At 38.1% G+C, this 144,179-nt stretch overlaps 1 protein-coding gene and 1 pseudogene across 1 annotated transcript; both read left to right on the top strand.

The window, feature by feature from the left end:
* Window positions 1–31,262: 31,262 nt before the first annotated feature.
* Window positions 31,263–88,097, top strand: QRFPR (pyroglutamylated RFamide peptide receptor). The gene is made up of 6 exons (XM_010362567.2): window positions 31,263–31,968; window positions 76,147–76,305; window positions 79,897–79,958; window positions 83,692–83,927; window positions 86,211–86,308; window positions 87,018–88,097. The coding sequence occupies exons 1-6, from the start codon at window positions 31,629–31,631 to the stop codon at window positions 87,374–87,376; spliced, it is 1,254 nt and encodes a 417-aa protein (XP_010360869.2). The 5' UTR covers window positions 31,263–31,628; the 3' UTR covers window positions 87,377–88,097.
* LOC104661794 lies at window positions 42,510–43,421 on the top strand (annotated as a pseudogene).
* Window positions 88,098–144,179: the final 56,082 nt, after the last annotated feature.

Below are 144,179 nucleotides of genomic sequence, written 5' to 3'. Positions count from 1 at the left end.
AACACAATAATGGTGGGGAACTTCAATACTACACTGACAGCACTAGAGAGGCCACCAAGACAGAAAACAAAGAAACAATAGATTCTAATTATACCTTGTAAGAAATGGACTTACCAGATATATGCAGAACATTTCATCCAACAACCACAGAATACATATTCTATTCAACAGTGCATGGAACATTCTCTAAGATAGGTCATAAAATGAGCCTCAATAAATTTAAGAAAATTAAAATTATATCAAGTACTCTGTAAAACCACAGTGGAATAAAACTGGAAATCAACTCCAAAAGAAACCTTCAAATTCATGCAAATACATGGAAATTAAATAACCTGCTCCTGAATAAGCACTGGGTCAAAAACAAAATCAAGATAGAAATTAAAAAATTCTTTGAAATGCATGACAATAATGAAACAACCTATTAAAAACCTCTGAGATACAGCAAAGGCTGTACAAAGAGGAAAGTTTATAGCCCTAAATGCCTACATCAAACAGACTGAAAGAGCACTAACTGACATTCTAAGGTCACACTTCAAGAACTAAAGAAACAAAAACAAACAAAACCCAAACCCAGTAGAATAAAGGAAATAACTAAGATCAGAGCAGAACTAAATGAAACTGAAACAACAACAACAAAAAATATAAAAGATGAATGAAACCAAAAGCTGGTTCTTTGAAAAGATAAATAAAATTGATAGACCACTAGCAAGATTAACCAGGACAAAAAAGAGAAAATCCAAATAATCTCATTAAGAAACTAAATGGGAGATATTACAATGGACACCACTGAAATACAAACGACATTCAAGGCTACTATGAACACCTCTGTGCCCATAAACTAGAAAGCCTAGAAGAGATAGGTAAATTCCTGGAAAATTACAACCCTTCTAGCTTAAATCAGGAAGAATTAGACACCCCGAACAGATCAATAACAAGCCTCGAGAATGAAATGTAATAAAAAAATTACCCACAAACAAAAGTCCAGGACCAGATGAATTTATAGCAGAATTCTAACAGACGTTCAAAGAAGAATTGGTACCAATCCTTTCAACACTATTCCACAAGAAAAAGAAAGAGGAAATTGTCCCTCATTCATTCTATGAAGTCAGCATCACCCTAATACCAAAACCGAGAAAGGACATAACCAAAAAAGAAAACTACAGACCAATATCCCTGATAAACATAGATGCAAACATCCATAACAAAATACTAGTTAACTGAATCCAACAACATATCAAAAAGATAACACACCATGATCAGGTGAGTTGCATACCAGGGATGCAGGGAGAGTTTAACATATGAAAGTCAACAAACATGATACACCATATAAACAGAATTAAAAACAAAAATCACATGATCATCTCAATAGATGCAGAAAAAGCATTTGACAAAAATCCAGCATCCTTTATGATTAAAACTCTCAGCAAATTCAGCATACAAGGGACACACCTGAATGTAATAAAAGCCATCTATGAGAAACCCACAGCCAACATAACACTAAATGGGGAAAAGTTGAAAGCATTCTCTCTGACAACTGGGACAAGACAAGGATGCCCACTCTCACCACTCCTCTTCAACATAGTACTGGAAGTCCTACCCAGAGTAATTAGACACGAGAAAGAAAGAAAGGTCATCCAAATTTGTAAAGAGGAAGTCAAACTTGCTGTTTGCTGAGGATGTGATTGTTTACCTCAAAGACTCCTACAGAAACCTCCTAGAACTGATGAAATTTAGCAAAGTTTCTGGATACAAGATTAATGTACACAAATCAGTACCTCTTCAATCCACCAACAGTAACCAAGCAGAGAATCAAATAAAAAACTACTTTTACAAGAGCTGCAAAAAATAAAAATAAAATTCTTAGGAACATATCTAACCAAGGAGGCAAAAGACCTCTACAAGGAAAACTACAAAACACTGCAGAAAGAAATCATAGATGACACAAACAAATGGAAACGCATCCCATGCTCATGGATAGGTAGAATCAATATTGTGAAAATGACCATACTGCCAAAAGCAAGCTACAAATTCAATATAATAACCATCAAAATACTACCATCGTTCTCTGCAAATATGAGAAAAAACAATCCTAAAAGGTATATGGAACCAAAAAAGGGCCTGCATAGCCAAAGCAATACGAGGCAAAAAGAATAAATCTGGAGGCATCACACTACCTGATTTGAAACTATACTATAAGACCATAGTCACCAAAACAGCATGGTAACTGGTATAAAAATAGGCACATAAAGGCCAGGTGTGGTGGCTTACGCCTGTAATCCCAGCACTTTGGGAGTCCGAGGCAGGTGGATCACCTGAGGTCAGGAGTTCAAGACCAGCCTGACCAATATGGTGAAACCCCATCTCTACTAAAATTACAAAAAATAGCTGGGTGTGGTGGTGTGCAGCTGTAGTCCCAGCTACTCAGGAGGCGGAGGCAGGAGAATCGCTTGAAGCCAGGAGGTGGAGTTGGCAGTAAGCGGAATCTCGCTACTGCACTCGAGCCTGGGCAACAAGTGAGACTCCATCTCAAAAAAAAAAAAAAAAAAAAAAAAAAAGGAAAGACATATAGACCCCTGGAACAGAATAGAGAACCCAGAAATAAACACAAGTACTTACAGTCAACTGAACTTCGACAAAGCAGACAAAAACATAAATTGGGGGAAGGACACCCTTTTCAATAAATGGTGCTGGGATAACTGGCTAGTCACATGTAGGAGAATGAAACTGGATCCTCATCTCTCACCTGATACAAAAATCAACTCAAGACCCATCAATAACTTAAATCCGAGACCTGAAACTATAAAAATTCTAGAAGATAATACTGGAAAGCCCCTTCTAGACATTGGCTTAGGCAAGGATTTCATGACCAAGAACCCAAAGCAAATGCAATAAAAACAAAGATAAATAGCTAGGACTTAATTAAACTACAGAGCTTTTGCAAGGCAATAGGAATAGTCAGCAGAGTAAACAGACCCACAGAGTGAGAGAAAATCTTCACAATCTATACATTTGACAAAAAACTAATATCCAGAATCTACAACAAAGTCAAACAAATCAGTAAGAAAAAAAATTCCATGAAAAAGTGGGCTAAGGACATGAATAGACAATTCTCAAAAGAAGATATACAAATGACCAACAAACATATGAAAAAATGCTCCACATCACTACTGATCAGGGATAGGCAAATGAAAACTACAATGCAACACCATCTTACTTCTGCAAGAACGGCCATAATAAAAAAACAGTAGATGTTGGCGTGGATGCGGTGATCAGGGAACTCTTCTACACTGCTGGTGGGAAAATATAAACTAGTATAGCCACTATGGAAAACAATGTGGAGATTCCTTAAAGAACTAAAAGTAGAACTACCATTTGATCCAGCAATCCCACTACTGGGTATCTACCCAGAGGAAAATAATCATTATATGAAAAGGATACTTGCACACACATGTTTGTAGCAGCACAATTCGCAATTGCAAAATTGTGGAACCAACCCAAATGCGCATCAATCAACGAGTGGATAAAGAAACTGAATACATACATACATACATACGTACATACATACATACATACATATATATCCATCCACACACACATAATGGAATACTACTCAGCCATTTAAAAAATGAATTAATGGCATTTGCAGTGACCTGGATGAAATTGGAGACTATTATTCTAAGTGAAGTAACTCAGGAATGAAAAAAACCAAACATTGTATATTCTTACTGGTATGTGGGAGTTAAGCTATGAGGACACAAAGGCATAGGAATGATACAATGGACTTTGGGGACTTTGGTGCACTGTATACTGCTCGGGTGATGGATGCACCAAAATCTCACAAATCACCACTAAAGAACTTACTCATGTAACCACATACCACCTGTACCCCAATAACCTATGGAAAAACAAAATTTTTTAAAGACAAAAAAAGAAAAATAATAAAATAAAGAAAGTGAGACATATAGCATACGGGGAAAGAAGATTCTGTTTATATTATACATAATTTGAGTTCCTAAAAAGAGAAAAAATAAAATTAGAAAGAATACTGTATTTAAAAGTATACTTGAAATCTTTTCTAACACACACACATACACTCACAGACACACACCATTACATTTACATGTTGAAAGTACCCTTGTGTCCACTAAATACCTGATAATGATCCAGAAGTTCATTGCTGATTCATATCGTAGTAAAACAATGGGGTCTCAAAGACAAAAATAATTCTCTGGCTTCCAAGCAAATAGATAAAGTCTCTTAGAAAAGAAAGAAAAGTAGGTTGCTGTAAGAATGCTTTTCAACAGCAACATACTAAAGGAGGCAAAAGGTTTGTATTAAAGCTGTTATTTGTCCCCTCCAAATCTCATGTTGAAATTTGATCCCTGATGTTGAAGGTGGGACCTTAAGGCAGGTGTTTGGGTCATGGGAATGAATTTCTCATAAATAGATTAATGCCCCTCCTCAGGAATAATTTTCCACTCTATTAGCTTCTGAGAGAGCTGAATATTAAAAAGAGGGTGATACCTCCCTCATCCTTGTCTTGCTTCCTCTCACCATGTGATCTCTGCATGTGCTTGCACCTTCCCCCATGACTGGAAGCATCCTGAGGCCCTCCCTAGAAGCAAATGTACAATCTTGCACTTTTTCAGACGTCAGAATTGTGAGCCCTATGAACCTTTTTATCTTTATAAATTACCTAGTCTCCAGTATTCCTTTATAGCAACACTGAGCAGACTAAGACAAAGGCCATAGAAAAGCATGCAAGAACTCAAGGATATATTTCATCTACATCCTTGTAGATGTGGGAATTTCTACATCTTTCTGAGGAATCAACTAGAAGATGAACTTCATCATAGCTGATCAGGGGACCTTCTACAGAAAACTACTAATGAGAATTTAGATTAAAACAAATGTGGAATAAAAGCTTATCAATGTATGCTTTAAAAACTAAAAAATGAAAGGAGAAGGGAAAGAAAAGGAGAAGACAAAATTAGCTCATGGATTGGTGCACAAATAATAGTAGTTAAAAGATATTTTTTAATGCTAATAAATGTAATAATAAAAGCCTAAGTAAAGAAAAAGGAAGGCTAGGGAATTATTTAAAAGTATTAGGCTAAAATTCATTAGTACAAAAATATGCACATTTGAACCAAAATGTTCGAAATAGAATAAACAAAACAGACTGTTCAATGAAAGACACATGGGAAATACAACATAAGATAATTGAAAAAATAGAGATTAAAAATATTGGTCATATTTATAAAAGCAAATGGATTCAATTTACTTATTAAAATAAATAAAGTCAGCTTAAAAGCAAAACAACTCTATGCCACATACAGACAATACACTGAAAATGAAGTTATTCAGAAACTCTAAAAGTAAATGGGTAGAAAGTGTACCGGTCAAATGCAAATGAGAGTAGAGTTTAAGTTTATAGTCTTGAAATCTAGGCAGAAGTCAGCCAAATCATTAATAAAGAAAAAGGAGGATCTTTACAATGTTAAAAACGCCATTTACAATGGGAGATATAAAGTTATAAATATCTATGAACTATTTAATGCAGACACAATCTACATAAAGCAGAAACTTTGAAAAGGCATAGACAGAAAAAATCTAAAAGGTAGAGATTGTACCGTACTACTCTTGGTCCAAAGACAGGTCAAATGGACAATACTAGGTAAGGATATAGAAGATCTAACAAATAATGAACAAAGGAGGTCCTATGAGTGTATATATACAAAATTTTGAATAATAAGAGAATAAAGCCTTCTTTTTCTAGTGCACATGGGCTACTTAAAAACTTTACCGGCTGGGCGCGGTGGCTCAAGCCTGTAATCCCAGCACTTTGGGAGGCCAAGATGGGCGGATCACGAGGTCAGGTCAGGAGATCGCGACCATCCTGGCTAACACGGTGAAACCCCGTCTCTACTAAAAAAACATAAAAAACTAGCCGGGCGTGGTGCCGGGCGCCTGTAGTCCCAGCTACACGGGAGGCTGAGGCAGGAGAATGGGGGGAACCCGGGAGGCGGAGCTAGCAGTGAGCTGAGATCCCACCACTGCACTCCAGCCTGGGGACAGAGTGAGACTCCGTCTCAAGAAAAAAAAAAAAAAAAAAAAAAAAAGAAAGAAAGAGAGAGAGAGAGAGAGAGAGAGAGAGAGAGAGAGAGAGAGAGAGAGAGAGAGAGAGAGAGAAGAAAGAAAGAAAGAAAGAAAGAAAGAAAGAAAGAAAGAAAGAAAGAAAGAAAGAAAGAAAGAAAGAAAGAAAGAAAGAAAGAAAAGAAAGAAAACTTTACCATGTGTTAGGTCCAAAAGAAAACCTTGATAAGTTCCTGTGGTAGGCAGAATGACTCCCAAAAGCTGTCTATGCCATGATTTCCCAGATCCTATGAATATATTACGTGACAAAAGGCACTTTGCAGATATAAGTAAGGTTACAAACCTTAAAATAGGGAGATTATTTGGAATTATCTGGGTGTGCCCAATCTAATCACATGAACTCTTAAAAACAGAGAACTTTCTACAGGTAAAGTTAAGGAGATGAGGCAGAAGTTGAATTCAGAGAGATTCAAATCCTAAGAGAGGCTTGCCTTGTTATTGCTGGAAGGAGTCACATGGAAAGAAAATATGAGGAGGAATGGCTTTTAGTCTCTAGCCACCAATGACACGGGGACCTCAGTCGTATAACCACATGGAACTGAATTCTGTCTCCAACCTAAATGAGCTTGGAACCAGATTCTCCCCCAGAACATCCATATAAAAGCCCAGGCCAGCTGATGTCTTCATTTCAGGCTGGTGAGACCTAAAGCAGAGAACTCGCCAAGCTCATCTTAACTTATGACCTACAGAACTGTAATAAAATTAATTTGTCTTATTTTAAGATGTTAACTTTGTGTTAATTTGTTATGGCAGTAACAGGAAAACAATAAAATTCCAAAAAGCAGAAGTTATAAACAACAGTGTATGATCACAAAGTACAATAAGATTAGGTTGATGCAAAAATAATTGTGGTTTTTGTCATTGAAAGTAATGGCAAATCCTCAATTACTTTTGCACCGACCTAGTATTAATAAAACAAAAAAATTTGGGGGTCAAAAGGCAAACACATCCCAAACTACAGAATTTCTAAAAGTTAAAATAAGAATTTGACATATCTGAATCCTTAAAGGACTAAAAAGAAAATCTAAAGCCGCCAATAGTTATTCCAGTAAAACTAAGAATAAAACATTTAACTCATAAAAGTAAAAAAGAATATCAGAATAAACCAAACACATAAAACAATATATAATAAATCTTGTTCTCTGAAAAAATTACAATGGAAATTAATCTTTAGTTTTCTTAATCAAGTAAAAATGAAAAAAACATAAATACACAAAGAAATTAAAGGGGGAAATAACCATTGAAAAAAATCACTAATTTCCTAACAAACAATTTGCACAGCTCTTAGTGAATACATTTGACAACCTAAGAAAGCAGGAAATTTCCTAGAAAAATATAATGTAATCAAAATTGGCCCCTCTAGAGATAGAAAGTCTAAAAGGCCAATTTTCATAGAAAATTATAAAGTGATAAAATTATGAAAGAGCTACTGTATTAGTCTGTTCTCACAGTGCTAATAAAGACATACCCAAAATATGCACATTTAAACCAAAATATTTAACATAGAAAAAACAAAACAGAGTATTCAATGAAAGACACACAGGAAATACAACATAAGATAATTGAAAAAAGAGATTAAAAATACTGGTCATATTTATAAATGCAAATGGATTCAATTTACCTATTAAAATAAATAAGATTAACTTAAAAGCAAAACAATTCTATGCCACATACAGATAATACACTGAAAATGAAATTACCCAAGACTGGGTAATTTATAAAGGAAAGAGGTTTAATGGACGTGGCTGGGAAGGCCTCACAATCATGGCAGAAGGCAAATGAGAAGCAAAGGCACATCTTACATGGCAACAGGCAAGAGAGCATGTGCAGGTGAACTCCCATTTATAAAACTATCAGATCTTGTGAGACTTATTCACTACCACTAGAACAGTATGGGGAAAACTGGCACCATGATTCAATTATCTCCACCTGGCCCTGCCCTTGACATGTGGAGATTATTACCATTCAAGGTGAAATTTGGGTGGGGACACAGCCAAACCATATCAGCTATTCTCCACCCCTACCAAAAGCAACAGGCCCGTATGGTTTTATCAAAGAATTATGTTATATCTTTAAGGACCACATAGCTCAAATGCAAATCACACTTTTCAAATAAAATAAAAGCAAATGTCCAAATTATTTTTATAAGAAAAGTTTAACTTTGACACTTAACCCTGATAAAGCCTTTTCCTCAAATATTAGTGAAAACTCCTAAAATAGAAGGTCGGCAAACAGAATCCACTAGAACATTAAACAATCATGAACCAAGTAGGTTGTCTTTCATTCTGCAATAATTTTTCAATATTATGAAATGTATTAATAAAATCAATTATATAATTACATCAAAGGAAAAAGTTTTAAGATATGAAAATGATATTAAACCAAATTTAATATTTATTCCTGATACATTAGTGAACTAAGAGTCAATGGATAATGCCAGATTCTCACTTAATATGGGAAAATCAGAAGCATTCCTACTAAAGCTGGGAACAAGACATCGTCTCCCTACTTTAATTTTTTTTTTTTTTTTTTTTTATGATTGGATGTGAACATGCTTAGAATGTACTTGTTTAAATTTTCTGGTTAAAAGTGTTTTGTGGGCAGGAATCCTAGCCTCCAGCCTGAGGAAAAAGTCATAAACACATTTTAGAATATCTGTTTATTTGTACATAAAATATACATTGTTCCCAAGATATACTACATGTTATATTACCTATTAGGAATAAAATGGTAAATTAGATACAACCCAATCCTAGATGGCAGAGCCCTTCTGCCTTCATATAAATATTAGAGGCCTACATTTTCCTAAGTCAGAAGTTCTCAGGCTTGGAGACACATTAGAATCACCTGGGGAGCTCTTACCAACACTGCTCAGGCCCCACCTGCAGACATTCTGAGTTAATTAAAAAGTGATTCAGATGGCGCTAATATGTAGCCACAGCCTGAATGCTTGTGTTGAGAAAAAGGAATGGCTGAGCTGGGATGGAAGCTGGTCAATGATCTTAAAAGCGGATGGCTTGCCCTAGCAGGTACCAAGTCATAAAGCCTCTATAATTAAAAAGGTGGATATAGACACATGAAAAGATAAACAGACATCAGAGTAAAGGGCAAGGCCAAGAAGTAGACCCAAGTACATATGAAATAGACCCAGGTACAAAGCAATGTAAACACTGCAAAGCATTGCATAAGAAACTGTAGTAGACATACATAGAAGCATACAATGTCAATGAATGCTGAAGATGGAGACAATGTTTGGTGATTGGGTACTTGATAAAGGTGAGCTTTTTAATTAGTGAGTTTGGGACAAGTGGTAGCTTTTGAGAAAAAGAAAAAGTTACACTATTGATTAAATCTCAAATTAATCAGAGATCTAAACATTAAAAATGAAATCATACAAGTATCAGAATAACACATGGGTAAATCTATTTCTTGGAAATGAAGAGTCTTTCTAATATGACTCAAAATTGTAAACATATAAAGAAAAGGTAATAAATTATTTTAATTGAGCTCCATATACATGGCTTCAAAGCAGTTTACCAACTTGCCTTAAAATACAGTCATTTTCAATGTGAGCCATGGTTTTTCCTTTTCTCCTACTCTTTTTTTTTTTCTACAAATTGCAAATACTTGGGCTTTGTTAAAATACCTCTATATTTAGAAATAAGTTAAAAATCAACCGATTAGGACATTTGTAGGTAAGCAATAACAGTCATTCTATATTGAAATGTTTTCTTTTTGCAAAGAATCATTGTGTTTTATAGTTACCACGATGCTTCAATTCAAATGAATACAATCCTTAAGGAAAGCCTGATTACAAAAAGGCTTTTATTCTTTTACTTCAATCTTCAACTTAACATTTAACATATATTTTAGAATTAAAGTTTAACACAAATGTCACACCTCTCATTGAGAAGCGATACCTTTAATGAGTAGGCATGAAAATGCAGAAAATGCCTTACTCCGTCTTTACGGGGTAGATATGAAGACGAAAATAATAGTGTATATGAAAGCAACTGAAACATTATATAAAGTATTGGATAAGATACTGTGGTAGACATACACAGAATCTAGAAATGTTAATAAATGCTGATGACTGTGTTCCAAAATACCTTCAAAGAATCCAGACATGTTTTATAACTTAAACTGATAGATATATATTTTAATAAAAATATATTTATGTCTATAAAGCCAAGAAGCTAATAGTGTCATTTTCTCAGTGTAATTATAAATACTTACATTTTATAATATTAGCTACTTTGTAAAACTAAGCAAAATATTAAGCTAATAATGCCATATTTTCAGGGCAATTATAAATACATTTGATAATATTAGCTACTTGTAAAATTAAGCAAAATATAAAATTACGATAAAAACATGCTATTGTGCAAATATTTTCCACTGTATTATTTCAGTCCACACAAATTAGCATTCTCTAAGGAAGAATGGGAACTTGCTAACTTAAAATGATGATGGTTTGTTTAGGATTTAGAAGCAGGGCAATGAGCATTATACAAAAAGTGGTATGTTGCATGTTCCCGTTGTCCTTCCAGTGGTGTAGGAGCTCAATAATTAACTACAGACAGTGGATAATGATCTAAAAGGGAAATTTGGTATCTAGAATATAAAGCTTATTAGGGTGGGCTAGGCATTATAAACAGCACAATCTCCAATAGGCCTGATTTCATAAGCTTTGGATCCCATTGTGGATAAACAGTAGACTGGAACTGGCATCTTCAAAGTCACCAAAGCATTCATTCACAGCTCAAACAGGAGAATTTACTCCCTGATTTTTTTAATGAAACAAGATAAATTTTGAGCTGCTTTCTTAATATAAGCTCCATTTTCTAGGTTATTGTTTTATTTAACACAAACCTACCCTGTTAAGTATAGCCGGAAAGAGAAGAGCGAAGGGAGAGAAAGCAGATCTACTGTGGAATGGCGGGGCTCCAGGTCACATGCTCTTTTGGAAAGGTCCCCAGAAATTCCGGCATCTGCATTGACTCAGACTCTTGTTAACACTTGTATTGTACACATTAAAAAGGAAGAAACCTTTAAAACACGAATAGGAGGGTTCAGTTGCTTATGTCACCCAGAATACATGGTGCTGTCATGCCTGCCCTTCCTCCTTCTCCGGGCAGATATAGCTGGAGGAGCTGCTTAGAGTCATCCTCCTGCTGTGAAGATCTGTCATTTTCTCAGATGTGCTATCAACAGTGTCTTGCCAGTAAATCTGCTGTGATAGTCACTGGTCCATGAGAGACAAAGCTTGTCACCAGTTAACTAGAGCACTTTGGTTGCAAGATGTCACCAAGTGGTTCCATGAACACTTAGGTCCTAACCCCCAGATCCAGGAAAATTTGGACTTCTTCTGAGTGATGCAGAAATACAGGCCCACTAAGATTGTAGGGCTTTAGCCAGTATTTCTTTCCCTTGGTGGACACTGGCCAATATTCATCATCAAAAGAGCCATCTCTGCCCTGAGCTTGCCAACCACAGAAAACTCTAAGAAGAATAGGCTTCTGCAATTTCATGGCTAATCTGTAGGTCTCTTCCCAGACTGTAAAAGACCTAAACATTAAACACAAATTCAAAAAAGCAAACTAACAAACCAATCATGTAGCCAAACAAATGCAAACACTGGATATAGTTTTCAGGATGAATGGATGAATCCCATGTGCTATTTGGTATTCAAGGAACCTAAAGAAATGTATTTATAGTCTATTTCCTGATACAGTAGAGTGATAGCAAATGACACCCACAGATTCTTAAATTGCATCACTGTCATCCTGGATGTCCCCTGAGTTGAGTAGCTGTTATAACACAACTCTCACTCAGAAATAATTCTGGCAATATGTTTTCCTGCAAGAAGCAAGACTTATTTCTTCTACTTTTGAATGCCAGATTTGGGACTTTAATTATCAAATGGGTGTCCCTGGTTCAAATGTCTACACATAATAAAGTCAGAAGGGAGTTTTTAATCTGAGACTTTGTGAAAATTTATTTAGGAAGCACTTCTATAGCTTCCTAAATAAATTTAAGGAATTTAAATACATAAGGGATTCTTCTGGATTATATTCACAAGTATGAGTTTATTTAATCCTCATAACACCTTTTTGAGAGACAGTTTTTTTTTTAATTTAATGTTTTATTAGTACGTGGTAGCATTTTTTGATGTGCATACATATTCATAGTTCTAAAGCTATCCCTTATGGCTTTTTTTATTATTATACTTTAAGTTCTAGGGTACATGTGCACAATGTGCAGGTTTGTTACATATGTATACACGTGCCATGTTGGTTTGCTGCTCCCATTAACTTATCATTTACATTAGGCATATCTCCTAATACTATCCCTCCCCGAGTCCTCCACCTCATGACAGGCCCCGGTGTGTGATGTTCCCCGCCCTGTGTCCAAGTGTTCTCATTGTTCAATTCCCTCCCACGAGTGAGAACATGTGGTGTTTGGTTTTCAGTCCTTGCGATAGTTGGCTTAGAATGATGGTTTCCAGCTTCATCCATGTCCCTGCAAAGGACATGAACACATCATTTTTTATGGCTGCATAGTATTCCATGGTGTACATGTGCTACATTTTCTTAATCCAGTCTATCATTGATGGACATTTGGGTTGGTTCCAAGTCTTTGCTATTGTAAATATTGTGGCACTATTCATGAGAGAAAGTATTTTTATGGTCTCACTTCACAGAGGAAGAAACTGCATCCAAGTTTCCCCAGTGAGAGGATGGCAGAGACAAGATGCAAACCCTGGGCATCTGAGTCAGTTGTAGAAAGACACCTCTGGCGTGAATTTATTGCATCTCACTCTAAATATAATCTTTGATGAGAATTACATACATTTAATCATGCACATGATTTTCTAAGATGTGCTATCAACAGTGTCTTGCCACTAAACCTGCTAAGACAGTCACTGGACCATGAGAGACAAAGCTTGTCACCAGTTAACCAGAGCACTTTGGTTGCAAGATGTCACCGGATGTTTCCATGAACCCTTAGGTCCTAACCTCAAGATCCAAGTGAATTTGGGCTTCTTCTGAGTGATGTAGAAATACAGGCCCATACAGAAGATAATTCAGTGGGTGTAAATCACATCTACCTCCTTCATATTAAAGAATGGGTCGGCCGGGCGCGGTGGCTCAAGCCTGTAATCCCAGCACTTTGGGAGGCCTAGGCGGGTGGATCACGAGGTCAGGAGATCAAGACCATCCTGGCTAACATGGTGAAACCCCGTCTCTACTAAAAATACAAAAAACTAGCCAGGCATGGTGGCGGGCGCCTGTAGTCCCAGCTACTTGGAGGCTGAGGCTGGAGAATGGCGTGAACCCTGGAGGCGGAGCTTGCAGTGAGCCGATATCGCGCCACTGCACTCCAGCCTGGGCGACACAGCGAGACTCCATCTCAAAAAAAAAAAAAAAAAAAAAAAAAAAAAAAAAAAGAATGGGTGATAGCCTTTAGCCAGCGTGGCTAAAATCTCTTCTCTGTACAATGCATTGGTTGCTTCTCACCTTAGAGTTTCTAATACAGATTATAGAAAATGTCTCTGCCTTTCCTTATTGTTTCAGATTTGGTCTTCAAGCATCATGCAATAAACTTCTTCAGAAAAGATTGCTTTCTTCCAAAACACTGCACGAAATTCTGGCTGCCTGCCTTACTCACTAATGTCAGGAACTCTGTACACTTGACCCTCAAATCTGAACACCTTGTGTCTGCCTGCTATTTCATGGCTGTGGTCTTTCTGCAATCATCAGATTGTTCTGTGCTAATAGGCAAAACACTCCCTTTGGTGGAAGAACTATTTGCTTTTCAGACTGAATTGGAAACTGATTTTCCATTCTATGGCACTGGCATTTTCTGGAAAATGGAGCATTAGTAACTGCGTTTGTAGCAGTACCTCAGAAGTGGCCCTGAGGGAGAATGTCTGTTTAAACTAGTGGTGTGTAGGCTACACTATCATGGAAATATAAGTAATTATGTGTTACCGTCATCCTAAACCAACTCAGGGGAGCAATACAGGCTTAATATGTTTAAAATCTGCACGAGTACATGCACCATTCTAAGGAGAATGTGCTTCCCCCTGTGGCTGTCTTGACAAAACATCTGCTCAATCTCTTGCTCCATTTATTCTGCAATTATTTATTGGTTTGCACCATTTTTATGGTTCTTCTCATAGTATGAGAATCCATAGAACAAGCATTATGGATTTAACACTATCACCTCCCAAATTCAGGTCACAAAGCTGATTCTCTGCATTGGTTATACATCTGTAGTCTGATTAGCTGCCATTAGCAGATAGATTAGACTGACTGATTATTTTGTTATAAAAATTATCTGTTTAATTCAACAAAACTATTACTTCAAGCAAACGAGTCGTTATTTATTATACATTAGGGGCTCTCCAACTTAATTACCCATTAGAGTCATCTGGGGAGCTTTCACCGTCTCTGATGCCCATGCTACATTCAAATTAGTTACATTGCTATCTCACAGGTTGAGATTCTGATATTACACTTGTTATAGTTCCCTCCGACAATTCCAACATGGAGCTGAATTTGGGAACTACTGATTTACAGGGAGATTTTTTAAATGATCCCATTATTATAAGAGGACATAATAGGGAGTATTTGTTTTATTGTTCTACTATTACTATGCCTTCTTTTATCTGCAATATCTGCATTTTATCGGCATTTTATGAATATAACCTCATTTAATCCTCACTATGACCCTATTGTTTTGTCTATGTTATAGTTGATGAAAATAAGGGGCAAAAATTAACTTGTCTAAAATTGCCCATATTGTGACAGAGTCATGATTTTTGCTGACAGTATGGCTCTTAACCCCTATGCTATTCTGACTTCTATTAAATTTTCATATTGTTAAATAGAGTAGCTGTAGTAGCAGCAGCAGCAGGCATTCACAGAGCACTTACTACACTTCCTATGAATGAGCCACACTTCTAAGTGCTTTACAGGGAGGACAATGTGAAACTTCCTGAATAAATACCAACTCTTATTAAAAACTGCTTAATTTGCTTCTACATTCTATTGTGCTCTCAGAATAAAGCTCTTTTCCTCTCTCCTGTGGCTGCACTGCCATGGAATTGGAGATTGGTCCCCCATGTTTCTTCCCTGTGTTGCTCCATTCCTTCCTCATGCTCACTGCCTTCCCAACATTCCTCATTTACCCCCCTCAGCTTTCTTGACACCCAATTTCCACAAAGATATAAACTGCTCATGGGCCCACAAGACCCCGGGAAGAGAGCTTGCCTTCTTCTGGTGTGCGGTAGGAGGAAGAGAGGGTTCTCCTAGCCACATGCCCTGAGAAGGGCGACCTCTGATTGCTCCCTACTTGGAATCTATTGCCACTCTGCCTTGTCATGACCAGCTGGGTTCCCTCACAGGAAACTCTCCTGAGGTTCTGCAGCTGGACCCACTTAACTGCTGCTGGTACCAGTGAAGCCCCGTGTGGGACGAGGGACCACTGCTGAACTACAAGAGACACCAAAGAGTCACTCAGTATAAAGTGGGTGTATACACACTCATTGATCACAGTAGGACCTTTAGCCCACTCTCAAATAGATTGTTGATTTGTTTCTGTGGCCACACTCCATATCTTAGTTTTAATAATTGTGTCTCTGTTTTTTTCTTCACTCTCACCTTCACGTACATGCCTCTGAACAGGCCCTGACCTAATGACCTTGTCCTAGTCCCTTAAGCCCCACTAGGGTCTGTTGTCCAAGCTCCTAATTCCAGCCCCTAGCCTGGATGGCCACCTGCCACAGATCTCCTTGACACCCAGTGCGTAGTCTAGTCCTATGCCTGTGACCAGGTGCTCTGATTCCATTTGCCAGTCTCTCGGGGTGTTTTTCACATCATTACTTACTGTTGAGACTTGTCCTGTGACCTTCTCTATTCTGGGGTTCTGGTATATTTCTGGTTATGGGTCTTTTCTAACATGACCCATCCCAAATGCCATTTGAGCCTCAGGTTTGGCAGCCTTCCCTCCACTGGTGCTGGTGTTTGTGATAAATTATTTGTATCCACATGGAAGTTTGTTTATTGCTGAGCTATGTCATAGGCTTCTAGCAGTTTTCCCCACCAGTCTCAGGATGGCTGGCACAGACTGCTCCTTCATTAAAGGGGCCAGGTTGCTTTTAGTGAAAACATTTAAAAATTATATTCAAACACGACAAATCTGTAAGCAGGAATACAATATTCCTTAGATCATCAATGGGCATCACCCCTTCCTACACACCCCACTTCCCTCATCCATCTCCATGATCGGTGACAGCCTCCAGCCCAGGCCCATCCTTCCCTGTAATCCTGTGCACCCCTCCTCATAGCGCTCACCTGTCAAGTTCAATACCCATTCAGCAAACATTCTGCATGCTGTGGCTGCATATTAGTGCCACCTGGAACCTTTTTAATTAAATTAGAATATCTGCAGATGAGGCCTCAGCATTGGTGGTGTTAAGAGCTCCCCGGGTGATTCTAATGTGTCTCCAAGCCTGAGAACTTCTGACTTAGGAAAATTAGGCCTCAGTCTTTTATACGAAGTGGAAAAGGCTCTGCCACCCAGGATTAAGTTGCATCTAATTTATCATTTTATTCTTAATATACAACATAGCATGTGGCATTTCTTGGGAACAATGTGTATTTGATGAATAAGTAAATAGATATCCTAAAATATGTTTATGACTTTTCCCTGAGGCTGGAAGCTAGGATTTCTGTCCACTAAACCTAATTGGCTGAAAGTTAAAAACAAATACATTCCAAGCATGTTCATATCCAATTATAAAAATTTTAAATTTTGACATTCTTGACGCCTCTACTTTTGAAAACTTGCAAAATTTTCTCCATTTATATATGTCTTTATTACAGGAAAAATAGAAAACACATAACCAAAACAAAGAAACTAAAAAATATTTGTACTTATACCATCTAGAAATAAACTGATGTTAATCCTTTACTGTCGCTTCGTTTACTATGCATATGTATTCTTGAGTAAATTACATTGAATCATCATCTTATTCACTCAGCAATATATCATATGAAATCTTATTAACCTTATTAATACATAACTTGTAGACAAGTCAGCTAACCATTAGGGAGGTGAAAATATAAATTCAAAATCCCATAAAAGGACTCTGATATGGTTTGACTGTATCCCCACCCAAATCTCATCTTGAATTCCCATGTTGTGAGAGGAGCCCAGTGGGAGGAAATTGAATTGTGGGAGCAGGCCTTTCCTGTGCTGTTCTCATGATAGTGAATAAGTCTCACGAGACCTGATGGTTATAAAAAGGGGAGTTTCCCTGCACAAGCTCTCTTCTCTTGTCTGCTGCCATGTGAGATGTGCCTTTCACCTTCTGCCATGATTGTGAGGCCTCCCCAGCCATGTGGAACTGTAAGTCTAATTAACCTCTTTCTTTTGTAAATTGCCCAGTCTCGGGTATGTCTTTATCAGCAGCATGAAAAGGGACTAATACAGATTCTAAGAAGACCTTTCTAAAATTCAGCTACAGTATCTCTTTTGTGCTTCATTAGTGATTGAATCCTTAAATAATATTTGTGTTTGAAAGAACAAACCTTAAGGCCTGTGAAATAAAGTTATTCCCCAGTAGAGAATAGGGAGGGTGCAAAAGCAAGAATTTTAATGAAAATTAAAGCATTGCTTAGGAGTTTTGAGTGTTAAAATCATAACATTCTTTTAAACTTATGATTGCCTTTTGCTTCTGGCAAAAGAAATCATAATAGCTAATTTTCATCAACAACAGGTATCCCATTGTTCTGTTAGTCCAGCTATATTTAAAAATATGTAGCTACTTTGGCAAAATTCCTTACTAAAAACTTGTCTTGATAATCTCCCTCCCTTTACTAAGTCATTTTAGAAGTCTACTAGAGCCGGCCTCAAATTCACTGTTTAAAATCCCCACTTTCCTTCTTGAGGAAATTGAGAGTTTATCCATGTCTAGTATTCACTGTTTTTCTTGGACATCTGATTTCCAAAAGAATTTTGGTTATGTACCCAGTAGTCATTCAGGAGCAGGTTGTTCAGTTTCCATGTAGTTGAGCGGTTTTGATTGAGTTTCTTAGTCCTGAGTTCTAGTTTGATTGCACTGTGGTCTGAGAGACAGTTTGTTATAATTTCTGTTCTTTTACATTTGCTGAGGAGTGCTTTACTTCCAATTATGTGGTCAATTTTGGAATAAGTGCGATGTGGTGCTGAGAAGAATGTATATTCTGTTGATTTGGGGTGGAGAGTTCTATAGATGTCTATTAGGTCCGCTTGGTGCAGAGATGAGTTCAATTCCTGGATATCCTTGTTAACTTTCTGTCTCGTTGATCTGTCTAATGTTGACAGCGGAGTGTTGAAGTCCCCCATTATTATTGTATGGGAGTCTAAGTCTCTTTGTAAGTCTCTAAGGACTTGCTTTATGAATCTGGGTGCTCCTGTATTGGGTGCATATATATTTAGGAGAGTTAGCTCTTCCTGTTGAATTGATCCCTTTACCATTATGTAATGGCCTTCTTTGTCTCTTTTGATCTTTGATGGTTTAAAGTCTGTTTTATCAGAGACTAGGATTGCAACCCCTGCTTTTTTTTGTTCTCCATTTGCTTGGTAGATCTTCCTCCATCCCTTTATTTTGAGCCTATGTATGTCTCTGCATGTGAGATGGGTCTCCTGAATACAGCAGACTGATGGGTCTTGACTCTTTATCCAGTTTGCCAGTCTGTGTCTTTTAATTGGAGCATTTAGTCCATTAACATTTAAGGTTAATATTGTTATGTGTGAACTTGATCCTGCCATTATGATATTAACTGGTTATTTTGCTCGTTAGTTGATGCAGTTTCTTCCTAGCCTCGATGGTCTTTACATTTTGCCAAGTTTTTGCGATGAAGAAGTCAAATTGTCCCTGTTTGCAGATGACATGATTGTATATTTAGAAAACCCCATCGTCTCAGCCCAAAATCTCCTTAAGCTGATAAGCAACTTCAGCAAAGTCTCAGGATACAAAATTAATGTGCAAAAATCACAAGCATTCTTATACACCAGCAACAGACAAGCAGAGAGCCAAATCAGGAATGAACTTCCATTCACAATTGCTTCAAAGAGAATAAAATACCTAGGAATCCAGCTTACAAGGGATGTAAAGGACCTCTTCAAGGAGAACTACAAACCACTGCTCAGTGAAATCAAAGAGGACACAAACAAATGGAAGAACATACCATGCTCATGGATAGGAAGAATCAATATCGTGAAAATGGCCATACTCCCCAAGGTTATTTATAGATTCAATGCCATCCCCATCAAGCTACCAATGAGTTTCTTCACAGAATTGGAAAAAACTGCTTTAAAGTTCATATGGAACCAAAAAAGAGCCCGCATTGCCAAGACAATCCTAAGTCAAAAGGACAAAGCTGGAGGCGTCACGCTACCTGACTTCAAACTATACTACAAGGCTACAGTAACCAAAACAGCATGGTACTGGTACCAAAACAGAGCTATAGACCAATGGAACAGAACAGAGTCCTCAGAAATAATGCCGCACATCTACAGCCATCTGATCTTTGACAAACCTGAGAGAAACAAGAAATGGGGAAAGGATTCCCTATTTAATAAATGGTGCTGGGAAAATTGGCTAGCCATAAGTAGAAAGCTGAAACTGGATCCTTTCCTTACCCCTTATACGAAGATTAATTCAAGATGGATTAGAGACTTAAATGTTAGACCTAATACCATAAAAACCCTAGAAGAAAATCTAGGTAGTACCATTCAGGACATAGGCATGGGCAAGGACTTCATGTCTAAAACACCAAAAGCAACGGCAGCAAAAGCCATAATTGACAAATGGGATCTAATTAAACTAAAGAGCTTTTGCACAGCAAAAGAAACTACCATCAGAGTGAACAGGCAACCTACAGAATGGGAGAAAATTTTTGCAACCTACTCATCTGACAAAGGGCTAATATCCAGAATCTACAAAGAACTCAAACAAATATACGAGAAAAAAACAAACAACCCCATCAAAAAGTGGGGAAAGGATATGAACAGACATTTCTCAAAAGAAGATATTCATACAGCCAACAGACACATGAAAAAATGCTCATCATCACTGGCCATCAGAGAAATGCAAATCAAAACCACAATGAGATACCATCTCACACCAGTTAGAATGGCAATCATTAAGAAGTCAGGAAACAACAGGTGTTGGAGAGGATGTGGAGAAATAGGAACACTTTTACACTGTTGGTGGGATTGTAAACTAGTTCAACCATTATGGAAAAGAGTATGGCAATTCCTCAAGGATCTAGAACTAGATGTACCATATGACCCAGCCATCCCACTACTGGGTATATACCCAAAGGATTATAAATTAGTCTACTACAAAGACACATGTACACGTATGTTTATTGCGGCACTATTCACAATAGCAAAGACTTGGAATCAACCCAAATGTCCATCTGTGACAGACTGGATTAAGAAAATGTGGCACATATACACCATGGAATACTATGCAGCCATAAAAAAGGATGAGTTTGCGTCCTTTGTAGGGACATGGATGCAGCTGGAAACCATCATTCTTAGCAAACTATCACAAGAAGAGAAAACCAAACACCGCATGTTCTCACTCATAGGTGGGAACTGAACAATGAGATCACTTGGACTCGGGAAGGGGAACATCACACACTGGGGTCTATCATGGGGAGGGGGGAGGGGGGAGGAGGGAGGGATTGCATTGGGGAGTTATACATGATATAAATGATGAATTGATGGGTGCTGACGAGTTGATGGGTGCAGCACACCAACATGGCATAAGTATACATATGTAACAAACCTGCACGTTATGCACATGTACCCTAGAACTTAAAGTATAATAAAAAATAAAAAATAAAAAAAAAAAAAAAAAAAAAGAATTTTGGTGATGATTATTCAGACACGTTGGTTAAATTCTCTTCATGCTTTACTTACACAGTCTGTTGCTGATCTCCATACAGAGTTGAAGGGATTCATTTGAACATTGAAACAACACAACTGAGCCCCTTAGCTTTCATAATGAATTCACTCACTGGCAGACACATCATGTCCAGAGCACATGGATCTCTTTTTAATCAACAATAGCGATGATCCCATTTATCTCAACTTAGAGCCATTTGCCATATGGCTCCTGTCCAAAGCCTGACAGAGATAATTGATATTCAGAGCTGGTAGTTTATGAAATATGAAGGGTTATCATTTGCTAAGTTTCCTCCAATCAGGTCAGATCACTAGAAAGCAAGATACTATACCTGCATTATCTTATTCTGGCTCTCTGTAGAAATCACTTTATAAACTATGACTTGAATTATGCCTTCAGCTTGCATCAAGTTTGCTATTAGGAATGGCTATTAGCAACTATACTTTGCTTGTCATGAAGTTTACAGAAAGCCCATGGTTATTAAAGACACCATCCATTATGTATTTCAGTATTTCTTATATGAAGACTAATGTGGTAAATTTTTCTCAGAGGTCAAAATCCGAAGAAAGTTGTTCTCTTTTGACAGTATGCTTCCTTTCTTTTTTAGGTTATGAGGATTTCAATTCTCCCTTATATTTTTCTTTTGGCCCTGACTCCATAGGTGTCAGAAGCTGATAGCTAAGTCTTCTAATCCATTAGTTTAGTGTCCCATAATCTAGGTTTGCTGATATAATTATCTGCCTAGATTTTGTCATTACCAACCTCCTGTCTCCTTCTCCTCCCTGTCCTTCTTTTTGTTCCATCCTCATGGTTTATATTTTCCTCATTGGTAGTAAAGACAGTATGGGGTTGAGAGTATGATTGCCTGGAATTTTGAGAAACAAACTACCAGTTTTTAGCTGTGTGACCTTGAGCAAGTTTCATTATATTATCTGTGCCTCACTTTTTCATTTTTCAAAGAGGCTAATAAAAGCACCTACCTCATATGATCGTTATGAAAATTAAATGAAACAATGCAGATAAAGTATTGTTTAAAAGATATTATTTTTGCATTTTTTCTTTTTAAAAATTGTGGTAAAATGCGCATAACATAAACAGGGTATACTGTACATTTACCATCTTAACCATTTAAGTACTGTACATTGTTGTGTAGCCAATCTCCAAAACCCTTTTCATCTTGCAAAATGAAAACTTTATATCCCTTAAACAACCATTCTCCATTCTACTCTCTTCCCAGGCTTTGAGAACCACCATTCCCTATGCTTTTGACTACACTAGATACCTCATATAAGTGAAACTTAGAGTATTTGTCCTTTTGTGACTGGCTTATTTCACTTAGCATAATGCCCTCAAGGTTCATCCATATTATAGCATATGTTAAACTCTCCTTCCTTTGAAAGGCTGAATATTATTTCATGGTGTGTGTATACCACATTTTGTTTATCCATTAATCTGTCGATGGACACTTGGGTTGCTTTCACCTTTTGCCTGTTGTGAATAATGTAGCCATAAACATGGATGTAAAAATGTCTCTTCTAGACCTGTCTCTTCTAGACCATGTTCCCAATTACTCTGGGTACACAGAAGTAGAATTGCTGAATCATATAATAATTCTATTTCCATTTTTTTGAGGAACCACCATGCTATTTTCTATAATGGTGCTATCAGTTTACATTCCAACCAACAGTGTACAGTGGTTCTCTTTTCTTCACATCCTTGCCAACACTTGCTATCTTTTGTCTTTTTGATAATACCCATCTTAACAGGTATGAGGTGACATCTCATTCTGGTTTTGATTTGCATTTCCTTAATAATGAAAAATGGCCTCTTTTTGCATGCTTGTTGCCCACTTATTTGGAGAAATATCTGTTCAAGTCATTTGCCTATCTTTTAAGGGGATTGTTGTTGCCCTTGTTAAATGGTAAGAGTTATTTTTATATTCTGGATATTAATGCCTTATTAGATATGTGATTTGCAAAATTTTTTCCATTCCATAGATTTCCTTTTCACTCTGTTGTTTGTGTTCTTTGAGGCATAGAAGTTTTAAATTTTGATGTGATCCAGATTATCTATTTTCACTTTTGTTGCCTGTACTTTTAGTGTAATATCCAAGAAAGTATTGTCATATCCAATGTCATGAAGGTTTTCCACTATGTTTTCTTCCAAGAGTCTTATAGTTTTAGCTCTTATGTTTAGGTCTTTGATTAATTTTGAAGTAATTTTTGTATGGGTAAGGTAAAGGTTCAAATTCATTATTTTACATACTAATATCCAGTTTTCCCAGCACCATTTGTTGAAAGACTGTCCTTTCCCCATCAAGTGGTCTTGGTACCCTTGCCAGAAACCATTTGGCCATGTATGTGAGAGTTTATTTCTGGGCTCTCCATTTGATTCCATTGGTCTACATGTCTATCTTTATGCCAGCACCATGCTGTTTGATTACTATAGAAATGTTATAAGTTTTAAAACTAGGAAATGTGAGATCTCCAATGTTATTCTTCTTCAAGATTGTTTTGGATATCTTTTCACCCAAGCAAATAAAAAAAAACTGTTTTGGTCATTCAGGGTCCCTTGAGATTCTCTATAAATTTAGCATAGGTTATTCTATTTCTGCAAAATATATAGTTGGGATTTCGATAGGTATTATATTAAATGTGTAGATTACTTTGGGTGGTATTGACATCTTAGCAACATTATGTTTTCCAATCTATGAATACTGAATGTCTTCCCATTTATTTGTGTATTTTTAAATTTCTTTCAGCAACATTTTGTAGTTTCCAGTGTACAAGTTTTTCTCCTCTTTGGTAAAGTATATTCCTAAGTATTTTATTGTTTCTGATACTATTGCAAATGAAATTGTTTTCTTAATTTCCTTTTCAGGTTTCTCTTGTCAGTGTATAGAAATGCAACTTATTTTTGTGTGTTGATTTTGTATCCTGTAACTTTGCTGGATTTGCTTACGAGTTCTAGCAGTTTTCTGTGCAATCTTTAGGTGAAATTATTTTTTAAACATAAGTTACCTAAGTTACCTCCAGTCTTTTCCTAAGGTAATTAACATGGATAAAAATACCCAATATATACAATTACATAATCTCTCTCATTCTCTCTCTTTTGCTGAAAGCACTTTTCATAAAAAAATCAATTTATTCTGGGCTTCCTGAAGTTACTCTTTTTAGATATTTTTGTATCTGTTCATATACATAAATAAACATATATATATACACACACACATCCATCATATAATTTAAAAAATTCCTGCTTTGTAGCAGAGTTCAGAATATTGATTCTATGCAAACTTGTAGCATACCATGGCTACTACTCCTGCTTTTTAAAATTTCTCATTGAGATACTCTGCTACTATGGTGTCAGAAATTTTAAAGCTCTTCAGTCCTCTTTATTCAGCTTCCATTTTAGAAACTATAACCAAGAGATCTTATAATCTTATATCTATATCTTATATCTACATCTATATCTATATCTTATATCTATATCTATATAATCTATATCTATGATCTTATAATCAAACACCACATGTTCTCACTCATAGGTGGGAACTGAGCAACTAGTAATTTTAAAAGACTGTCTGTACTTTATCTTGTCAGTGAGATGTTGTGATAATCAAACTTTCCTTAGAAAAGATTACCAAATTGTCAGAGATGGGGAGTTCGCTAGATGTTTGCTAAAGGTACAAGTAGTCTAAAAGCAGAGCATGTGGTATCTTCCTCACCTTCCAGAGAATTTTGTCTTTCAGAAGGAAACTTATTCAAGGAAACTTATTCAACTCATTCAAGAAATTTTGCCATAAAGGAGAACAGGAATTGGGAGAGGAGTGGCTGGAGGGAGAAGTGGGACCAAGAGAAGTTTTTGTTGGTGGTGGTGGTTGCTTTTTTTTTCTTTTTTTGAGATGGGTGAAATTACAGCGTATCTCTATGCCAATGGAAGTGATTCAGAAGAGGGAAAAATGGTGATACAGAAGAAAGGAAGGATAATTAATTCCTATTGCTTAAATAGGATTTGGGAACTGGTCTAGAACTTTGCCACTGGGTGAAATGGTTTCTGTGGAGAAATTTTTGATTTTGACGTAGACAAATTACAAATGCCTAATAATGCAATTCATCTATTGTTTTATAGTTGTAGATTATCTTTATTGATGTGCACTGTAGTCTTTTATATATTTTAAAGCTTATGTCTAATATTACTAAGTTTAAATCAGTTATTTTTTGTGACTAGGCCATAGCAAATAAACATTTTATAGTATGTGATTATTGTCTTTAGTTGGAATAGTTAATGCTATTTGATTAAATGGATTTTTGAAAGCTTTACTGAAATACAATTGACATGTAATAAACTGTATAATTGGATGAAAAAAAAATTACTAGTTGCCTCTCCTTTTGTATTTATCCAGATACTTTCTTCCATGTTCCTGTCTTTGAGGGTAGAGAGTTCTTTGGCGATTCTTCTTCACCCTGTGATTTTATTTATTTTGGAAAATAGACCCTCTATCACTATTGTTTTCTAGTCATGAGAATTGCCAGTAAGCATCAGAAGCCAATCCTGCCTTTCTGGCTTGCTTTATCCCTATCTCTAACATAATCGTTTCTACTTCCATGCCTTTGGAGAGGCTACTCACTCTGTGAGATAAGTGACCTTTCTCTTTTTCAATTTATCTTTCCTTTTAGGCTTGATTCACACTCCACATTCCCCACACAGCATGTATGGATTTGCCTTTGCTTGAATTTCCAGAACATGTTCTCTCTGTGTCTGGATGTGGCACTTGTCACCTTATTTTGAGCTATGAATATTTCTGCCATCCAGCCCCTCCAACAAGATGGGGTTGGCAAACTGCTGCTGCAAAGGGTCACAGAGTAAATATTTTCTGCTTTGAAAACCATACAATCTCTCTCACAAATATGCAACTCTGCCATAATAGTGTGAAAGCAGCCAAGGATGATATGTAAATGAATGAGCATGTTGTGTTCCAGTAAAATATTTTTATTTTTATAGGCACTGAAAGTTGAATTTCATACAATTTTATGTGCCATGAAATATATTCTCTTTATGATTTTTAAAAATGATTTGAAAATGTGAAAACTATTCCTTGCCCATGAGCTATACAAAAACAGATAGTGAACCATGTTTGGCCCAGGCTGTAGTTTGTTGACCCTAAACTAGATAACGAGCTCCCCAAAGGCTGAGCTGAGCTGTATTGTGTGCCCTTGTAGGAGTTACCCCTTAAGGCTGGGTCTGTTTCTTCACCATACTACTCTTAATGATGAACATAGTGCCTGGCATACAGCAGATATCCAAAAATGTTATTGAACAGAGGCATAAATACTCATTTACTTATCTCGTTTTTAAACAATAAGCAGGTATTTCAGGAAATGGTCATGAGGAGTTTCTAGGGGGAGCAGGAAAGGTCAGGAGTACTGGCAGTGTCTTGTGAGATTAGCCTTGGGCTACCTTAGTAGGGGTATTTTCACTGGATAGAGAATTGGGTGAATGAGATGTGGGTGGTTGAGATAAAGTGGGTTGGGAGGTTGAAGAGATGAGGGTTGAAGAGATGTAGAGAAGTCTTGAAAATGAAGTCTAGTGCTATATTATTAGAGGGAGGAAGACCCAAAAGAGTTTAAAACTTTAAAGGCAAATGTCATTTTTTTGTACATTTAGCGCCAATAAAACTAGCTTCAATCATGCATTATTTCAAAAAACAATTCTCAAAATCTGGATTCAAAAGCTTTTCAAATATCCTAGGGAGCCACTATGAGAGTTTGTCTTTGCTTTTCACACTTCCCTGCTTCCCCTATACTCCTTTACTTGTTTTGAAGAGTGCTGAGTAGAACTGGGAAAGATGAACACTTGCTGTCTGCAGTAATGTATGTCTACATAAAGCACAAGGAATTAAATATGGTCATATCAGACCTGCTCTGGCCCTAAGAAAGCCCTGAGATATCTTCTCTGGGTCACCTGGGGCTGGAATCAGCCTGAAGCTATGCTGCTGACCTTTGATCCCAACACTATGGACCAGGGAGAGGCAGGACATGTCTTCTATCTATGTGGTTCCTATGTCATTTGAGAGCCGTTCTCTATGACCCAAACTTTCAGTCCCTAGTCCAGAGAATTGGAGTCATAGATGTGAACCATTGCTCCTACAATGGGTTATGATTGGACATCTTCCCTTAGGTTTCCTTTAACAGTTACAATATGAACACATCCTTTTCAAATGCCCTTGGAGCATATACTGAAATAGATAATACCCTTGGCCATAAAACAAACCTCAACAAATGTAAAAGAATGCAATTATACAGAAAATACTCTCTGACCAAAAGGGAGTCAAACTAGAAAACAGAAAAATAGCAGAAAAATGTTCAAACACTTGGAAACTAAATAAGACATTTCTAAATAATCCATTGGTCAAAAAAGACATTTAAAAGGAAATTAAAGAGTACATTGAGCTGAATGAAAATGTAAATATAACACATAAAACATGTGGGACACAGTTAAACCAGTGCTGAGAGGGAAATTTATGGCACTGAATGCTTACGTTAGGAAAGAGAAAAGATTCCAAGTAAATAATTAAAGTTTCTACCTCAAGAAACTAGAAAACGAGTAGCAAAATAAAATGAAAGCAAGTAGAAGGAAGAAAATAATAAGGATAAGAGCATGAAAATCAAGAGATGAAATTCAGAGAAAATAATAGAGAAAATCTGTGAAGCTAAGAATTGTTTCTTTGTAAATAGCAATAAAATAGCCAAACCTCTAACTAGATTGACAAAGGAGAGAGAGAAGGCAGAAATTATAAAATCAGGAATGAGACAGGGGATATCCTTCAGCCATACAAAGGATATTAAGAGAATACTATTAACAACTCTACACACATAAATTCAGAAGAAATTTATCAATTCTTAAAAAAACTCACCCGATATGGAATAGATAATTTGAATATCACTAAACTATTAACAAAATTAAATCCATCATTTAGGAACACCTTTAAAGGAATTCTTAGAATACTACCAAACTTTTAAAGAAGAATTAATACCATTTCTATACAGTCTTTTCCAGAAAATAGAAAAGGAGAGAATGCTCCCAATTCATTCTATGATGCTATTATTACCTGAATGCCAAAACCAGGATAAAAAATACAAAAAGAAAAAAAATTACAGACCAATAGCCCTCATGAAGATAGACATAAAATTCTTTAAAATCCTAACTAATAGAATTTAACAATATATATAAAGAATTACACACCATGACTAAAATGGGGTTTATTTAAAATATTCAAGGCTGATTCAATATTCAAAATCCAATCAATGTAATCCACCATTTTAACAGGCTGAAGAAAAAAATCACATGATAGTATTAATTGATGCAGAAAATCATTTGACAAAATTTAACACCATTAATAGAATCTCTCCACAAGTTGAGAGTAGAGAGTAACCTTCTCAAGTTGATAAAGAACATCTGCAACTAACATCATACTTAATGGTGAAAGAAGGCTGAATACATCCTTATAAGATTGAGCACAAGACAAGGATCTCTATTCTCCATCGCCATTTAACATAGTAAACTGTATTCTCCAACCATTGAGCTAAGGCAAAAAAATAAATAAATAAAAAAAAGCCTAAACAAACAACTAAAACAGGAAATAAAGAGCATACAGATCAGAAAGGAAGAAATAAAACTGTCTTTCTTCTCAGATAATGTGATTGTCTATGTAGAAAAGTCCAAGAAATCTACCAAAAAAACCCTCTGTATTAGTCCATTTTCACATTGTTGATAAAGACATACCCAAGACTGGGCAATTTACAAAAGAAAGAGGTTTATTGCACTTACAGTCCCACATAGCTGGAGACACCTCACAATCATGGTGGAAGGCAAGGAGGAGCAAGTCACATCTTACATGGATGGCAGTAGGCAAAGAGAGAGCTTGTGCAGAGAAACTGCTGTTTTTAAAACCATCGGATCTCACAAGACCCATTCACTATCATAAGAACAGCACAGGAAAGACCCACCCCATGATTCAGTTATCTCCCACTGGCTCCCTCCAACAACACATGGGAATTATGGGAGCTACAAGATGAGATTTGGGTGGGGACACAGAGCCAAACCATATCAACCTCCTAATAAAATTAAGTGAATTCATCAACATTGGAGGAATCAAGATCAACATACAAAATCAATTGGATTTCTGCATACTAGTAATGAACACATGGAACCAAAAATGAAAAATTCAATACAGTAAGTACCATGTACAAACGTCCCCCCAAAATGAAATACTTACGTGCAAATCTAAAAATATGCACAGGACTTACATGCTGAAACTGTAAAATGCCTTTGAAATAAATCACAAATCTAAATATATGGAAAGACATTCTAGTCATGGATTGAAAAACTCAACCTAGTAAATATGTCAATTCCTATCAAAATCCCAGCAAGGTTTCTTGTAGACATAGACAAGCTGATTGTAAAATGTATATGAATAAGCACAGGTCTGAGAATAGTTACAATAATTTTGAAAAATAAGAATGAAGTAAGAGAAATCGCTCTACTTGATTTCAAAACTTATTATACAGCTACAGTAGTCAAGAATGTGGAGGATAGATAGACACATAGATCAACTCAACAGAATAGAGAGCCCAAAACATAAAATATAAAACTATAACAGTTTTAGAAAAATACCTAAGAGAAAGTTTTTGAGAAATAGGCTTTGGTGAAGTTGTTAGACTGAACACTAAAAGCTATCTATAAAAGAAAACATTGATAAATATGACTTCACTAAAACTAAAAGCTGTTCTGTAAGAAGATGAATAACAAGCTACAGACTGGAAGAAAATATTTGCAAACCATTTACTGACAAAGGAATTGTACGTACAATATAAAAAGAACTTTCAACAGCAAATAAACTAAACAATACAATTAGAAATTGACAAAACACATGGAAAGACGTTTCACCAAAGAAGATACAAGGATGGCAAATAAGCACATGAGAGGTTCAATATTACTTGCCATTAGAGAAATGTAAATTAAGGTCCTAAAGAGTTATCACTACACATCTATTAGAACAGCTTAAAAAAATAGTGACAAAACCAAATGCTGGCAAGGATATGGAGAAACGTAACTTGTCATGCATTGATGGTAGAAATGGAGAATTGTAGAGGCACTCTGAAAAGTAGTCAATCTCTTTAAAAATTCAATATACACATTACAGATTCAATAATCAAAACCTTTTGGCATTTCCTATAGAAAGGAAAACTGTGTTCACACAAAAACCAGTACATGATTCTTTATAGCAGCTTTATTTGTAACAGCTCAAAATGGTAATCAAACAAAATGTCCTACAAGAGGTGGATGGTTAAATAAACGGTGATATGTAGCCTCAGCAATAAAAAGAAACAGCCATTAATACATACAACAACTTGGATGGATTTAAAGGGTATTAGGCTAAGCGAAGGAAATTCAATATTAAAAGGAAGCATATTGTATGGTTTCCCTTATATAATGTTCTGACAAAAGTTGAGAGAGAACAGATTAGTAGTTGTGAGGGGTTAGAGATGGTGGAGGGAGGGGCTTGGTGTGAGTATAAAAAGCATCAAGGAGATTTTTGTGGTGATAGAAGAGTTTGTATCCTGATGGCAACAGGAATCTACACTTGAGATAAAAATATGCAAACACTGTACCTGTGTCAAATTCCTGGTTTTGTATTGTTCCGTAGTTAACTAAGATGTAACGAATGGAGGAAACTGGGTGAAGGGTGGGTACACAGGATCTTTCTGTATTATCTTTGCAATTTCCCACGTTCTATATTTTAACTATCTTAATTATTTTTCAATGCAGAAAATAATTTAAAATAAACCTTATTTGCCTTGGGTAGTTGTGGCTCCCATTATTTTTCAAGAGGAGAAACTTGAAACTGTGGAATCCCGCAATACTCAGTTTCACATATAAGCATGACCTGACTGGGGCCATGCCCTGAGAAAGGCGCTGGGCGGCACCAAGGTGGGGAGCCAGGGAAGTCTTCCCTCGCCCTAAGGATGCGGGGAAGCGGCGTTGGCGCCACTGAAGCTGGGTGGGAGGGGGGCGTCACCGAGTTCAGCCCCACCCTCCGCCGCTCCCCAACCGGGTCCGGCGTCCGCATCGCATGGCCAGAAGGCGGGGAGCGAGAGGCGCTGGGACCCTCACGTGGCGCTCCAGCACCCCGTACCGTCGCTGCGCCTCACCTTAGGGAAGAGCAAGGGAAGAACTTTATTTGAACCGCGAATATTTTTTGGCCACTGAGATTGAGTTTCCCAGTGCTTTGGCTTCCTGCCTCTTTATCGTGGATTTGATCCCTGAGCTGCTCGCCTTTCCCTAACCTCCCGCGGTGCAGCCGAGAGCCCTCCCGCGCGCCTGAGTCCAGAGCAGAGGAAGGGAGGCGGCCTCCTCCTGGTTCCCCCGAAGCCCTCCCTGCGCCGCGGGTGGCCAGGAAGTAGCGGGCGGTGGCCCCGCGTCCCGGGAGCGCACAGCAATGCAGGCGCTCAACATCACCCCGGAGCAGTTCTCCCGGCTGCTGCGGGACCACAACCTGACGCGGGAGCAGTTCATCGCTCTGTATCGGCTGCGACCGCTCGTCTACACCCCAGAGCTGCCTGGGCGCGCCAAGCTGGCCCTCGTGCTCACCGGCGTGCTCATCTTCGCCCTGGCGCTCTTTGGCAATGCTCTGGTGTTCTACGTGGTGACCCGCAGCAAGGCCATGCGCACCGTCACCAATATCTTTATCTGCTCCTTGGCGCTCAGTGACCTGCTCATCACCTTCTTCTGCATTCCCGTCACCATGCTCCAGAACATTTCCGACAACTGGCTGGGGGGTAAGAGTCGCGCCTCGCTCCTTCTCCGTTAACCCTCTGCCTTTCAGGCAGATTTTTAACTTTGGTTTGTTTAATTATTTGAATTTTTTTTAATCTTTTAGTAAGAAAACCAGGGGAGACAAATCTGGTAATTACAGAAAAGGGAGCTGAAATAAGTGGCGAGGGGTGCGACTCCCCACCTCACTGCTGGGGACCTTTCCCAAGCCTTTCCCCAATGTATGTCTCTATGCCACAAGGAGGAAGCCCTGGACGGGAATCAGAGGCGGCAAAAAAAAAAAAAAAAAAAAAAAACTTACATCCAAGTGAACACAGGTGGCGGAGTTCTAAGAAAGAGCAAACCAAAGTTAAAAATCTCATTTCCTCATTCCCCCAGCCTCCACCCTCACTTCCCAGTGGCTTGCAGACAGCTTCTTGTACCTATGAACATAAAACAAATATAATTCATGTGCAGTAAAAATATACTGAACTAGTCCTTTAAAAAACTGTATTAAGTGTCATGCAGGAAGAAGGAACACAGAAAACTGATGCCGTCCTGTCTATTAAAAAACGAGAGATGACATTCTCCTCTTTCCGTATAATGGGAACAAAAATGACAGAAGAGAGATGGAGTCACTGAGTTGGGAACAGTGTGTGGAGGTTGGCAAAAAAGATATACTGTTTCTGCAGATGATCCAACCGTTCCAAGAACACAGCTGGAGAATGCCCTGGTGTAAATCCATCAGCAGTAGTGTTGTGTTCTCACCAGTGCTTATGGTGCACCGTGGGCCTCCGCATTTTCACAGTTGGGTGTATTCTTGTGGCCACATCAAAATGGTTAGAAATGTAAGAGAAATAGATCATTATGCCTTCAATCTCTGCTATTTCTATACCATTACTAATTCTCTTAAAGTCATGGTGTTTCATCTTACCATTACCGATTTGAGATTGTGAGCATTGCTTTTTTCCCCATTAGCTTAAACTGAGTTTGCTGTTAGTGAGTCAGAATGTTAAAGTCTTTGATTCTTATCAATCTACAATGTAAATATTTTCAAAAAAGCATTAAACATTGAGTACAGAGCATTGACTTGAAAGTAATACACAATGTGGAAAGTAAGACATTGATTTATGAATTAGAGACTTTCTTATGCACACTGATGCAGTAATTATATTTGGGCATTTTAAAGTTGCTCAGCGCAACTAACTCCATAAAATTAATGGGGTATTTTTTGATCATCATACAGAACTTGTTTTTTGGGGGAAAAGCATGTGAGTTTTCATTTCTAAATGTTTGTGAAAGCAGATTTATGAAGCTTATTTGTACTGGGGATGATTATAGCTCCATTTGTAAAGGTGAAAATAATTATGCAAAGTGGGATTTTATGGTGGGGATCAAAAGACCTGGATTACTATTTTGGCTGTAATACATATTAAGTTTGCATGTCTGAGTCTCAATTTTTCAGTAAAATATTAGGGATTAGAGATGTTTGAAAGTGCAGTGAGTCCAGTCAGGCGCGGTCGCTCATGCCTGTAATCCCAACGCTTTGGGAGGCCAAGGCGGGTGTATCACAAGGTCAGGATATCAAGACCATCCTGGCTAACACGGTGAAACTCCATCTCTACCAAAAATACAAGCAACAAAAAAAAAATTAGCTGGGCATGGTGGCACGCACCTATAGTCCCAGCTACTTGGGAGGTTGAGGCAGGAGAATTTTTGAACCCAGGAGGCAGAGGTTGCAGTGAGCCGAGATCGTGCCACTGCACTCCAGACTGGGTGACAGAGCAAGACTCCATCTCAAAAAAAAAAAAAAAAAAAAAAAAAAAAAAAAAAGAAGGAAAGAAAGTGCAGTGAGTCAGATCTTGAGCTCCTGTTCATATTGGGGAATGATGGCCGAGAAAGGCTGTATAGTGCATCTTCCATCCTCAGGGCTTATTTGGGAACTGCCAAGGTTTTTCTCAAGTTTTCTTTTCTCCCTGCTTCTTACTTCATGGAGAAATTTCACTTTAGCTTCTAAATACTGAAGGAGAGTAATACATTGCTCATTTATTTTACGTGGTTAGTGTGAGAATAAAGTGTGTTAGTAAAAGTGCTTTGAAAAATATTGGTCATGCCATGAAAGTATAAGGTATTAATTCTATTAAGGAGTGTTTAATTGGGGGTGGCCTATGTTTATCTGGGACAAGATTTATAGAGTAAATAATAATCTTATAAATCGAGTAAATAATACCAAAATTGAAGTGCGAGGGAGAGGTGAGAGCCTGTAGAGGGGTTAGAGATAAATATGAAAACAGAATTAGCTTGTGCATTATAGGACAGGATAATCATTGCAAAATTTCCTTGATAAATTAACAAAAGAAAAGTTCAAGAAAATGTAATCTAAGAGCCAAAAATTAATTCACAATTTATTATTTTACAAAGCTATTGAGGATCTCCTATCCGGCAAAGTATTCTACCTTGAGAGTACAAAAGTGAGTCAAGTCTATCTGTGCCCTTCAGGACCTCAGAGAATAGGAGATGGCCCCAAAATTAGCAATAAGAGGATTTGATAGAAAGAGGATCCACTCTGCTCTAGGAGCACAGAATAATCAGGAAGGCTTCCTCAAGGATGTGATGTTCAAGCTAGATCTTGAAGAATAATTCCGAGAATAATTTAGACTGTTTCCAGCAGAGGATGGAGTGTGTTCTAGGAACAGGGGTCAGTGCCAAGTTGGAGGGAAGAAAGAAGATGGTGTATTCCAAGAATACCATGCAAGGCATTGCAAGAATGCACAGTTTATATGTGGGGAATGGCAGGAAATGAGACAGAAAAGTAGTGCAACTGGGGAGGAAAGTATGTGTGTGTGTGTGTGTGTGTGTGTGTATATATATGTAATTATGTAAAAACCTAAAATATGAATACCCCTCAGATTCCTTCAGGAGTGAGGTAGGAAACAGAAACAAAGCAATGAAGATCACCAGGAAGCAACGGCGACAAAAGAAAGACTCTGTCTCCTCTAAAGGGGGCAGAATTGCAGCATGCTGGAGTGCTACCCCGGATTGTCACATCTTCTTTTGTTGTTGTTCTTGCTTCCCGACCTCTCCTTCCGAAAAGCTGGCAATACAGATTTTTATGATGCTGACTTCTAAGTCAAATCCAAAAGTAAAATGCAATCGAGTAAAAGAAAGCATCTTTATGGCTTGGTCACAGATAATTCATGGACTTCCAGTTTGTGACATCTCTACATTGCCTCTCTCTCAAATATTTCCAATAATGGTAAGGCTGTGAATGACTGTTTTATTTTTCTTTTAGTCCATTCCTCTTTCTTTCTGGGGACCAGCAGCACTTATTGAGTCAAAACCTGCATTTTAACAAGGTTCTCAGTTGTTTCACACGCACATTAAAGTTTGATAAGCACTAGAGAAGTCAGCTCAGGTCTTTACAAGGGAAAAAAAAGTTTGTTAAGCACTACTTGAAGTAAGTAATGGTTCTTAGACCTGGCTACACAGAGAATCTCCTGACGGGCTTTTGAAAATGGACTGCACCAGCCCCAGCCCAAACCAGTTGTACTTGTCTCCAGCCACACTGCCTTACAGAGCCCAGTGTGCACAACTCTACTCAGGTCCCCTTTCAGGGACATCATGTTGTTACCTTAAAATTGGTTGTGGCAGGAGTATTCACATCATGGAAATCAGCACTTACTAGTTAGGCCTGTTTTTTAAAAAGTGAAAAAAAAATCACAAATAAACAGAAATCAAACAGTTGTTTTCTAGCACACCACTGAGCAAAGACATTGAGTTTTATTTTGTACACTGCTGGGGACCATGAATAATAGGTGAGGCAAAGTATAGCCACAAACATGTTTTTACATGAATTACGATGAAGTTGGAAAGAGATACAGGTGATCCACAGCATCTAAGTGTGCCCAGCATGGAGGCAAGCTGACATTCAATACCTTTCATCCACCTTGCGTTACCATCATCCCCTTATCGTCTTACCTTCCATCTACCAGTTGACTCACTCTCTACTCTCCAGGACTCCTTCCAACATGGAGCTAGCAGGAGTGGGGATTCTCTGCCCCCAAGTATTATAAACTGCATATGCTTATGATTTCTTTATTACCCATGTGAGGGTGGAGTTGTGCTGCCATGGCCCTTTCCTTTAGGACAGTTTTGTCTCTGTTCTCTTCTCTGATTTACTCGGCTAGACTGCAGCAGTGGATTTGCCCATTGCCTCCTTAGGGCCACCAAATTTACCTATCCTTATCTGCAGCTTGTTCTTCTTCATTTTGTTTTGTTTTGTTTTTTCCTCTTTTTTATTTTTTTCTTCACAATGTCCAAATGCTCCTCCAAATTCACTCACTGAACATGTTCTGTTTCTTCCAGCTAAATGTAGAACAATTGATTTTGCTTGTGACCGGTGCTACAGAACACCACTGTCTTCTCTAAGTTTCCATGAACTAGTCTTTTTTTGTCTTTCTTGGTTTCGTTTATGTCTCTATCTCTGTATTTTCTGCCTTTTGAGAGTTCTCAATCTTTCTCTTATTTTACAAGTAAGTGCCCACTGAAGCTTAGCATGCAATCTCTTTTCTTTCATCATCAATTTCTGCATAGAGGTTATAGTCATGACTCTCACTTCTTTGCTGATGATTCTGAAATTGGTATCTAATCAATATCATAAGCCATGGTCTTTCACCTGATCTGAAGACTTGGCACTTACACATGAATATCTTACCAACATCCATCATTCTCTCATGGTATCTTGTTCCTCTGCCCAAAGTCTAAAGTATTATTAATGACACTATGAGTCATTCTTGTATTCAGCATTTCCTGGGTATTTCCTGTGTGCACTAGGATATTGCAGGTATTGAGAAAGCTGTGTTTCTGTGGAAAAGCCAAGTTTCTATTAGACTAAGGAGGGGAGGAAGCATTCAAAGAAGTGATGGAGAATGCAGGGGGTTTTGTAGATGTCAGGGTTCCAGAGCACGCAGTGCAAGTATTGAGGAGTAGGGAGCTTGAATCAGATTAGGGGATGTTCACAGTCTGATGGGTTTGAGTCCAAAGTTGAGGGATGGGCTGGGAGAGAATGGGACTCGTGGTAGCTGAGGTAAATGAAAACTTAAGGCATAGGAATACTAATTCTGAACACTTCCCAGAAGAAGATAGAAAATCAGTTCTAATGCTAGCCTGCTTTATGACTCTAAGCATTAATAAGATGAGATGGGGAGTGTTTGGGGTGTACCTGGAGTAGTGGCCTTGCTAGGATCCTGCTGGACTCTGTATCCACTTTCGTCCTGCTGTGGATGCAGGCACAGCCAGGGGGAGGATGGTCTCCCCAGGTGCACACACAGTTCTGCAGCTTTCTCCCAAATCCTTCTGTGGGCAGTGAAAAGAATTTTCTAGCAGTGGCTGGCAAATTGACTAAAAGCAATTCCAAAAAATAGGAGTTTGAAATATATTCTAAGTAATGGCAGCATCGCTGGGGGAAGTACACTTTCATGCACCTTTACTACTTTTGAAGAGTATTAGGGTAAGAAAATACAGAAAAGTAATTTTCTCAGCAGTTGATATGAGAATTTCTCTTAGAGTGGTAATGCTCAATCTTGGCAACATGTAGGAATCATCTGGGAGTTTTTTAAAACACAGATGCCTGGTTCCTACCCCTGGAGATTCCGATTTAATTGGTCTGATTATAATAATTGGTATGGAGTTTTCAAAAGTTCCTCAAGTTAGAAAAGTTATAATTTGCAGCCAAAGTTGAAAGCCACTGATGTAGTGTAAATGCTGATAGCACCAGGAGTTCCCCAAGTTAAAAAAGTTATAATTTGCAGCCAAGATTTATAGCCATTGATGTAGTATAAATGCTGACAGCTCCAGGACTCAGGCTGATATGAAGATTAAAAGAAATAATAGATGTATTTTTTTTTAAAAAGTGCGGTGCCTACCCCATGTACCAGCTCAATATAGCTATTATGTATTTAAAAAATAGCAATGGCAGTCAGAATGCTTAGAAAATGCAAAAGCAGATTATATTAACTGGAGTCCAACAAGGAGCTCAGAGGCAATTCTTCCATTTTCTGCAGCCTATTGCATCTTTACTAAAGCCGTTGACGTTTTTAGAGTCTTTCAAGATGAATTTGGAAAGAAGTCAAAAATGGTGAAAAGTTTGGAATATAAGCCATACAAAGAAATACAAGAAGAATTATTCTCTTGCCTGGAGAATAGAACTTTAGTTATAAATTAGCACACCTCACCACAAAGGTTTTTCAGTCTATTTTGCCCAGGGCCACAGTAGCTGATGTGGGCGGGTAATAGAATGGTAGGAGGCGAAGCTCCAAGCTTCATTATAACAGGTCCTGTCTCTCTTTTTAAGAGTTAGAGTTTTGCATATGATTTTATATGAAAAATGAAAGGATGTAACTGGAAGGAAAGGAGGGAGAGAAAGAAAGCACTCGCTGTACACAACATGAAATGTTAGGGTGTGTTTTTAGAGATTGAGAGCTGATACATTGTGAAATGAATTAAACGAGGTTGTTGAACTTCATTTAGTGAAAAGATCTTAACTTTGAGGGCCAATTTAGAACAGAGAGCTTAACCTGGAACTTCTTCAGTCCCATTTTATTATTCAATCAGTGACTAGAAAACATCAGTTACATTTGTTATATAATACTTTTTCTATGATATTTCAGAAATTTTAGAGTGCCTGGGGAAATTTACATATGGTAAGACTGGTGTAAAATCAACAGTACTGTGGGGCTTAAAAAGTCAACAGAGGATCATACGCCATGTGGCACCGTGGCGCGCGGCGGGTGCTGTGTGCGCTGAGGCTGCTGAGCGGCGGACATGCACACCACAGAGCGTGGCGATGGAATAGTAACCGGGCTTGTGAGAGGGCTCTACAGTATCAACTAGGAGACAAGATCCACGGATTCACTGTAAACCAGTGACATCTGTTCCCGAGCTGTTCCTGACGGCAGTGAAGCTCAGCCACGATGACACAGGAGCCAGGTATTTACACCTGGCCATAGAAGACATGAATAATTTGTTCAGAAAAATCCCAGGCTTCTTAGAGAACCAGTGACCTTTTGCACCTAAATCGGTGAAATCATCATGTTTTCTTCTGCCGTATCCATAGTTCAAACAAAGATGAGGCAAAGCCAGACTAATTCCTGAAGGAACCCAAGAAAGTCCTCCTTTCTCTCTCTGGAATGAAATGAATTCTCTAGACCATCAGTTCTAACCTTCAAAAACCAAACCTGTTTGTGAGATCTCCTTCAAATACTACTGTAGACCCCAGTGTTTATTCATCAAATTTTTTGAATATTTGTTTTATTTGGAATCAATTTATTTGTAAGTTTAGTATTTGTATTAATATAAGGGAGAAATGTTAAAAATAAAAAAAGTCAACAGAAATGATAAAAGCTGTTGATGAAGAACTTCCTTATTTAAAATTAGGAAGTATTAAAAAAAGATGTAAATTAAACAGAGGCCCAACAGCAACAGTAGTTTGGAAGTAAAGTCAGGAATTATGCTATGGATCAGCGTCTGGTTGATCTTTTCTAGAATCAATTATGGGCACACTTTGAGAAGAAAAGATACTGTAGGTCACTAAATTTTCTTGGTAGGTGGGAGAGTGGCAGTAACAGCAATGGGATTTATGTAAAAGATTCTCTCCACTTAGGACAAGAACAGTTTACATTTAAAGTAGTGACAGGAAAGGATTTAGCAGTAAGAAAGTTTTAAACATTTCACTGTGCACTTAGGAGGCATAAAATGAATGCCATTTTAGTTTGCTTTTCTAAAACATAACTATTCTTTGGCAAGTGGTTGATTTATTAGGATTCTTGTTTATAGGGAGAGAAGCCCAACTTAAACTACCTTAAGAAAAAAAGGGGAATATTCTACTTCTGCAACTGAAAAGCTCAAAGTTAGGGCTGGTTTTAGGCATAAATGGATTAAAATCTTCAACAATGACTGTCTTCCCCCTCTGTGGCCAGATTCACTTCCCTCTGTGTTGTGGTTTCATTCTTGAGCTGTCTTTTGCCCAAGTGTGTAAGTTGACCCCAGGGGCTATACGCTTACATTTTCTTTAAAACTCCCTGTCTCAACCCAAGGGTCCATTGATGGACAAATGGATATACAAAATATGCTGTGTATACGCATAGTGGAATATTAATCAGCCATGAAAGGGAAGGAAGTTCTGATACTATAACATGGATGAATTTTGAAAGCATTATGCTCAGTGAAATAAGCCAGACACAAAAGGACAAATATTGTGTGATTCTATTTATGTGAACTATTTAGAATAGGCAAAGTCATAGAAACAGAAAAGATACTAGTGTTACCAGGGGGTATGGGGAGGGCAGAGTGGGAAGTTATTGCTTAATCCTTAAATTTCTGTTTGGGGTTATGAAAAAGTTTTTGAAACAGATAGTGGTGATCATTGCATGAGACTGTGAATGTGATTAATGCCACTGAATCTTATACTTAAAAATGGCTAAAATCATAAATTTTATGTTATATATATTTTACCACAATAAAAAATTCTGGAATAAAAAATAAAACTTTTTATCTCAGGAAATAAGAGAGAGAACTTCCTGGTAGCTGCAGAAAATTCTGGAAGGATTCTAGCCAGTTTGGCCTTGCTGTCTTACCTGTAGAACTAATCATGCACCTCAGGAGTGCCATCGTCACTCCTATTCAAAGACCTGGAGATACTTCCTACAGCCGGGAGAAAAGCCTATTGAGGAGCCACTGTGAGGCAGTTTCTTATCCCTGTCTTGTGGGAGACTGACTTTCTCTCATCTGTCTCCCGTTTGGTTTCAGTTGAGTGTAAGACTTCCCACCTTGCTCCCACTTAAGGTTCAGCTGCAGTCTTTTGTATAAATCTGTACAATTGCTTGGCTGTGGTTTAAGGGCTGCTCCTCCCCAGCAGAGCAACCCATTGCCCATGCTGTCAGTCATCTTGCCCTTCAAGGCTCAGTGTCTTCCTGTGTTGATCTGGCCTTTGACGTCTGTGCAAGTAATAAACTTCCTGAATCCATTGATGCTCATTGTCTCCTTACTAACTGAATCCGTGGAAGTGTGACAAGCTAACAACTGCAGTAGTGACACTTGGGACCCTGTTAGCCACCAAGCTCCTTGGAAAGGCTTGTCTGCTTAGCACGAAGTTCTTCCATAGGAAGGTACTCAGGGTAGATAGATATGTTTAGCAGAGTCAGCCATTTATGTCTATTGGAGTGAGTCAACCTACAGGGACTAAAGCTCCCTGATCATATGTGTCCCCATAAGGCTAAACCCTGCACTAGGTTTCTCAGGATCAAGCTGAACCAGAGTTCTGAATAGCTCTTCCTTGTCTGCCTTTCCTGCCTTGGGATGAAGTGCTGGGATCTCCCTCTGCTGTTCCCATCTCATTTATTAATATATACTCCCCAGTGGACCAACTTCCAGGCTGCCAATTCCTTCTAGTAGTGGACATATGCCTTCTCCCTCTGCTAAGGAATTATTGAAAGGTCAGTGAATGGCGTTCTAGAAGTTGGTATTGGCAGTTCCCTCTCAGTCTGTGCCTTTAAGAAAAATTCAGCAGAAGCTATACTATTTGTTTCCTTTTATGTCTTAAAACTAAAGATTCTTAACGATGAATTCTGAAGTAATCAAGTAAGTGCTTATTGTTTTTATCTGTCTTTGAAAAACTAAATTAGTCCTACCTGTAGCTTGGTTTTGGAGAAATACATTTACTGTCATATTAGAGAGATTGTAGGCTATTCAGGGTAATAGAAATCTTCAAAGACAGCATGTTCTTACATCCCAGGAGAAATAGAAGGATAGAGAAACAGTTTGATGGTGTGAAAACAAACATGGATTGTGGAATCAAACAATATTGGGTTCTAATCCTGTTCCATCCTTTATCAGTGTTTGTATTAACTAGATTATAAATTCCATGGCCTGTCATTAAAGCTTCCCCTATTAGAAGACCAAGGAGAGAAGTTACAAAATAATGTTTGATGCTGCCCCCCAGTGGTTGATGTGGCCGCAGAAAATATGACAAAGATAAAGGTTTTAGATCAAGCTTTATTTTAACAAAAATATTAATGCATATCTAGTTCTTCTTATTTCCCATTTGATTTCTCTATGAAGCATATAGCATTTACATATTTTCATTTATGCAATCTCATTTTAAAGCTCCCTTTAATACATGTATGAAAATATGTTAACGTTTTTAAACAATTTCCTGTGGAATTGAGATGCATTTAAAATCTGCAAACGTCAGGCAGTGTTGCCTAGTGAGTCCTGGAGACCTTCGAAGTCGCCGTCGCTCTCACCATGGCTGGGTCCAGACTGCGCCAAGCCTCTGGAGGACGTGGGTCCTCGGAACCTTTTTGGTGCTGGACTCTGGGCAGTCCCGCGGCAGCAGGATAACAGAACCTCTGGATGGACTCTTCCTGGGAAGCTTTGCTAATTTGCAGCAGCTGGACCATGTTCCTCATTAACATCTGTCTGTCAGCTTAGTCATCACATCATTTCACCACAGTAGCAGGGATTTAGCATGGAATTCTATATAGAAAAACACCTGGATCCCAGACTTTCAATGGCTTCAAGACAACCAGAAGTGCCTGCTCTTGAGGCTAGTGGGCCTCTAGGCAAGATGTCCCTGCCCTTCGGGATATACCCCTGGGCACTCAGCTTTGATAATACTCTCAAGGACCCTGCACCCATTACTCCTCCTCCATCAGACATGGGCAGCGTCCCTTGGAAACCAATAATTCCAGAGCGCAAGTATCAGCTCCTCGCCAAGGTGGAGGAAGGAGAGGCCAGTCTACCCTCCCCTGCCATGACCCTGTCATCGGCCATTGACAGTGTGGACAAGGTCCCAGTGGTGAAAGCTAAAGCTACTCATGTCATCATGAGTTCTCTGATCACAAAACAGACTCAGGAAAGCATTCAGCATTTTGGGCAACAGGCAGGACTGAGAGATGCTGGCTACCCACTCCATGAGGGCCTCACCACTGAAGAGACCAGGTACCTTAGAGTGGCATAAGCACTCCACAAACTAAAGCTACAGAGTGGAGAGATAACAAAGGAAGAGAGGCAGCCTGCATCAGCCCAGTCCACCCCAAGCACCACTCCTCACTCTTCACCTAAGCAGAGACCCAGGGGCTGGTTCACTTCTGGTTCTTCCACAGCCTTACCTGGCCCAAATCCTAGCAACATGGACTCTGGAAGTGGGGATAAGGACAGCAACTTGTCAGATTTGGACCGAGATCATTTTAGAAGTATGATTCTGGAAGTTTTTTCACCCAGGCCTACTGAGGAGCCCAGAAACCCTCTCCAATGGAACTGATCCGTGCCCAGGCCAACCGAATGGCTGAAGATCCAGCAGCCTTGAAGCTGCCCAAGATGGGCAGTGAAGATCCCAGTGATGAAAGGGAAGAAACAGCCACCACGGGCCCATAATCTCAAACCCTGTGACTTGAATGTGCTCACACTCACTGGCTTCTAGAGCCCTTTCCAGGGATTCTGGTAAAGAAGGTTTCTTGCACCCCACTCTCCTTTTACCTTGGCTTTCATATAGGAAAGGTATATTTAAAAACTTAATCAGATGGTCACGGTGGCTCATGCCTGTAATCCCAGCACTTTGGGAGGCTAAGTTAGGTGGATCACCTGAGGTCAGGAGTTCGAGACCAGCCTGGCCAACATGGTGAAACCCCCCTATCTCTACTAAAAATACAAAAATTAGCCAGGCATGATGGTAGGTGCCTGTAGTCCCAGCTACTTGGGAGGCTGAGGCAGGAGAATTGCCTGAACTGAAGAGGCAGAGGTTGCAGTGAGCCGAGAGCATGCCATTACACTCCAGCCTGGGCAACAGAGCAAGACTCCGTCTCTAAATAAATAAATAAATAAATAAAGTAAAAAACCTGTTAAATTGAGGCTAGAGCTGGAGACATAATTGGTTTTTGAGAAACATTAGTACAAAGCTTGCCCTTGTTGTGTGGAGGAAGCCATTTTGTACTGCTTTAAAGTTAGACTAAATATTCTCAGCAGTGGTGTATGGGGACCTCATTAACTATTTTTTCATCATTTACTCTAGGTAAGAACTTCGATCACTGCTTACTAGGTAAAGAATGTTTGTGCTGTTCCAAAACCCAGGCTTCTTGATTCCTTTACCACTATCCATGTGAGCACTGACAAATCATGGCATAGAGGTGCTCACTGACTCACTGAGATGACTCTGGCCCTGTTGATGGCTGATGCTGTGCTCCAGTCTTATCAGTTAGGGGCCCCAAGATTTGTTTGGGGCCTGGGTACAGGTTAAAGCCAGACTTGGCAGGGACCCCTGCTTCTAGGCTGAACCTTGAGTCTCCCTGCTTTTTGGTAGACCTAATGGATCACTGTCCTGCAGCCAGTTCTTCATGTGGGGCCTCTTAGGCCAGTGCCAGGGGAGACATCTCCTTGTTCTATGCCACAGAACAAACACTAGCCTAGCAGAGCCTTTCTTGCACTTTCAAGTGAGATTAATTTACCTCCAATTTGGTTAAAAGCTTCCTAAGCGAGAAAATTCGGTCTACTGGTTTGGTATAGGTAAATGGACTTAAACTTTTTTAAAGTAAAGGAGATGGTACGTACAGTTAGATTATAGTCTTGAGGTTTATGTGAAGCCAGTAGTGTTACCTTATTTTGATTTCCTTGTTCAGGTCAGGGCCTGGAACGTCTGTGGTGGGAGGTGAATGAATTCAAAATTTTCTGTATGAAAGCATTTTTCACCAAAGTGAGCCTCATGGCTTTATGCAACACATAACCTTACTGAGGGAGGGAAGTAGGGAAACCACATTTTTATTTCTCCTCACTGTGTACAAGTTCAGTTATTGTCTTGAACATGGTCTCAAATACCCATTTTTTGTTTTGGATAGTACCTTGTCTGTATAAGAAGCTGGCCTTTCCACAGAGGGGCCCTGGAGTCTGAAATTATGAGAATTAATTGATTTGTGTCTTCTATTATGATCTCTTGTTTTGACAATAAAAATCCTTACTACTTTCTCCAAAAAAATAAATAAATAAATAAAAGAATCTGCAAACATTGTAGTTTGGCAAACATAGTGTTTGACTGTGGTATAATTATTTAATTTCTCTTTGCTTTGGTGTCCTAATATGTAAACTTAGGAAACCTTATTCCCACTTTACAGTGTTGCTATGACAATGCATGACCTGAGGTGTCAAAAGGACCAGGCACCTAGAGGGTATGCAAAGAAAGGAAGCTATAATTGTTGTTCACATATTCAAAATTCTGCTACTTAAAGTGTTAGCTACATTTGTGTGTAGAATAGTTTTATATACAATAAGGATGTTAGAGAATTTTTTTTAGAACTTGTTGCACTGTTAGTAATATATCAAATATATTTGGTATGCACTTTTACAAAGCACCTGTAAAAACCAGGTCCCTTATAGCTTATTTATGATAAAATACAATAAAGTAGTTATTTCACATAAGTATAATTTACATGAAAAGAATTACTTTTATGCTCAAACTATGAGGATTCAAACTAATCATTTGTACTCAGAAAACAGAAAAGAGTGCTGCTTTCATTTGTTTCAGAAGCGATAATACATTTCTAGAGGAAGAAAAAGTGGTGGTAAAAAAATATTGTTGGGACTGAAGCTGATTTTGTAGTTCCTTTCAAGGCTCATGTGTCTTTCCAGGCCACCCAGACCATAGGCACAACTTTGCAACACCAATGTTCCTAGGAAGCGGTCCCACTGACCTATGCCTCTGTCTTGTAATTTAAGACAACTTTTCTCAACCCCTGTGTGCCTAACTCCCTATCCCACCCCAACGGAACCTCCCTTGATTATGGACATGTGCAACCAGTTATATTGCTGACATTCTTGCTGTTCAGTTCATAGCCCGAAAATGTACATGACGGCACCTCAATTTGGACACCAGGGTGAGAGTGACTGTGAAACAATGATGTCAGGCGTATGAATATTGTCTTTTAACTTTCCTGTGATACTGGCGCAGGCTTGCTGAGATGTGAGCAATCCTGGGCACTACCACCTTGCTGTGCACTGCAAAGAAGTGGAAATAATAATACGAAAATGGATACCAAAGTCTTAACATAGAGCTTACTATGTGCCAAATATAATATTATAATATTATCCTCATTTTACAGATGAGAAAATGGAGGCTCAGCAAGGTGTTCATGTATTAATTAGCTATTCTGCATAACAAACCACAAAAAATTTAGGTAATTAAACGATCATTCGTGATTCTATAGGTCAATTTCAGGTTGGCTCATCTGGATAGTTCTTCTGCTAGTCTCATCTTGTTCACTCTCAGTGCTACATCTATCTGGTGACTTCATGGGGGCTCATTGTTTTACCTCAGCAAGGGACAGGCCATCTCTGTCCCACATGGTTTCCTCTTTCAGTAGGATACCCAGAATTCTTTATGTGGAGGCACCATATTTCAAAAGAGAGAGAGAGTAGAAGCATCAGAATCTCTCAAGACCTAGGATTGAAAGTCACACAAACATTACTTCTGTGTTAAAGCAAGTCACATCACTGACCCAGATTCAAAGAATAGGGAAATAGATTCCTCCACTTGATGTGACAAGTGGCAAAATCATGTTTTAGAGAGCTTGCAGAAAGTCATGGAATTTGTAGCCTTTAAAAAAAAATCATACTTTTTCATAGTAAGTAAAATTCCCAAGCTCATATAGACTGGACATACTAGTGCCAGGTTTTGACCCCACTAGTCTGCTTCAGTGTTGGGTTTTTAACCACAGTGGTTATATTGACAGGGGAAGAATTTCACTTTCTGCAGTGAATTATGCTTCACCACCTGCTTCGGCCCTGTTTGTGCAGTGGTGCCTTTAGCAGTTCTACCCCTCGAACTCAGGTACTAGTTTGAGACCTGGAAGACAAATTTCTGTAGTGAAAATTTGCTATGATCTTTTCCTCATAGACCTTTGTGAAAATGAACTCTTGTACACTGACTATAAGTCACCCTGCCCACAAGTCTACTAATGCAGAGGCCCCAATACACATACATATTCATAGAAGTCTGTATTGGCTCCAGTGTAAAGGTAACCATGAAGCTATTCTACAGATGAAACTACACGCTTGGTTAAAAAAAAAAATTTACTGTAATGTCTACAAACAATAAAGGATTTATTCTTGTGAGGAGGAATTTTACTGGATCAGAATCTAAGTGTCAATATGAACCTGATCCAAACAGTGATTTATGGGAAAGAGACACTGGTTACGTGTGTGTGTGTGTGTGTGTGTGTGTATATATATATATATATATATATATATTTTTTTTTTTTTTGAGGCGGAGTCTCGCTCTGTCACCCAGACTGGAGTACAGTGGTGTGATCTCGGCTCACTGCAACTTCTGCCTCCTAGGTTCAAGTGATACTCCTGCCTCAGCCTCCCGAGTAGCTGTGATTACAGGTGTGCACCACCACGCCCAGCTAATTTTTTGTATCTTTAGTAGAGACAGGGTTTCACCATGTTGGCCAGGCTGGTCTTGAACTCCTGACCTCGTAATCTGCCCACCTTGGCTTCCCAAAGTGCTGGGATTACAGGCATGAGCCACTGCACCCGGCCTAGTTTTGGCTCCTTCTTTAAGAAATCTCTGAAGGATGCAAAATGTGCTAGGCTTGCATGGACTCCAGAGAGGTTAAATTGTTTCTTTTACGTTTATCCATGAAAGCCTGAAGTTTTTGAAAGAACAGCTCTCCATGATATATTTACAAGTTTATTTCAATTACAATAATGACTATTTCATGTCAGATAAGTATGGTTAGTTATCTAAATTGGATTTGCTTTTATCCTAGGCAGACTTCTTTTTAAATGGTCTTTCTTGTAGTGTCTAGATTCTTTTATTTTTCATGTGGAAGTCCAGTTGTTTCAGTGCCATTTGTTGAAAAGGCAATCTTTTCTCCATTTTATTGTCTTTGCTCCTTTGTCAAAGGTTAATTTACTGTATTTATGTGATTGTTGAGCTCTCTATTCTATTCTATTGATCTATTCATCTGTTCTTTCCTCAATACCACACTATCTTGATTAACGTAGCTTTAAAATAAGTGTGAAGTTGGGTAGTGTCAGCCTTCCAACTTTATTTTTCTTTTTCAATTTTGTGTTAGTTATTCTTGGTCTTTTCCCTCTCCCTATAAACTTTAGAATCAGTTTGTTGATGTCCACAAAATAACTTGCTGGGATTTTGCCTTTCTTACGTAAACATGCCAAAGAAAGACTTCATAGTGAAAGCAGCTGCATACATGTGTCTCCTCTCCCCGCTTTTCCCCCTCTTCCTGGATAAGGGTACATAGAAAAAAACGCTTTTTACAAAGAAAGAGAACTAAAAGAAAACCACCCATATTGTTCAATTATGGTCAGAAAAATTGTGATTTACAGATGTTACTGACAGATAGGGAGCTGACTCTGTGAGAATGGGATTTCCTTATCTTTCATTTAAAAACCTGAAGAAAATCTCTAACAAAAATCATTAGGTGAGAGGCTTATGAGCCAGTATTATATACTGAGCTATTTGGGCTCTGTGTGGCTTTCACACATCTTTCAACATGTTTTAGCTCTGGGTAGCAGCAATATAGAATATTGCAGAAAATTACAGTTACTGTTTTTTAAAAAGTTCCTTATATGGAGGTAAATAAAAAGTGGTTGTTTCACTGGCAACTGGAAGATATCTTATTTTAAAATAAATGGTACTGGTTCTTTGTAATTTGAAAAGGGAACAGGAGCAGTATTGGGAGTGGGCAAAGGAAGGAAGAGGCCGCACCTTTTATTAAATGGTTTTGCTTCCAGCACTATATGTCATTAGGTCAAGTTGTCATACTACAAACTTGTGGATCACAGACCTACTGAATCAAAATCTGCATTTTAACAAAATTCTCCAAGTGGTCCATGTGTTCAATGGAGTTTGAGACCCAGTGGCCTAAAATATATCATTACTGTGTTCCACTTTTGCTTCTGAGGAACACGGGATAGATTATTTTGGCCAGTGGTGGTAGGTCACCACTGAGCACTTTTTATTAGCAAATAGGCTGTGGCTGTATATCTCTCTCTGATTACCTATAATATGATAGGAGTAGTTGCTACAGTAATCAGGACCCTATGCTATTAAAGTTTAACTTCCACATCATCATTATACAAGGAGGGTGCAGAATGTAATATGCTATCACTTTTACTTGTCTGCTTTATTTAATGAAGACTGGATCCATCTGATTCAAACAGAATGAGTGAAAATTTCCTCAAAGTAAATATGGTCTTTGTGAAACTATTTACCCTTGTTTTCAGAAATTACAAATTTCTCTAATTATAATTAAGGAAATTGAGTGCTTTTTCTCCTTTCTGTAGCATGTGGCTGGATTTTCAGAGTTAAATCTGTGAGACATTATTGTAACAGTACATTCTTCTGAATAGATTTTCATAGCATGTTTTTGGTTTGTTCATTTCATCATTCACTTACTCATTTAACTAACATGTATTAAATGCCTAATACATGCTAGGCACTATGTTGACCTAGGGATGCAAGGGTGAACAGCACACAGTGTATGTTGTGGAAGGTTCTTGGGGAGAGACAACAAGCTTTTTGGAAAATGTGAATAGTTTTGTATGCCTGGAGTTTGGCATTCAGAGGGGATGTGGTGAGAAATGAAGTTGGAAAGAAAGGGAAAATGCGGATTCTGAAGAGCTTTCTAGTGCTGTGTTAAGGAGTTTGATCTTCATTTTGGAGCAAAGGCAACACTACTGAGGCAATGAATTTCAAAGTAGGAGTTGCAACCTGTGAATGAGTCATGAAGTCATTTGGTGAGTCAGTATTAGCGGTTTTACAAAATGGAAATACAGTAGAATAGAAAATATCAAAGAGCATTTCTGTAGTAAAAATTTTGGGTAAGTCTGTGTGATGATCATGGTCAAAACCACTACTATCAGGGGAGTCAGGCTATCCAGGGGAACCAGGCAAGCACAGTTGACCTAAGAAACATTAAACCCATCAGAACTCAGCAGTACCATAATCCTGGTCCTTCAAAATGATAATACTTTGTTCTAGCCAACTCTCAGAATTGTGATACTAAACTGGAAGAATCGATGTTTGCAATTTATAAGGAACACAACTAATTGAAAAAATGATTTACCTGTGGTTAGCTTCTAAGAAAGTACTAAGTTTTTTATCCATCTTGTAATGTCAGTATGTGGGTGAGCCTATGATAAAGGCAAACTGTTTTACATCAGTTTATACTAAAAGGTGTAAGTGATGACTGAGCAGAAAATCACTATCATCTTATATATGATTTCTGCCTAGGGCTAATAGCTCTCTGACTGTTTTTGTTACTGCACTAAACACAGTTGCCAAAAGCAAATTTGTCATGTACTCATTGTGTAAAATGAATTTTAACTTTGGACTGTGTTATGTGCAGAGATTACTAACTCATAATAGAGGAACTCCGTTGCTCAAAAAATGTTTGAAAAATGTTATCCCAGTAAGATTTGAAAAAAAAATGGTGTTTAGAAAAATGAGTGGGAAAGGAGCAGGGTCACATGCAAGTTACAGAGATGAGATATGGAAAAGAAGGAAAATTGTGATAATAAACTGTATTAGTCAGGGTTCCCTAGAGGGACAGAACAGGATATATATACACACACACACACATACACACACACACATATATATATACACACACACACTCCTATATATATACTCCCATATATATACACACACATACACACACGCACTCCTATATATACGTATATACTCCCATATATATATGAGTTTACTAAGTATTAACTTACACGATCACAAGGTCTCACAGTAGGCTGTCTGCAAGCTTGAGGAGTAAGGAGAGCCAGTCTGAGTCTGAAAACTGAAGGACTTGGAGTCCAATGTTTGAGGGCAGGAAGCATCCAGCACGGGAGAAAGATGCAGGCTGGGAGACTGGGCCAGTCTTGCCTTTTCTCATTTTTCTGCCTGCTTTATATTCACTGGCAGCTGATTAGATGGTGCCCACCAGATTAAGGGTGTGTCTGCCTTTCCCAGCCCACTGACTTAAATGTTAATCCCCTTTGCAACACCCTCACAAACACACCCAGGATCAATACTTTGCATCCTTTGATCCAATCAAGTTGACAGTGTTAACCATCACATCAGCTGTTTTCCAAACCTAAATGTATGTACAGGTAGAGAATAGAGTTCTATTAATCTGGCTGGCAATGAAGTAATTTAAAAGAGATCACACTGATGCTTCCAAACCATTGTAACACTCTGAATACTTACTTCTTTTGTAAGGCCTGTTCTCTGCACTAATTATAGACAACCTGGGATTTGGGGGATGCATTTCCATAGGGGTTGCAAACACAGACTCTGGAGCCAGACTATTTGTCTTCCTCCCTTACTGGATATACAAATGACCCTGGACAGGTTACTTTATTCCCCATTTATTCCTCGTACAAGTGGAAATAATAATGCCACCTATCTTTTAGTGTTGCCAAGAGAGTCTATGAGTTGATGGTGTTAATGCTTATGAGATCAGTACCTAGCACATGGTAACTGCTCAGGAAATGTTCCTAGAGTGAAATTAGTTTTATAACTTAGAACATTGTGATCAGTACGGCTCAGCCATGACCAAGGACATTTCTGGCAAGCTTATGTCATAAACAAGGACAAGAGAAGAGATAGAGCAGGAAAGAGTAAAGAGGCAATTTCATGCTGTGGCAAAACACCACAAGTTTATGAGAGCAGTGCAGGGAAAGAGATGAAAGATGAGTCATTTATAAAACACAAACTTCCCTTCCCAACTATTCTGTCAAGAATAAAGAAAATGATTCAGTATCCTGAGACTTTGCTGAAGTTGCTTATCAGCTTAAGGAGATTTTGGGCTGAGACAATGGGGTTTTCAAACTATACAATCATGTCATCTGCAAACAGGGACAATTTGACTTCTTCTTTTCCTAACTGAATACACTTGATTTCTTTCTCTTGCCTGATTGCCCTAGCCAGAAATTCCAACATTATGTTGAATAGGAGTGGTGAGAGAGGGCATCCCTATCTTGTGCCAGTTTTCAAAGGTAATGCTTCCAGTTTTTGCCCATTCAGTATGATATTGGCTGTGGGTTTGTCATAAATAGCTCTTATTATTTTGAGATACATTCCATCAATACAGAATTTATTGAGAGTTTTTAGCATGAAGGGCTGTTGAATTTTGTCAAAGGCCTTTTCTGCATCTATTGAGATAATCATGTGTTTTTTGTCTTTGGTTCTGTTTATATGCTGGATTATGTTTATTGATTTGCATATGTTGAACCAGCCTTGCATCCCAGGGATGAAGCCCACTTGATCATGGTGGATAAGCTTTTTGATGTGCTGCTGAATCCGGTTTGCCAGTATTTTATTGAGGATTTTTGCATCGATGTTCATCAAGAATATTGGTCTAAAATTCTCTGTTTTTGTTGTATCTCTGTCAGGCTTTGGTATCAGGATGATGTTGGCCTCATAAAATGAGTTAGGGAGGATTCCAAAATCACAATCATTCCTATACACCAGTAATAGACAAACAGAGAGCCAAATCATGAAGGAACTCCCATTCACAATAGCTTCAAAGAGAATAAAATATCTAGGAATCGAACTTACAAGGGATGTAAAGGACCTCTTCAAGGAGAGCTACAAACCACTGCTCAGTGAAATAGAAGCGGACACAAACAAATGGAAGAACATACCATGCTCATGGATAGGAAGAATCAATATTGTGAAAATGGCCATACTGCCCAAGGTAATTTACAGATTCAATGCCATCCCCATTAAGCTACCAATGACTTTCTTCACAGAACTGGAAAAAACTGCTTTAAAGTTCATATGGAACCAAAAAAGAGCCTGCATTGCCAAGACAATCCTAAGCCAAAAGAACAAAGCTGGAGGCATCACGCTACCTGACTTCAAACTATACTACAAGGCTACAGTAACCAAAACAGCATGGTACTGGTACCAAAACAGAGATATAGACCAATGGAACAGAACAGAGCCCTCAGAAATAAGACCACACATCTACAGCCATCTGATCTTTGACAAACCTGAGAAAAACAAGAAATGGGGAGAGGATTCCCTATTTAATAAATGGTGCTGGGAAAATTGGCTAGCCATAAGTAGAAAGCTGAAACTGGATCCTTTCCTTACTCCTTATATGAAAATTTATTCAAGACAGATTAGAGACTTAAATGTTAGACCTAATACCATAAAAACCCTAGAAGAAAACCTAGGGAATACCATTCAGGACATAGGCATGAAAGCAATGTTAACAAAAGCCAAAATTGACAAATGGGATCTAAGTAAACTAAAGAGCTTCTGCACAGCAAAAGAAACTACCATCAGAGTGAACAGGCAACCTACAGAATGGGAGAAAATTTTTGTAATCTACTCATCTGACAAAGGGCTAATATCCAGAACCTATAAAGAACTCAATCAAATTTACAAGAAAAAAACAAACAACCCTATCAAAAAGTGGGCAAATGATATGAACAGACACTTCTCAAAAGAAGACGTTCATACAGCCAACAGACATATGAAAAAATGCTCATCATCACTCGCCGTCAGAGAAATGCAAATCAAAACCACAATGAGATACCATCTCACACCAGTTAGAATGGCAATCATTAAAAAGTCAGGAAACAACAGGTGCTGGAGAGGATGTGGAGAAATAGGAACACTTTTACACTGTTGGTGGGACTGTAAACTAGTTCAACCATTGTGGAAAACAGTGTGGTGATTCCTCAAGGATCTAGAACTAGAAATACCATTTAACCCAGCCATCCCATTACTGGGGATATACCCAAAGGATTATAAGTCATGCTGCTCTAAAGACACATGCACATGTACGTTTATTGCGGCACTATTCACAATAGCAAAGACTTGGAATCAACCCAAATGTCTATCAGTGACAGACTGGATTAAGAAAATGTGGCACATTAGGGAGGGAGCATAGCTGAGGGTTAGAGCATTGGACTGCAGACCAAGAAAATGTGGCACATATACATCATGGAATACTATGTGGCCATAAAAAAGGATGAGTTCGTGTCCTTTGTAGGGACATGGATGCAGCTGGAAACCATCATTCTCAGCAAACTATCGCAAGAATAGAAAACCAAATGCCACATGTTCTCACTCATAGGTGGGAATTGAACAATGAGATCACTTGGACACAGGAAGGGGAACATCACATACCAGGTCCTATTGTGTGGAGGAGGGAGGGAGGGATAGCATTAGGAGATAATACCTAATGTAAATGATGAGTTAAGGGGTGCAGCACACCAACATTGCATATGTATACATATGTAACAAACATGCACTTGTGCACATGTACCCTAGAACTTAAAGTTAAAAAAAAAAAAAAGAAAATGATTCAGAAACAAAGAAATAATAGAGGAGAAAACCAAAAATAAATAAACAAAATAAGTATACAAGTTGGAATTCTTTTCAGTTATCGTTTATTTGAACTTCAGATAGCCAATGGCATGCTTGTGCTAGTTTGTACCAGCCCATGAGAGCTGATTGTGTACATCTCTTCTGAACTCCACATTCACTGATATTGTGTTGGTAGTTTTGAAATTGGCTCTGGCAGGAGTATTTACATCAGAAAATTAGCAAACATTACAAAGTAAGGTCTTCCTTTTTAACTTGGAGAGCTGCTTATTAACATTTACCAGTTTACCAGTGTAGGTATCTCTTATAATGCAGACAATAAGCAATAAACAACATTCTAGGTATTACCTACTATTATTACTTTAAGGCATGGTTTTCTTTTGTCATCTCACAATCAACTTTAACCCAGCTTTTTGCTTTTTAAAAAAGTATTTTGATTGTATTCAAAGAGAATTGCTTTAAATACTACTTTGTAATTTTATGGTTATCTGTGAGATATTGTTTCATGTCTAGTCTCCTTCTAGGAAGAGGAGGTAGGAGAGTATATATGTTGCACAGCCTGTATTTAAAGAGCCTGGAGTAGTGTATGACCCATAGGTAAGTGAATGAACAAATATGTGAATGAAAGAGAAGATAGAATATATAATAAATCCGAGTGAAAGACAAAGAATATCCTCTCCCCCTGAAGCCCTTTAACCTCTTCAGTTGGAAGCAGTGTTAGAAATGTAGACCTTGAAGTGAGGGCTGTCTCTCAAATCCATTCTCTGGCCCAGTGGTTCTTGAGCTTTGCTGTCTATTTAAATCACCTGGGAACTTTAAAAAGACTAAGTCCCCAAGCATACCCTAAAATTCACAATCTTGCAGAGTGGATCTAAATATCAACTTCTTTTAAAGCTCCCTGGTTATTCCGACATATAGCTAAGTCAAGAACCAGTGCTTTCTAGGGCTGGAATCTGGCACTAGGTCTTAGAATTCCCCGTGTAGGGGAAGAGAGTTGAATTGGGAGGGAATCTGAATATCTGCCTTTGAGTAACTGCTGGAAATGTAACTGGTAGTTACTGTTTGGATCAGCAGATAGGGACTGGTCTGAATTCCTGGTTATGGTTTTAATTTTTTTTTTTTTTTTTTTTTACCTTATCTCTCTTGCAGAAATATTTGACTGCCTTCTTTCTCTCTCTCCTTTCCACTCCCCACTTACTTGACTATTCTTGCTTTTATGCTCTCTCTTAGAATCTCAGGTCCATGGCATTTAATTAATAACATGCTGCTGTTATCATATGGGCAATGATCCTCTCTTGTCTGCCAAGGAAGGCAGACAACCTCTAGAAACTAGAAAAGACAAGGAAATGAATTCTCCCCTAGAGCCTCTAGAAAGAACACAGCCCTATTGACCCATTTCAAACCTCTGACCTCCACAATTGTAACATATAGATTCGTGTTGTTTTAAGTCACTAAGATTGTGGTACTTTGTTACAGCACCAGTAGGAAACTAATACAAACACCCTGTGCATTAGCATAGAGTAACTCTTTATTTAGGCCTTGTTTGATATTATGCCTTGCTAACGGAAACCTGGTATGATCAAGGTATTGGGTGGGCATATTCTTCAAGAAAGAATAGGACCACCTCTCAGCCCTAGTGGAGCCAAGCAGGAGGATTCAGAGACCCTGGACAAGACCCAATACTATGCTGGCTTCAGGTGTGACCCAGCATAGTGCCAGCTATGCAGGCCATGGGAGTGCTTGCATCACTTCTCCCCTAGTTCCAGGCAGCCCATAATGGAGACTATCCTTTTGATTAGGAGAAAGAGAGAAAGGAGAGGTAGAGATTTTGTCTGGTAGGTCGGGGATTCTTCATTATCTTACCCAATTCCATCAAAGCAGTGTATCTAGGAGTCCGCAGTACTCTTGGGTTGCCACCTAGTGCTGATTAAGTTTTTTTAAGTGCTGATTATTATGTTTTTTTTTTTTTTAATTTCTTAAAACAAATGAAAACAGAAACAGAACATACCAAAGCGTATGGAATATATCAAAAGTGTTATATTAGAGAGTGTTAAGAGAGAAATTTAAAGTAATGAAATCCTATATCAGAAAAGTAGAAAATATTCAAATAAACAATCTAATAATGTATCTCAAAGACCTGGAAGAGCAAAAGTAAACCAAACCCCAAATTAGTAGAAGGTAGGAATAACAAAGATCAGAGCAGAAATGAATGAAATTGAGACTTTAGAAAACACAAAAGATCAATGAAAAATTGTTTTCTTGAACAGATAAACAAAATCAACTAGACTTTATTCTGACTGAGAAAAGGAGAGTGACTCAAATAAAACAAGAGACAAAAAGGGAGACATTACAACTGATACAACAGAAATTCAGATGATCATTAGAGACTGTTATGAGCAACTGTATGACAATAAATTAGAAATCCTAGAAGAAATGGATAAATTTCTAGACACCTATAACCTATGAAGATAGAACCATGAAGAAATCCAGAAGCCAAATAGACCAGCAACAAATAATGAGATAAAAAGCAGTAATAAAAAGTCTTTCATCAAAGTCCAGGACCTGATGGCTTTACTGCTGAATTCTACCAAACACTTAAAGAAGAACTAATATTAATTCTACTCAAATTGTTCCAAAAAAAATCAAAGAGGAAGGAATACTTCCAGACTCATACCACAAGGTCAGTATAACCCCAAAACCAAAACCAGACAAAGACACAACGAAAAAAGAAAAACTACAGGCCAATATCCCTGATTAGCATAAATGCAAAAAACTCTAACAAAATACTAGAAAACCAAATTCAACAACACATTTAAAAGATGATTCATTATGATCAAGTGGGATCATTATTTCTGGGATGCAAGGATGGTTCAACATATGTGAATCAATCAATGGTGTATATCATATCAACACTATGGAGGACAAAAACCTTATGATCATTTCAATAGATACCGAAAAAGCATTTGATAAAATGCAACATTCTTTCATGATAAAATCTCTCAAAAAATTGGACATAGAAGGAACATATTCAACATGACAGAAACCATGTATGACACACTCACAACAAGTATCATACTGAATGGGGAAACTGAAAGCCTTTTCTCTAAGATCTGAAACATGACAAGGATGCTCACTTTCACCTCTTTTTTTCAACATAGAAATAGAAGTACTAGACAGAGCAATTAGACAAGAGAAAGAAATAGATGATATCCAAATTGAAAAGGAAAAAGTCAAGTTATCCTTGTTTGCAGATGATATGATCTGAAATTTTAAAGATATCTAAATACTCCACCAAAAAACTATCAGAAGTGATTAACAAATTCAGTAAAACTGCAGGATACAAAATCAACATACAAAAATCAGTAGCATTTCTTTATGCCACCAGCAAACAATCTGAAAAAGAAATCAAGAAAGTAATCCCATTAACAGTAGCTACAAATAAAATAAAATACCTAGGAATAAACATAACCAAAGAAGTGAAAGATTTCTACAATGAAAACTATAAAACATTGGTGAAAGAAACTGAAGCAAATGCACACAAAAAATGGAAAATATGCCATTTTTTGGAAGAATCAATATTATTAAAAGTATTCATACTGCCTAAAGCAATCTACAAATTAAATGCAATCCTTCTCACAGTATCAATGGCATTCTTCACAGAAATAGAAAAAACAATCCTAAATTTATGTGGAACCACAAAAGATCCAGAATAGCCAAAGCCATCCTGAGCAAAAAGAACAAAGGTGGAGAAACCACATTTTCTGACTTCAAATTATACTGCAAAACTATAGGAATCAAAATAGCAAGGTGTTAGCATGAAAAACAGACACATAGAACAATTGAACTGAATGAAGAACCGAGCAATAAATTCATGTATTTGCAGTCAACTTATTTTTGACAAAGGTACCAAGAACATATACTAGGGAGAGGACAGTCTCTTCGATAAGTGATGCTGGAAAACTAGTTATCAATATGCAGAAGAATGAAACTAGATCCCTATCTCTCGCCATCATACATCAATCAAAAATGGATTAAAAACATAAATCTAAGACCTAAAAGTGTAAAATAGCTAGAAGAAAACATTGGGTAAACACTCCAGAACATTGATCTGGGCAAAGATTTCTTGAGTAAAACCTCAAAAGCACAGGCAACCAAAGCAAGAATGGACAAATGGGATCACATCAAGCTAAAAACCTTGTGCACAGCAAAGAAAACAATCAACAAAGTGAAGACATAACCTACAGAATGGGAAGAAATATTTGCAAAATATACCCATCTGACAAAGTATTAAAAGCTAGAATATAGAAGGAGCTCAAACAATTTAACAGGAAAAATCTGATTTAAAATGGGCAAAAGATCCGAATAGATATTTCTCAAAAGAAGACAGACAAGTGGCCAACAGTTATAAGAAAAAAATGCTCAACATCACTAACATTGGAGAACTACAAATGAAAACCACAATGTGGTAGCATCTTACCCCAGTTAAGATGGCTTTCATCCAAAAGATAGGCAATAATGAATGCTGGGATGGGGAGAGAGCAGAAACCTCATACACTTGGCAGAAATGTAAATTAACATAGCTACTATGTAAAACAGTGTGGAGGTTCTTCACAAAACTAACAATAAAATTACCATACAATCCAGCAGTCCCACTGCTGGGTATACATCCAAAAGAAAGGAAATCAATATATTGAAGAGGTAGCTGCATTCCCATGTTTATTGCAGCACTCTTCACAATAGCCAAGATATGGAATCAACCTAAATATCCATCGATGGATGAATTGATAAAGAATATGTGGTACATGCACACAATGGAATATTATTCAGCCATAAAAGGAAATGAAGTTCTGTTATTCACAATGGCATAGATGGAACTGGAGGACATTGTGTTGAGTGAAATATGGCAGGCACAGAAAGACAAATATCACATGTTGTCACTCATATGTGGGAACTGAAAAAAAAAAAATGAACTTTTGGAGATAGAGTAGAATGATAGTTACCAGAGGAAGGGTAATGTGAAAGGGTAATAAAGAGGGAATGGTTAATGGATATAAAAACACAAATAGAATGAATAGAATGTCATATTTGTTAGCACAATAGGGTGACTATGTTTAACAATAATTTATTGTGTATTTAAAAATAACTACAGGAGTGGAATTGGAATGTTCCTAACACAAAGAAGTGATAAATGCTTGAGGTGATGTATACCCCAGTGATCATGATTTGATCATTACATATTGTATGCCTGTATCAAAACATCACATGTACCTGATAAATATGTGTAACCATTATGTGTTCACAATAACTAAAAATAACTTTAAAAAAGTAGGCCAGTGTGTTAATTTCAATTCCCCTTGTCAATGATGATTTTTTAAATGGGCATGTAATCCATTCTGGCCATAAAGTCTGAGGTTTTCCTTACTTTTGTGAAGGGTTTGAGAAAGTATATTCTTTGTTTTCCACTTTTGGTCTTTGAATCTTGTTTGAGATGCAGTGCTTGGAGATACTACAGTCATCTTATTTACCAAAGTGACAATCATAAGGACAAAGCAAACCACACTGAGGAGGACAAAGAAATCCAGTGGAGAGAACTTGGAACTGTAGTGAAGTCATTCAGCTGTGGCATTTATGACCCTGTTATTGCCCTACCTCTGAAATTATTTTTATGTTAGATAATACATTTCCCTTGTTTAAACCAGTTGAATTGAATTTTTAACTCATAATCCAAAACGTTCTAATGAATGTATAGAACAAATACGTGTAAAGAAAACAAAAAATATTTATTCCAACAGCCAGAGAGAATTATGATGATCACATCAGTGCATTACATTTAGTTATTTAAATTTTTCCCACATACATTTTTAGCAAAATAGAAACTTTTTAGTGTTTGTATATGTCTGTATATGAATATATTGTTTACTGTTTAATTTCATTTTTTGGTTGCATTGTTAAATATCTTTTGAAAGATTATTAATGATTGAATGATTTGCATTATATTGGCATAACCCAATTTATTTAACCATTCTGCTTTTTTTTTTTTTTTTTACATTCGTTTATACTAACTTGGAGTTATATCTTTGGTGAACAACTGAGTACATAAATTACATAAGTACTCCTAGTATTTTATTAAGCATTTCTGAGGAAGTTCACTTTATAGTGTGCTTTGTTGCCTGATTACCTTCACATTCAAGAAATTCTTTCTAATGCCTAAAGTTTTTCCATTTCTTTCCTAGTATACAAAAATATTCCTTCCATTATTACTTCACAATGGGTTATTTTAACATGAACATAATGAAACCCCATTATTTCTGATTTCTGCTTTACTGTCCTTATGTTTAACCCAGGCTCATTTTATTCTATTATTTGAAAATCTAATTTTTGTCATTAGTGGAAAGTTTAAGCAACTCAGTTACCTTTCTGAGGTCGTATTTGTAGCTATTAAAATAATGAAAATTAGAAGAAAAATACCAGTATAGACATAATTGTATACTGGGGAACTTGTTTTTAATGCAAATATACACACAAACAATTCTTGTAAAGTAATTGAAGGAAGCACTCTGAAGGGAACTACAGAATTCATATGAGCTGTGACTCCACAAAGTAAAACCTAAAAGTTTGAAATTTGTGAGATGTACAGTATCAAGACCCACTCATCCTAAGTCAAAGCTTTCCAGGGGACAGCTTCTACCTGTACACAGAGCAGCTGGTGGTCTTTCATGTTGTCCCATTCTCAAACATGTAAGAACAACCAAGGATTGTCAGACAGTTGAGGAAAGCTTTCTTTCCTTCTTTTTTTTTATTGTACCTGTGCAGGATGTGCAGGTTTGTTACATAGGTAAACGTATGTCATGGTGGTTTGCTGCACAGATCAACCTATCACCTAGAAATTAAGCCCAAGAATAAAGGAGAACAAAACAAATGAATAAATGAAACCTGGAAGAAATGGTTAATCATAGAAGAGAATTTGGAAATAAACTCTAATTAGTATTTTTATACATACAGACGTATCAAGAAGAATGTCTCCCCATTTGACATTTTCCCAGTGGAATTAGTATTGGCTTATAAGTCTCAGACTTCTGCAATGAATATATCACTCAACAGCAGCCTTTTAGCTGATATTTATATAAGAAAAATTTATGTTCCTAAACTCAATAATTTAATATTCTAAGCAAAATGATATATAGGAAAAATATCAAGCTACTTTCCAAAAATAAAATACCTTCCAAATACATCAAAATCACAAGTAGGTGTTTTGAAAAGCATGCCTAGTGTTCACAGAGGGATGCATGTGCCGAATGTTGACACTAAGAGAGGCATCATATCATTTTATTCAGTGTAAACCATGCTTTGCCATTGTTACTCTTGCAAAGAAGATTTGTTTTGAGAGGAGATTGAAAAAGATATTGATGAATTCTTTAAATGTAATGCTGTGTAATCAAGTACTAAACTTGTTCAGAATGTCAATCTGGAATAGTTGATCATAGTGATAACAGGGAGAGCCTTCAATCAAACCACCAGACACTGCTCGCTGAAAATAATATGGGGACTAAATAAACACAGTGATAAATATTATCCTGGAACTTGGTGGACTGTGAGTGCCTGACTCTTATAACACTGTGCAAAAAAATCTGTGAACATAAACTTGAAGAGAGTTAAGTAAAGCTTGATTTTGTAGTTTTTCATCCTAAAATGACACTTGCATCCCCTGAAGATCCATTCATCATTTGTAAGTCCTTACCCCAGAATGAAAATGACAAAGAATCTCTGCCTGTTTCTTGCATGAAATTGCCCTTTTGTCATCCAGCTCACCTATGATGTCACTTTCTATAGGCCTTGACAATGACTACATTTTAACCATCCTATCCTTTCCACTTGCTTGAAGTTTCCAGTTTGCTTTTTTCTTCAGGAGTAACGGGTCATCCCAGGTAATTGCCCTATTTTCATTGTAAATTTTACCTGCATTTTTCTAATGCATTTATAAATTGCTGTGTGCTGATTGCTATGCCTTATTGGAAAAAAATATTTATGATGTACCATGAAAAGTGGGCATGTTATTGATACAGAGTAGCATGCATACAAACAACCTGATAACCATTCTAATTGTTTTGCAATCAGGGACCAGTATTTTAAGATATTATATTTTAAATGCTGGCTTTCCTATGTTTTAGTTATACTTAATGAAATCTGTTAGAAGTTTAATTTGGCCTTTTAAACAAAAGGAAATAGGTGACCAGGGCACATTTCCACATAAACTGTCTCATTTTCAGGAATGGGTTTCTGATATTAAATTGGGGGTATGTGTCTGGATTTAAGATGAGACTGACTTCATAAATCAAGAACAAGCTTCTTTGAAAAGAAATATTTTAAGAGCAAGAAAAGCTTTTGAAAGTAAAAATATTGCTGAAATTATACATAAATTAGAAGGGTTAGAAGACAAAAACAAGAACGTCTCCATAATGTGGAGCAAATAGGCAAATCTATATCTATATATAAAAGATATAAACATAGGAGAATCAATTCAGGAATTCCAATAGCTGATCAATAGGAGTTATTTCTTAAAGACACAAAGAAAAGCACAGAGATAAAGGACTGAGAGTTGCCAAATGTAAAAGGTACACACAGGGCTATGGAAAAAGAGTAAAAAAAAATGACACATGTTTCAACACATCCCCATAACAGTTCAGACTTCTAGTTACAAAGAGATCAATAAAATCTTCCAAATAGTAACCAGGATATATATAAGGGAGCAAAAATCAAGCTGACAATATAGACAGGTTAGCACCAACAGTGGATGCTAAAAGTCAATAAAGTAAGGTCTTCAACTTTCTAAAGGCAGATGATGTTGAATTTAAGTCAAACTACAGCCATTTTAAGATATATAAGAATGTAAAGAACTTACTTTCCTTATTATTTTGAAGGAGTTACTTGAAAAATATTATGCAAAATATGGGTAAAATACAAGAAATGAAAAACCATGAAATTAAAAAAACCAGAGAAGAAATTGATTGAAAATGAATTTAATGATGACAGCTGTAGAGCAGTCATTAAAAACAAAACAAAGCAAAACACAGACTGCAATCATCAAAATTGGAAGTCAGTGGTCTTCTAGAAAGAAGTATTAAAATAACAAACAGTGGAATTGATTCCAAGCAGTATATGTGTGATGTTAAAAGTTGAGATGTAATAGTAAAAATGATAATGCTGATGATAATAATAAGAATAGCTAATGCATTTTCACATAGTACTAGACACTGGCCTAAACACAGTAGGCTTGTTTTCTCATTTAATCCTTCAAGAGTCCTATGAGGGAAGTACTATTATTATTTTTACATTTTATAGATAAGAAAACCCAAGACACAGTGAAGTAAGATAATTTGCCTTAGGTCACAGCAAGTGATGGACCCATGATTCAAGCTCAGACAGCCCAATTCTAGAGCCTATACTCTAAACTACTATACTATGGTGAAGAAGATATATGCTTCCTCTTCCAACTAGAAAAAAGAAACAGAACCCAAAACTCTAGGAAAAATTAAATAAACAAAAATACTCTATAAAAAAGTTGCATCCATATAAAAAGCCGATTAAAATACGATATGCTTTAGAGCAATAAATATATTCTCAAGGATCTTGACTATAAAGTCACTAAAAGGGAGATATGTTTAAAACATACACATTGACTTTGTAGTTAATATTAGTCTTAGTAATTAAAATGCTGTTTATGGTTTTAATCTTTTATAATTACAAAGTAGGCCAAGGGAAGAATACTTAATATGGCTCTAGAACAGAAGGAAAAGCTATCAGTCTTGACAGAGTAAATGTAAAGGTATAGATAAAAGACATTTGGAGAAAGAAGAATGCAAAAATAGGAGGAGAGAAGTGCAGAGATGAGGTATCATCTCACAAGTGGGGGACAAGATAAACTGTTGGAAGCTAATAGACTAATGAAGAGGGTGTTAATATATTACTTTAAAAGTCAAAGTAGAAGAAACTACATGCTAGAATTTAAGAAATACATCCCCTAAAACCTTTCCAAATAAGTTATTGAAGACAGTGTTATAACTGTAAGAAAATTAGAAGCTGTGGGAGAAGCAACAGTGGGAAATGACAAAAGTGAACCAGTAGCCCATCTACCCAAGAAGGCAATCTATATATCATCTGAAATCAATAAATCAAAAGAAAAGCTGTATAAGGCAATTTATTTAGAGATTGTAGTGCCCCCAACAGTAGAATTAAAAACAAGTGGTTGTTGGGAAATAGGCAGACACTTATTCTTTTTTATTGTAGCCCTTCTGATTTTAAACCAAATGCTCATAATTCTTTGATAAAAATTTTTTAATATAAGAGATAAAAAAATTGAATTTGTAATTAAAAAGCTCTCAAGAAAGAAGTTTCCAAGCTCAAGTGCTTTCACTGGAAATTTTGCCATTTAAAAAAGAGTTAACACCAATTTTACACAAACTCTTCCAGAAAACAGAATTGGAAGAAATAGTTCCCAACTTACTTTATGAGGCTTTCATTGCCCTGACACTTAAACCAGAGAAAGACAGTTCAATAGAAAGAAAGCTGCAAACCAATAGTTCTTATGAACTCTGGCACACAAAATATCAATATAATGCCAGACAGAATCCAACAATGTATAAAAAAGATTATACATCATGGTGAAGTAGGATTTATTCCAGGTATGCAAGGCTGGTTCAAATTCCAAACTCAGTGTAATCTACCATATCCATCAAGCTAAAGAAGAAAAATCATATGATTACACCAATTAACAAAGAAAAACACTTGACAAATTTCAACACTCATCCATGATAAAAATTCTCAGCAAGTTAGTAATAGAGAGGAGATTTCTCAATTTGATAACAGCATTACAAGAAACCTACAGCTAACATCATATTTTACGGTGAAAGACTGAATATTTTTCTTCTAAGATTGAGAACAAGGCAAAGATGTCTGCTTCTCACCACTCTTATGCAAAATTGCACTCAAAGTAGAAGCCACTAAGAGAAAGAAGGACAATAAGTAAGACATATGCAGATTGGAAAGGAAGAAACAAAAGTATCTATATTTGCAGATGACATTATTTTCTATGTAGAAAAGTCCAAAGAATCTACAAAAACACCTAGCGGTAATAAGCGAGTTCAGCAAGGTCACAGCTTATAAGATAAAGACACAATCACATTTCTATAGATTAATGATACAGGAAGAGGGGCAGGGAAGTGCTGGGAAGGGAAGGACATGGTCCCTGGCTAGAGCTCCGCCCCCAGGTCTGTGCCTATGGACCTAGGTGAGGACAGGCATTTCTGTTTTTGTGCCCAAATATTACATTTCCCAAGACCACCCTGACCTGCCACGCCCTCATCCTGTGCCTATAAAAATCCTGAGACCCTGGTGGGCACAGACACAAACAGCTGGACATCAAAAGGAACACGCTAGTGGAAGAAGACACAAGCAGCTGGAAGTTGAAAGGAGCGCACCAGCCTAAGAGCACACCGCTATGCACCAGCAGATGCCTGCAGGCAACCAGCAGGCAAAACAACCGCAGAGTTTGGCTGGGGAAGTCAGATGACAGCCCATGACTCAACTCCATGAGAAAACCACCTTCCCACTCCTTCCCACTCCATCCCCGTTCTGGCCTCCCCATCCACTTCACCGAGAGCTATCACTCAGTAAAAATCCTTGCAATCATTCTCCAAGCCCACAGGTGATCCAATTCTTCCCGTATACCAAGGCAAGAATCCCGGGATACAGAAAGCCCTCTGTCCTTGCGATAAGCCAGAGGATCTAATTGAGCTGACTAACACAAGCTGCCTACAAAGGGCAAAACTAAAAGAGCACCTTGTAGCACATGCCCAGCAGGGCTTCAGGAGCTGTAAACATTCATCCCTAGACACTGTCATGGGGTCAGAGCCCCATGACCTGCCCATCTGCCTGCTCCCTCCATGGGTTTTGAGCAGCAGGGCACTGAAGAATCGAGCCACAACCCCATCACAGGCCCTGTGAGGGGGACAAGGGAACTTTTCCCATTTCATTAACAGGTGACATGCAGAAACTGAAATGAGCAGTACAATACCACCTAAAATTACTCCAAAGAAAATAAAATATGTAGACACACACTTACCAAAATTTGTATAGATTCTGTATGCTAAGAATTACAAAAATGCTGATGAAAGAAATTAAAGAATACATAAATAAATGGAGAGACACTGTGTTTGTGGATTGGAAGATTCAACATATTAAAGATGCCAGTTTTCCCAAAATAGATCTATAGGTTTAATGTAATTTCTCCTAAAATCTGAGCAAGAATTTTTGTAAATGTAGAGAAGCTTATTCTAAAATTTATGTGAATAGACATAGGTCCTAGAATAGCTAAAACCATGTTGATAAAGAAGAACGAAGTGAGAGGAATCACCCTACCCAATATTAAGGCTTATTAGATATATAAAATAATCAAGATGACGTGGTGTTGGTGGAGGAATAGACGTAGATCAATGGTACAGAATAGAGGACCCAGAAATAGATCTACATCATGTAATCCGCTGATTTTTTGACAAAGGTGCCATTCAGTGGAGAAAGGATAGCCTGCTCAACAAATAGTATTGGAGCAAATGCACACTTATAGGCCAAAACAAACAAACAAAACCTTAAAGTAAATCTCATGCCTTATGCAACATTTTACTCAAAATGTATTATGTAGACTTAAATGTAAATGTAACACTATAAAACTTTTTTTTAATGAGAAAAGTTTAGGACTAGACACAGAGTTCTCAGAATTTTTTTTTTTTTTTTTTTTTTTTTTTTTTTTTTTTGAGACGGAGTCTCGCTCTGTCGCCCAGGCTGGAGTGCAGTGGCCAGCTCTCAGCTCACTGCAAGCTCCGCCTCCCGGGTTCACGCCATTCTCCTGCCTCAGCCTCCCGAGTAGCTGGGACTACAGGCGCCCGCCAGGTCGCCCGGCTAGCTTTTTGTATTTTTAGTAGAGACGGGGTTTCACCATGTTAGCCAGGATGGTCTTGATCTCCTGACCTCGTGATCCGCCCGTCTCGGCCTCCCAAAGTGCTGGGATTACAGGCTTGAGCCACCGTGCCCGGCCGAGTTCTCAGAATTTTTAACTGACACTAAAATCACAGTGCATAAGAGGAACAATTGATGAATTGAACCTCATCAGAATTAAACACTTTTGCTCTATAAAAGCCCATGTGAAGAGATAAAATGACTAGCTACAGACTGAGAGAAAATATTTAAAAAGCACCTATCTGAAAAAGGACCAGTGTCTACAATATGCAAAGAACACTCAAAACTCAACAGTAAAGAGGCAGTCTAGTCAGAAAATAGAGAAAAGATATGAAGAAACATTTCATTAAAGAGGATATAAAGATACAGATAAGCACATGAGACGATGTTCAGCATTATTAGCCATCAGGGAAATGCAAATGAAAACCACTGCGATATATTACTACACAGCTATCAGAATGGTGAAAATAAAAATAGAGACAACACCAAATGCTGGTGAGAATGTAGAGAAAGTGAATCAATTATACATTACCAGCAAGAATGTAAGATGATACTACTCTGGAAAAGAGTTTGGTAGTTTCTTCTAAAACAATATATGATTACCATGCAACTCAGAAATTACATGCTTGAGCATTTATCCAAAGACATGAAAATCACCCAAACCTGTACACAAACAGTTGCTTTATTTGTAAGTCAAAAACTGGAATCAACCCAGATGTCCTCCTGTGAATGAATGGTTAAACCAACTGTGGTACATACATAGAGTGGGGTAAGTGTCCCTCTCAGGGCCAGTAGGGCAGCCTCTGTCTCCTTTTATGAATCCAGAAAGAATCCTAGAGAAAAAATGGCTCATCTTCTTCACCTGTAAGTTTCCCACTGCAGTCTCTTTACTCCTCTTTCTTTTGGCACCTGGCAGCCATAGGACTTTTCTCCATTTCCCTTCACTCATCAGAAGCTGAGGCTCCTTCAGCCTCTTCTCTTGTCTTCCACTTTTCCCTGAGCCAGGTTTTCCTTCCTCTGGATAAAATTTTTCCCTCTCTCCTGTTATACAGATAAAAGTGTTAGTGGAAAGTTTCTAAGTCACAGGAAAATCACTTGGAGTGCTTTGTAATGGTATTATGCATAATAGGAATAATTATTGGGAGGGCTGAGATTTTAGAAGAGGCCAACCGTACATCTATTTTAAAAATATTTAGAAATTAAGGTTCTCATCTTTAGTCTTTACAGTTTAAATCAGCAGAATATTCCAGTGTATATCGGATGAGTCTACTTTGGAGTCTTATAAAATATTCCTTAAAATTGCAGATACTTTAGATGCTGGGACCCCAGCAAATTACGCTATATACAGTTGGAGCTGCTTTAGTTGATGCAGGGCTGAGCTTGGAGCCCTCTCTGCCTCTTCACATTTGGCCTGCCCCTCTCTATAGGCAGCTCCTACAGCACCATGTAGAAATACAGTGCTCCCTGGAACAGTGATAGAGCCACGAGCCTGGATCTTCTCTGGAAGGGCTTTCCAGTTGAAGAAGTCCATAGGTCTGTTCTTGTGTAGTTCTCAGCCACACTTGTACAACAGTTCTAATCTTGACTATATTTAACTTGTTTCCTACTCTTCTACAACAGGATGTGGTTGAGGGGAATGAAATAGGATTCAAGATTTGGTAAATTTGCTCATTAGAAGCTGCTTAACTATGCAACACAGTAGATGCAACTAGAAACCTACAGGTTGTATTGGGACAAGGATGCATAGACTGTTTGAATATGATTTATTTGGTACATGAAATTAAGGTAATTATATGCCAGATTGTTTTATAATCTGTTAGACCATTATTTTACATAGCGGTTGCATCAAGTAACCTTTCCTTTATAAATTGCAATGTGTCTATTCACTTGTTTTTCAACAACCTTGGAACAAATTATTCACAGAGTAGTTCTTATCATTAGATACTTTCATGCAATTATACCTCATTATATCATTTTCTAAATTAATAATGTTTTTAATCTTCTCTACAGTTAGACTGTTTTTTTTTATTCTGTCCTTTCCATTCAGATCCTTTTTAAAGTCACTGCTACACACTAAAGTGGATACAAACACTGCCCAAACTGTTTTCAATTTTCAAGCATCATGTTTAGAAATAATGTAGTCTTGCTTCTCTTTGAATTGAGACTTGCTCTGTGTGGTGGTGGCTGAGTGGATAGGAGAGTGAACACCGTTCTCAATGAGAGCAAAAGGTTCATGTTTTGCGCAATAAAGTTGTATAAATGAGTTAAAGTTGGAAATTGAAGGCAGTAGATATTAAACCAAAGCAATTGTTCCTAATCCAGCAGGCAAAATAAAATGATTGTAGCCTCTATCCCAAGAGTCAGACATAGTAGAAATGGAAGCAGCAGTGGAGGCAAACTGTAGTAGTAGGATTGAGGACTGTCTAATCTTAGAGTTAACAGTACATACAGAGAGAACATAGCCCATAGTACGCTACATTTTAAAAAACCTACCTTCCAGAGAATAAGGTAGCAAAAGAGAAGTATATCAAATAATTCTACTTCGTTGCAAGCAACAGTTGATAGCTAAGTAACTCAAGAGAAAGGAATGTATTGGAAGGATGTTGAAGGCTCACAGGATCAGCGTGAAGCTGAACGAATGGCTCTACAACAGAAAGCGACCAAGGGAGCTCAGAGTTCAGTAGCCATAACTCAGCAGTGACCTATTAGCACTTATGATCTGGTGAGCACGTGACCACACCACCCCAAACCTCTCTTCCGTCTGCATTTAACCTTTCAACACTAAAAAGGATCTCACCTACTACTGGTTTGTCTTCCTAAGTAGGAGCTCTTACCTAACCTGCCCACAGTGGGGGAGAGTGAATATTCTAAAAAGAAATCGTGTTGCCATTTGGAGAAGTGAGGTGGATGCTGGAATATCAAAATATGAGAAATACCCATTTCAAGCTGACTTTAAGAAGCACAACTTTGATATTAACATCTGATTGTCCTGTAAGGAAAAAAAAAGGACATCCCAAGTAAACAGTGCCCTTTGCAGGGAATGTAGGTTTAAAATTACCATGTTTATGGGAAGAAATTTCACAAGACACATTCTTATAAACAATTTAGACCCATACAATTCACACTGGGAAAGATAAAAGGTAGAATAAGCTGACTGAAGAGCTAACAAAGAGATTACCAGAACAAGAAGCTGAAAAAGAAAGGGAAGTTTGATGATAGTCAGGCTTAATGAAGAGCAGAGAAAAACCAGAACTCTTCAATGTTTATTTTGTTTTAGTCTTCTAGACCTTGAAAAGTGCTCTCTCAATTAAAAAGGGCAAATGTTTAGAATGAAAATAAATATCCAAGATAAGTAAGTAGATAGCAAAAGAGCATGTACCTATTTTTAAAAGAACTCAAACCTACATCCTAGATAAATTACATGACAGAACATTGAAGAAACTTGGAAATGTGATCAAGGAAACACTGTCAGTAATTTCTTAGAGAGCTGGTTGGAGAAATGTCAGAAGTAATGAATAGGGCAAATGCTGTTCCGAATTTATTAAAACGGTAAAATGACAGATTATACTACAGCTTGGTGTGAAATTCACAGGTGGGTTATTAAACAGATGATTTATGAGCAGGTAGACAAGAAAACTGCCACATAGCTTGGGCATAAGATAAGTGAGGGTGACGTAACGGAAGGAACTGGAGTCAGACAATCTGGACTCATTCTGTCAATAAATAGGTGTGTGGACGTGAGCACATCATTTAACTTCTTTAAACTGCAGTGTCTTTCTCTGGGAAATGAGGTTATTAGATTAGGTATTCTTTAATGGTCAGTTTATCCACAAAGAACATGTCATCCCCAAGTGTATCGTATTTACCTTAATTCTTTTAATAGGGCTGCCCAATGATAAAAGAGCTGCCATTTATTAAAGAATGTATCCAGTATTAGGTGTTTTTGTCACGTTATGAAATACATCAGTCCTATGACAGATGGGTGTTTTTTTTAAAAATTATACTTTAAGTTCTAGGGTACATGTGCATAATGTGCAGGTTTGTTACATATGTATACTTGTGCCATGTTGGTGTGCTGCACCCATCAACTTGTCAGCACCAGATGGGTGTTATTAATCCCTTTTTTCAAATGATGAAATTGAAGCTCAGAGTGGCTAAGAGATCAGATAAAGCAGAATCAGAGTGTATCCTGATATCAATGAATCAATTGACAGACATCCTGTGCTATAATACACAAACTGAATATATTTGGGATGGATAACACTATAATGAGATAACACTACAATGAATGCAGCAAAAATTCTCTTTTGTTTGGATAGCAGTATTTAAAATATATTTCCTTTCAACCAAATTGTTTATAAAATGTTTAAAAGTACAAGGTTCTTCTCAATAGAAAAAGTTCAGATTAAATTTGCAAGAAAAGAGATAAAACCTAGAATAAATATGCAGATTAATAATTTATACCCATATTCATTTATTCAAGTATCACATCCAAACCAGGATTTGAGGTAAACTGATTTATTCACAGTATAGTAACTATTCAAACACAGTGGAATTTATTAACATTGAAAGTAAATTCCCACCGTTGGCATCTAAACCATCTTTCTAAACAAAAGAGGGCCTTAAAGTTGAACAGGATTTTGTCTTGGGAAACTGTAACAAGGAATAGAAGTGAGTGGGAATAGAATTGGTTCTTGGGTTGCCATTTGGAGCCCCCAAAAAGGATTGGGAAGGGAGTATCTAGAGTGATATCTAAGTACGTTTTTCCCCTTAGGCATAGGATAGGAGGTAAGGGAGTCTTGGGTTAACAAAATTTCTGTTAAAGTGATCCAGTTCGTTTCAAGTTGATTTCAAGTTGAACAGAAGCCAATCATTTGAAAAGTCCAGCACAGAAGGCTGATGTAAGCATCAGTTTCAGTCACAGAAGAGGGTGTTCAGCCTTGGGGAGCCAATACAGTCCCACAGTTTCTGCCTTGGCCAAGCCATATCCTGAACATTGGTGAGTTCCCTTCTGCCTGGTGCATGGCCGTGGTCCATGGGGGTTCCCTTCTCCATTCACCTTTTAAAGCTCTGAAAAGCATAGCAAACGAGAAACAGCTGAGACAACTAGGAAAGACAGGAGTGACACAAAGGCTTCTGTCAAATACATGTGGAGCCACTGTTTGGAAAGCATGGTTGGTTCTGAGACTCTGAGAACAAAGCTAGAAATGAGTGGAGTTTAAAAGCACTTTTTCTAATTAGCGCCTCTCTAAAATAGAATGGGATGCCTTTAGGAGTGACGAGCCTCCTACTCATTTGTTCTTTTCAATTCAGTGAATATTTATTAATGGCCTACCGTATTGCCATTCTTTTTTTTTTTTAAGCTTTTTTTAATTAATTAATTAATTAATTAATTTATTTTTTTATGTTTTCTTTTTTTTTTATTATTATACCTTAAGTTCTAGGGTACATGTGCATAACGTGCAGGTTTGTTACATATGTATACTTATGCCATGTTGGTGTGCTGCACCCATCAACTCGTCAGTACCCATCAATTCATCATTTATATCATGTATAACTCCCCAATGCAATCCCTCCCTCCTCCCCCCTCCCCATAATAGGCCCCAGTGTGTGATGTTCCCCTTCCCGAGTCCAAGTGATCTCATTGTTCAGTTCCCACCTATGAGTGAGAACATGCGGTGTTTGGTTTTCTCTTCTTGTGATAGTTTGCTAAGAATGATGGTTTCCAGCTGCATCCATGTCCCTACAAAGGACGCAAACTCATCCTTTTTGATGGCTGCATAGTATTCCATGGTGTATATGTGCCACATTTTCTTAATCCAGTCTGTCACAGATGGACATTTGGGTTGATTCCAAGTCTTTGCTATTGTGAATAGTGCTGCAATAAACATACGTGTGCATGTGTCTTTGTAGTAGAATAATTTATAATCCTTTAGGTATATACCCAGTAGTGGGATGGCTGGGTCATATGGTACATTTAGTTCTAGATCCTTGAGGAATTGTCATACTGTTTTCCATAATGGTTGAACTAGTTTACAATCCCACCAACAGTGTAAAAGTGTTCCTATTTCTCCACATCCTCTCCAACACCTGTTGTTTCCTGACTTCTTAATGATTGCCATTCTAACTGGTGTGAGATGGTATCTCATTGTGGTTTTGATTTGCATTTCTCTGATGGCGAGTGATGATGAGCATTTTTTCATGTGTCTGTTGGCTGTATGAATGTCTTGTTTTGAGAAATGTCTGTTCATATACTTTGCCCACTTTTTGATGGGGTTGTTTGTTTTTTTTTGTTGTATATTTGTTTGAGTTCTTTGTAGATTCTGGATATTAGCCCTTTGTCAGATGAGTAGGTTGCAAAAATTTTCCCCATTCTGTAGGTTGCCTGTTCACTCTGATGGTAGTTTCTTTTGCTGTGCAGAAGCTCTTTAGTTTAATTAGATCCCATTTGTCAATTTTGGCTTTTGCTGCCGTTGCTTTTGGTGTTTTAGACATGAAGTCCTTGCCCATGCCTATGTCCTGAATGGTACTACCTAGATTTTCTTCTAGGGTTTTTATGGTATTAGGTCTAACATTTAAGTCTCTAATCCATCTTGAATTAATCTTCGTATAAGGGGTAAGGAAAGGATCCAGTTTCAGCTTTCTACTTATGGCTAGCCAATTTTCCATTCTTAAAGCTGGGAATACATCAGTGAAAAAAATAGACAAAAATTATTGCTCGGGCATTATCTATATTTTAGTAGGGGTAAATAAATAATAAAACAATAAAATAATAAAAATAAAAAAGAAATTAGCAGCATATATATTATATATCAGTATGTTAACATGTGAAAGAGTTATGGGAAAAAAGTAGAATACAAGAGATGAGGAATGAGAGGAGATAGGGAATGGGACAGGCTCCATTACAAATATGATTGTTAGAGTAGGTCAGCCTCATTGAGAAGGTGACTGTATTAGTCAGGGCTCTACAGAGAAACAGAACCAGTAAGATATTTGGAGATATTTAGGAGAGATTAATTATGAGGGATTGACTCACTCAATTGCAGACACTAGGAAGTTCCATGACCCACTATCTGCCACCTAGATGCCCAGGAAAGCCAGTGGTGGAGATCCAGTTCAAGCTTGCAGGCCCGAGAGCCTGGGGAGCTGTGTGTGTAGGTCCCAGTCTGAGTCAGAAGGTGTGTGTGGGAACCAGGAGCATTGATGTCAAAGGGCAGGGGGAAGGTGCACGTTCCAGTTTCAGCAGAGAGCAAATTCACCCTTCCTGTGCCTTTGTGTTCTAGTCACGCCTTCAGTGGATTGGATGCTGCCCAACCACACTGGGAAGGGAGGATCTTCTCCACTCATTTCTGATTCAAATGCTCATCTCTTCTGGAAACACCCTCGCAGGCATACCCAGAAGTACATTTTGCTATCTGTCTGGGTATTCCTTAAGCCAGGCAACTGGACACATAGAGTTAGCCATCACAGTGACATTTGAGCAGACTTCAGGGAAGGATGTGGGGGAGTGATCTCAGGGAAGAGCATTCCAAGGAGCTGGAAAAGCCGTGCAAAGACCTGAAGCAGGGCTATGAAAGTAAGGAGACCTCTCATGGAGTATTCCTTCTCTGAAATGCTTGAGACCAGAGGTGTTTGAGATTTCAGATTTTTTGGAATGTTGAAATATTTGTATAGACATAATAAGATATCTTGGCAATGAGACCAAAGTCTACACATGAAATTCATTTATGCTTCTTATATACCTTACACACATAGCCTTAAGGTGGTTGTGTACAATATATTAAATAATTTTGTGTGTTTTGACTGTGACTTGTCACATGAGGGAAGATGTGGAATTTTCTACTTATGGCATCATATCAGCACTCAAAAAAGCTTTGGGTTTTAGAGCATTTCAGATTTTGGGATTAGAGATGCTCAACCTGTGTTTAAGCAGAGCTCAGCAGAGCATTTCAGAGAGAAGTTGAAGAGAGAATTTCTGCTTTTGGTATAAACTAGGACTAGATAACCTCTGATGAGTCTTCCAACTTCATATTCCCTGAGTTTATGATTCTCTGGTAGCTGAGAATCATGAATTTGGTAGCAGCCAGTAGCATGGGTTCAAGACCAGAGGTGCCAGACCAAGACTCACAAATCCAGATGGTAAAGAGGCCAGGCTGATAGTATAAACATTTTAAAAGATTGACAAATATTTTAAACTATTATGTAAACCAAATAAAGGATGTTTTCAAGCCAAATCTTGCCTAGTGGCTACCAGTTTGAGACCGTTGCATTAGAGAAAGTAAAATCAGTTTGGAGTGTAATGGTGTAATACATATATTAAGTCTTAGACAGGGAGCCAAAGGAGAATAAATGATAAAAGAAGAAATATGGGAGTCTTTGATGAGAACTATTCCTTTGTTGTGATCTGACAGGAAGCCAAAAGAAAACAGAGAGTCAAAGATTACTCTGTAGTGTAGAGCCCAGGCGGCCAGTTCACAATGATTTTGCTCTTCCCCAAGCAAAGGTCATATTGCTTTTTTCCGCTGTTTCTATGGCTAGATACGGATTTGTCCTCTCGTTGTCTTATTATACATAATTGCATAGCATTTAGGAATGTAGAATTCAGTTAGAGGGAGAAAGATAAGCCAATGCAACACTTTTCAATTATTTTGTGTCTACAGTGTAATTACAGTTATCAAACTTTTTGGCAGAGGCTCAGAATGAACTGATTGTGATAATTACAAAGACACAGATGAAACCTTTATTCTTTTTGTTTTGATGTATGATTTGTCCTATTTCCTTGCTGCAGGTGCTTTCATCTGCAAGATGGTGCCATTTGTCCAGTCTACCGCTGTTGTGACAGAAATCCTCACTATGACCTGTATTGCTGTGGAAAGGCACCAGGGACTTGTGCATCCTTTTAAAATGAAGTGGCAATACACCAACCGAAGGGCTTTCACAATGCTAGGTGAGGCCACTGGATGTGCCAATGGCAGTGTGAGTGACATTTTTCATTACAGAATAAAGAGAACCATATTTTTAAAATAGAAGAGTAGCTTCTTATCTAACTTGTAGGCATTGGAATATAATTTGAGAGTTTCAGTGCTTTCCCTGTTTGCCTCCACCTCCACATCATCTCTCTTTTAGGCTAACCTCAGCACTGAAAACGTATCATTTTGGATATACTTTTTCAGTTTACGTCTTTAATGTTTGAGCACTACGTTCGGCTAATCTAAGACAACCTATCAGTGGCAATGCCACATTAATGAACGTTAGTTCATTAGATTGAGAACTGTCCTTTTTTTTTTTCTTTAGAGACAGAGTGTCTCTAAAGACACTACATTGTAGTACAATGTACACTACAATATAGTTGACACTACATTGCCCAGGCTGGTCTCAAACATCTGGGCTGAAGTGATCCTCCTGCCTCAGCCTCCCAAAGTGCTGTGATTACAGGCATGAGCCACTACGCCCAGCTGGGAATTATCAACTTGAGATAAGAAGACTCTAAGTTAAGCTAACAAGGGCAGGTCAATTTTTTTTTTCTTTTTTAGGCAGGGTCTCATTCTATAGCCCAGGCTGGAGTGCAGCAGTGTGATCACAACTCACTGCAGCCTCAGCCGCCCAAGCTCAAATGATCTTCCCACCTCAGCCTCCCAAGTAGCTGGGACCACAGGTTCTCACCACCACACGCAGCTAATTTTTTTATTTTTGGTAGGAACGGGGTCTCTCTATGTTTCCCAGGCTGGTCTTGAACTCCTGTGCTCAAGCCATTCCCCCTCAGCCTCTCCTTGTACTTCTTGGCCTCCCAAAGTACTAGGATTACAGGTGTAAGCCACTGCACCTGGCCAGGCAGGTTGATAATGATAGGGAGCAGGAAATGTGTTTTTAGAAAAGTGGAGAACAGGGGTGCTGCCCTTGTGATGAGTACACAAGGGTAGAAAGTGACAGGGTACATGAGAACAGTGGGTTCTGAGTGCTGGGGATGCCTGGCAAAGGCACATTCCACCAACTTCATACTTTTGCTTTAGGCATTGCTGGATCATCAGCTTGCTGTAATTGTTACTGAGTCAGCAAGTCACAATGAACACAAAACTCATGGTAAATGGTAAATTTGAAGCAATGCCCTAAGGTCTAACACAGTAAAATGGAAGCATTTCTCTATTCAGTAATTATAATTGAGCCATTTAAAACCTTAATGTGCTTCACAGTGGTTTGAATTTAATATAGCAAATAACCAGAGGTGTAGCAAGCAACTAATGTGATAATCGAGTAAAGCAATTTTTACTAATATCTCACTTGAGAAGAATGAGTAAACATTTATTTCTACTGTAAGAATTTAGCCAGTATTGGGCTGTGGAATTACAGAAAGAACCTCTGCAGGCTTTGCAATGCTAAAGTCATTTTAAATAGCTTGAAAATAATAGCTAAATCATTAGGGGAGAAAGGTGTTAGTTTTAGTTGGTTTTAATTTCATGTCATATCTTTCCTACTAAGAATTCAGAATTTCTGGGCTCTTAATAATTGACATCCTTCCAACATCATAACACCTGAAAACAGCATGTGGGGATGGAAAGTGAGTAAGGAAAGGATTACATGGAGGAGGGGAGTTATTTAAAGGAAAGAGAACTGGCGAGAGTGACAACATCTCAAAGCATAGTTGATAATAGGCAGTCAAGGGAGTTCCTACTCAAAAGAGACATAGGAAACAAGGAGGTTTTAAAATCAACTAGACTCATCTCGCCATGGGGGCTTTTGTGAACTATTGTCTAATGTCTCCTGTAGCTCTGTCACACTGTGACCCAGCCTTGTCAGTCACTGTTTGTCTGTCACGTCCCATTCCTCCTTCCAGCTGAGATTGCCTAGACCTAGACAGAGGATGTCCAATCTTTTGGCTTCCCTGGGCCATATTGGAAGAAGGAGAATTGTCTTGTGCTACACATAAAATACACGAACACTAATGATAGCTGATGACTTTAAAAATATATCGCAAAAAACTCATAATATTTTTAAAAAGTTTACAAATTTGTGTTGGGCCACATCCAAAGCCTTCCTAGGCCACATGCAGATTGGACAAGCTTGGCCTAGATCCTCCAGGCTTTCTGGCCCAGATGTGGTCACTGTGTCAGTATTGTTCATCTAACTGTAGCCCTTCTATCTCAGAACCGTCCAGGAAGGTAGGCAATGAGCTATACACATTAGACTCAGTTCCTCCAGAATTTGTACTAAAGTCCAGAAAAATGATTGGACATAAGATAACTATGTGTGATTAAAATAGAACAGATGTGTATGGTAATAGGGAGACAGAAAAGAGAAAGAGAGTGAGAAATAGAGACAGCCAGGCAGACAGACCTGTGAGTCCTACAGCTGCCAGGTATCATTGGATCATGATGAATTTTTATAGGCAGCACCAGATTATGTGTTTCTTTATAATAAACCCCAATTATGGCTTAATTGAGTCATTGAAACCCAAAGCAATAAACTGTGTTCTTAACATTCCACCCAATGTAGAAAGAACAAACAGAGTTCGAGCTGGAAACTTTTCCCCCAAATCAAAGTTGGGGCTCTTGGTTCTGTCCTTTTCCACGTCTGTTAAAACACATGGGTTGAAATTGTTGTTCGTAGTTAATCCCTTTTTTCTTTTCTAAGAGTACATCATTAAAGCAATCCCTCTCAACAAGTTTGTCGAAGACAGGAAATTTGGAAAGAGCATTCTGGTTTCTGAAGTTATCAGTGTTTGTTTTCTAAATAAGAAAATAATGCCCATGTGATGGTGCTTAAGATAAATGTACATTTGATTTTAAAAAGAGGTGATAGAGAGTGGTCCATGCCATGTTTAAAATTATTCATCCATTCCACAAACATAGATCAGCCCCTACAGAGGGCCAGGAATTTTCCTAGGACTCTTGTTTGAGGAAACACAAAAATAAATGGCATTGTGTTTGCTTTCAATGAATTTGTAGGGAGTTGAGAAGTCAGTAAGGGCAACCAAGACACTGCGCTAGCAGGCATGTAGAGACAACAGGGAATTAGTAGTCAGTTTATTTGGAAATAGCAGTAGCCTTCAAAGGTTCCCCAGAGAATGTGATTTCTGAGTCAAGTCCTGGAAAATGAGTCCACAGATAGACACTGGGAATAGGGTGGCCAGGGAGTGGCACAGTGCATTCTGGGATACGGGAACTGAAACCAGCACTGCAGACTCCTCAGTAGAGGACTGCAGTGTGAATAGCATGGACTGAAATGAAAGAGGAGAGGCAGGCAATTGAGATGGTAGAGAACCTCATGGGCAATTGAGATGGTAGAGAACCTCATGGGCCATGCTAAGGAAACTGGGTTTTATCTTGTAGGCAATGGAACACTATTAAACATTTAAAACTTGTTTTAGGGAGTTTATTCCAGCAGCAGTTTTGAGGATGGTGAAAGAGTGGAAGCATGAACCTCGGGGGAGACCATGGCACTACCCTAGGGCAGAGAACAGCTGCCCTCCTATAAGGAATCTTGATGGTTAGATAATTTTGCATAGATGTGTCATACTCTGATGACTTTAACACTTTTACAGGTGTGGTCTGGCTGGTGGCAGTCATCGTAGGATCACCCATGTGGCACGTGCAACAACTTGAGGTAGACTCCAGCTGGGATGGATAATCATATTGTTGAACTATTTTCTCACCCCTCTTAATTGTAATTATTTTCCTTCCTGCATGAGCAATACAGCAAATTTGTATGACCTCAGCTATTTCACTGGAGGTCTTTCAAGTGGAATAAAATGATTTTTTAAGGTTCATTTTCTCTGTTTTACCTTGCTCTTCCTGATATAGTTAGGACTCTAATGCTTAAAATACAATTTTCAAAAAATACACAGGTCAGTTTCTACATTTTCCTGCAAGCTGAGCATGTTTTTCCCAGTGTCCCCAAATGTTTTGTTACATTTTAAGAGTTGAATGATTGCTCTAAGTTTTTCTTTTATTTTTAAGTCACATAAAAAAATTGTAATAAATTATCTACTTAGTTGACTCTCATAAGTCTTTTCTTACCTGCCTCCTATTCATTGACACATTGAAATTCTAACGGGAAACATGTCAGGAGATCATCTTATTCAGCCTCTCTCCTTTCCCCACACCTTTGTCAGACAGGCCCAGCCATGCATGGGGATTCACAGGAAGGAGAGTGCTGAGTTGGTTTCAGACAGCCCAGCCTGTCTGTTAGGGTGAACTTTAACATGTCTTGCATAGGTGATCTACCCAGGCAGCAATTTTCAAAGACACTAGGGGGTTGCTCACATACCCCCTAAGATAAGTTTTAAATGATTTATCCCTTTGTACCTTTTAAAATAGAGATAGGCAAATGTGAAACTTTACGGTCCATGTCATGTCATCCTCAAGGATAACAAATGAGCCTAAGATAAGAGAACATTCAAAAAGTAGCCTGATTTTTTTTTTTCATGTAACTAATTTATTGAATGAGCTGGACTCCACAGATGAGAGCAGAAAATAATTTTATTTTTTCCCTTGATAGCTGTAAAAATGCATCTAAGGACTTTTTTAGTCCTCTTGGTGAAATATGGATGAAAAAATCTTGAGCAACTCTTCCAGTCAGATAATAAAATTTCTCTGGTCACTTTCACTCACAAGAATAGTGTGAGTTTTGTTATTAAACTGTCCTGTCCAGGAATAGAATTACATAAATCCATACTCTTATTTAATCAATTTGCAATTTTTCCCTTCCCTCAGTGTGAATAGTTTTCAGGCCTAGAAATGTGAAGGAATTATGGTCAGCTTCTTCTCTATTTCCTCTCCTTGTGTTTCTTTTTCTCTCCCCTGCCCCACTTCTCTCCCCCCCCCCCCCCCCCCCCCATACCATTGGCTGCCTCTCTCTTGTCAGAAGCTGATGAGGAAAACGGGGAGAGGAAGGGGGCAGATGTCACCGGAATCAGTGCCCTCTAGGTGTGATGGTATTTCCTGTGACTGATTACTTGCTTCAGGACTTCTCAAAGAAACCACACTGAGACCTCCAGCCAGCTGGCAAGGGATCATGCCAGCTCTTGTCTGTGGACGCTGCCCTTATCTCCAGCGGGAAGCCCGAACTAGTGGAGCCCTTTCATAATGACTCAGTTCTAAATCGTGTGGTCCATTTCTAGCCCATAGAAAACAAACAGGTGTATCCATTTTTAAATAAAATAAAAGCATTTTATTGTATTTAATATAGAAAAATTATTTTTATATGTTTAAAAATACTCTATTTTTTAAATATATAATTAATTCTGTTTGTAGAAAATGCGTGTCATGTCATTGGCAAAGCCAGTCCTCACTGTCAAACAGATCAGTCCAGTCAAAGTTACTCCCTGTCAGGAAAGCATCTGATTAACCAAATGTATTAATATGCATCCCATGGCCACCGTCTCACTCCTAAATTCCTTTAGGACAAGTAAAAACTTCCTGAGGGCATATGCTCAGATGGTTTTATGGAAAATTTCAGGTCTTCACTCTTCAATTTCAGATTTTCTATTCCCCAACATACACTTCTCAAAAATTCTACTGCCTAATATCATCCTGAGCTTGCAGGGACTCTGAACTTATGACAGGGCTGATACAAATCTCCCTGCCTTCAGCATTTCTCACTGCCACTCTCTGCTTCACTTGTACTGGGCTGTCTTTCATGAGTGATGTATTTGTCAATTTTCAGGTGATAGAAGCAATGGAGATGGTTAAGGTTGTCATTGCTCCTGCCTCCTTACTGTATGAAAAATGTGAATTCACAACTTCTCAACACCTGTCAAATACCTTTTTTTCTCTGCCAGGCTTTACCCTGAATAGAAATATATTTAAGAGAGAGAATAGCACAAAGCCCTGCCATGCGTTTGTGATGCCTTGATCAATGTGGCTTCACTGACATCAGTCATTGAATTATCTCTTGTTTTGGTGCCCCATGGTAAGATTCAGTTTGGGTGAGAGATGTGACTTCAGTAAGTTGGGAGAAGGGTGCTTATGAAGGAGGAAATGGGAATGTAGACCCAGCGTGACACTTCAAACTTGGGGACGATATTAGGCAGTGGAATTTTAGAGAAGTGTGTGTTTAGAAATAGAAGATCTGAAATTTTCCATAAAACCATCTGAGCGTGCCCTCAGGAAGTCTTTGCTGAAGTCCATAGTCAGGACTTTGCCGAAGTCAGGAAGTCCATAGACCCTAGGGCTATGTGAACCTGATCCAAGACGCCCAGTCCAGCATGTTCTTAGATGTGTCAGTCCATGCCCCCCAGTCATTGGCCTTTGCAGGCTTTGCTTCCATGGAGTCAGAATGAATTTCATTTTAACATCCTATTTCCAGAGAGTTTGAATCTTGAGATTATTTTTCAGTGAGTGTTTTTCCTAGTTGCGTTTATAAGTAACACCTAGGTCAGAACTTGAATTTTCTTACCTTTGATGAGTAACCAAAAAGTTGCTTTCCCCCATTCAATTCACGTTGAAGACTGGTGATAAAATTTGCTGGGAATGTAGGCAGAAATATATCTGAGACCCAAGTATTCAGCCCCACAGTGACTAAAATGACAATAGTTTTGATAAATTCTCTCATTTTTATTCCTATTACCCAAAAAAGTAACTTTTGAATATGCTTTAAATATTTAGTTTGTTCTTGAACTAGCCCTTAAAGCACTCTCTATTATTTACAAATGTTATTAATAATACTTTTGAGCTTATAAGATGAGTCTACCAGAAATAGTATGAATAAACCAGCAGGTACAATCTGAATATTTGTATATTTGCAATAGTTTGAATTCCAATTTCTCATTCATCTCAGAATAAAAGCTGCCAGTTTCCTCTTTAATATCTTTCCAAGCAATCTGATCATTGCAGTATATGAAGTAGCAGTAACAAATTACGGCTTTCAGTACCTTTCAACTGAAAGATGTCTCATGCCTCTCAAAAATCTATCTCAACAATTGAAGAAGCAAAATAATTCAATATTAAACTACCTAGCATGTATTTTATATTGCAAATATTGCAAAATGTTTTTCAATATATACTTTGGCAAATATAGTGCTGTTTCAGTCACCTGAAAACTTGTGACTAGTGGAAATAGAAGTTGATAAAGATAATAAATGAAAGTAAACAGGCTATGGACCTGAATTCCATTTAGAATATAAAAGATGGTATAAAACTCTTAAGAACTTAAGCAGTGAAGTGGAAAAACTATGCTTCACAACAAAAGAACAATGAAAAATGTATCTCATTTGAAATACATGCTGGGGACAAACTTGAAAGAACTTAAAAAATGTTGTGTTGCAATACTACTTGGCTGATTTCTTTCTTTTGATGCTGACTATTGGTTCTTTTAATGAATTTTTCTTGTTATAAAGATCAAATATGACTTCCTATATGAAAAGGAACACATCTGCTGCTTAGAAGAGTGGACCAGCCCTGTGCATCAGAAGATCTATACCACCTTCATCCTTGTCATCCTCTTCCTCCTGCCTCTTATGGTGATGCTTATTCTGTACAGTAAAATTGGTTATGAACTTTGGATAAAGAAAAGAGTTGGGGATGGTTCAGTGCTTCAAACTATTCATGGAAAAGAAATGTCCAAAATAGCCAGGTCTGTTTAATGAAATATTCGCCTCTTTAAAACATTTTAAATCAATTGTGCTGGAAGGGATGGTTGCCAGGGCTCTCAGAACCTCTAGGTAATTTAGTTTAAGCATCCTTTGTAATTCAAATTTGAGGCATGGACTGACTTTAAACTCTTGAAGTTTTACATGGGGCGGAAAGAAACAACAAGATTACCAGCTCGCAAATCAACTGGGAAGTTACAGCTGTAAGTAGAAACTGACTTGGAATTTAGAACATATATGATGTGGTAGGAAGACAGTGGGCTGGTGTCAGAACCCTGTGGTCCTATGGGTACTCTCTCTATCACTCACAAGCCACAAGATATACATCAGTCTCACTCCCAAGGCCCTGCTTCCCTCATATGTACAAGGAGCATAATAACATCCATCCTTACTTAATCCCACCCAAAGATGATGTTAAAAGACAAGAGATTGATCTATGAAAATCCTTTGGAAACCGAAGCATGCTATTGATTTTAAATTATTATTATTTATTTATTTTTACCTAAGGGCTTTGCTTTCTGAATTTATTCATTAATAGAAATTTTGAAACACGACTTACTGCTATGATACTTGTAGTCCACATCATTTATTTAATAATCTACACTGAATGACTATCAGAAACAAAGCAAAAAAGCCTTAAATGGAGGAGTCTGGTGATTTGGTGGGATCTTATCATCTCTCCAAGTGTGCTCTAGTGCTCAGTTTGAATTAAAAAACCCTTCCTCTCAATGTACAGGGGCCCCTAGACTGTTCAGCACCTTGGGACCTATCGTTAAGTTGGTTTCTCCCACTTCCTTGAAAGAAAAAGATGCCATGTTGAAATAAGAGATAATGGACCAGGCACAGTGGCTCATGCCCGTAATCCCAGCAATTTGGGGGGACCAAGGTGGGTGGATCACTTGAGGTCAGGAGTTCGAGACCAGCCTGGCCAACATGGTGAAACTCTGTCTCTACTAAAAATACAAAAATTAGCCAGATATGGTGATGGGTGCCTGTAATCCCAGCTACTTGAGAGGCTGAGACAGGAGAATTGCTTGAACCTGACAGACGGAGGTTGCAGTGAGCCAAGATCACACCACTGCACTCTAGTCTGGGTGACAGAGCAAGACTCCATCTCAAATAATAATAATAATAATAATAATAAAAGATAATGATTATGAGTTTTTATAAACTTAAAGCACCATGCATATGTGTAGAGCTCTTGAAGATGTAAATCCTCTTTACAGAAGTCATGGAGAAAATTAGTTTGAAGCCCTGGTTAATCATATTGTTAAGATACATCAGGCCGGGTGTGGTGGCTCACACCTGGAATCCCAGCACTTTGGGAGGCTGAGGTTGGAGGATTGCCCAAGAGCCCAGGAGTTTGAGACCAGCCTGGGCCACAAAGTGAGACCCTGTCTCTACCAAAAATTTAAAAATTAGCTGGGTGTAGTGGCATACACCTGTGGTCCCAGCTACATGGGAGGCTGAGGTGGGAGGATCACTTGAGCCCAGATTGAGGTTTCAGTGAGCCATGATTGCACCACTCCTTTATAGCCTGGGCAAAAGAGTAAGAACCTGTCTCAAAACAAACAAACATACAATAAAAAACAAAAAACAAGATATATCATATAGATATTCATTTTAATTGTATCCCTGGAGTTCCCATATTTCATAATTTTTTTTTTTTTTTAGTAGAGATGGGGTTTTGCCATGTTGCCTAGGCTGGTGTTGATCTCCTGGACTCACACAATTCACCTGTCTTGTCCACCCAAAGAGCTGGGATTACAGGCATGAGTCACTGCACCTGGCCCATATTTTATAAATATTGATATTTTACTGCCACAGGCATGAATGCTCTTTAATATAAAGTGGGTGAGAGCTTTATATTGAGGTAACAGAAGTTAGACTTTCTAAATTCACATCCAAGATACAGTCTTGACTAGTCATCCAACTTCACAAATTAATTAACCTTCTGTGTGTCTCAATTTCTGCATCTATCAAATGACTTATTGGGAAAATTAATAACATCATCCATTTCATGCATCTAGTAGAGTGCCAGATCCATAATGAGCAGACATTCAGAGAACACTTATGATATGGAAAATATTAAGATGAGGGTAATATCAACAGGAAAAGATGATAATCAGCTCACAAATAACCTATCATAAACTTAATTTAAAAATTATGTTTGAGTGAACTAGGCTTAGACTTTAATAGCTTTGCAATCAAGCTGGCACATTTGCCAAGGAGAAGTTAACTAATACAATGTTTACTTGTGGGTTTAGGAAGAAGAAACGCGCTGTCATTATGATGGTGACAGTGGTGGCTCTCTTTGCTGTGTGCTGGGCACCATTCCATGTTGTCCATATGATGATTGAATACAGTGAGTGCTTGTCATTCTCATTTGATAGACATTCTCATTCATTTCCTGTGAGAATAGACAATGAATCTTTGAAATGTGCTACTGTTCATTTGGATAATCAAATACCTAACATTTCATGTTTCTTTCATGTCTTCAAGATCACAAGGTCATTATGTGGTAGGTCATCATGTATGACTATGACTAAATCTTTAATAATTATAGAAGACAAAAGCTTGGAGATTCCTCTCCTGTGTTACTCCTTCTGTTCTCCCTAGGCTATTTAAACATTGGGAAAGGAGTGACATCCTATGAGCATTTCCCATTTAGAACCCTAACTTGAATAGTTAGACCTGCAGTATATTCTCTCTGATAACCCAGGACTTATCATGGTTCTCAGTATGATTTTGTTTCTGTAAGGCAAGTGAACATTTGAAGGGTTACTGCTGCATCCAGTTTACATGAAGCTTGGAGTTATCAAGCTGCAATGCTATAAGCCCCCTACTATTTGCTGGACACCAGGCTATGCTTGTAAGCCTAGATTCTCTAAGTGAAGACTCATCACAAAGGTTATTTTTATTCAGATATCAGATACCTCTCCCAAAACGATCTTGAGAACTTTTCACACCTTTAGATACTTGTACAAGTGTAAATCTTTGACAGATGACAAACAGAAGTTTTATTTTATGCTCCTTAAAATAAATATACATTCTAAAATATTAATTTATTTCAGGTAATTTTGAAAAGGAATATGATGATGTCACAATCAAGATGATTTTTGCTATCGTGCAAATTATTGGATTTTCCAACTCCATCTGTAATCCCATTGTCTATGCATTTATGAATGAAAACTTCAAAAAAAATGTTTTGTCTGCAGTTTGTTATTGCATAGTAAACAAAACCTTCTCTCCAGCACAAAGGCATGGAAATTCAGGAATTACCATGATGCAGAAGAAAGCAAAGTTTTCCTTCAGAGAGAATCCAGTGGAGGAAACCAAAGGAGAAACATTCAGTGATGGCAACATTGAAGTCAAATTGTGTGAACAGACAAAGGAGATAAAAAAAGCTCAAACGACATCTTGCTCTCTTTAGGTCTGAACTGGCTGAGAATTCTACTTTAGACAGTGGGCAGTAATTATAACAATATCTTCATAATTAATACCCTTCAGATTGTAACCCAAAGAGAAAATTATTTTGAGCAAAGGTCAAATACTTTTTTTATTCTTAAGATGATGACAAGAAGAAAACAAATCACGTTTCCATTAAAAAATGACACGAGGCTGGTCCAAGTGCAGTGATGTTTACAACCAACTGATCACAACCACTCAACAGATTTCTGTGTTCCTTCTCACTTCCACTGCTTCACTTGACTAGCCTTAAAAAAATGACATGGAAGGCCAGGCGTGGTGTCTCAAGCCTGTAATCCCAGCACTTTGGGAGGCTGAGGCTGATGGATCACAAGGTCAAGAGATCAAAACCATCCTGGCTAACACGGTGAAACCTCGTCTCTACTAAAAATACAAAAAATTAGCCGGACATGGTGGCGGGCGCCTGTATTCCCAGCTACTGGGGAGGCTGAGGTGGGAGAATGGAGTGAACCTGGGAGGCAGAGCTTGCAGTGAGCCAAGATTGCACCACTGCGCTCCAACCTGGGCGAAGAGAGAGACTCCCCATCTCAAAAAAATTTTTTTGAAAAATTCGTGAACCGTACTTTTAATATTATTTCAGTGGATTTTCAAAAATCTTGTACAGAAGTCAGTGTTCTTAGCTAACAGTTTTCTCCCACACAGTTTTTCTCCCACTGTAATGTGACTATATATTGCTAGACTGAATAAGAAAATAACTTAAAATAATATCTTCTTCCTTGAAAATTAAGTTAATAGTTCAATGCTGTAATGTGATTTTTATTGCACTGTTGAAATCAGGTAATACAGTCTCTTGCACATGAGGTCTGTGCCACAGTCATAAAGTTAAAGCAAAGGGAGAAGCAGCCAAGTGATGGATGAATGAGACTTAGAGGAAGATGCCTGTACTGGAGCTTTGTATGGTTCTGCCAGTTACCTTGCTGCCTTGCTGTATGACTGGCAAGTCACATCACCTTTTTAATCCTTCATGTTTTCCTCTGTAAACTGGAGATGATACCCGCTCCACTTCACGGAGTTGCCACCAGAACAAAATGAGAAATGAGCAGACAAGCCCTTTGTACTCTAAACAGCCTCAAGCTCTGATGCATAAGCTCCCTATGTCTCACATCTCCCCTTTGTGTTCTCTTTTCCTTTCTGAGACTCTCCCCGACCCCTGCCCAACTTTCCCCTCATGCCTGTGTTGTAACTGGTTTCTCTAATCAAAAGAAGAAAGTTTGGGGAGCCTCATTTCTCTGATATATTTAGACAAAACTATCGCATATGGTTATCTTTTTAAGCCCTTATTTTCACTGATGGGATTTCCTATATAAAAGGAATTTTCTGTGTAGTTAATAGATGAGGGTGTGAATCAACTCCAAGCCCATGAAATTGTACTGTGCCCAAGGCTGACCCTCAAGAACTGGGTCAAGAAGAACAATAGAGTTCCCCACCCATATTCCTTACCCCAACCTCCCTTAAGTGCAATCCTTGTCTCTTCAATCTTCTCTCTGGTTCCCAAATGTCATGGATACAGAGGCCACCACGACAGCACCCTGTCATTTTCCTTTCAACAACTAAGATTCCCAAAGTCCAGCATCAACCTCACAGCCAAAGTGTTTATTCCATTTCCAGTTTTCCAGCACTTATTCTCCCAGCTAGGTAATAGGAAGAGAAGCTTAAGAGCTTATAGGACATTTTACGGGTAAAAGCTTTAAGATTTGGTAACCAAGGAACTAACTGTTGGGATCTTCAAGACACAGACATTTAATTTTATATGTGTCAGTGAAGCATGCATGAAAAAGACAAAGATGAAACAATTACAGTATTATGAAAAATTGTCAATATGACACTGCAAAATTCACAAAGAGAAAAGAGAGAGACTGATTATTTAGTTTTTACTGAAGTGGACTAATTATGGGTTATTTATATAAACTGCCTGTCATATCTAGTTACCCTATGGCAAACAATGATTATCATTAAACATTAAACCATTAAAAATGAATTAGATTCACTGATTTTGGTTATCCTTACTCAGTTGGTAAGTATTCATATAATTCTTTCTATATTTGGTGTATACATGCTCTAAATATGACTTAATGAAAAAGATAAATCTGCACTGTTATTGACCATGTAATGATTAAGGTTAGAAGTTTCTTGTAATTCCTAAATATTTAGATATAAGGTAATAACGTAAATATTTACTGTAAAATTTCCAGACATCTTATGAAAGCCTTTTTTAAAAAAAAAAAATTTGCTCACATTGCATTAAAGCTGTTTTAGAAACAATAGCAGTAATAGCACACCTTTTTTGTCATTTAAACATGTAATCCCTTTGCTCTGTTATGAAGCTTCAAAAGGCAAATGTGGTCCAATCTGTTCCTGAAAATGTCCTACTATTAGCCAAAGAAGCTGTGAGTCTCATCTGGACGTTGAGTCCAGACACTGATATAACACAGCCTGTGAGTCCATAGAGAGTTCACCCTGGATTTGCAAAACGAACCTGACTACTGCCTTTTGTTCTCTTTTCTCTGACTTCACAGTCCCTTGAGTCTTTATTCCCTTTGTCTTCTACTCAGCCATCTGCTTTTTTCGCCTTTTGTCTCTGCCACAGACTGCTTGTCACTCATTTTATCCATCTGGTTTTCCTTTACCTGGTGCTTGGAGTGAAAATTGAAAAGGTTTTGTTGGATCCAGGAGGTAGGGTTGGGAGTGGTACGGAAAACTAGCTTTTCATCTATTAGCATTTAAGTAAAACATTTGTGAAAGCAGTAAAAAATACGTTTCATTGCTCAGACCTCTAAGCCTTTTATTTCATTATGGATCACTGTGCCAAAAAGAGATCAGTATCTTTTCTCCACTCTATAAATAGATATGACCTTCTGAGGAATATTCATAGTTCATGTCCCTTTTAATTATACTATGAAGGATACGTCCTTTTTTTGCCATAGTTTGGTATGGTTCAGAATACCAGTGTTATACATACTAGTTTGATTAAAGATTAATTACTAGTTCCAAGACCATTATAAAAAGAGAACCCCAGGGCCGGGCGCAGTGGCTCAAGCCTGTAATCCCAGCACTTTGGGAGGCCGAGACGGGCGGATCAAGAGGTCAGGAGATCGAGACCATCCTGGCTGACACGGTGAAACCCCGTCTCTACTAAAAATACAAAAACTAGCCGGGCGAGGTGGCGGGCGCCTGTAGTCCCAGCTACTCGGGAGGCTGAGGCAGGAGAATGGCGTAAACCCGGGAGGTGGAGCTTGCAGTGAGCTGAGATCCGGCCACTGCACTCCCACCTGGGCGATAGAGCGAGACTCCGTCTCAAAAAAAAAAAAAAAAAAAAAAAAGTGTCATTGGCCATTGGCCTAAGGATAGATATTTAGCTAAATGCAAAATAATAAAGATACCAGAAGAAAAGGCACAAATATATAATCAACTTGTTTTGGCTGAGGTAGCAGCATTATTCAATGGGGGAAATGACAACCTTAAAACAAAAGGTTCTGGAACAATTGGATATTCAAGGACCAAAAATAGGACTTTGATTCTTATACTACATACAAAAATTAACTCATAATGCACCGTATACTTAAACATAAGAGCTAAGTCTGTAAAACCTCTAGAATAAAATATAGAAGAAAATCCTGGTACCCTAAATTAGGCAAAGATTTCATAAGGCACTAAAAGCAGGAAGCATAAAAGGAAATTGATAAAATTAACTTTGTCAAAATGAATAGCTTCTGCTATTTGAAAGGTAATGCTATAAAAATGAAAGGGCAAGCCACAGATTATAAGAAAATATGTGCAAAACACATCTGGTGAAGACCACATATCCATTATAAAGAATTCTCACAACTCGGTAATAAACTAGGCAAATTATTTGAACAAACATTTTACCTAAAAAGAAACACAAATCAATAAGCATATGAAAAGCTGCTCAACATCAATAGTCACTACAAATGGCAAAACAAAACAACAGTAAGATGGCACTACACACTCCCTAGAATAATTAAAGTTAAAAAGTGTTGGCAAGGACGTTGAGCAACTGGAATTCCCATGGCTGGTGGGAATATAAAATGACACAGTTATTTGGGAAACAATTGGCTGATAAATTGAACAGTTGTTCTACAACCCAGAAATTCCATTCCTGGCCGGGCACGGTGGCTCACGCCTGTAATCCCAGCACTTTGGGAGGCCGAGGTGGGTGGATCACAAGATCAGGAGATCAAAACCATCCTGGCCAACATGGTGAAACCCCGTCTCTACTAAAAATACAAAAATTAGCCAGGCGTGGTGGTGGGCACCTGTAGTCCTAGCTACTCTGGAGTCGAGGCAGGAGAATCACTTGAACTTGGGAGGCGGAGGTTGCAGTGAGCCAAGACCGTGCCACTGCACTCCAGCCTGGCGACAGAGCAAGACTCTGTCTTAAAAAAAAATAAATAAATAAAATAAATTCCTGGATATTTTCTCAAGAAGAATTAAAACATATGAATATTCATAGCAGCTTAATTCATAATCACTAAAAACTGGAAACAATCCGAATGTCTATCAGCTGGTGAATGGATAAAGAAATTGCGAAAAAGCAATCCAATTGAATATGACTTACCAACCAAAAAGAATTAATTGTTGATACATGGAACAACAAGGATCAACTTCAAAAGTATTCTGCTGAGTGAAAGAAGCCAGCCAAAAAAGACTGTATGCTCTATGATTCCATTTACATGAAATTCCAGAGAAGACAAAGCTGCAGGAATGAAAAACGGGGAGGGGTTGCCATGGGCTAGTAGTTAAGTTTAGACAATTGAATGCAAGAGAGAGACTTTTTTGGATGACAGAAATGTATTATCTCTTAATTTTAGTAATGGTTACTTGGGTTTAGACATTTGTCCAATTGATTAAATTGCATTCATTAAAATGATGAATTTATTGTATACAAGTTATAGTTTGATTTTTTAAAGTACATTTCATGAAGGAATTTCATTTCGCAATGTAAAAATGCCAACTCTTCATACTGATTCCTTGACCCGAAGAAGAAGAGTATCTATAGTAGGAAAAGCCTAGTGGAAGCTTTTAAAATTGCCCTACCCACCACCACCACTCAAAAGAGTAAATTAAAAATAATATTTTGGCCCCGGGTGAACAACAGAGAGTGGTGCTGTACTCAGAGATTTAAATGATACTGCATATATACCCATCATATCTTCATTTGATTCACTAATATGATAGATTCTGAGATTTAAATGATACTGCATATATACCCATCATATCTTCATTTGATTCACTAATATGATAGATTCTGAGATTTAAATGATACTGCATATATACCCATCATATCTTCATTTGATTCACTAATATGATAGATTCCTGCAAAACCTAAATGGATTGTAATACATGATGTAGACTGCCACAAACAAGTAGTAGCCCCAAGTGCTGTGCTGTGCTGAATGTGGTATCTTTACGGGAGCAGATTACCACAGCGTCTAGTACACTGTATGTAGCTATTCATCAGGCCAATGCTTTGTTTTCAATGTCTGTTAAGAAGGAGAATAAGCAGGAATCTTCTACATTCACATGGAATGAACAACAATGTATATTCTATTGTCTTAACAAAAATTATGTTTATCTGTCTGTTCCTTTACAGGATAGTCCAGAGGGACATGAAGTGTCTGAATATTCCACAGAAGATCATATTGGCCCTCTATGACATAATACTACTTGTATCTCATACTACGAAAAAAAATATATAGAGAGAGTGTGTGTGTATATGTATATATATAGTGCATATATATGTGTGTATATATATGTATGTGTGTGTGCGTGTACACACACACTCTTGCTACATGGACTCTCTGCTATTGGGAAACATGTACCCCAGAAAGTGGGAGATAACAGTGATAAAACTTACAGATTTAGAGGCTGCCACATTGGTGAAATTTTTAGAGGTCTTTCAAAGAAAATTACAGATTTTTGTACCTTGAATTTCCTACCACTAACAAAGAAGTACAATTCTTGGGAGGCCTCTTTGTATTTGATACTCTTTTCTAGAGAGCTGTGTTTTGATCATTTTCTTGGTGAAATGGTAGGCTGCATCTATTTGATTCTTCTCTCGTTTCTTCTTCATTAGTCTTGCTAGCGGTCGGTAAATTTTGTTGATTTTTTTCAAAAAACCAACTCCCGGATTCATTGATTTTTTGGAGGGTTTTTTGTGTCTCTATCTCCTTCAGTTCTGCTCTGATCTTAGTTATTTCTTGCCTTCTGCTAGCTTTTGAATGTGTTTGCTCTTGCTTCTCCAGTTCTTTTAATTGTGATGTTAGAGTGTCCATTTTAGATCTTTCCAGCTTTCTCTTGTGAGCATTTAGTGCTATAAATTTCCCTCTGCACACTGCTTTAAATGTGTCCCAGAGATTCTGGTATGTTGTATCTTTGTTCTCATTGGTTTCAAAGAACATCTTTATTTCTGCCTTCATTTCGTTATGTACCCAGTAGTCATTCAGGAGCAGGTTATTCAGTTTCCATGTAGTTGAGCGGTTTTGATTGAGTTTCTTAGTCCTGAGTTCTAGTTTGATTTCACTGTGGTCTGAGAGACAGTTTGTTATAATTTCTGTTCTTGTACATTTGCTAAGGAGTGCTTTACTTCCAATTATGTGGTCAATTTTGGAATAAGTGCGATGTGGTGCTGAGAAGAATGTATATTCTGTTGATTTGGGGTGGAGAGTTCTATAGATGTCTATTAGGTCTGCTTGGTGCAGAGATGAGTTCAATTCCTGGATATCCTTGTTAACTTTCTGTCCACCGATCCCACAGAAACACAAACTACCATCAGAGAATACTATAAACACCTCTACGCAAATAAACTAGAAAATCTAGAAGAAATGGATAATTTCCTGGACACTTACACTCTTTCAAGACTAAACCAGGAAGAAGTTGAATCCCTGAATAGACCAATAGCAGGCTCTGAAATTGAGGCAATAATTAATAGCCTACCCACCAAAAAAAGTCCAGGACCAGATGGATTCACAGCTGAATTCTACCAGAGGTACAAGGAGGAGCTGGTACCATTCCTTCTGAAACTATTCCAATCAATAGAAAAAGAGGGAATCCTCCCTAACTCATTTTATGAGGCCAACATCATCCTGATACCAAAGCCTGGCAGAGACACAACAAAAAAAGAAAATTTTAGACCAATATCCCTGATGAACATCAATGCGAAAATCTTCAATAAAATACTGGCAAACCGGATTCAGCAGCACATCAAAAAGCTTATCCACAATGATCAGGTGGGCTTCATCCCTGGGATGCAAGGCTGGTTGAACATTCGCAAATCAATAAACGTAATCCAGCATATAAACAGAACCAAAGACAAGAACCACATGATTATCTCAATAGATGCAGAAAAGGCTTTTGACAAAATTCAACAGCCCTTCATGCTAAAAACGCTCAATAAATTTGGTATTGATGGAACGTACCTCAAAATAATAAGAGCTATTTATGACAAACCCACAGCCAATATCATACTGAATGGGCAAAAACTGGAAAAATTCCCTTTGAAAACTGGCACAAGACAGGGATGCCCTCTCTCACCACTCCTATTCAACGTAGTGTTGGAAGTTCTGTCTAGGGCAATCAGGCAAGAGAAAGAAATCAAGGGTATCCAGTTAGGAAAAGAAGAAGTCAAATTGTCCCTGTTTGCAGATGACATGATTGTATATTTAGAAAACCCCAATGTCTCAGCCCAAAATCTCCTTAAGCTGATAAGCAACTTCAGCAAAGTCTCAGGATACAAAATTAATGTGCAAAAATCACAAGCATTCTTATACACCAGTAACAGACAAACAGAGAGCCAAATCATGAATGAACTTCCATTCACAATTGCTTCAAAGAGAATAAAATACCTAGGAATCCAACTTAACAACAGATGTAAAGAACTTCTTCAAGGAGAACTACAAACCACTGCTCAGTGAAATAAAAGAGGACACAAACAAAAGGAAGAACATACCCTGCTCATGGATAGGAAGAATCAATATCGTGAAAATGGCCATACTGCCCAAGGTAATTTATACATTCAATGCCATCCCCATCAAGCTACCAATGACTGTCTTCACAGAATTGGAAAAAACTGCTTTAAAGTTCATATGGAACCAAAAAAGAGCCCGCATTGCCAAGACAATCCTAAGTCAAAAGGACAAAGCTGGAGGCATCACGCTACCTGACTTCAAACTATACTACAAGGCTACAGTAACCAAAACAGCATGGTACTGGTACCAAAACAGAGACATAGACCAATGGAACAGAACAGAGTCCTCAGAAATAATACCACACATCTACAGCCATCTGATCTTTGACAAACATGAAAAAAACAAGAAATGGGGAAAGGATTCCCTGTTTAATAAATGGTGCTCGGAAGATTGGCTAGCCATAAGTGGAAAGCTGGAACTGGATCCTTTCCTTACTCCTTATACGAAGATTAATTCAAGATGGATTAGAGACTTAAATGTTAGACCTAATACCATAAAAACCCTAGAAGAAAACCTAGGTAGTACCATTCAGGACATAGGCATGGGCAAGGACTTCACGTCTAAAACACCAAAAGCAACGACAACAAAAGCCAAAATTGACAAATGGAATCTAATTAAACTAAAGAGCTTCTGCACAGCAAAAGAAACTACCATCAGAGTGAACAGGCAACCTACAGAATGGGAGAAAATTTTTGCAATCTACTCGTCTGACAAAGGGCTAATATCCAGAACCTACAAAGAACTCAAACAAATTTACAAGAAAAAAACAAACAACCCCATCAAAAAGTGGGCAAAGGATATGAACAGACATTTCTCAAAACAAGACATTCATACAGCCAACAGACACATGAAAAAATGCTCATCATCACTGGCCATCAGAGAAATGCAAATCAAAACCACAATGAGATACCATCTCACACCAGTTAGAATGGCAATCATTAAAAAGTCAGGAAACAACAGGTGCTGGAGAGGATGTGGAGAAATAGGAACACTTTTACACTGTTGGTGGGATTGTAAACTAGTTCAACCATTATGGAAAACAGTATGGCAATTCCTCAAGGATCTAGAACTAGATGTACCATATGACCCAGCCATCCCACTACTGGGTATATACCCAAAGGATTATAAATCGTGCTGCTATAAAGACACATGCACACGTATGTTTATTGCGGCACTATTCACAATAGCAAAGACTTGGAATCAGCCCAAATGTCCATCTGTGACAGACTGGATTAAGAAAATGTGGCACATATACACCATGGAATATTATGCAGCCATAAAAAAGGATGAGTTTGTGTCCTTTGCAGGGACATGGATGCAGCTGGAAACCATCATTCTTAGCAAACTATCACAAGAACAGAAAACAAAACACCGCATGTTCTCACTCATAGGTGGGAACTGAACAATGAGATCACTTGGACTCGGGAAAGGGAACATCACACATTGGGGCCTATCTTGGGGAGGGGGGAGGAGGGAGGGATTTCATTGGGAGTTATACCTGATATAAATGACGAATTGATGGGTGCTGACGAGTTGATGGGTGCAGCACACCAACATGGCACAAGTATACATATGTAACAAATCTGCATGTTATGCACATGTACCCTAGAACTTAAAGTAGAATTAAAAAAAAAAAAAAAAAAAGAAAGAAATGGTAGGCTGCTAGATACGAGTGTGTCCTAGAGCTAGAAAGAGCTCTGCAGCAGGTTAGGTAGTAACCAAAGAAACTGTCATTTGAACCATATGAATTAGAAGATCCAATAATTTAGGCTGTAGTAGGAGAAAAGCCTGTTGCTTGGATCATATGATCCATAAAATTCCATAGTACTAAGGTATCTGTGTTAGATAAAGATGCAATGTGGAGCCTCTAACAGGTCCCAGTTAAGAAGTTATAGTGCTTATTGCTGTATTTCTGAAGCAAGTGCATGCTATTTGCAGCAAATTATTTATCATCAAAAGGTAGTGCATGAAATGCTACTGGCCCCTGTAGAGACCAACTGAGTTACTATTCAGTGACTATGTGGCCAAAATTTCTTACCATGTGTTGGGTACTGTCATACCCAACAAGTGTTAAGCATGGGCAGTCTCAGAAATAATTAATTCATAATAAAATGGAAATAGTACATCCAGAATCACACAGATCAGGAGGGCACAGATAAACTGCACAAACAGGTGGCACATAGCTCCACATCACTCAGCACTCCTGCACCTATGGTCCCATGTTTGCCTGGATTGTCAGTTACTGAGAGAGGTGTATTAGAGTCTTCCACTATGCCTTATATTGGCTTATTTCTCCTTTTAAAGATGCCAGCTTTTGCTGGAGTGTTAAGGCTATGTTATCAGGTACATGTACACATAGGATTCTCAGATCTTCCTTTATGATTGGCCATTTTATCATTAAGAATTGTTCTTTCTTATCTTTTAGCAATGGGGAGGTTTTCAAAGAATGCATTATCAAAAGTCCTCTAAATGTGTTGAATAAATTGTTGAAAACTATTTGTTCTGTTTTTCATAATAGAAACAATAATTCAACAATAGGAAAAATTCTGAGTGACTGCCAGTAGAGGAGTAACCAAATAAATGATATTACATTCTCATATGATCTATATTTTCAAGGAATGTTTATTGCCAAGTGTGGCAGGTGAAGTCTTGCTAATAAAAGGTGAAAACTACACATTCAGAAAGTTACCCCTAATGCTTAACCTGGTCTACTCCACGCCCATATAGTCTATAAAAATAAAATTCCTTTATTTATCACTCCATAAAGAGTTATTTTTACATTCTCAGCTTGCCAAAGTAGGCTTATGATGATTTTCTGCTTTACTGCCCTAAAGTTTAACCTGAAGCCATTTAATTCAATTATCTGTAAGACTAGCATGCTCTTTAAATACAATGTTTGAAAAGTTATTGCTATTAGTAGAGTGAAAAAGCAGTTCACCTACTTTTCAAATGCCATATTGTCGGTTTTATGGAGAGTACAGGGGTCCTTTACATGTTAAAAAACCAACACCATACCCATCCATTAAAAAGTGTAAACTGATAGTGTGTTGTTCTCATTGACTCATTCAACAGATATTTTTGGAGCTCCTGCTGTGTGTCAGACCTAGACAGCCTCTTTCCAACTCCAGATCAAGAAAATTCTTTCTACTCTGAATTAGAACAGATTGAAAAGGGTTAACTGGCAAAAGTTATAAAAAACAGGTAATTCATAGCTTTAAAAACTGATATGGCCTCAGTGGCTTAAATCTCAGGCCCCTTTCTGCCTTTGGTCACAGAAATTTTTGTTTTCTAGAACTGAGATTATGATGTACCTAAAAAAGAAAAAAATTAAAAGCAAATGAAATAAGATGACAAAAAATGACCCTATTTGAATCATCAGAATTACCAGAGGACAGAAGTAAATGAATTCCCGTGTTCTGAGTCCTGTGGCTTCTGTCACTACACCAGAATCCTTGGCTGCTGCCGTGTTTACAAAACCATTAAGAAAACTTACATAAAAATAAACTATTTTTAAAATTAATAGTTAATGAACTGGCAAAGGTGATTTTTTAAATGAAGGAGTTTCAAGGAAAAGGAACATCTGAGAAGCACCCAGTTATATCTCTTGTCTGTAAGGAGGAGGCATTTCAAGTGTAACAGATGTTCTCTAAACTCCAACAGCCTGAGTGACTTCAAAAATAATTAAGGAATGATTTCTTACTTAAAATAGCAGACTATGTAAACATATTTATTTCTCCTCCCTACTGAGATCCTATCAAAATGATATTAAAGGAATAGCAAATGTACAGACCCACAAACATGATGAAAAAGAGAGGATAGCCACAGTGAATATGAATTTTCAATAAATAGCCTGATAAAACCTAGATGTTGATTATAGCATTGAAATCATGAAGAAAAATAGAGAAAGTCACAGGTTCTGCCCAGAGCAGACGACAGTAGTGGAAGAATTAATTAATGATACGTCTCCAGAAGAGTTAGACATCATGGTCTATTCCATCATCTGCCATAAATAGAATGGCTACCCGGAAGGTGTTTATTCCTCACAGCTTAACATTCCCACCCCAAACATACACATACGTTTATTCTTGAAGGAAATTAAATGAGTCTGGGGGGATATTGGCAGACACCTCAGTGTTCTGGAACACTGTAGTGCCCAAGTGTGATGATCAGATTCACAATAACCCTAAATCAAAGCCAGCCACTCGCCACCCTCAACCTATGTACAGAGTTTTTGGTCAGCTTCACATTTCTGCACTCTTAAAGGATCATTGATATTTTAGAAAACCCTGAAAAATGAAAGAAAAAACTAAGATAAAGAGACAGAAAACTAACTAGAATAATCAAATAATTCAAGGTGACAAAAAATTAGAAAGGAATTGTTTGGTATTCTTATAGAGATTTAATAAGATATTCCCTTTATAAAACCATGAATAAAGCATGCTACAAAAAGGAAGAATTGGATTAATAAAGCTTTTGGAAATTGAAAATAGATTGTTGAAATTAAAAATAGATTATTTACTTATCCTTATGGCCCATATGTTTAATGGAAGCCTTCACAAAACTTTCTTCAAAGGTGTTTTCTAATGTATGCTTACATGACAAACCTCTTGAGGCTATGTTTATCGTTCACGGTGCTGTCCAGAAACAGACAACACATTAAAACTGAGTAATTTGAAGAGAGATAAATAAAGGGACTCCTTACAAGGGCTTGAGCAGGACACAGAAAAACAAAAGGATTAGGGTACCTAGCTGCTAATAACAACAAAGCACCCTTTCCACCCCTGGGCCTGAAGGGGAGGCAAGAAGAAGATGGAAAAGAAAGAAAAGGAGGAGGAGGAAGAGAAAAAAAAGAGAGAGACAGAGAGAGAGAGAGTTGTATGGAAAGAACTGCCTGTAAGCACTATTGTCCTGGGTAGCAGAATGCCACCAGCCTTTGCTGCCCCTCATGGAGAGTGTCATAAACATAAATATGCTGACCTAACTCCTTCCTCCCTCTGATCTGCTAGCAGTCTTCATTCCTCAAACACAAGCAAAAGACAAAGATGCTCCTTGATTCAGACATGGAGCACAGTAGTGCAGAATGGGTGGGCAAACAGAAAGTATCCAGTGCATGTGTGCCTGATCATATGTTAATTATGGTTAGTTATGCCCTCACATTTCCATGGTGGTTTAGTTGCACATAAAAGTATAAGTTTTCAGCCTGGGTGACAGAGTGAGACTCTGTCTCAAAAAAAAAAAAAAAAAAAAAAAAAAAAAAAGTATAAGTTTTAAGTTTATTTCCTTCAATACATCTAAATCTGTGATGTTTTGTCTATTTAGAGTTCTGATGTCAGTCTGAGATATCTTCTTTCTCTTTGGTATCTTTTAAAACTTGCTGCTTGTCTTAGATTCTACATTTTTTTCTGATTTATTTATTTTTAATTGATAAATAATAATTGTGTATATTTATGGGGTAAGATGTATACTTTGTAGAAAGATTAAATAAAGCTGATTAACATATCCATCACCTCACCAATTTATTTTTGGTGGTAAGAATGTTAAAAATCTATTTTTAAAGCAAATTTGAAATACTGTAGTCCTCCCTTATCCATGGGGGATACATTCCAAGGCTCCCAGTGGATTCCTAAAACCATAGATAGTACCAAACCCTATATATATATCATGCTTTTTCTTACATATATATATATGTACCTATGATGAAGCTTAATTTATAAATTAGGCAGAGCAAGAGATTAAAAACTATTAATAAAACAAAACAATTAAAAATAAATGTATGCATACATTTAAATAGAACAATTTCAAACTTATGAATTCTTTTCATCTGGTTGTTTTCTTTAATGTTTTCAGACCACAGTAACTGAAACTGAAAGGCAAAATAACAGATAAGGGGGGATTACTGTATTCAGTACATTATTATTAACTATTGTCACCATACAGTGCAATAAATCATAAAAACTTATTCCTTTTGTGTAACTGAGATTTTCTACCCTTTGATTATCATTTTCATTTCCTCATCACTCTCCCTCTTCACCAGCCTTTGGTAACCCCCTTTCACTCTCTGTTTCTATGACATCAACTTTTTAGATTCCACATATAAGTAAAATCACGCAGCATTTATCTTTCTGTTCCTGGCTTATTTCACTTAGCACAATGTTCTCCAGTCCCATCTATGTTGTTGTGAATGACAAAATGTCCTTTTAAAAGGTTGTATAGTATTCCATTGCACATATATACACACACACTATTTTTATTTTATCCATTTCTCTGTTGATAGACACTTAGGTTGCTTCCATATCTTAACTATTGTGAATATAATGCTGAAATGAATTTGGAAGTGCAGATGTCTCATCAACATACTGGACATGTTCCATTCCCAATAGTAAGATTGCTGGATTACATGGTAGTTCTTTTAATGTTCTTAGGAACCGCCATACTATTTTCCAAAATGGCTGTACTAATTTACATTCCAACCAACAGTGTATAAGGGTTCCCTTTTCTCCACATTGTCACCAATACTTTTGTCTTTTGATAATAGTCATTCTGACATTCTCACTGTAGTTTTAATTTGCATTTTCCTGATGATTAAAGATGTTGAGAATTTTTTAGTGTATCTGCTGACCATTTGTATCCTATCTTTTGAAAAATGTCTGTTAAAATTCTTTGACCATTTTTAATCAAGTTGTTTGTTTTCTTACTACTGAGTTGTATCCAATATATATTTTTTACTAGTCTCTTATCAAATGTATGGTTTATAAATGTATTCTCCCAATCTGTGGGTTGTCTCTTCACTGTTGTTTCCTTTACTCTGCAGAAGCTTCTTAGCTTGATGCAATCCCATTTGTCAATATTTGCTTTTGCTGCCTGTGCTTTTAGAGTCCTATCCAAGGAATCATTGCCTCTTCAGCTGAGCTAAGCCCAGGAAAAAAAAAAAGAAGAAGAAAAAAGAAAAAAGAAATATTGCCCAGATATACCATGGAGCTTTTCCCCTGTTTTCTTCTAGTAGCTTTACAGTTTCGTATCTTACACTGAAGTCTTTTATCCATTTTGAGTTGATTTATGTATATGGTGTGAGATGAGGGACCAATTTCATTCTTCTGCATATGGATATTCAGTTTTCTCAACACCATTTATTCAAGAGATTGTTTTTTTCTTATCATGTGCTCTTGGCACATATGTTGAAAATCTGTTGACAGTAAATACGTCAATTATCTGTGCTTTCTATCCTGTTACATTGGTCAATATGTTTATTTTTATGCCAGTACCATGCTGTTTTGATTACGGTAGTTTATAATATATTTTGAAATTAGGTAGTGTGATGCCTGCAACTTTGTTCTTTTTGCTCAAGATTACTTTGGATATTCTGAGTTTTTTCTGAGTCCATACAAATTTTAGGATTGTGTTTTGTATTTCTGTGGAAAATGACATTGGCTTTTTGAAAGAAATTGTATTGAATCTTCAGATTCTATAAAATCTTACTAACGTGTTTAGGTGTTGTTGGTCTTCTGGCCCCTTTGGTACTCTGTAAGAACTCGTAGTCTGAGATTTCTGATTTTTATTTTTGGAAAATTTTTACCATTTATTCAGATATTTTTTCCCTCTGATTATTTTATTTTTCTTTCTGGAATTTTAATTAAACAGGCTTGATATTTTCTCCATTTTGCTTAGTTTTTCATTAATTTTTTTTATCTTTTTAAATGTTTTTCTGAGAAAGTTTCTTTTTTTATTTTATTACTTTTTTGTTTTATTTTGTGTTTGTATGTATGGGTATAGATATATGAAATCAAAAACACTGGATAATTTTAATTTTCTCTCTTCTGGGAGAGTTTTGAAATATAATATTCTTGCTCAGTAATTTTTTTTTTTGTATCCACTCTGTCTTTTCATCCCAATTTACAATAGTTTCATTTAAAGTTTTGTATTATTTATACCAAAACCATTCGGTTTTTTGGTATAACTTTCAGTTTCCTCTTCATGTCACTGGAATCCTCCTTAAAATGTCTTGGAAGATATTTATTATGTTTCTTTTAAAATTTTAAAAGACAATTAACACTAGGAAGGAAAAAATAAGTGTAAATGAGAGTTGTAAATATTTCCATAAATACTTAGAGAAGATCCTGGAACAGTCAAGAAGACAATAAGGAAACGATAAATTTGAAGGATTTAGATCAGTTGTGGAGTTGGAATGCTCTGGGGAAGAAAGAACATTCCCGGTAAGGAAAATAGTGTAAAAAGATTTCTGGAGGTAGTGAGGAGTATTTTATAGAAATTCAAATAAGATTGTTTTAAGCAACATCATCTACTGTGAGTAAGGATAGTATTCAGAAAGTTAGATTGTGTAGAAATGGTCCAGAACAGTCAACTATGGGAAATGTGTCAATAAAGGATGATTGAGAGATTTTCTGAGTGGACAGTTGGCCAGATTAAATTAAGATTTCACAAGTTAGTGGTCAACCAAGGTATGTGATCTTAATAACATTTTCTAACAATACCAAAGAGTAAATGGGCTTGTCTGGGAAATATAGTCAGCAGAGAAGGCAAACACAAAAAGAACACTGAAATAAGAGGTGCTGTCCAGAAAATGTGACAGCTGTTCTGTTTTTAATAATGGGAAAATGATGAGAAAACAGGCGAAGACAGATAGTCGGGAAGATAAGAATGAATATGGACAGGAATGAGTAAGTATGATGGGTTAATCTATGTTGTAAGACACGGATAATAGGACTGGACACAGTAGGAGGTAAATATGAGATGTAACACAGAACACATTGGTAGGGCAGACTTTTGCAAATAGAGGAGATTGAGGGGCGCCTGATATCACTGTCCCAGTTGAAAATTTGGTGTGGCTGGGCCTCTAGACACCATCTTACCCTCATCACCCCTGACAGAGGAGAGGAAGATGTTTTTCACTCTTGGGACTCCGGGCCTTGCTGTTAATAAGGTCCTCTGAGAATGTAAACTCACTGGGGCTTTCAAAATACAGGAGGAGAAATGCTAGATCCTAAGATTGCTCAAGAACTGATTAAAGCTTTGTGTTTCCATGGCTATAGATAACATCCTTGTCCTCAGTGCATCTTTCATAAATACATGACTATGTCAAAAGAGGGGTAGGGTAAAAATATATAGCTGAATCACTTCAAGATGTTACTATTTATTGGAGAGAGAAAAGCAAGTAAAAATACATATTTTTATGTTTCCTACGTCATATTCCTATGTGAAGGACACAACAACATTGCCTGCATTTCTTCCTGAAGAGCTTGGCCTGAATTGACTTCTCACAAAATTCCTAAGGCTCTTTTTACTGGTTAGTTCTGCTCTGTCTTCTGTTGTTGTCTTGTTAGTTTTTGTGTCCTCCTATAGCATGTGTATATACAGACAGATTTCTGTCTGTATATGAGTGGTGGATAGGCTACTGACCTTATGTTGCCTACTCTGCATACCAGAATCTGAATAACCATAAATATAGGAATACATGAGTATATGTGGCAGCATTTTTTAGAAATTCATCATATTTTCATTAGTTGATGGTAACCTTATCCATTGTGGGTAAAGAAACAAGATTCTGTGCTGTGCCTTGTTGCTGTTGGTTCACTGTCTTGGCCACTGAAGCTTCCTATTCTGATTCTCAGGCCCTTATTAGTAGGTCTTGGGGTTTGTTTTACCTTTTTTGTTCTAAATATTGAGTTCTATATTTTAATGCCTTGTCTTAACACTGCCACCTGGACCACCGAAAGGCTATTGGATATGCCACAGTTCGTTTCTCTTATCTGACTGCACTATTTCTGCAAGCTTTTCTGTAGATATCAGACCTTCAATGCCTTTCAGCAATAATTGGAAGGCATTAAAGGTCTGTAGTGGGCAATTGAGGTTTGTTATTTTGTAACATACTGATCATGTCTATCCTTTTTATGGTAAAAAATTTCCTTCTGAAAATCACCCCTTCCCCAACTTAGACCATAGTGTTTGACTAGAAGTGTCCCTGCTCCCAGCTCCAGGAATCTTCCATGACTAGTGTTAAGACATAGTGATTAGTCTAGGGTTAAATACATGGCCCAATTCTGGCCAACGAAAATTAGTCTCAGGAGGTTTTTGCCACCTTTGGGATAGAAAAGTTTTCACCTTCCTGCTGGACTCAGGTAAGTGTTGATGCAGCCATCTTATGAATACTGCCAACTGATGACAACAGTAAGGATTCTACTGACAAAGTGAGGCACAGCAGGGAGAAAAAGCAAGCTGATCCTAGATCAAGGTTCACTACAAGAACATTGAAATTCCCAAAAGATCCCAAGAGATCCCAAAAAGCCAACTGAATATATTGGTAAAAGCATCAAATATTTTCCTTGCCAAATGGCTTAGGAAAATGCTATTTAATTATTTTATGCTCAATATTGAGTTAGTTGCATTTATGTCTTACTTTGACAACTAATCTTTGAGGAAAAAGAGTACAGGTATATTCATATATGCCTATGAGAGACAGAGATACAAAACAGCACAGTGCTTTGTACACCATAGTGGTACAACATTTGTTGATTGAATTGATATGTATCCTAATTTTTTCCACAAGGGTCACTGAGTTTATCCTCATTCTGTATTTATAAATAATGTGAGTCATACAACTCAGTGGAAATACAGCAGCTCTAAAGTCCATGCAATACTTACTAAAGCTTTGTTAAAGAATGTTGTGTAGCAAAACAAGATATATATGTGCAGGATCACATATACATAAACTGTGATCTTGAATCATTGCTTTTGAGAACTTTATAATAAGTTCTCCACTTGTCTAACATTTTATATCTCTTTATCATGAAGTTCTTGAAAATTTGGATGGAAGGCCTCCATTAATGAAACATTTGTAGTGAGAGTGGGAAGATGGAAAAGGAGATTAACAAAAGGTCTGGGTTAGAGTATGAACACTATTGTCCAACACGGTGTGTGGGAAACACTGAAGAATGAGGAAGCCCTGATTAATTCACTGGTTATCACCAAGGCTTTATCCAGGGATGATAATTATTTGGGCACTTATTCCAAGAAGGCAGTACTTGCTAATTTGGGTTGGAGGGATGTTCACAATGGCCTGGAATACTTTTCCTGTGCCCCTCCCATTCCCTATTTAGTCATTCATGGAGTAGTGGATATAAAACTGGCTAAGGTCATATCCTCGGTTCATGTTCCCACCTCTGTCGCTTGTTTGCTGAATTGGCTAGGGCAAGTTACTTCATCTATTTTAATCTTACATTTTTTATGTATAGAATGAGGTTATAATATAAAGGTTCAATAAGATGGTGGTGGTTAAATATTTAAAACTTAAAACTCAAAGAAGTAAAGCATACTATGGTATTTTATTTGACTTTAATTACATTTAAAAATTAATACAAGTAAATCTAACCATGGAGTGCCCTTTGTACCAGGCTGGTGGGAAGTTTTTAAACATGGAATCACTCGTTACTCCTGCTGCCAGTATCTATTTATATCTTGCTGTTATGAAAATTTATACCTCATACAGGTTTGATTTAAATGTCTTCTTAATTAGAATTAGATTTTCCCAGGAACATCAAAAATTTTTTAAAAGACAGATTAGACACACAATTAAATAAAGATGAAAGAGGCAAATTATAAACTTTCTTTTGACTAAAAGAATTGAAAGTTGGGCTACATTTTTGTAGATTTTAAAGAATTCTTTAGAACTTCCTATATATAATATCATGCCATCTGTGGATAGTTTTACTTCCTCCTTTCCAATCTGAATGACTTTTATTTATTTTTCTTGTCTAAATGTCCTGGCTAGACCCGTAGCACAATGTTGAATAGAAGTGGTAAGAATGAACAACTTGTCTTGTTTCTGACCTTGGAGGAAAGCTTTCAGTATTTTACCACTATGTGTCATATTTGCTGTGGGTTTTTCATAAATGTCTTTTATCAGGTTGAATACATTCCCTTATATTTCTATAACATCTATTGAGATGTTCATGTGGCTTTTGTCCTTTATTTAATTAATATGTATTACATTGGTTAAGTTTCATGTGTTGTACGAATCTTGCATTCCTGGGATAAATCCCACTTGGTCTTGTTACACAATCCTTGTATGCTGCTGGATTCAGTTTTCTGGTATTGTGTTGAAGATGTTTGCATCTGTATTCATAAGGAATATTGGTCTGTAGTTTCGTTTTTTGTGATATTTTTGTCTGGCTTTAATGCCAGAGTAATACTGGCCTCATAAATTGCATTATTTAGTAGTATTCACCCATGATGTCATCTGGGCCTGAGCTTTTTTGTGGGACTTTTTTGATATCTACTCAGATTTTTTCTTTCTTCTTGAGCTAGTTTCAGTAGCTTGTGTCTTTCTAGGAATTTGTTAATTCCATCTAAGTTATCTGACTTGTTGTATGCTATCTACAATTGTTTATAGTATTCCCTCATTATGCTTTATTTATTTATTTATCTCTGCAAATTCAGAGTAATGGCCATTCTACTACATAGACATATAGAACTAAATGCAGTAATATTTTCTTCCATTTCTCAGCAATAGGCAAGAGTCTACTTAGACATTCAAAGCACATGATTGTTGATTTTATACTCGATCTCTGAAAATGGGATACAATTCTTCCTCAAACAATTTTGCTCTACCATCCTGCATTAGTTAGGGTTCAGTTTGCTTCAACAGGACACATAAACTCTAGCCCAGTGTGTTCTAGCAAAACAGGCTTTTAAAAAAATTATTCCAGCTAGTTAGTATCCAACACTGATGGGTGGGAAATTGAAAGCCAATCCCCACTGCTGGCTCCAGGACCAGATCACTTCTGCCATGATCCATGCCAGGAGAATGGATATCCCATGTTTCACTGTTCAACACTGGAGAATGAGGAAGCCAGCCCTGGGACCTCTCCTACAGTTACCATGAAAAAGCCAAATGCTTTCCAGGACGGTTTTGTTTGTTTGTTTGTTTGTGTTTTCTTTTTTAGATGAATCTCACTCTGTTGCCCAGGCTGGAGTGCAGTGGGGCAATCTCAGCTCACTGCAACCTCCACCTCCCATTTCAAGTGATTCTCCTGCCTCAGCCTCCCAAGTAGCTGGGATTGCAGGCACCCACCACCACACTCAGCAAATTTTTGCATTTTTAGTAGAGATGGGTTTTCACCATGTTGGTCAGGCTGGTCTTGAACTTCTGACCTCAAATGATCTGCCCGCCTAGGTCTCCCAAAGTGCTGGGATTACAGGCATGAGCCACTGTGCCCGGCCTCCAAGACTGTCTTTACCAGCAGAATCCAGGTTTTTACCCACCCTAGTTTTATTCATTTCAAGACAATACTGCTTGAGCACACTCACATTTACTAATTTTAAAATTAAAATTTATTTTAGTCACTATGACTTGAGCCACTTAGAAATGTAAACGAACTTTGAGAGTAATTTTCTTTTTGGATGAAAACATCTGACTCTGAGACATTTAAAATATGTTTCTTACTTATTTCAACTTTTACGTTTTTAGAGACTTTCTATTATATTCTTCTTCATAGAACTCATGTTATATGACTGCTAGTATTTGCATGTTTTGATCTTCAACTTAAAAATCACTTCAACTCCCTCTCTACACCATCACTGCATATTTCTGAGATAAAAAGTACTAATGTTTTCCAAGCATTTGAAAGAATATCTACATTTAAAATGTCTGTAACTATGGCGATATTATATTATAAAAATAAATATTTATTTGAAGACAACAAGAAAAGAAATACACTATACGACAAAGGGGAAAAAACTATAATCTGTACTTAAATCAGTGGGTTAGACAGCCAACTTGAGAACCCTGACTGAAGGGTAATTTCCAACAATTGTGCATTTTTCTCTTTTGACTTAAATCCATTTGTATTATGGTGCAAAATAAAAAGTTCTTAGATTTGAAAAAAATACTCTGTGCTGAGACTTCCAGAACACAACTATGTAAATCTTTTCCTTGTTCTCTTCATTCTACCTGAATACCTACTCTATATTCATTGCCCATTCTTTTCTGGAATATATTTGTCTCTAGCTTAATCCACCTCATTGTGTCCCAGGTTTATCTTAATAAAATCTCTTTGCAGTTTGCATTTTTTATTGCAAACTTTTTTTGGAGTATAATATACATAGAGAAAAGTGTACAAATTATAAACATAGAACTGAAACAATGAAAGGAGTTTTAGCATTTTTTTATACTGATGCCAAGGTTGGCTTTATTATATCAACTACACCTCATATTTTCATACTTTATATATCATTGAAAATAATTACCAAAAAGCGTATGTTTTTTTATTTTTTAAATTATACTTTAAGTTCTAGGGTACATGTGCACAACATGCAGGTTTGTTACATATGTATACATGTGCCATATTGGTGTGCTGCACCCACTAACTCGTCATTTACATTAGGTATATCTCCTAATGCTATCCCTCCCCCATACCCCCTCCCCACAATAGGAACTGGTGTGTGATGTTCCCCTTCCTGTGTCCAAATGATCTCATTGTTCATTTCCCACCTATGAGTCAGATGAGGTGGTATTTCGTTTTCTGTTCTTGCAATAGTTTGCTGAGAATGATGGTTTCCAGCTGTATCCATGTCCCCACAAAGGACATGAACTCATCCTTTTTTATGGCTGTATAGTATTCCATGGTGTATATGTGCCACATTTTCTTAATCCAGTCTATCATGGATGGACATTTGGGTTGATTCCAAGTCTTTGCTATTGTGAATAGTGCCGCAATAAACATACGTGTGCATGTGTCTTTAGAGCAGTATGACTTATAATCCTTTGGGTATATCCCCAGTAATGGGATAGCTGGGTCAAATGGTATTTCTAGTTCTAGATCCTTGAGGAATCACCACACTGTTTTCCACAATGGTTGAACTAGTTTACAGTCCCACCAACAGTGTAAAAGTGTTCCTATTTCTCCACATCCTCTCCAGCACCAGTTGTTTCCTGACTTTTTAATGATTGCCATTCTAACTGGTGTGAGATGGTATCTCAATGTGGTTTTGATTTGCATTTCTCTGATGGCGAGTGATGATGAGCATTTTTTCATGTGTCTGTTGGCTGTATGAATGTCTTCTTTTGAGAAATGTCTGTTCATATCATTTGCCCACTTTTTGATGGGGTTGTTTGTTTTTTTCTTGTAAATTTGATTGAGTTCTTTGTAGGTTCTGGATATTAGCCCTTTGTCAGATGAATAGATTGCAAAAATTTTCTCCCATTCTGTAGGTTGCCTGTTCACTCTGATGGTAGTTTCTTTTGCTGTGCAGAAGCTCTTTAGTTTAATTAGATCCCATTTGTCAATTTTGGCTTTTGTTGCTGTTGCTTTTGGTGTTTTAGACATGAAGTCCTTGCCCATGCCTATGTCCTGAATGGTGTTGCCTAGATTTTCTTCTAGGGTTTTTATGGTTTTAGGTCTAACATTTAAGTCTCTAATCCATCTTGAATTAATCTTCGTATAAGGAGTAAGGAAAGGATCCAGTTTCAGCTTTCTACTTATGGCTAGCCAATTTTCCCAGCACCATTTATTAAATAAGGAATCCTTTCCCCATTTCTTGTTTTTGTCAGGTTTGTCAAAGATCAGATGGCTGTAGATGTGTGGTATTATTTCTGAGGGCTCTGTTCTGCTCCATTGGTCTGTATCTCTGTTTTGGTACCAGTACCATGCTGTTTTGGTTACTGTAGCCTTGTAGTACAGTTTGAAGTCAGGTAGCTTGATGCCTCCAGCTACGTTCTTTGGCTTAGGATTGTCTTGGCAATGTGGGGTCTTTTTTGGTTCCATATGAACTTTAAAGCAGTTTTTTCCAATTCTGTGAAGAAGGTCATTGGTAGTTTAATGGGGATGGCATTGGATCTATAAATTACCTTGGGCGGTATGACCATTGTCACAATATTGATCCTTTCTATCCATGAGCATGGTATGTTCTTCCATTTGTTTGTGTCCTCTTCTATTTCACTGAGCAGTGGTTTGTAGTTCTCCTTGAAGAGGTCCTTTACATCCCTTGTAAGTTGGATTCCTAGGTATTTTATTCTCTTTGAAACTATTGTGAATGGGAGTTCCTTCATGATTTGCCTCTCTGTTTGTCTGTTACTGGTGTACAAGGATGTTAGTGATTTTTGCACATTGATTTTGTCTCCTGAGACTTTGCTGAAGCTGCTTATCAGCTTAAGGAGATTTTGGGCTGAGACAATGGGGTTTTCTAAATACACAATCATGTCATCTGCAAACAGGGACAATTTAACTTCTTCTTTTCCTAACTGGATACCCTTGATATCTTTCTCTTGCCTGATTGCCCTAGCCAGAACTTCCAACACTATTTTGAATAGGAGTGGTGAGAGAGGGCATCCCTGTCTTGTGCCAGTTTTCAAAGGGAATGCTTCCAGTTTTTGCCCATTCAGTATGATATTGGCTGTGGGTTTGTCATAAATAACTCTTATTATTTTGAGATACATTCCATCAATACCGAATTTATTGAGAGTTTTTAGCATGAAGGGCTGTTGAATTTTGTCAAAGGCCTTTTCTGCATCTATTGAGATAATCATGTGTTTTTTGTCTTTGGTTCTGTTCATATGCTGGATTGCGTTTATTGATTTGCATATGTTGAACCAGCCTTGTATCCCAGGGATGAAGCCCACTTGATCGTGGTGGATAAGCTTTTTGATGTGCTGCTGGACTCGGTTTGCCAGTATTTTAATTGAGGATCTTTGCATTGATGTTCATCAGGGATATTGGTCTAAAATTCTCTTTTTTGTTGCATCTCTGCCAGGCTTTGGTATCAGGATGTTGGCTTCGTAAAATGAATTAGGGAGGATTCCCTCTTTTTCTATTGATTGGAATAGTTTCAGAAGGAATGGTACCAACTCCTCCTTGCACCTCTGGTAGAATTCGGCTGTGAATCTGTCTGGTCCTGGACTTTTTTTGATTGGTATGCTATTAATTATTGCCTCAATTTCAGAGACTGCTATTGGTCTATTCAGGGATTCAACTTCTTCCTGGTTTAATCTTATAAGTGTCCTGGTTTAATCTTGTAAGAGTGTAAGTGTGCAGGAAATTATCCATTTTTTCTAGGTTTTCTAGTTTATTTGAGTAGAGGTGTTTATAGTATTCTCTGATGTTAGTTTGTATTTCTGTAGGGTCAGTGGTGATATCCCCTTTGTCATTTTTTATTGCGTCTATTTGAGTCTTCTCTCTTTTCTTCTTTATTAGTCTTGCTAGCTGCTCTATCAACAAAATTGATAGAGCAGCTAGCAAGACTAATAAAAAATCCAGCTCCTGGATTCATTGATTTTTTGGAGGGTTTTTTGTGTCTCTATCTCCTTCAGTTCTGTTCTGATCTTAGTTATTTCTTGCCTTTTGCTAGCTTTTGCATGTGTTTGCTTTTGCTTCTCTAGTTCTTTTAATTGTGATGTTAGGGTGTCAATTTTAGATCTTTCCTGCTTTCTCTTGTGGGCATTTAGTGCTATAGATTTCCCTCTACACACTGCTTTCAGTGTGTCCCAGAGATTCTGGTATGTTTTATCTTTGTTCTCATTGGTTTCAAAGAACATCTTTATTTCTGCCTTCATTTCGTTATTTACCTCGTAGTCATTCAGGAGCAGGTTGTTCAGTTTCCATGTAGTTGAGCAGTTTTGATTGAGTTTCTTATTCCTGAGTTCTAGTTTGATTACACTATGGTCTGAGAGACAGTTTGTTATAATTTCTGTTTTTTTACATTTGCTGAGGAGTGCTTTACTTCCAACTATGTGGTAAATTTTGGAATAAGCGCGATGTGGTGCTGAGAAGAATGCATATTCTGTTGATTTGGGGTGGAGAGTTCTGTAGATGTCTATTAGGTCCACTTGGTGCAGAGTTGAGTTCAATTCCTGGATATCCTTGTTAACTTTCTGTCTCGTTGATCTGTCTAATGTTGACAGTGGGGTGTTAAAGTCTCCCATTATTGTTGTATGGGAGTCTAAATCTCTTTGTAAGTCTCTAAGGACTTGCTTTATGAATCTGGGTGCTCCTGTATTGGGTGCATATATAGTCAGGATAGTTAGCTCTTCCTGATGAATTAATCCCTTTACCATTATGTAATGGCCTCCTTTGTCTCTTTTGATCTTTGATGGTTTAAAGTCTGTTTTATCAGAGACTAGGATTGTAACCCCTGCTGTTTTTGTTTTCCATTTGCTTGGTAGATCTTCCTCCATCCCTTTATTTTGAGCCTATGTATGTCTCTGCATGTGAGATGGGTCTCCTGAATACAGCAGACTGATGGGTCTTGACTCTTCATCTGATTTGCCAGTCTCTGTCTTTTAATTGGACCATTTAGTCCATTTACATTTAAGGTTAATATTGTTATGTGTGAACTTGATCCTGTCATTATGATATTAGCTGGTTATTTTGCTCGTTAGTTGATGCAGTTTCTTCTTAGCATCGATGGACTTTACATTTTGGCATGTTTTTGCAATGGCTGGTACCTGTTGTTCCTTTCCATGTTTAGTGCTTCTTTCAGGATCTCTTGTAGGGCAGGCCTGGTGGTGACAAAACTCTAAGCATTTGCTTATCTGTAAAGGATTTTATTTCTCCTTCACTTATGAAACTTAGTTTGGCTGGATATGAAATTCTGGGTTGAAAATTATTTTCCTTAAGAATATTGAATATTGGCCCCCACTCTCTTCTGGCTTGGAGAGTTTTTGCCGAGAGATCTGCTGTTAGTCTGATGGGCCTCCCTTTGTGGGTAACCTGACTTTTCTCTCTGGCTGCCCTTAAGATTTTTTCCTTCATTTCAACTTTGGTGAATCTGGCAATTATGTGTCTTGGAGTTGCTCCTCTCAAGGAATATCTTTGTGGCGTTCTCTGTATTTCCTCAATTTGAATGTTGACCTGCCTTACTAGGTTGGGGATGTTCTCCTGGATAATATCCTGCAGAGTGTTTTCCAACTTGGTTCCATTTTCCCTGTCACTTTCAGGCACCCCAATCAGACGTAGATTTGGTCTTTTCACATAATCCCATATTTCTTGGAGGCTTTGTTCATTTCTTTTTCCTCTTTTATCTCTACAATTCTCTTCTCGCTTCATTTCATTCATTTGATCTTCAATTGTTGATACTCTTTCTTCCAGTTGATCGAGTCAGTTACTGAAGCTTGTGCATTTGTCACGTAGTTCTCGTGTTATGGTTTTCATCTCTATCAGTTCTTTTAAGGACTTCTCTACATTGGTTATTCTAGTTAGCCATTTGTCAAATCTTTTTTCAAGGTTTTTAGTTTATTTGTACTGGTTATGTAGTTCCTCCTTTAGCTCTGAGAAGTTTGATGGACTGAAGCCTTCTCTCAACTTGTCAAAGTCATTCTCCGTCCAGCTTTTTCCATTGCTGGTGATGAGGTGCGTTCCTTTGGAGGGGGAGATGCGCTCTGATTGTTTGAATTTCCAGCTTTTCTGCACTGCTTTTTCCCCATCTTTGTGGTTTTATCTGCCTTTGGTCTTTGATGATGGTGATGTACTGATGGGGTTTTGGTGTGGGTGTCCTTTCTGTTTGTTAGTTTTCCTTCTAACAGTCAGGACCCTCAGCTGCAGGTCTGTTGGAGTTTGCTTGAGGTCCACTCCAGACCCTGTTTGCCTGGGTATCAGCAATGGAGGCTGCAGAAGATAGAATATTGCTGAACAGTGAGTGTTGCTGTCTGATTTTCACTCTGGAAGCTTCGTCTCAGGGGTGTACCCCACCATGTGAGGTGTGAGGTGTCGGTCTGCACCTAGTGGGGGATGTCTCCCAGTTGGGCTACTCAGGGGTCAGAGACCCACTTGAGCAGGCAGTCTGTCCATTCTCAGATCTCAACCTCCATGCTGGGAGATCCACTGCTCTCTTCAAAGCTGTCAGACAGGGACATTTACCTCTGCCGAGGTTTCTGCTGCTTTTTGTTTAGCTATGCCCTGTCCCCAGAGGTGGAGTCTACAGAAGCAGGCAGGCCTCCTTGAGCTGTGGTGGGCTCCACCCAATTCAAGCTTCCCAGCGTCTTTGTTTACCTACTTAAGCCTCAGCGATGGCAGGCACCTCTCCCCCAGCCTCGCTGCTGCCTTGCAGTTAGATCTCAGACTGCTGTGCTAGCAATGAGGGAGGCTCCGTGGGCATGGGACCCTCTGAGCCAGGTGTGGGATATAATCTCCTGGTGTGCCGTTTGCTAAGACCCTTGGTAAAGTGCAGTATTAGGGTGGGACTTACCCAATTTTCCAGGTGTTGTGTGTCTCAATTTCCTTTGGCTAGGAAAAGGAATTCCCTTCCCCCTTGCACTTCCCAGGTGAGGTGATGCCTCGCCCTGCTTCAGCTCTGGCTGGTCGGGCTGCACCCATGAACAAGCACCAACTGTCCAACACGCCCCAATGAGATGAACCCGGTACCTCAGTTTAAAATGCAGAAATCACCTGTCTTCTGTGTCACTCATGCTGGGAGCTGGAATCTGAAGCTGTTCCTATTCAGCTATCTTCAAATAGCATATATTTAAATGCCTCAAAACTTGATCATCTTTGAATTTCAGAGCAGCCAATGACTATATTAGAACCTTTTAAAAATTAGAAAATACCTACCAGTTTATTATATTCAGAGTCACTGGCTGACTGGAGAGGCAATTTTTCGTTCTTAATTTGCAGAGTTGTAGGCTGAAACTTAGTGAGGATAATAGAGGTGCAGCATCTAAAGCCAGACCTGTCTCTAAGGCCTGCCCTCTTCCCATGCCCCTGGGTGCTCAGCAGTGGGAATTGAACTTCTTATAAATATTAGCCTTGACTGTGATAAAAGAATGACTGAAGTTTGGAAAACACTGTACGCCAGTGGTTCCCATCATTTTTGGCACAAGGGACTGGTTTCTCGGAAGACAATTTTTCCATTGAAGAGCAGGTGGTGATAGGGCATGGAGGATGGTTTTGGGATGAAACTGTTCCATCTCAAATCATCAGGTATCAGTTGGATTCTCATAAGAGGCACGCATCCTAGGTCCTTTACATGCACAGTTCACAATAGAGTTTGTGCTGCTATGAGAATCTAATGCTGCGGCAGATCCGGCAGGAGATGGAGCTCAGGCAGTAAAGCTCGCTTACCCACCGCTTACCTCCTGCTGTGCAGCCCGGTTCCTAACATGTCATGGACATCAACTGGTCCCCAGCTTGAGGGTTGGGGACCCCTGCTGTCCACTATCAGCTGCCCTTGTTAAACCAACTGCCTCTGAAATGAAAGGAGAGTTTAATGAATTACAGAAAGAATTTTTAGGCTGAAAGCATGTGAGGCCAGTACTGAAGTCTGGCTCTCTACCACTGAGACAGCAGACTGGAAGCTAAAGACAACATTTCCCAGATGCCTTTAGAGATCTGGCTCCACCATAAGGATCTAGCACTGGCTTGAGATCTGGGAGACACACTCATCACACCTGTGTTCTAATACAGGTTAGCTGCCACTTTTTTCATCTTTTAAGAACATAAATGAAACTTAGAGAAGGGGAGGTCCATCTTCTGCTGCTTGTGCTGCCTCTGAAGGTAAGTGGGCCCAAGGAGGCATCTGGTTTTCTGTGGCAGCTAGAGCAGAGGCCCTCTTGACTCATACCTCAATTCCATCAGTAATCTATTTCATTAATATGTCATCATATAGAGTCAGGGTTAGGTTGAAGGCAACAGAATATCCTCTAGTCAGTTCATGTAAAAAGAGGTTAATTAGCAGTTTTGGGGTGACTCATCAGATTTTTAAAAGGGCTGGAGAAGTAATCTCTGGGCTGAATTTGCAGGAATTACCCTCATGAGATGTAACTGCCCTGATAAGAAGGCACTTCCTCTGCCACAATCTGGAAGGTAAGGCATCAAGGAGCTACCACCACAATTGCTGGCCTTAGGACCCTATATAGCTTACCATGACCCATGCGCTACAGAAATTGTGATTTGTTAATTCCAAATTTATTATCCTCTCTAGTTTATTGTTGTATCCCTTCCTTTTTCACATTTTTAAACAAAATAAACTCTTGAAAGTGAAAAATACCAAGCTGCTTTTTAAATATAAAGATGACGTTATTATTCTACCAAATGCATTTGGAAAATAGACAGTAAAGGGCTATATTTCAAAAAATATATGTATTATTCCACTCCCTCTCCCAAATTTGACCTCCACCTAACTAGGTGTCCTTTTTCCTAACATTGCTCTGTAGATGGCGCTATTGCTGCACAGTGGCAAGTTGGTAGCAAAAGAAACTGACCTTTAAGAGGACTCAGAGAGCAGGTTAATTTTAAAGACATCTGGAACTCTGGCACATGGTTGGGTCAGAGCTAAGTATTTTCAAGTTTGGTTTGTGGTTAGATGTTGGTGAGTTTCCTCTAATGTCTGGAAAGCAAAGATTAAAAGACGCTTGGAGGTTGAAAGCCACAAGGTGGGTTTGGCCCCAAGACAGAAGGTACAGAGCTTTAAAGTTTAGTGTATGTTCCTGACAGCCCGGTTTATATCTTGTTTTGCTCCTTTTGGGGTTCACCTGGGCTTGTGTAAAACCATGTCACCCTGTTCAAGAGCCTGTCTTAACCTAGGGGAAGGTGGACTAGAGGAGCTGCCTGAAAGATGAAGTCATGAGAATAAGGGAGGTGTTTTTCATTTCATGCAGACTCATGGTTTTACTTCCTCTTGCCCAGATACCCTGTCTTACCTTGGTAATAAAACTTTGTGTCTCTTTCTGACTTTCGTTTTATGCAATAAATCTTTTTCCTAAAACTATTCTTTTGGAAGACAAATTAAAGTGAATATGAACGTGAGCAATAATGCACAAATAAAAGATAAACTGAGACTCATTAACTTACTCAGAAAACAGGCAATGTAACTGAAGAAGAACATTGGCTGCTTTCCATTTCTTTCCATCCATGTCTTTTTGAGATCCTCCAGCAAATTTGAAAAATATGTGGAAGAATAATAACAATGCCTAGAAAACCTCAGCAATTCAGAAATTAATTTGACTTACCTATCTGTGAACACATGCAGCTGCATTAATAGCATACTCATACTGATAAACAGCCCTGCTAATAGACGTGCTTGATGGAGATTCGCCCAACCACAACTCTGTGGACCATTTCTCTTTAGGAAAGTCTTTCCAGCACTATGATCTGATATGTGATTCAAAGAATATAGTTTTTATAGCATGAGGACATTTTCAGTACCTAGAGGGTTTTTGTTTTGTGCCTTTAAAACCCTGAAAGAGCAGTTTCTGGATCTTAAAACAAAGACTTCCTAAGCCCCATCCACAGAGATGATGATGCAGTTAGGTCTGTGGCAAGACTTGAGATGCTATACTCCTAATTGCTCTATAAACTGCTCCAAGAATTTGATAAGTTTTGGAAGCCTAGTTCGTAGAGAAGGAATAAGATGCTAAAAAACAGAAAGAACCTGGGAGTGGCTACACTCTCAAGACTTCTGATATAATTTTTTAAATTGCTGCATAACATTTTACCTACTTATGGGTTACAGGTGAGTATTCGTTATATGTGTAAGACACAGAATGATCAAGTCAGGATATTTTAGGTATTTGTCACCCTGAGTATTTATCATTTCTATGTGTTGGGAATATTTTATGTCCTTTCTTCTAGCTACTTTCAAATATACAATACATTGTTACTTACTAGTAGTCGCCCTGCTGTGTTACGGATCATCAGAATTTATATCTTATATCTAATATTTGTGCCCCTTAACCAACCTCTCTTCATATACCCCTCCTACCCACACACCCTTCCCAATCTCTGATGTCTACCATTCTACTCTCTACTTCCAAGAGATCAACTTTTTTAGTTGCCACATATGAGTGAGAACATGCATTGCTTGTCTTTCTGTGCCTGGCTTATTTTACTTAATGTAATGACCTCCACTTCCATCCATGTTGCTGCAAATGACATGATTACATTATTTTTATGGCAGAATATTATTCTATTGTGTATATATATCACATTTGCTTTATCCATTTGTACTCTGATGGAAGCTTAGGCTGATTCCATGTCTTTACTACTGTGAACAGTGCTGCCATAAAAAATGTGAGTGCAGATATCCCTTTGGTATACTGATTTCTCTTCCTTTGGATAAATACCCAGGAGTGGGATTGCCAGATCATATGGTAGTTCTATTTTTAGTATTTTGAGAACTCTCCACACTGTTCTCCATAATGTCCGCACTAACTTACATTCCCATCAACACTGTATAAGAGTTCCCTTTATTCTGTATCCTTGCCAGTATCTGTTACTTTTTGTCTTTTTATACAAGCCACTCTGAGGTAAGATTTCTCATAGTAGTTTTGATTAGTATTTCCCTGATGATTAGTGATGTTGAGAATTTTTTCATATGCCTGATGGCCATTTATATTTCTTCTTGTGAATAATGTCTATTTATGTGTTTTGCCCACTTTTTAAATGGATTATTACTGTTTTTACGGTTGAGTTGTTTAAGTTCCTTGTATATTAAAATCTCTGAATTTACAAAATTGGAAGCAAATTAAAGGATGGACCTAGGGTGAGAAGAGGAGATTTTTATTTTAAAACCCTGGAATATAGATTACTTTACTGTCTTCTAAAAAAAACAAAATTGCTTTCTCTCTCAAGTTCTTTTTTACACCTTAAGAGTAGAATAATTCTTATCTTCTGATGATATCTTTTAGAGGAACAGGATATACTTCTGGTGAAAAATACTTTGAGCTGGCCTGGGTCTTTATGACCTCTGGCCTCTTTGGCTGTTGGACATGCTGCATACTTATCTTACGTTTCTTGGTTTTGTAAATTTTTAACTAGATAAAGTGTCAAGTGAGCTGAGAAGGTGATAGAATCTAGTGCATGCCAGTGTGCCATTCAGATTGACTTATACAGGGCAATAGTCCCAAGTTGTGGACTCATTGGTATGCAGTGGGAAGTGAAATGGAAACTGCGCTAAGTGTCATTTCTAACAGTATATTAAAACAATGTGAAAAGCCCAAAGTAGACCCTCTTAGTTCAAATAGCTCAACTTTGTATTTTTTAAGTCAACTTTGTATTTTAAAAAAGGTCAAAGTTATGCAATCCTTTTATTCTTTACTGACTTAAGATACCTACTTCTTTTGCATTAATCAATTATCTTTTTTAATTGAATTTTATCTCATCTATCAGCTTTTCTATTATACATTTTTGTGTCATTTTAGAGGTTACCCTAGACATCACAAAATGCAATCATAATTTTTTCTCCTTTTGCCATGTCTCCTTTTGCAATGAGCAGATATAACAGATATCTGCAAAATAACAGATACTGGCAAGGATACAGAGTAAAGGGAACTCCTATACAGTGTTGATGGAAATATAAGTTAGTACAGCCATTATGGAGAACAGTGTGGAGAGCTCTCAAAAAAACTAGAAATAGAACTGCCATATGATCTGTCAATCCCAGTACTGGGTAATTATCCAAAGGAAGAGAAATCAGTATACCAAAGGGTATCTGCACTCACTTGTTTATTGCAGCACTGTTCACAATAGTCAAGATCCTTGCAGTGCTTTAACTTATAATAGTTAACCCTTCCTATCCTTTTTTTTGCTGCTATTGTCACATTGTTTTACTCCTACATAAGGTATAAACTTTTCTTGAACTTCTGTGTTCTACTTCTGTTCTTCCATCTGGGACCATTATACTTTGACATGAAGAACATTCTTGAGTAGTTCTTGTATTGAAGATCTACTAGTGACAGTTCTCTCAGCTTTGGTTATATGGAAATGTCTATTTCTTTCTTTGCTTTTTTTTTTTTTTTTTTTTTTTGAAGGATACTTTCATTCTATATAGAATTCTAAATTGGCAGGTTTGTTTTGCTTTTCTCTTTTAGTTCTTTAATGACATCTTCTAGCACAGTTCTGGTCAGTGGATTTCCCCCTGACATTTCTCCAGGAGCAGTATGATCTTTTTCTTTCAAAGATCTTCTCTTATTATTTGTTTTTAGAATAAAGCTGAAGTTTTCTTTGTATTTATCTTGCTTGGGGCTCACTGAACTTGTGGGGTTTCTTTTTGAGATTTGAAAGCTATTGACTATCATTCAACTTTTTTCATCTCTCTTTTCTCTCCTTGGGGTTCTAGTTATATGCATGCTAGACTTTTTAATCCTGTTCCACATTTCTTACCTGTTTGTTTTGTTCTTTCTGTTCTTTTTTCTGTCTGTGCTTCTTGAATATTTTCTATTGACTTGAGTCTGTAAATCCTATCTTCTCCTATGTTCAGTCTACTGTTAAACCCATGAAGAGTTCTTAATTTCAGATTGTGTATTTTGCACTTCTAGAATTGTATTAGTCAAGGTTATCCAAAGGGAGACAGAGAAAAAATATATATGTATACACATATATTATATATTATACATATATTATATATTATATGATATATAATTATTAATATATATGATGAAGAATTGGCTCACACAATTATGGAGGATGAGAAATTTCATAATCTACCGCCTGCAAGCTGGAGACCCAGGAAAGCCAGTGATTCAGTTGGGTCCCAAGGTTGGGTATGAATTCCAGTCCTAAAGCTGGGAAGATGAGATGAGATGTCCCAGCTCAGCAGGGAGACAGGAAATTCTTCTTCCTTTGCCTTGTTTTCTGTTCAGACTCTCAATAGATTGGATGATGCCCAACAACACTGGGTAGGGCATTCTACTTACTGAGTCCATTCATTCAATGCTAATCTCATCTGGAAACATCTTCACAGACACACCCAGAAATGATGTTTAACCTGAGCTCTCCTGTCAAGTTGACACATAAAATTAACTATTCACAACAATGTTTGTTTGAGCCTCTTAAAATAAATTCTTTATTTATAAATTCTCTATTGTGACCCTCCATTTTTTTTCTTCAATGTTGTGCATATTTCGATCTACTTTCTTTAACTTATTAATCATGGCTATTTTAAAGGCTTATCTGCTAACTTCAGCTTAATCTGGATCATAACTAAGCCTATTTCTCTTGTCTACTTTATTTCATGTCTGCTTTGCATCTATCATTTTATTTTGGCTTTTTAAGTGTTTTGCATTCTCTTCCATTTTCTATGCCATTTAGTTCTTATGAAATCTGTGGATCCACCACTTTATTTTGGCTTCTTATAGTATTTCAGGATACCTTCTGTGTTCTATACCATTTATTTATTATGAGGTTTGTGTTGGAAGACTTTTTTGGTAACAGTTTTTAATACCACTTACAGATAATACAAAGTTCCATTTCTTTGTAAGTTGCTGAAAATTCACACTTTAAAAATAAGATCTTAAGAAATTGCACTTCTGTGTCCTGGTCCCTACACGGACACATGAAATGTCAGTATTCAAGAACTGTGCTGTTTAACATATTTTACAAAATGCTGATTGCAGCTTATTACTTAGGAGTATCTTTATTTATCTGTGTTACTCTCTTTCTCTCTGTACTTTAGAATAAGTACAGACCTGGGATTAAAGAAACTCTCAGGCCATGTTTAAGATGTAAGTCCTTCATTCAAGGGTGTGTAAGAGAGCCTGGCTGTGGTGGGAAATGGCTATGGCTCCTGGCATGTGTTAGGACCTGCATTTCTGAAAAGATGAAAATATGCCGGAGAATGGCAGTAAGTAGAAAGTAAAGTCAAATTTATTTTCTTATAAGCTTCAGATGTCTCATGTGTAAAATAGTAAAAATATTTTTACATTAAATTTGAATAGAAATTTAATCTACTAGTAAAATTTCTCTAATTTTTCTCCTTAACTGATGTTTACCTAGAACTTAGTTAAGTAAAAATGAACTTACTGAAGTAAAAATGAACTGGGACCTCTGGTTTTTCTCAGTGATTTTATTACATTATCTTTTCATTCCTATCTTGTCCACTTGAACCTAGAGAACCAAAGGTAAAGGGGAGGAAGAGGACTATACAGCCAGCTGCTTTTGCTTTGGTATGGAAATGAGCCTATGGCTATCTCTGGGTTCCACAACTAAGTAGACAATAGAGAAAATTTTGGGGTTTTCAAAGTAGAAGTTGTCCCCTGGATTCTTTCAACTTGAGGTGTAACTCAAAATATTTAGCTAGTCAATTAGGAGTAGGCATATTTAATGTGGAATAGTAGTAGTTTAGAGTATCACTTTGCCTCCCAGGCATCAGACCCTCAGGCTAGGCTGAGGGTCTTATCCTTTTATCTGGCTACTGTTTAGGAGTCTGCCAAAAGTAGATATGCCTTCCATTTCTTGTCTATGTTGACAGCTGATTCTTTTGATTCTCCTCTTATCCCTCCATCAAATCAAATGCTATATGAATGCTGCTTTTGGTGCTCTGAGGAAGAAAGGATCAATTTTTTATATCAATGTTTCTGAGCCCTTAGATGGCATTAGTCATTTGTCATTGTGGACCTACATGGGCTTTTTACACAACTGCAGATTGAGGTCAATCCATTGTGGCAAAAACTGGGGGCCTGTTCCTCCAAATGACTGGAGATGGTAGTTTTCTGACCCTCTTTACTAATTTTTACTGGATTGTGGACGCATGGAGAGATTGAATCACAGTTTTCTTTTTCTGCCATATCTGGACCACATAGGGAAAAATCTTTAACTTTTTGATAACATATGTATGTGTGTGTGTGTATTTCATATATATATGTATATATATAAATTACAAGCGAGAAAGATTTATAAGCAAATAAATTTTAAGTTGATTTGCAGTAATTATTTGTCATCTTCAGAAAATAAAAAATAATTGGAATGGGAAAAATATGGATACATTTGACACATCTTGTTTAACAACAGATAAAAGTCATAGCCTGTTGGGTCTAACTTGTTCCTACATTGGGTAGAGGCTTTTTCTCTAGTAATACCCACCGGCCTTCTTCAATTCTAGTTCCCCTGCCTTGACATATGATTCTCACTTAACACTACATACAATTTTCCTCTGAATGATATTTCGGTCATCAGATTTAAACTTACAAAATTTTTAACTAGCAACCTCTCTGCTATCGTCTTTTAGGGTTAATCGGGGAGAGCTTATAATATATCCTACCCATTAACACCCCGTCTATCTTCTAATACAAATAATTAATACTCTTCATATTTAGTAATTCACACTCCTGTGAATATTTCCCAGCACTGAAGTAGGGAATCATTAGAAATTTTCATTGGAAAATTTATGACAAAATCATTATAATTTATCATTGGGAGGTAGATTATGATCCTGCAAATATGATCCTGCAATATCTAGCTCATTTGATGCAGCAGGGCTGCTTTGAAATTAAATGATGTGCTTTACATAAAGTGCTTAGTGTGGTGCCAAACATTCAGGAAACTCAATCAATTTCAACTGTTACTATAATTACTAATGTTGGTTGCAGGTACTCTTTCCAGCATAATACGTGTCCATCTCTCTCAACACTGGTGTGTCCTGGAGTCCTTTTATAAATAAAGGGACTTATTGAAAATAAGTCTCATTGAAATAACTTATGGGCCATTATTGAAAAACCTTCTTTTTCCAAAGGATGAGTAACTAGCACACAATAGCTCAGTTTTACCAGTTAAGCAAACTCTGTAGTATTCTGAATATTTGATTTTCCCTTTGTTGAAACAAAATTTTAAAATTTTTGTTTTTAACTGAATGGCTTACTTTTTTGACAAAGTTGGAACTGGCTACTAACGTTTTTCATCATGTGGAAAAATGCTAACTGTGGATCATGCAAATAAAAGTACTGCTCCTTCATTGAGCATGAAGCCATGAAGAGCTAACAGCCTGCTCAGGCCTGTGTGTGGGTGTGTATAAGGCAGATTTGGAGGATGGAAAATACAGCAAGTCACGTCTCCATTCTTTTTAGGCAGATTTCTTTCTAATTTCTTCTTGAACAGATGGTCATAAATTGAATAGTCTATTATTTTTATCTAATTATATATTGTTAGAAGTTCTATCTTTTTTCTAAAGTAATCAAGATAATTTAGCAAAGCTCATTTCATTAATTTTCTTTCTATCACAAGGCCAGATGTGCTTTAGAAACATAAGTGATCATATCATTTGTTAGTTTCAGCACGTAATTAAGTGGGTCACTTTACAGTAGTAGCATGGAGGTGGGAGATTGAATTTTAGCCACATATGTGCAGGAAACCTATTCAGTGCCCAAACTAGGTATATTGTATGATTTATTATCTAAACTGGTTAGTTTATTATCTAAACAAGTTAGGTGATGACTGTTGATGTAGTTAGGTGATGACCTTTGATATCTGGATGAGTGCAATCTATTATATAGATAATAAACCTTACAGAGTAGATGAATGAATTTACCAGCAGGATTAGAGACAGGGGAGTCATGGCTGAGCATGTTTTCCAAGAACTATATCAGAATGTCTACGCCTGCCTGGAGTTCACTTTCTGCCAGATGTTTCCATGATGGAGCCCAGCTCACATTTCCCAAATACGGGGCTCAGATTCAGGCCATGTGAGCCTCTGTCATCACCAGGGTAGGAAATATGTCTTATGGGGCCAAGGAGAAGACTGAAGGTATACAGAATTGTTGCCTGAAAGTGAAGTAGAGAAAACACACAGCAGGAAGAGCTGCTATAGAACCTGAGTTTGCAGACTCAACATCCGTGTATACAAAAAGGGTTTTTAAATAGAAATAAAGATTCTCCTTTGGGTACCAAATACATCCAATGGGAAACATTGAGTTTCAGAGAAGCCCAGGCTTTGGTTGGTGGTACTTTGGGTTTATGAGATCAAGAAGGAGGTGAAGCAGAGATAGGAACTTAAATGTCTCAGGTGGGTTGAAAGAAACTCTCAGGCAATGTTTGAGATGTAAGTCCTTCATTCAAAGGTGTGTAAGAGAGCCTGGCTGCTTGGTTTACTGCTCCCAGGTTCAAGTGATTCTCATCCCTCAGTCACACAAGTAGCTGGGACTACAGGCATGCACCACCATGCCTGGCTAATTTTTGTATTTTTAGTACAGATGGGGTTTTGCCACGTTGGCCAGGTTAGTCTTGAACTCCTGAACTCAGGTGATCAACCCATCTCAGCCTCCCCAAGAGTTGGGATTATAGATGTGAGCCACTGTGCCTGGTCTTGTCTCAAGATTTTTTAAATTTCCCTTTTAGTTTCTTCTTTTACTCATTGGCTGCACCGGAATTTGTTATTTAATTTCCACATATTTGTGAATTTTCCAATTTCCCACCACTGCCGCCCTCCTTTTTTTTTTTTTTTTTTTTTTTTTTTTTGAGATGGAATTTCACTCTTGTCTCCCAGGCTGGAATGCAGGGGCACGATCTCTCTCACTGCAACCTCCACCTCCCTGGTTCAAGCGATTCTCCTGCCTCAGCCTCCCGAGCAGCTGGGATTATAGGTACCCACGACCACGCCCAGCTAATTTTTTGTATTTTTAATAGAGACAGAGTTTCACCATGTTGTGCAGGCTGGTCTTGAACTCCTGACCTCAGGTGATCCACCTACCTTGGCCTCCCAAAGTGCTGGGATTACAGGTGTGAGCCACCATGCCTGGCCCCCATTATTTATTTCTAGTTTCATACCATCATGGTCAGAAAAAATCCTTGATATGATTCCCATTTTTCAAATTTTGTTAACACTTACTTTGTGGCCTAACATATAATCTATCTTGGAGAATGTTTCATGTGCAATTGAGAAGAATGTGTACTTTGCTGCTGTTGGATGAAATATTCTGTTTATGTCTGTTAGTTCCATTTGGTATGTGGTATTTTTCAAGTCTACTATTTCCTTATTGATTTTCTCTCTAGATGACCTGTCCAATGTTGAAAGGGGGGAATTGAAGTCCCTTACTATTATTATAATGCTATGTATTTCTACTCTCAGTTATGTTAATACTTGCTTTATATATTAGGTGATCTAATATTGAGTGTATACATATTACAATTGTTTTAGACTCTTGTTGAATTGACTTCTTTATCATTATACATTGACCTTTGTCTTTTGTGGGAATTTTTGACTTAAAGTCTATTTTGTCTTAGTTATCTCTGCTCTCTTTTCGTTACCATTTTCACAGGATATCTTTTTTTATTCCTTCACTTTCAGTCTACATGTGTCCTTAAAGCTAAAGTAAGTAGGCAGCATGTAGCTGGATCTTGTTTTTAATTCGTTCAGTCATTCTATGTCTTTTGATTGGGGAATTTAAGCCATTTACACTTAAAATAATTATTGCTAAGTAAGAACTTACTACTGCCAATTGGTTAATTGTTTTCCAACTATTTCATAGTTCCTTTGCTTCATTCTTCCTCTCTTAATGTCTTTCTTTGTTATTTGATTTTTTTTTTGTACTTGTATACTGATTCCTTTTTCATTTTGTGGGGCAAGTATCTACTAGAGGTTTTTTCTTTGTGGTTATCATGAAGCTTATTTTAAACACTTATAGAAGTCTGTTTTAAGCTGATAACAACTTAACTTCAACACATAAGAAACTATTCTTTAACTTCTCCTTCTTCAACATTTTATGTCATTGATGTCACAATTTGTATCTTTTATATATAGCATTTTTATTGAAAAATTATTTCAGTTGTGGTTATTTTTAATACTTTTGGCTTTTAATTTTTATACTAGGAAAAAATGATTTGTGCACCACCATTACAGTATTCCTTAACAGTATTCTGAATTTGATGATATGCTTACCTTTATAGTGAATTTTATACATTCATATGTTCTATGTTGTTAATTAATATTATTTCATTTCGAATTGAAAAACTCCCTTCGGCATTTCTTGTAAGTCAGGCCTAGTGGTGACGTACTCCTGCAGCTTTTGTTGGTCTGGGAACATCTTTATCTCTCCTTCATTTCTAAATGACAGCATGTAGGGTATAATGTTCTTGGCATTTTCTTTCTTTCTTTCTTTTTTTTTTTTTTTTTTAGCACTTTAGCTGAATATCATTCCATTCTCTCGTGGCGTGCACGGTTTCTGCTGAGAAATTCTCAGATAGTTTTATGAGGTTTCCTTGTATACGATGAGTTGCTTTTCTATTGCTGTTTTCAAAATTCTCTCTCTGTCTTTAACTTTTGAGAAATTATTATAATATGTCTCAGTGGAGATATCTTTATATTTAATCTATTTGGCATTCTTTGGGCTTTATAAATCTGGATGTTCATTTTTCTCTCCAGATTTGGAAAGTTTTCTGTCATTACTTTGTTTTTTTTGGAGGAGGGATTTAAACTGCACTTTATTTTCATTTTTTTTTTATTATACTATAAGTTTTGGGTTACATGTGCAGAATGTGCAGTTTTGTTACATAGGTATACACATGCCATGGTGGTTTGCTGCACCCATTGACCGGTCACCTACATTAGGTATTTCTCATAATGTTATCCCTCCTCTAGCTCCCCACCCCTCACCGGCCCCGGTGTATGATGTTCCCCTCCCTGTGTTCTCATTGTTCAACTCCCACTTATGAGTGAGAACATGTGGTGTTTGGTTTTCTGATCTTGTGATAGTTTGCTGAGAATGGTTTCCAGCTTCATCCATGTCCCTCAAAGGACATGAACTCATCCCTTTATATGGCTGCATAGTATTCCATGGTGTATATGTGCCACATTTTCTTAATCCAGTCTATCATTGATGGATATTTGGGTTGGTTCTAAGTCTTCACTATTGTGAATAGTGCTGCAATAAAAATATGTGTGCATTTGTCTTTATAGTAGAATGATTTATAATCCTTTGGGTATATGCCCAGTAATAGGATTGCTGGGTCAAATGGTATTTCTAGTTCTAGATCCTTGAGGAATCGTCACACTGTCTTCCACAATGGTTGAACTGATTTACACTCCCACCAACAGTGTAAAAGCGTTCCTATTTTTCCACAACCTCTCCAGAATCTGTTGTTTCCTGACTTTCTAATGGTTGCCATTCTAACTGGCATGAGATGGTATGTCATTGTGGTTTTGATTTGCATTTTTCTAATGAACAGTGATGAGCATTTTTTCATATATCTGTTGGCTGCATAAATATCTTCTTTTGAGAAGTGTCTGTTCATGTCCCTTGCCCATTTTTCGATGTGGTTGTTTGCTTTTCTCTTGTAAGTTTGTTAAACTACTTCGTAGATTCTGGATATTAGCCCTTCGTCAAAAGGAAAGATTGCAAAAATTTTCTCTCATTCTGTAGGTTGCCTGTTCACTCTAATGATAGTTTCTTTTCCTGAGTTGTAGAAGCTCTTTAGTTTAATTACATCCCATTTGTCAATTTTGGCTTTTGTTACCATTGCTTTTTGTGTTTTACATATGAAGTCTTTGCCCATGCCTATGTCCTGAATGGTATTGCCCAGGTTTTCTTCTAGGATTTTTGTGGTCTAGCTCTTATGTTTAAGTCTGTGATCCATCTTGAGTCAATTTTTGTATAAGGTGTAAAGAAGGGGTCCAGTTTTAGTTTTCTGCATATGGCTAGCCAGTTTTCCCAACACCATTTATTAAATACGGAATCTTTTCCCCATTGCTTGTGTGCCTCAGGTTTGTCAAAGATCAGATGGTGGTAGGTTTCTGGTGTTGTTTCTGTGGCCTCCATTCCGTGCCATTGGTCTATATATCTGTTTTGGTACCAGTACCATGGTGTTTTGGTTATTGTAGCCTTGTAGTCAGGTAGCGTGATACCTCCAGCTTTGTTCTTCTTGCCCAGGATTGTCTTGGCTATGCAGACTTTTTTTGTTCCACATGAAATTTAAAGTAGTTTTTCCAATTCTGTGAAAAAAGTCAGTTGTAGCTTGATGGGGATAGCATTGAATCTATAAATTACTTTGGGCAGTAAGGCCATTTTCATGATATCGCTTCTTCCTATCCATGAGCATGGAATGTTTTTCCATCTGTCTGTGTCCTCTTTTATTTCATTGATCAGTGGTTTGTAGTTCTCCTTGACAAAGTCCTTCTCATCCCTTATAAGTTGTATTCCTAGGTATTTTATTCTCTTAGTAGCAATTGTGAATGGGAGTTCACTCACATTTTGGCTCTGTTTGTCTGTTACTAGTGTATAGGAATGCTTGTGATTTTTGAACATTGATTTTGTATTCTGAGACTTCACCGAAGTTGCTTTTCAGCTTAAGGAGATTTTGGGATGAGATCGTGGGGTTTTCTAAATATACAATCATGTCATCTGCAAACAGGGACAATTTGACTTCCTCTCTTCCTATTTGAATATGCTTTATTGCTTTCTCTTACTTGATTGCCCTGACCAGAACTTCCAATACTATGTTGAATAGGAGTGGTGAGAGAGGGCATCCTTGTCTCGTGCTGGTTTTAAAATGGAATGCTTCCAGATTTTGCCCATTCAGTATGATATTGGCTGTGGGTTTGTCCTAAATATCTCTTATTATTTTGAGATACGTTCCATCAATACCAAGTTTATTGAGAGTTTGTAGCATGGAAGTCTGTTGAATTTTGTCGAAGACATTTTCTACATCTATTGAGATAACTGTGTGGTTTTTGTCATTGGTTCTGTTTATGTGATAAATTATGTTTATTGATTTGCATATATTAAACCAGCCTTGCATCCCAGGGATGAAGCAGACTTGATCGTGGTGGATAAGCTTTTTGGTGTGCTACTGGATTTGGTTTGCCAGTATTTTATTGAGGATTTTCACATTGATGTTCATCAGGGATATTGGTCTAAAATTTTCTTTTTTTGTTGTGTCTCTGCCAGGCTTTGGTATCAGGATGATGTTGGCCTCATAAAATGAGTTAGGGAGGATTCCCTCTTTTTCTATTGATCAGAATAGTTTCAGAAGGAATGGTACCAGCTCCTCTTTGTACCTCTGGTAGAATTCAGCTGTGAATCTGTCTGGTCCTGGAGTTTTTTTGGTTGGTAGGCTATTAATTATTGCCTGAATCTCAGAACCTGATATTGGCCTATTCAGAGATTCAACTTCTTCCTGGTTTAGTCTTGGGAGAGTGTAAGTGTCCAGGAATTTATCCATTTCTTCTAGATTTTCTAGTTTATTTGCATAGAGGTATTTATAGTATTCTCTGATGGTGGTTTATATTTCTGTGGGATTGGTGGTGATATCCCCTTTATCATTTTTTATTGCATCTATTTGATTTTTCTCTTTTTCTTCTTTATTAGTCTTGCTATCAGTCTTGCTATCAGTCTATCTATTTTGTTGCTCTTTTCAAAAAACCAGCTCGTGGATTCATTGAGTTTTGGAAGGTTTTTTTGTGTCTCTATTTCCTTCCATTCTGCTCTGATCTTAGTTATTTCTTGCCTTCTGCTAGGTTTTGAATTTGTTTGCTTTTGCTTCTCTAATTCTTTTAATTGTAATGTCAGGGTATCGATTTTAGATCTCTCCTGCTTTCTCTTGTGGGCATCTAGTCCTATAAATTTCCCTCTACACACTGCTTTAAATATGTCCCAGAGATTCTGGTATGTTGTGTCTTTGTTCTCATTGATTTCAAAGAACGTCTTTAGTTTTGCCTTCATTTCGTTATTTACCCCGTAGTCATTCAGGAGCCAGTTGTTCAGTTTCCATGTAGTCGTGCAGTTTTGAGTGAGTTTCTTAATCCTGAGTCCTAATTTGATTACACGGTAGTCTGAGAGACGGTTTGTTGTGATTTCTGTTCTTTTACATTTGCTGAGGAGTCTTTTACTTCCAATTATGTGGTCAATTTTAGAATAAGTGTGATGTGGTGCTGAGAAGAATGTATATTCTGTTGATTTGGGGTGGAGAGTTCTGTAGATGTCTATTAGGTCCGCTTGGTCCAGAACTGAGTTCAAGTCCTGGATATCTTTGTTAATTTTCTGTCTCACTGATCTAATATTGACAGTGCAGTGTTAAAGTTTCCCATTATTATTGTGTGGGAGTCTAAGTCTCTTTGTAGGTCTCTAAAAACTTGATGTATTAATTGGGGTGCTATTCTAATGGGTGCATGTATATTTAGGATAGTTAGCTCTTCTTATTGCATTGTCCCTTTACCATTATGTAATGGCTTTTTTTGTCTCTTTTGATCTTGTTGGTTTAAAGTCTGTTTTATCAGAGACCAGGATTGCAATGCCTACTTTTTTTTTTTCTTTTCTTTCCATTTGCTTGGTAGATCTTCCTTCACCCCTTTATTTTGATCCTATGTGTATCTTTGTATGTGAGGTGGGTCTCCATAATAGAGCACATTGATGGGTCTGGACTCTTTATCAAATTTGCCAGTCCGTGTCTTTTAATTGGGGCATTTAGCCCACTCACATTTAAGGTTAATATTGTTATGTGTGAATCTGATCCTGTTATTATTATGCTAGCTGGTTATTTCACCTGTTAATTGATGCAGTTTCTTCCTAGCATCAATGGTCTTTACAATTTGGCGTGTTTTTGCAGTGGCTGGTACTGATTATTTCTTTCCATGTTTAGTGCTTCCTTCAGGAGCTCTTGTAAGGCAGGGCTTGTGGTGACAAAATCTCTCAGCATTTGCTTGTCTGTAAAGGATTTTATTTCTCCTTCACTTATGAAGCTTAGTTTGGCTGGATATAAAAATCCGGGTTGAAGTTTCCTTTCTTCAAGAATATTGAATATTGGCCCCCACTCTCTTCTGGCCTGTAGGGTTTCTGCAGAGAGATGCACTATTAGTCTGATGGGCCTCCCTTTGTGGGTAACCTGACTTTTCTCTCTGGCTGCCCTTAACATTTTTTCCTTCATTTCAACCTTGGTGAACCTGACAGTTGTGTGTCTTGGGGTTGCTCTTCTCTAGGAGTATCTTTGTGGAGTTCTCTATATTTCCTGAATTTGAATGTTGGCCTGCCTTGCTAAGTTGGGGAAGTTCTCCTGGATAATATACTGAAGAGGTTTTCTAACTAATTTCCATTCTCCCCATCACTTTCAGGTATGCCAATCAAACATAGATTTGGTCTTTTTACATAGTCCCTTATTTCTTGCAGGCTTTGTTTATTTCTTTTCACTCTTTTTTCTCTACTCTTGTCTTCTCACTTTATTTCATTAATTTGATCTTCAATCACTGATATTCTATCTTCCACTTGATTGAATCAGCTATTGAAGCTTGTTTATGCTTCACAAAGTTCTCGTACTGTGGTTTTCAGCTCCATAAGGTCACTTAAGCTCTTCTCTACACGGGTTATTCTAGTTAGCCATTCATCTAACCAGTTTTCAAGGTTTTTAGCTTCCTTGCGATGGGTTAGAACATGCTCCTTCAGCTTGGAGAAGTTTGTTATTACTGACCTTCTGAAGCCTGCTTCTCTGTCAACTTGTCAAACTCATTCTCCATCCAGTTCTGTTCCTTTGCTGCCAAGGAGTTGTGTTCCTTTGGAGGAGAAGAGGCATTCTGGTTTTTGGAATTTTCAGCCTTTTGCTCTGGTTTCTCCCCATCTTTGTGGTTTTATCTACCTTTGGTCTTTGATGTTGGTGACCTACGGATGGTGTGTTGGTGTGGATGTCCTTTTTGTTGATGTTGATGCTATTCATTTCTGTTTGTTAGTTTTCCCTCTAACAGAGCAGCCCCTCAGCTGCAGGTCTGTTGGAGTTTGCTGGAGGTCCACTCCAGACCCTGTTTGCCAGGGTATCACCAGCAGAGGCTGCAGAGCAGCAAATATTGCTACCTGATCCTTCCTCTGGAAGCTTTATCCCAGAAGGGCACCTGCCTGTATGAGGTATTTGTCAGCCCCTACTGGGAGGTGTCTCCCAGTCAGGCTGCACAGGGTCAGGGACCCATTTGAGGAGGCAATCTGCCCACTCTTGGAGCTTGTACTCCGTACTGGGAGAACCACTGTTCTCTTCAGAGCTGTCAGGCAGGGACGTTTAAGTCTGGAGAAGCTGTCTGCTACCTTTTGTTCAGATATGGCTTGCCCCCAGAGGTGGAATCTATAGAGGCAGTAGGCTTTTCTGAGCTGCGGTGGGCTCCACCCAGTTCAAATTTCCCTGTTGCTTTGTTTACACTGTGAGTGTAGAACTGCCTACTGAAGCCTCAGCAATGGCGGACACCCCTCCCCTGAACAAACTTCAGCATCCCAGGTCAATCTCCAACTGCAGTGCTGGCAATGAGCAAGACTCTGTGGGTGTGGGACCTTCGCCCTGGCCTGCTGGTTGCAAAGATCATGGGAAAAGCACAGTATTTGGACACGAGTGTACCGCTCCTCCAGGTACAGTCACTGATGGGTTCCCTTGGCTAGGAAAGGGAAATCCCCCAACCCTTGTGCTTCCCAGATGAGGCAACACCCCACTCTGCCTCGGCTCGCCTTCTGTGGGCTGCACCCACTGTCCAACCAGTCCCAATGAGATGAACCAGGTATCTCAGTTGGAAATGCAGAAATCACCCTCTTCTGCATCAATCTTGCTGGGAGCTGTAGACCAGAGCTGCTCCTATTCCGCCATCTTGGAAGCAACCCATTACTTTGTAAAGTAAGCTTTCTACCCTTGTTGCCTTCTACTCTGTGACTCTCATAATGCATACATTGACTTTCTTGATGGTGTCCCAAAACATCCATGACTTTCTTCACTATTTCTTATTCTTTTCATTTTTTGTTCCTCTGACTGGGTAATTCTGAATGACCTGTCATTGAGCTCAATGATTCTTTCTTTTGATTAATTCAGTCTGCTGCTGAAGCTCTCTATGACTGTTTTTTCAGTACTGTCATTGTGTTCTTTAGCTCCAGAAATTTTGTTTGTTTTATTTTAATGGTTTCTATCTCTTTGTTAAACCTCTTTTTGTTCTTGTACCACTTTTCTGATTTTTAAAAAATTGTCAGTCTGTGCTCTCTTTTAGCTCACTGAATTTCTTTAAGATAATTATTTTGAATTTTTTTTTTTGTCAGGCAGTTCATAGATTTCCATTTTTTTTAGGGTCACTTTATTTTGTTGTTGTTGTTAGTGCCATGTTTCCCTGATTATATGTAATCTTTATGGCTTTGCATTGGTTTCTGTGCATCTGAAGAGGTCTCTTCCATTCTTTACATGGAAGAGACTGACTTCTTGATAAGAAAAGCCCTTTACCAGTCAACCTGTCAAAAGGTTTTAGGCAGGCTAGCTGGTGGAGTCCATGGTGGGGTCTGAAGTTCTCTTGTGAGCTGGCTGGTGCCTGGGTCAGCAGGTGAGCCTGTCAACTGGGTGGATAGGCCTGGTACCTGGGTCCACTGAGGTGAGTCTGTCAACTGGATCTTCAGGGGCATGGTTATGGCCTGGGTTTGTAGGGACAGGTATAAAGTTTGTGTCCACAGGGACAAACCTGGAGCCTGAGTCCAAAGAGGCTGACCTACTGCTGAGGTAGGCCTTAAGCCTGAGTCACAGGGGCCAACCTGGCACTGGAATTAGCCTGGTGTTTTGGTCTATCATAATGAGCCTAAAGCCTGAAGCCACAGAGGCTGGCAGGGAGCCTGGGTCTACAGGGGTTGGTCCAGCACCAGGGTTTGCTGGAGTGGTCCTGGACCCTGAGTCCACTGGAGTAGGCATGGAACCTTGAACCACAATGACTGGCATGGAGCCTGGGGTTGGCCTGGCACGGAATAGGCATGGAGCCTGGGTTCAAGGGAACTGGCTTCATGTCTGGGAGGCCATGGGGAGATACCTAGAGACTTACTTTGTTGGGGCCAGTTTAGAAGCTAGCTGGGTCTGTGGGTGCTGGCCTGGAGGCTAGACTGGTGAGGCCTGCCCTGGAGCCTTGGGGCCCTAGGACCCTGGGGCAGGCCTGGAAACTGGGTCCACAGAGGTGGGCCTGGATCCTAGGTCCACTGAAACGTCATGCTCCAGGTCCTTGCCTGGTGCCCAGGGCCACAAGAACTGGCCTAAAGCTGGAGTCAGTGGGTGCTAACCTGGGGCTGAGGTGGTCCTCAAGCCTGGGGCTCTGGGGACTGGCCCGGCACTGGGGCTAGGTCTTAAGCCTTAAGTGGACCTAGAACATGAGGCTGCAGGGGCTTGCCTTGGGCCTGAGTCTACTGGGGCCTACCTGGCTTTGGGGCAGACCAGAAACCCGGGAACACAGATCCTGGCCTGGAACCTGGATCTGGAGGACCTGCCTGGAGCCTGAGCTGTGGGGACCAGCCTGGTGTTGGGCAGCCCTAAAGCATGAGTCTGGGGAGCCTGCCGGGAACCTAGAACTGTGGGGGCCAAACTGGAGCCTGGTTTCACTTGGCTGGTGCTGGGATCTACGGCAAAGTCAGGTGCTTCACTCTCACTGTCTTTTCCCATATACAGGGTTTCTCTATATATGCAATACTGTGCAAGCTTGGGGAAGGGGTGGTGTGGGTAATAGGAAACTGTTCATTCTGCCCTCTTTATTGCATCTCTTCTTACATCTGTGCTACATCCAGGTGCTATAATCTCTCTCCCGGATTCCTTAGCTCTTGTGATTGTATTCTTATGCATAGACACATAAAACATCGATTGTGTTGAAATTGATGTTTCTGCAAGATGAGCTCCACGAAGTTCTTCCTACTATATTGTAGATATCATTTTCATGGGTCATTCTTGCATTCATCATGGTCATCTTAATTATTTCTTTGACAATTCTATATTAGGGGAACTTCCCTGACCCTCTTTGATCCTTAGCACCTACAACTTTTTCTTATATGTAATCTTAAAATTCTTATAGATTAAGTCAGAATTATTTGCATTGGTATCCATAAAATTAGAAGTTTGGGTTTTATTGCATGGATTCAGATCTAGCTTCTGAACTGTGTGCACAAGTTTTCAAAAATGAAAATTACTGGTTTATGGACATAGATGGTACTTAATGAAGGCTGGTACATTACTTACAAATGTCTCACCATTTAATTGTAATGAGATATTCAGGATGTTCATAATTGTTCCTGGAACTTTCTCCTTATTACACAAACTGTGAACCTTTTAAAGTTGGGGATTAGTTATTGTTGACCACTGCAGGTCTATTATCTACCATATGCCTGGAACATAGTTACTGCTCAGTAAAAAATGTTTGAGTTAATGAAGAATGGACAAATGAATACCAACCTCAAATTACATAACATAGTGATGTTGAATTGCACATAGCATCTGATCCAAAAAAAAAAAAAAAAAAAACTCATTACTTATTAATGGGACAAGGAAAAGGAGAAAATGATATATCAAATTTTAACAATTTTACACACAGAAGAAGACCTGAAAAGTGTAACCACTAGGCAATTACTTCGGCATAGCCTTCCTTCAATACTTTTCCAAATATGTGAGCTTTCTTCACGAGTCAACTCCTCTATACTTTGTAATAACTATATACAGAAATGAAGATAAGATAGGTCTGTATGTAGTCTATTCCCTTTATCTTGTTCCACTCCTCAATCAGCCAAAGTCAAATAAAAACTGACCAAAGGAGTACAATTTTTATTAAAATTTTAATTTTAATAAAATTTTATATTGAAGTCTAAAAAGAAAGCACACCATGGTAATGTAACCAGGGTGGATCAGAGATTTTTTTTTCTTTTTTTTTTCTCACTCTTTCGCCCAGGCTGGAGTGCAGTGGCATGATCTTGGCTTACTGCAGGCTCTGCCTCCCAGGTTCACGCCGTTCTCCTGCCTCAGCCTCCCGAGTAGCTGGGACTACAGGCACCCGCCACCATGCCCGGCTAATCTTTTGTGTATTTTTAGTAGAGTTTCACCATGTTAGCTAGCAGCAGGGAGCAGGAATAGTTCCCTCAGCACTAGAGTTGCAGATGGGCTGCCGTCAGTGGACAGCACAGATTGAGAGCCTGGAACAATGGACCCATCAGCTCCACCAGATTTCCTCCCTGCCTTGTAGGATCAGCCCAAAACATGAGAGTTGTGATATCAGTTCCTACCAGAAAAGTGGCCAAAGACAATTTTTAAAAGATTTTGCATTGTTTTAACTGATGAAGTGAGGCAGGAAAATAGGGTCTGGAGACAGGGAACATAAGACTGATTCACACTTCAGGTATGAGAGGAACTATCCTCTCCACAGGGCATACAACGAGTAAATGACTTTGTAATTGTACTTCATTCCTTCATTTACATAGAAATTACCTTCTGGGAATTTTCAAAGAAAAGTATAGCAGAGATGCAGATTTATTCAGATGTTCAAACAAAATAACTTTTTCTCTCTTTTTCCAGAACTCATCTGATCTTTCTCATCAGTCCTCATCTGAGCTGCAGAGAGAAAAGATTTAGTCCAGTTTGGAAACCCCAGTCTGACCTAATAATATAAAAATTATCTTGAATAATTCTCAGTCATTCAGACATTGCCTCTTTCCTCACCCCAGTGCTCTAAATAGACTCCAACACATACACAGATGGACTCCCCAATAGTATACAGTTGGAGCAGAGAGTGTGCATCATCTGATAGCAACAGAGGAATGATGAGTCTTAAATATCTCTGCACAAGTTCTTGCAGAGTCCTCAGCTCCCTGTGTTTCCACACAATGCCCCTATTTGCCTGGTTACTGTGCTACCCATTGTCATATGAAGGTGAATTTTTCAGCAAATGAACTCAGCTTTCTCAGGGCTCCTTACTTGGTCCTACCTCAGCTTTTGCTGGGTCCATTTCTCTTCCTGAGGTCTGGCTGCAACTCCTACCTGAGCCTCAGCTTGTATGCGCCCTTAGATAAGGAGCATTTTACCTGTACTGTAATGACACTCTTCTTTTACCTAAGCTGGTCAGCCAGGACAACTATTTTTGACATTTCTCCTGAGGAAACTGAAGATTTTTGAGCATGTTTATACTACATAGGGTTGGATGGACACTCTAAAAGGTTATTCTCAGATCCTTCACTCTGGCCATGTGGCCACCCAGCATTGGTTGTGGATTCCCAAACAAGAAAGAGGCAAAAGTCCCTTTTTTTGTGTGTGGGTGTGTTGCTCTTTGCATTGTCTTCGAGTTATTTACCATGCCTTCTACATCCAGAACCTTTGTGTAGAGATAGAACCTTTGTGCAGAGATAGTGGTGTCTCCTTGTGTGTCTCCAGTCTTCGATGGCCATCTGCCTCCCACAATCCATCAAAACTAGAAAGGACAAATTTTCCCGTTATTTTCCCTTATAGGTAAGGAATTCTCTTACAGAAAACTGAAAGATCCGATCTGCCAGGCTAAGATTTTGACATGTTTAGTAGTTAATACGTTAGCATATCCTTTTGTATTTTGATAAAGGCTGTGCTCCAGTGCTATTGTCCTGCTGTAGTCCAGAGAAAGCCGCCTTTAAGATGCAAGGTTGGCCAGGCGTGGTGGCTCAAGCCTGTAATCCCAGCACTTTGGGAGGCCGAGGAGGGCGGATCACAAGGTCAGGAGATCGAGACCATCCTGGCTAACATGGTGAAACCCCGTCTTTACTAAAAAATACAAAAAACTAGCTGGGCGAGGTGGTGGGCGCCTGTAGTCCCAGCTACTGGGGAGGCTGAGGCAGGAGAATGGCGTGAACCCGGGAGGCGGAGCTTGCAGTGAGCTGAGATCTGGCCAGTGCACTCCAGCTTGGGTGACAGAGTGAGACTCCGTCTCAAAAAAAAAAAAAAAAAAAAAAAAAAAAGATGCAAGGTTCGTGTAAGACCTTCTGTTCTTGAAGGAATCTGCTCTCTTTTTTCCTACAGGGGGTCTCAGAACTCAGCCTAGGAGGTGGGAGGCTGCCAGGAACAGGGTTCAGATGAAGAAATGAAATACATGAGTATATTTTCTTAATAATACTCTCCCTGTTCTAGGAATGTGAAGTGCCTGATGAGGTCTGTTCTGTTCCCTCCTTGAGTTTCCAGACTTAACCTTGCCATCTAACAGCCCATAGACCATCCCCTCCTCTTCTCTTTTTCCTCAGAGTACCTGGTGGCTTCCCATAAAACCTGAGCTCAATGTTAATGTGAGGAGTGAGGAGGAAAGCATGTGAATGGGAAGAACAAATGATTATATGACAACCAGAGACAACTTCAGAACCATCTCAACTATGACTAACAAGGACAAAGGTACATGTACAGTCCCATCAAAGCTTTGTTTCTACAAGAAAGTGAACTGCTGCTTTTTCTTGCATGCAAGTGAAAAGAGAAGAGTCTTTTCATACTTTTCTTATCTCTGTCATGAAACCAGGAATGTTGTCAACTCATTTCTTACTTATGTTCAGAAATTCCAGTGTGTTTTGGGTAGTTTAACAGAGGTGTGTAGTACATGAATAACAACAACAACAGTAATAATTATAGTTCTTCTAAATGAATAGAGTGATTGTGGTTTGGGGTCTTTTCTTGGTGAAGAACTGCACTGGTTCTCTTAGATGAAAAGCTATGTGAGGCGGAACACTCACTTTGCATATTTCCCCCACAATAGTCATTTGTATAAATAGTGACTAATTTAATACCCAAAATCAAGGCAAAATTACATTTTAATTTCACACTATTAAAACTGGGGCAGTCCCTGCCGTGTTCAGCTTGCAGTATTGCTTTTCAGCATTTCATAGTCCATTTATCCTGGACTTTTGTGATGTATTGAAATGTAAATGAGAAATAGTGTGAAAGAATCACAAGCGTTATGCCTCTTAAATGGTGGTTGTTAAAAATAGCCTTTAGAGGAAGTTCAACAATTACCAGTTACGTCACTTCCTCTGGGATCTACCAAGCCGTCTTGATCAGAACTTCTTTGATGGCGGGTGGCAGGGAGGGAGGGTTGAAAATGTTCTGAATGGCCAAGAGATACACCTTGCCCTTGGAGAGTGTGAGCCAGAATCTTTTGACTTTTAAGTAATTTTGTTTTTGTTTCTGTTTTTTTTGAAATGTGGTCCTGCCCTTTGGTGTGCATAACTTAGCTAATGATGGATACATTTGAATAGGGATGTTCCCCATCCTGTGTCCAAGTGTTCTCATTGTTCAGTCCCCACCTATGAGTGAGAACATGCAGAGAACACTTGGACACGGGATGGGGAACATCACACACCGGGGTCTGTCGTGTGGTGGGGGCAGGGGGGAGGGATAGAATTAGGAGATATGCCTAATATAAATGACGAGTTAATGAGTGCAGCACACCAACATGGCACATGTATACGTATGTAACAAACCTGCATGTTGTGCACATGTACCCTAGAACTTAAAGTAAAATAATAATTTTTTTAAAAATCCTTAAAAAAAAAAATTGAATAGGAAGCCCAAAACTCTTCTCAGAAGGAAAGCACAGAAGTTCACCACTCCCCCAACTCTGTTCATTGCAATTTGAAGTTAGGGCAACATTTCATAGTGGAATAAAGTGACCCTAACCAGAACTTGAGGGCAGAAAAGAACATCTTTCAGTCCTTAAGGGAAAGGGCGATGACCTAAGCTTATGGCCCCAGGCTCATGGCCCAGGGCTGATTCTTACACAGGGCATGTTCCAAACAGGAAGCCCCTCTAGACTTAGCCAGAGTAAAATGCTTGAGAACAATGGCTGAGCATGTAGGTCTGATCTTGGAGCCCAAGATGGGCACCATCATGACTTGGATAGAGATCTGAGAGCCAGCAGGACATCCCTGTAGTGATGCAGTAGCAGTCACCAGAGTTCCCCTGAGTAGCCATGTGGCTGACACTACCTGGTGTTTGGAAGAGGAGATGCCTCTATTCTGGACCACATAAACCCCTGAATGCAAGTGGAAGGAGCCTTGATTAACTGAAAGCACAGTCAAGAGATGAAAGCATGTTTGTATTCTGAATTTGTGAATGAGTACACCCAGGTTACAAGTCAAACCATAATCACAATGTATTGAATTAATGTATTGAATTACTATGCAACTTGTCTGGGTGCTTCTAGGAGTATAAAAAAGTTTAGACCATGGTACCTGTCCGCAGGAATTACTGCTGAATATTAGAGAGGTATTTGCAGTCAAAGAATAAGAGAATATATTGAAGGTATCAATTGTGCAAAAATAATTATAACTATTTGTAATTATTGTACAGTAATAATTATAATGTTCTCTGGGCATCAGACTCTGTTCTTAGTGCTTAACATCTGTTAACTCACTTAACCCTCACAGTAGTTCTGTTATCTCCATTTCACATGTGAAGACACTGAAACATTGAGAATTTAGGTAAATTGCCAGTGTACTTGCAGGATTAAGGTTGGTCTTGGTGCATGGCTATATATAAAGTGAGAGGTACTTCATATGGAGAGAAGGGAGGGTATGGGTCAGATACAAAGAACACTTAGAGCACAACCATCAAGTCCACGTTTGGAGCTGAAGTTTGATATGTACCCAAGTCTTTACTGCTTTCCAGGGTTGCATTGCCTGGCATTATACCAAGCCACCAGCCAGAACGTCTTGTGAGAACACCTTTTGGTTCTTCATTTGCCCTAGTGAAATGAAGGGCGTTTCAAGCCACTGCACGATTGCATGTTTATCCCCTAAATAGTTTCATTTTGGTTGTTTGGGATCACCCAGTGCCCGGAGGTATTGATCTAGTGTCACTCAAGCAACTAAAATAAATACTATTTTGTTAAACTTCCTAGAAGTAATTTAGACACTGGATGACTACGATGAATTCATCTACTCTCAACAAGATGACACTTCTGGGCATCTTTAATGATTAAGCAATGGCAGATTAATTTTTTTAAGCTACTCTTTGTAAGTGGTAAGATAAATAACCTTATGGAAGTTATATGGTCTCCTTCTCAGAGGATAACCAAAGCACCTTCACTTCATTTTCATATACTTAGCTCCTTATCAGTTTTTCAATTCTATCCTCATGTTTGTATTCAGCCAGCAAATATTTAACAAGCACTGAAGATTCAGTAATGAATGGGACACTATCCTTGCCTTTAAGGTACACATAGACTAAGAGGGATGATACACAAATAATCAAGCAAAGTAATCAAAACAGTGTTAAGAGTGCAATGCATGGGGGCAAACACAGGGTGATGGGAGCCCAGGGTGGGGAGTGGCTTACTCAGTGGTGGGAGTCAGGGAAGTCCAGTCTGAGAAGGCTATATTTGAGCCGATTGAAGGAGGAGTAGGATGTGCCGGACAAAGAAAGCAGCACATTTGAAGTCCTGGTAAGAGAAATTATGATGTGTTTTTGGAAACTGAAGCAATCCAATATGTCTGGAGAAGCTAATTTTATATGGAAAGTGGCTTTGGAGAGCATGGAATATGATGAGACCAGGGAGGTATTTGGGTTATATCCTGTGGTCCTTTATAGCAAGTTAAAATTTGTTGAGTCTATTGTGAGGATCAACGGTAACTGTAGAAAGGCTAAGGGCAGGAATATAATGAAATCTTTAATATGTCAAAGAAAAGATATCCTAGTTGCAGCATAGTCAATGGTTTGGGGCTGAGACTGGGGGGTAAGCCGATCATGTACAAAGTTACAGCACTAAGTCAGGTGAGAGATCATAATAGGCTGGCCTTAGTAATGGCAGTGAAGATAAAAAGAAAGGTACAGATTAACTCAGGAAATATTAAAGAAGAAAAACTGATTAATCACCAATTGGAAGTAATGGACAAAAGAGAGAAAGGAGGATTTCCACATTTCTGACTTGACTGGATGTGTGGTTGGTGATATGACTGTATGTGATAGGGAACCAATTGAATTTGAATTTATTTGGGAACCACCATTTATATATGTCTGGTTGACTGTGACTGCACTGATCTGGAATTGAGGGGCCAGGGGTGGGGATAGGGATATGGTCTCAATTGCCATGATGAATCCGGTCATTGTCAGCAAAGAAATGGGAACGGCAGCCATGAGACAAGACTGTTCTTTTAAGCCCTGACCCCAGAGAGTGCCCAAGGAGGTTGTTGGTGATCCTAAAGAAAGCAGACTCAATGGAGTGAAGGTGGTAGATATCAGATCCAGGTGGGCTAAAAAATGATTGGTAAATCAGGAAGTAAAGCCAATAAAGGCAGGCAAACTCTTGCTAGAAATTTAGGAATTTATGAGAGAGGTTGTTAAGTTGGTGTCTAGTTAGCTTTTTTTTTTTTTTTTTTTTTTTTTTTTG

The sequence above is a fragment of the Rhinopithecus roxellana genome, chromosome 2 (assembly GCF_007565055.1).
Source record: "Rhinopithecus roxellana isolate Shanxi Qingling chromosome 2, ASM756505v1, whole genome shotgun sequence".
Lineage (NCBI taxonomy): Eukaryota > Metazoa > Chordata > Mammalia > Primates > Cercopithecidae > Rhinopithecus > Rhinopithecus roxellana.
The sequence above is the reverse complement of the archived record's forward strand: the minus strand, read 5'-3'. Positions and strand labels throughout refer to the sequence as shown.

Bases quoted from the DNA above. Each gene is read 5' to 3' on its own strand.
- QRFPR (XM_010362567.2), top strand. From the start codon at position 31,629: ATGCAGGCGCTCAACATCACCCCGGAGCAGTTCTCCCGGCTGCTGCGG. The intron at 31,969-76,146 runs GTAAGAGTCGCG...TCCTTGCTGCAG, and splicing joins TTCCGACAACTGGCTGGGGG to GTGCTTTCATCTGCAAGATG. The intron at 83,928-86,210 runs GTCTGTTTAATG...TTGTGGGTTTAG, and splicing joins GAAATGTCCAAAATAGCCAG to GAAGAAGAAACGCGCTGTCA.